Source organism: Pygocentrus nattereri, chromosome 25 (genome assembly GCF_015220715.1).
Source record: "Pygocentrus nattereri isolate fPygNat1 chromosome 25, fPygNat1.pri, whole genome shotgun sequence".
In the NCBI taxonomy this organism is placed as follows: Eukaryota; Metazoa; Chordata; class Actinopteri; order Characiformes; family Serrasalmidae; genus Pygocentrus; species Pygocentrus nattereri.
In genome coordinates, this window is record NC_051235.1 from 20,830,325 (window position 1) to 20,974,503 (window position 144,179).

A 144,179-nucleotide genomic window follows, 5' to 3' on the forward strand; every position below is an offset into this window, starting at 1 on the left:
AGCAGTCTACTTGGTGTCACAGACTCACCCAAGTGGAGACAGAATATTTATTATGCATCAATTTTTATGATAATGAAATTTGATTTGTTTCCTGTGAGCACTGTCACTGTATTATGGCCAGTCAAATCTGCCAAGCTCTGCCTTATTTTCCTCAACCCTCCAAACACCACAACTGCTGCTATCCGCAATTACTTCAGTGCGTTAGTTGTATGTTCATGACTAGGACAGGCGTTAAGACACCGAGGTCCTCTGAAGTATCTGAAGGGTTTTATTCTATTCAGTGTGGAAAAAAGTGACCTGACCTTAGAACAGCTGTGGCTTAGCCATAGACTTAACTGCCCACTCTGGTCATGTGTGAATGAGATGCTACACTACCCAGATAAGATACAGTAACTTTGACTTCTTGAGATGTTCAGTTATGCAGCACACATGCATAGGTTAGCATATAACATCGCTATGGTAAAAAATGTAGCTAACTCAGAGTTTATGATGCATGTTAAGATTGTAAAATGCAAACCCTATATTTCATGTTTTTGTTTGGCCTGCTCGGAATGTTGCTGGCTAAATCTGCATGCTTTAGTCTGGCTCCAGGAGCTGCTCACTTTGGGCTACAGGCTCAATATTGACAATATTAGTGATTAGAAATTAAAGTTACCTACTCATAACATACAACCAGCATGAGAAACTTCACTGTAAACTGGCATCTTGCTAGAACTGCATCATGTAGCTGAATTTATGAAGTAATCAGCAGGTATGTTAGGCTGTCTTCTTCTTCCTTTGGCTGCAAACTGCTCCACCTTCACTGTCCCTCTGATCTGCTCATTTCTAATCTTGTCCATCCTTGTCACTCCCAACGAAGATCTCATCATCTTCATCTCCGCCACCTCCAGCTCAGCCTCCTGTCTTTTAGACAGAGCCACAGTCTCCAAACCATACATCATAAGGTATGTTAGGCTGTATTTTGTTTAATTAACTGTGTGAGTAGCTACCTTTCCTGTTAGCTTAAGTGAGCACTAAGTTAAGCACTTAAAATGTGTTGTACTGCACTATGTTTAATTGTTTCTATTTCTCCAGGTATCAACATGGGCTCAGGACTAGCTTTCTCTCTAACCTATTTATAACTAGCAAAGATACTACAAAGCACTTTTTTGTAAGTCACACTGGATAAGAGCATCTGATACATGCTTTAAATGTAAATGTAAATTAGCTGGGGTTTGGTACAGAGAGCCTTTTATAATGCATGTTTAATGTGTGCTTGTTCAGTAATCAGTGAGGACAGAGATACAAAAGAAACAAGCAAAGATAGAAAAAGAATCTCTGTAAATAAAATAAATGTCAATCAATGTGAAACTATCAATTTGAAACTATTCATTTTAATGTAGGTTTTAAAAGATTTTTAAGCCAAAAATAAGCACATGAATAGAAAGTTAAATTATAATTATAAAGGACAATTAACAGGACGACTGGAGTGAAATCAGTTTATAGAAGAGTAATAGCAGTTTACAACAAACCCAAGAACAAATTTTCATAATGTTGTCAATAATGTTGTCATTATTGGTCTACGAATTTGCTACATAACATGCTTTTTAACTAGCTATCGAAGCTAAACTGCACTGTTAAAATGCCAAAGCAAAAGAAAAAGCTAACTTAAATGCATTGAGTCATCAAAGGTAAGACATACATATTTTTATGTCCACCGTGGTAGTTAACCAAGTGTGGGTCATTTGCACTGGATGGGAGACGTGTCTGACTAATGTGTACAGTGATAGTTCCACTTCTGTTGTGATTTAGGAGCAGAGAAAACACAAAACAATTTGTAAGGCTTTCTGCTGGCACTGGTACAAAAATACTGCAAGCTATGAATAGGGATGATAGTCTTGTTTAATTTGTTTAATTTCAGCTTGGGTTTTTAAAAGAAATCCCCTCTTTTTTTATTTACCTGAAAATCTGCCTTCCTCATCTCACGCTCACCGCACAAACACCTCAAACTCAGCCTCACAGCTGATCAGGGCTCAGGAGTTATGACGCTGCTGCAGTTCTGAATCCTAGATAGACTAAATAGATCATTTGGTGCTTAGTTAGCTGCAGATGAAGGCTCCTCTGAGGACAACTGCTTTTATCTGCTAATGCCTTATAGCTTACGGTTTTCGGGTGGAACTTGCGCTTGTGAAATTAAGTTCCCCATTACGTTCATCTTTGTACATACCTCATATTCTCTGCACAACTACATGTACTGAACCATAACATGGGACTAGCTTTAACTTAACTTTCTTTACTAGACTAGTAATGTTAGCTGAGGTAACACCCCTTTAGCATCAGTCTGTTCGTATTTTTTTATTTATTTATTTTTTTTGAATGGGCCTTATTCCAGTATTCTTTAAACTCTCAACATTTGCTATAAAAAACAGCGTTTGTGGGCAGGAAATGGATTCCATTAATATCATTGGTTAAATAAAAAGACTTGATCTCTACCCTATTTAGTAATTTCCCTCACAACCACTAGCTAACTTTGAACCCTATGACTACGAAGCCACCACCTATAAAACCTTGGTGTGTAATATCGTAATGTCAGTCACTCATCATAGACTGGACATGGAGCTTAGCTGGACTCTTTCGCCTTCTTTGTTGAGGGTCTCGGAGCACAAGCTGTGTTCTATTTAACAAAATCAGTAATGTAATAAAAAGGGATGCAGGAGAAAACAATATGAGGCCTTGTTGGCCCAAGAGGAGATGGATCAATCTCATCGATTCTGTAGCTTGAGCCCTAGATTCCGTTGCATTGCTGGAGGCTATACTTGAAGGCACAATATCACAGAATAGAAGCGTAGACGCTGCGTCATATTGCAACATCTCATGCTGCAGGCGTAGATTACACAGCACATTAATCACAGTATCATTGAAAAGGTGATGGTGTGTGAATGTAGCATAAATCAATGTGTAATTATACATCTAATATGCTCTTTACTCAGTATTCAGGCTTTGGTTTGTCTCACAGATCTCACCTCCATTTGACCTGAATACCACTGTTGAATTCTTTTCAACTCATTATGAATATGAAAACATATGTTCTTTCTGTACTGTGACATATTTTCTGGGTAACGCTTGGAGGGTATCAGTGAGGGTCTCTGGGCTGAGCATTTACTCTCGGTGATAGGTGGAGGTAGTGGCAGGGTGAGGTAAAACACAACATTATTGGTTAATATTGTTTTTCCCTGCCTGCTGGAGGACAGTGATGTAATCAAAACTTGTTCTAATCAAAGACATTTTAGAGGTGAGCATTTCAAAGGAAGATGATTAATATAACCAGGAGCACAAACAAGCAACATTGACTAAAAAATGTCAACGCTAGTTCAGGTTGACTTTAAAAGGAGACTTGTATCAGTTGTTTTTTAATGCTTAATGAAATAACTCAGGTGTAAACAAAGTCATTCAGAATGGGCTGATGTGAAATGCTCCAGTCCTGGAAAAATGACCAAGTCAGAATTGGTAACAGTTGTAACTCTGGGTGAATGAACCAGACACTCATGTATGTAAAATAAACCATGAGGTTTATTTAAAACGGGATGATCCAAAAGACTGGTGTCAACAGCACACCAGGTCATAAACAGGATAAGCAAAACACCATACATGACACAAGGCAAAAAGGGTGGTAAGTAAACAAGTAAGGGTATAAGCCAGAAAGAAATCATACCAACAACCATAACAAAAGGGAAAATCCAAAAACACTAATGGGAGACAAAATAAGGTAATAACAGAGAGACTGTCAAAAAGAGAAACACTTGATTTGCACTGGAAAACTCAGAGGCAATACTTCACAAAGTCTATGACACACGCACACACATTCTAAGCCGCTTATCATTCTGGGTTGTGGGAGGATCTGGAACCTATCCCAGCAGTCATTGGGTACAAGGCAGGAAACACCCTGGACAGTCTATCATAGGGTAGCCACACAGTCATATATATGCACACACATGCTCATATCTACGGGCAATTTAACATGTCTAATTGGCCTGACTGCATACACCCAGAGGAAACGTGCGCAGACATGGGGAGAACATGCAAACTCCACACAGAAAGGACCCTGGTTGCCTGGCTGGGAATCAAACCCAGGCCCTTTTTGCTGTGAAACAACTCTACCACCATGCCACCCTGTGTGACAGGCAAACAGATATAAATACTAGTAGAAACAGGTGAAAAGTGTTAACTTTAAAGCTGATTGGCTGGCCGTGTCATGTGACTGATATATGCATTCTGAGAAATGGAGTCTATAAAGTTGTTTATTCAAGATTCAAGAGTTTTATTGTCATATGCACAGCAGAACAGGCAGTTACACAGTGCAATGAAATTCTTACTTTGCTGTTCCTCCATTCACCAAATATAATCTTAATATAATCTTAGATGAAAGTAGAAAAAAATAGACAATACAAGAATAACACTAAAAACAATAGTAAACAAGTACAGTTTTATGTGCAAAGTTGAAAGAAAAATGAAAGTTCCATGTGCATATGTGAAAGTATAGAGCTGCTGTAATTAAAGTGCATGTTGCAAGTAATAGATGTAAACAGTAGTGTTCTGACAGCAGCAGTACAGTGTATGTAAGGTACAGTTATTGAGTGCAAGGTTAGCCAAAGTTAAACCGGTTCAGAATGGGAGGGTGGGAAGAGGTAGTGAGTGAGGTGTTCACCAGCCTGATGGCCTGTGAATAGAAATTGTTTGTCAGGCTTGTAGACTTCACACTCCTGTAGCGTCTTCCTGAAGGTAGGAGTGTGCAGAGTCTGTGCTGGGGGTGTGCACTGTCCCTGATTATGTTGTGGGCCCTCCTGATGACCCTGGTGTGATACATGTCCTGTAGTGAGGGGAAGGCTGCTCTTGAGATGGACTGTGCAGTTCTGATCACACGCTAGAGAGCCTTTCTGTCCTGAGCAGTGCAGTTTCCATACCAGGCCATTGTGGAGCTGGTAAAAACACTCTCTATCATACTCCTGTAGAAGGTGCTGAGAATTTTGGCTGGCACGCCAAATTTCCTCAGCCTTCTCAGAAAGTACAGTCACTGCTGAGACTTTCTGGGACTATCTGATGATGAGGACTAGGAAGAGGACTATGGAGGACTAGGGAGTGTGACAACAGTGGGAACCAGATGTCCCAAGCGTTAAGGCCTCTACTTTATCAGTATTACATATAAAAACTAAGAACTAACCTGTAGGTTCACTGGTGATTTTGAATAATATATAAAATATGCCTGTGTAGCAACTTTTGCTTCTTATCACCACCAATTATGTCATGTGACTGATAGATGCAGTCCATAAAGTTGACAGAGTTTATTCAAGATTTAAGAGTTTTATTGTCATATGCATATGACAATTGTCAAAGAATCCAAGGTACATCTTCACACAGCATTAGTTCTAATCAAACCACTTTGAATTACTTTCTTTACATTTCAGTTATTAGGCAGAATTGTTTAGAAAATGGGGAAATTCCTCTTCAATTATAATTCTAATAACTCTCATTTATCTATTGTATGTTTTCTATCCAGAGCAGGATGGGTCTTCAGCCTTGATTCATCTCAAGGTTCTTCTTAAGGTTTCTTAGGTCCTATTTGTATGGAATTAGTTTAAATGGGGAGGTGCGGTAATGTAATTATTATTGACATTTCTCAGTGATTTTAATCAGGTTAACTCTGGGATTGATATAAAAGTATATTTATCCCATGTCAGTCATTAGTCAATAAAAATGCTGTCATGTTCTGGGCTAAAATCAATCTGATATATACTGTCCTTCTCAAGTGTACTGTTTGATTTTATGCAGTGATGTTGGCTGTTGGCTGTGAATTCCCAAGCTAATTACAATTGTAATGAGACAGTGCATTCTTAAGACAACAAGGTAACTGGATGGAATAAATGAATAAATAGGTAAATGAAATCTCTTTCCATGTTTTCTGCTAGTTTCTAGAGTAAAGGCAGTGCGTAAGTCAAGTAGTCACTCTCATCCCTATCATTTATACTGAGATTTCTCCTTCAAATTGTTCAGAAATTTGACAGATGTCCTGTGGTAAACTGGCGTTACTCCTTGTGAAACAAATTCCTCTCAAAAGCTTTAGAGAGTTTTTCTCAACTCTTCTTGATTTTATGGAAGTTTTTCTGTCATTGTCTCTCTTTGCTTGCTTAGGATAGGTTTGAACCCAGACTCCTATTACAGCTGCTTTATGACCAGGATCAGAATACAGAAGTGCGGGATCTGTATTTGGCCTAAGTTGCATTTTAGAAAGGCAGTGTTCAGAACACACTTACTTTTAATATTTTAAAGATAATACTTTTAGAATACTTATCAACTACATAAAAAAATAAATTGACTAAAAAAAACTTAAAATTATAAACTGTTTTAAAATCAGTGCATGGCATACAGCAAACATTTAGAGATAAACTCTAAAAAGGATCTAAATGAACGGTTTCTTTACAAACACTACAGTTCTTGCTGAAGCCTGAGTGGACAAACAAATTGGTTTGATGAGCCAGTTATTAATATCAACATTACTGAGCTCTTTGGAGGGATGCTCAAACTAACAGTCTCTTCTGTAGTGCACATGTTTACAAGTGATAAGCTTAGCATTAGTGTTGTACTCAACTCATGGGGACTGTGGAAGCAGCAGTGGACTGAAGTGAGTAGGAAACTGAGAGGAAAAATTAGTTGAGAGTTTTTAGAACTTTATTTAAATGATAAGCAAAGTTTTCATGAAACATTCTTACAGAAGACTTATATAAAACTTGCCAATAATAACAGTGAGGAAAAATGTGAACTTTGAAAAAGCGTGCTTTATCGATACGTGTTCTAATGTATTCTGGATAACTTACTTTTAATGTATTGGAATGGAATGTGTTACTGAATACATTAAGGAGAGTGTAATCAGTATCCAGCTACTTCCTCAAAGTATTTTGCCCAACTCTGAAAAAAAAATGCATTTGAATGTAATTTTATTGAATTAGGCGCTGAAATCAAGAAGGTGGGAAGTGCTATTTTCAGGTTACACAGGAGTTTCTCCTCAAATATCTCTATCCAGAGTCAAACCTCCTTCACCCTGTCTCCGCTCTGTCACTTTTTTTTGCTGAGCTGGAAATCAGATATGGACAGCAGTGCATTAAAGAGGCGTCTGCTCCATCTCAGCAGAAAGAAATTGAGGAAGAACAGCAGCATACAAATGGGCAGGAAGAAATGGACTTCTTCTTGGGAGTGTTATCTCTCCTAGTCAGTCTCCTTCAAATCAGTCAAACTGTAAAGACCTGGAGAAGACTGTACTTGTTTTTCTCTCCCGGTGGCGCAGCCTCACACACACACACACACACACACACACACACACACACACACACACACACACGCACACACGCACACACGCACACACACACACACACACGCAGACTGGGAGAGATAGAATCAGCCATCTCACAATGAGGGTCTCCAAACTGTTTTACTTCTCCCTTGCAATTCTGCTGCAGTGGAAGGATGAGGAGAGAGACTGCAGTCGAAGCCGTCTCCAGGGATTACTCTCTCGGTGACGACTCGCTGACTGAATAGACCGTTTTCCATATTCAGGCTGCTTTTTACCAATGCACTAGCACTTACACATTTGTCAGCGCGGCCTAGTAAGACGCTCGGCTTCAGCCTTTCAAAAAACCTGTCAGTTTTCTGAAAACAACGTCTGAACTACAGTATGTTAATGTGTCAAAGTCATGACTCAGAGTCCATGGCAGGAGTTTGACAGGTAAGAGAATCAGTAAAATAGCAAGATAGGTTTAATAAGTAAATGCTTCCTTGAACAGACCTTTGAATGTTAAAGTGCCATTTAGGCCTAAATGAAGCATTTTAAGGGCCCATTTCATGAAAAACTGAATTTTCCTCTTTTTTAAATGTTCATGTTGTACTTAAACATTGTTACTGTTTCAAAACATACCATTTACTCAACAGTCCATGTAGTCCATAAGGAAACTAAGTCACAGAACAGCCTAAAGCTTGAAAACATTTTCTTGCCTTCAGCAAAATGTCTGAAGTATGTTTTGATATATTATTTGTAATGTTATGCAGTGTTCTGTAGTGCAGCATTGCATCCCTCATCAGTACAGATTTGACAGAATTCATGATTTTGGAGGTTTTTTTTTTGATGCATCAGTGTTCTCGCACTTCAATACCCAGCATGCATTACATGATTACATCACAACGTTTGTGAATCCCTATGATGCTCAACAAATCCTGACTGATGTTGAGGCTAATAAATACATGTTGTGGTAGCCAGCATTAGTGATATAGCACTAACCTAAATTAGTCATCAAAGCCTCACCCAAGCATCTGCCCCAAAACACTTGTACTCTTCCAAAATGTACTTCCACCTTCAAGATCATCAGAAGGGGATTTTCCTTTAAACCAGAAAAATCCCGCTCTAGAATCACTGCGGCTTTGCTGTAAGAGCGTAGTTGGCATTTTTAACAAATTATGTTATGGTTACATTTTTCATTTTGTCCCTTTAAGTGCACAGTTAGCATCTTTGTTAAACTACAAATTAAAAAGTAACATATTTCTACTTCTTGAGCACGTAGGTATATTTTTAGCAGTGGTACCAAATGGGATGTATCCACAGTGCTGGAGATGAAGCGTATTGTCAGGCTGCAAAGCTGGACAGTGATAAAAAGACTCCCCTTTTCTTAATGAGGACACAGTGTTTTCTAGCGATGTCTCTGGAGCGAGGAGTGTGAGGAGAAGACTGCCAGCACATGCGGTTTGACTCTGAATCTCTTTTGTACTGTATTTTTTCTCCTTTTGTATCTTTTATCCTCACTTCCCCCCAACAAATGAGCCTGATCATTTAAAAAAAAAAACAGGTTCAGAAAAATTGTGTGGGCGCATAATCACAACCATTTTGTGACAGTTAGAGCCGGCTGACGTGATTTTGTGGTGAAACTGATGAGGGTCGTTGGGAGGGTCACTGTTATCTCTATTATAGAGACATGAGGTAATGAGGCAGTACATTGGTATTCTGGACATTTTGTTGTCGAAATCTTCACCTCTGAGAATAGATTTTTCCCAGTCAGCTAAAGAAATGTTGAATATATATCAACTATCCATAACTATCTTCAGTAAAATGATTTACCCCAGCAAGAAAATCCTTTGGTTGGATGTGATTCAGCATACCAATTGCTAAAGTAAGACTGTAGAGCATGAAAATGAGCTAGTTAGTAATTTTTATACATCTTGACCAGACAAAGAAAACAAACACGGCCAGCAGAAAGTTGGTTTTAAAAGCATTGCCTACGCTTTGATGGAGCACCAGTTTCGTCAGCTTAATTAGCGCCTGTAGCTTTGGCTTCTTTTTTTTCAGCACCCACCACACATGCACAAATTCGCAGGCAGATCCCAAAACCTTAAGCATTTGGGAATAACGGAGGCTGTATTAACAGCCTAAGTCGAAAGCATTACCTAATTGTTGATTGTGTCTCATTAGAAAAGTTTAATCATATAGTTGCTGTGATTTGGGATGCTTGTCAGGATGCTTATGTTAAGACGAGACACTGAAAGTTGCATGCATGCAGTCTATGACTATCAAGCCTAATCAGCTAGGCTGTTTCACTGGCTTTTCTCCTCATTTGCCTTTGGCTAATAAGGCCCTAGAAAGGCTTCCTGGCAGTACGCGAGTGCTGCTTTCATTTTAGAAGCAGATGTACTTTTCAATTATATTGACTCGTTTGGACATAGCATTTTGACATTTTAAGAGTAATGAAAGTTCATTTCACTGCACAGGATGTAGACAGCTCTATTGACCGAGCAAGGTTAAGCTACATTGTGTGAGACAGTCTGACACCATTATTTGGGAAGCTATTAAATTAGAAAAAGCCTGTCTGAATAGCCACCAAACACAGGAGCTAACATGCGGTAGTCCTAAGGCTATTCATCTAATTCAGTGCTTTTTCAGCAGACTGGGTTAGAGCACTTGAACACATTGCGTTGGACACTTCCACCTGTTAGCTAGGCCTCCCCCCTCTTACACGGTGCTACCAGGGTGAAGGACGGCATGTGCTTCATCCACCACTTTTTGAACTGCTGCTAATGCGCCATTAATAGATAGCCTAACTTGCCTGGAGGAGAACGCTAAATGTAAGTCCTGTTACATCAGTTAGCAACATGTTGATTGATGTGGGGAGAGGAACGGTGAGGTGTGACATCATCGGGAATCGAACTTCTAATCTCCTGACGATAGGACCAGAACTTCAACTGTTAAGCCGCTCTAGAGACCCAACCTCCAATTGTTTAACCTTTTGCTCACTATATTCTTGGTTTTGTTATAGAGTGCAACTGAATAAAAACAGCAAGAGGGAAGTCATTTTGATCCCGATAGCCTTTGTAGGCACTTCCACTAAAAGTTAAACAGGCTGAATGTTCTTGAGAGGAACACAAGCCACGCTGTGATTCTCATGTGACTTTTGTGAAGACACACAATTGTGCTCTATTATGTAGAGCAGGATTTCCCTGTGAACTGGTTAAAGGAAAGGGAAATTCAACTGATTTTTCAAAAATTCAGATTTTCTGAGCTTGTTTTCAGATTTTGCTGAGCTAAGATTTTGACCTAAAGCAGGTACATACATGTGGAGGTACATGCATGGCACTGTAAAATAGTCCCAAGTGAACGCTTCTTTCTGGACTTACCTCTGTTTTAACATAAATAACATTAAATGTAGAAACTCAGGTTCACTTGGCATTTAGGATGGTAAATAAAAAGGGGTATATTTTGCTTGTAGGCACCGAGACGTCTGGTTCCTGTCCCCAACACTGTAAAGAAAATAGGAGTATGTAAGTTTGCACCATCCCACCCAGAATGACATTGTTTACATCGCAGTAATTCAGTTATCTGGACATACATAGGGTGGAATTCCCCTTTAACTAAGTACCACTTGTGACACGTAATGGAATTGAGGGAAAAATAATACAATAAAAAACGAACTTCACGCGCCTCTCTTTAGTGTTAGACATGGAAAACTGTATCCTTCAGGTGGATTCAGGACTCGAGCTGAGAAACACGCAAAATGAGGATTGAAAAACTGAGGACCTCGATGCGATTTGCTAAGATATGTATGGCTCTCTGTACTGTCAATCATAGAAAGCCATCCAATCGGAGCTAGCCTACAACGACCGCCTGTCATTCCATTGGATGTGCGTTTTGTGCCGGGATTGGTCGCTGGGATCTTATTTAGTCTCGTTATGTCTCGCGGTGTTCGGGAGTGTGTGTGTTCCGCTTCTCGCAGCGCGACAGAGGACCCTGGTGTGTGCGAGTGTATGTTCATTCCGGCGTTGTTGGCTGAGGTTGAAGAAGGGACGTCGTTTGTCTCTCCGGTGAAGTGTAGCCTCCTATTTTGCGGCCTTCCGCGTCGCTCTGTAGTCGTCCAGTGTTGGTGAAACAGCTGCAGAGGTGAGTGAAGCCTGTGCCGAGAGCGGGCGCGGATGTTTTTGTAGGTTCGCTTGTTTGTACTCTCCGCGCTAACATGTCGACAGTGCAGACTGTCTTTGAGTTGGCATCGTTGTTCATGCTATAACTGTTACTGCTGCCTGCTAAGATAACAGCAGACTTTTACGCCGGCTCTTTGCGTGTATTACACTGTGGGTGTGTTGTCAACTCGTCCTTCTCAGCGCCAACACCGCAAAGAAAGAAGAAGTTGCAGTCTTGCTAGTCGGAGCTTTTACTTAACAATTTCAGATAAAGTCTCCAAAAAGCAACAGAACAAGCGTAAAATACGTCCCCCACGAATTATTTACGAATCGATGAAGTATTAGGCGAATTCCGTCCATTCCGACCTGCACCAGCCTTACTGGTCAGCCGGTGATGGTGTGTGTGTGTGTGTGTGTGTGTGTGTGGGGAGAGATGTTCTTCAGCGACTGTCTAACATTAGAATAACTTTGCCTGTTTTTCCACGTTATTCGTGAATAGTGCGTGTTTTGACGTATGGCTTTTACATTGTATGCGAAAAGGTGCTCTTACTAAGTAAAAGGCTAGTAATGAAGTTTACCTCTCCTCACGGACGGTTTACAAGGTCCTAACAGTCACTGGGTTAGTATGCATTAAAGTAGTTCACCGAAAAATCATATTTCGGTTCTTTGGCCAAAACATGTTTGGTGTACAGTCTGCTTATTTCTAGTTTGGCACTAGAACCACAAGGCTGAAATAATAAGTCTTGTCACCCCCAAAATGAGCTTAAAACTTTAGTGGGCTTTTAATGAGTAGCTGTAGTGGAAAACTTAAGGAAGCAAACAAACACATCTGATTGGCTATGGTTTGAATAAGGGGAAACAATGGATAAATAAGATTTTTATATGAATTATTGCTGTAACCTTCATCTATGCTGTGTTTGAAATGGTTTCCCAATCTTTACACCATACATTAAGAAGTCTGGATCACTATCACAGCTAACAGAATTTGTGACGGTATGAAACGATTTAGGAGAGCAACTTTGCTTTATGGGTGTCCCTTGTCTACTGGTGTAGCTACGGCAGCTATACGGTACTTATTGTTGTGCATTGTGTGATCGTTTGAGTGCACTGGTTCTCAAACACAGCTTTAGTCTTGTCTTGGCTGTGGAGGAATGTACGTAGTGATCTGTCGCGTTCTTGTTGGTTATTTTATCGATTTGTTTTTACTCTGGGTGAAAACACAGTATTTATTCTATAGCTTCCACAACCACATTAAAAGCAGTCACACAAATGAATGAGGAAATGATAAACGCTTCCTTTTTGTCAGTTGTCCTTTGGCCAAGAATTCGACCTGTTCTGTATAGCGGTCAAAGTCTTTAACACTGTCTGAATTTGGCATTGAGATCTCGTCTCCGTGAATGTGATTAATGTTTGGCTTCCAAGTGCACTTAAAAATCTTGACTTTCACAAATGGCATCATTTAGGTGTCCTCTGAAATGTCATATCCTGTTTTCATTTGAGAAGAAACTGAGTTGGTGTGTGAAATAAAGGCCCCTGAAAGTTTTAGGCACAATTTTAGATTGAGTGCTTCTGGCCTGTCACTGTGACACTGCTGGTTTTCTGAAGCACACTTAAAATACATGGGTCTAGTGCAGTTGCAGGGATCAGGTGTTTCCAGGAGGCAGCAGATTCATCATCTTTGAGCAGCAGGAAAATAGCCCTTCAGTGACTGCCCGGCTGATAGAACCTCATAATCTTCTGAAATACCAGGTAGTTCAAAGTTGCTGGAACAGTGTTCTGTTTACGCTCAGTACCGTTTGCACTGTCAGCACATTGTTGGTTTTGTGCTCTTGATAATAGACCTCAAAGAGCTCAATATTGTAAGGCCTTTGGTTTTAAAAAAAATTATACAGACGCAACCAACTTTTGCATTGACAGTGCTGACACTAACATTAACTAATCATCACTGCAATCCTGGGAGACAGCAATCAAGTACAAATCAGCCTCTATTATGTTAGAACATGGCGGAAATTTCGCTGCTCACTTTAAAGACTGCTTTGAAGAAAGATTAAATGCGTGCTTGTGTGCAAGTGTGACGAAGCACCAGGATGTGACTTAAAGCAAGACTAAACCAAAGACAGAATAGGCTATACTAAAGCTTTAAACCAGGGCTGTCTAAAGTGTGGCCAAGGTTGACCCATGAGGACATTTGATTTGGCTCTGCCAAAAAGTAGACATGTGCCAGTTTTCTATGATAATACTATATATCACAACATTCAGCACGCATGAAATTCTCATCATGGACACTTTGAAATATATTTACTGCTTTTAGTCAAACGAATTATAGATTTTTTTATATTCAGAGTTGCTCTGGTTTTGCAAGCTAGTGCTATGCTGTCATGTTCTGATCCTGTGCTCCATTTGATGTTTGCACAGCTGTTTTAGTGTGGTATTGGTCTGAGCACCTTCACGGTCATGGACAAGTTTGCAGTGATGTCCTTTTATGCTCAGTGTAATAACTAGAGGTTTTACCTCCTGGCCCTGAATCTTGAGATGCCTGTCAAAGCTATCCAAAAACATGTTTCCAGAAATTAACCACACGCCAGATACATGTCCCTGTTGGCAATAGTAAAATCTTTTTATTGTTTTTTCAGGGTGTAAACTGGAGCTTTTGTCTGCTACAGTGTTTTCAATTACTATATAAAATATGCACAAGGCTTTCTTTCTTCTTGGAAGCACTGTTTTCTTTTTTCTATGTGGGTGTGTGAACTTATTCAGAACAGGATTGGATTGGGAGGAGTTTATTTATTTATTTATTTGATTTGATTTGGTAATAAAGTGTGACTGATGTTAAGTAATGATAAATCACACTTAAAAATGGCATGTTAATTTTCTAGTAGGTAATAAATAACGAGTTAGTAAATGTAGTGTAAACTTATTGGTAGTAAAAAGGGAACATATTAGTAACAAACTAATTACCCAAAAATCATTTCCCCTATTACAGTAAAAGTGAGGAATGCTACAGTTATGTATTGTAGATTTTTAAAAAGGTTTCTATATAATCAACATATCACCCCAATTCGTCTCAAACATTATATAGTTTTATAATCTTAGAGTATTTATCCCCAAACAATGCAGTAATTCTGCTGAAATGACATGGAATTAGAGCTGTAAAACACTGATTCACTCATTTCAACTCTGTATATTAACTATTATGTCTTTAAATGGTCAGGCACAATATTATATGCAGGCACAATTACAGTTTTTAATTGCAGTGAACCTAAATGTCCTGGAGCTGTACTCATCTTGTTTCTCAGTTACTGCATATCACATCAAGTGAGAACATCACGTCAAAATAATATGAATAATTGCAAAGAGATTATGACTAAATTACTGCATTATAATCACCCACAGTTGTTTTATTACTTTTACGTGTCGGCCCACCTACAGACACCTGTTGTTACTCTGGAATAGATCCTATATACTGAGATTACAAAGAATCAGGGAAAATGCAACACAACATGTTCCTTTTGTGCCACCTATTAACAAAATAGGCTACTATTATTCTTTTATAAAGAACAGATCTGGCAAAAGCTCACAGCATACCACACGTGTTTACACAATGTTTATCTTTCTTTGATTCCGTAATTTATTATCATTAAGAACTAGAAAATTAGCATATTGTTTTTAGGTTAATGCAATTTGTTACCAATGTTTTGTTATGCCAACGTGTTAGCATACAGTTACTAATGTATTGATCAATAACAACTTGAAAGCATTTCATTTTTAGGTTATTTTAGCATTTATTTAGGTTTAGCTTTTCTGAACATGGTGTATATCGTCAGTACTGACCAGCTCCATGTTTTGTTATAAAGAGAGCAAAATTATTTAATCACATTATTTGATAGTATTTTTAAATGTAGCACTACTCGTGTTTTTTTTTTTTTTTTTTTTTTTCTCAGCTCCAACTGATCAAATCTCTGAAAAAATAACTATTGTTATATATTGAGAATTTCTTGAAGTATAGTGGTAGATGATTTTTGCCATATTGCCCCACCTGTGCCACCATTATTGCAGTTATAAAATGGCATTTGGTGCACTACTTGTGATTTAATGTGATTTAATGGTTAGGTAATTATTGTAATATCAGATTTTTAAATTACCACATGCCTACAAGAAAGTTAGCTGAACATCCTCTCATCCAGTGATGGAACAAACACATTTTTATACAGTTGATAACTTTTTATTACATGATATAACTTTGTTTTAAATTCAGTTTTTTTACAAGTGTATTATTGAAGTATTTTAGTACCAAAATGTATGATGTCTTTTTAAAAAAGACTGTTTTAAATGTTACCACTTTTCTTAAAAACAAGAAAAATGGTGAAGGAGGTTCTGCATGTGATGTTATAAATGAAATATTCTGCAGTGCTGTTTACCCTCTGATATAAGTGTAATCACTGATGGTGTGATTTTGCGATTCTCTTTCATGATGCACGTTGGCTCCTGTCGTCTGATTTTTCTTTTTTCTTTTTTTTTTTTTTTGCTTTTAGAAAGTCCACGCTGGATTCTTGATGGTGTAGCTGTAGCACCCTATGGTTAAATGGCTTAATTAAGTCTCCTAGGCATTTAGTAAACTACCATAAGTTGCTGCTGAGTATTTATTTATTCGTATATGTGTCTGGGACCCTGAAAGCCATGATGTTTAAGTGGATTGAAGTTGGTAAAAAGAAAATCTGTGCTACAGACTGCTATCATTAAGCTTCTACTCTTAATGAGAGGCTGCATTTATCTAGTCCATCAAAAAGACTGTGTACAATCTAGCAGGTGTCTGTCCATAAACTCTTTTATTCCCAGGGACTGCAATGCTGGGAAAGAGACCTGGTGGTACAGAACAGTTTAGCAGGTCCTGCTGTCAGAATTGTGGAACCCTTTCCTGCAGTCTTTTGAAACAGTGTGGCTTTGTGCCTGTGAAGTCGTCTAATTACTTGTTCAGTTTTAATAAACGGTTATCGTGCCTTATTTCCTATTTACTGCTGTGCCAACTCTCCTGTCTGCAGAGGGAAACAGATGGTCAGTCCAGGCTGCTCCTCTTCAGCCACAGATAACAGAAAATCCTCTTTGCCTCCTCTTCAGAGTCTCCATGGAGGTGCCCAAGGGTTAATTAGCCCTAAATGTCTCAGGATAAACTGTAGTGTGTAGTATTCGCCAACAGTCGTGTTTCATAATTACTTAATGGTCATTTGTGGGGAAATGTGAAGTTTTTGACTTATGAACCTTAGCGTGAGAATTAATTGTTCTCTAACATTTGATCAAGGCTTTTCACGGTGTTTGGCAGAAGACTTTTTTGTAGTTATTTAGGGAGTTTTGGAATGAATAATAGCTAAAACAATGACGTTTGGACCTTAATTTAATGGAGAAAGCTGATCATAAAAGTAAGCTATTCTGGGTAATTCAGTTTATCAGTCCAGCTTGAATGGATTACATATAACACTTTTTTTTTCCATATTTCATTTTTTTCTGTAAAAAATAACTCGTTATCCCAGTCTGTCTAAAGTTGTAATGAAATGGTGCACTCTCATCTTAAGATGCTGTTTTTTTTTTATTTTTTATTATTATTTTTTTTTTAACCTTGCTTTCCTTTATTGACCTTTATCATTGCTTAGGAGGCTATGTTACCAAATGAGTGATTTTATTAAGAGCAGTATTATATTCTGCAGATGTAATTATGGGCAGAGGTCCTTGGGACTTTTTAGATCATGACTTTGTCTGTGGAGTTTTATGTAGAATCTTGGAGGCTATAAGGAGAAGGGAGACTAAATGGGTTCTTGTTTTAGCTCATGATGAGGCCTGGATTTTAACAGGGCTTTGAGAGAAAGGCTAATGAGCTTCTGCTGGGCGTGTGGGGTAAAGTGATACTTGATGACAAAGTACCACCAGCTAAACCATCACTACTGTCATCTTCATTTTCATAATGTTTTCATGTTGGGTCTGAAATTTGTTTCCTAAAAAAAAAAAAAGTGCAAATTAGCATTATTTTGTAATATCAGTACATACATAGAAAGTAGCATGCTGACATGCTACCATAAAGGGCCATTAAAGTACAATATCTTGTATTTTTATTTACTTTTATTTATTTTTTACCTGAGCAGCACTTAAGGAACTTGTGGTTTTATGTACCAAAATTGATCAAAGTCCTTCTTTATATGACCATTTCCAGCTCCTATTTATCCCTTATAATTACCCAGTATATTTTTGTTTTTGTGCCCTTAAGACTGATATATGTAAAAGATCTCTGCTCTAATTGGCTGTCAGAAATTGTACCTCATTAAAGAAGCAGTCTGCTCTTAAACACTCCTTAAGAATTCATCTTGAATGGACAGGCGGACCTGCTGTAGACTGAATAGGTAACAGTGGAGTCAAGTCGGGCTTTATTTGCAGCCCAGTTTCTGTATATGGAGCAAACTGCAGCATTGTAACAAAGTGTTTATAGACTACAGATTATTTTATTTCAAAACTGAGAAAATTTTGATTGACATTTTATTTTTTTCTACTTACAATATTTTGTTTGGTTGTTTTTTCATTAGAATAAAGCAGACTGTTAATGTCATAGCCTGTTTAACTGTGCTGTATTTTTTTTTTTTTTTTTTTTTTTAAAGTAGTGCAGACTGAAATACACTTTATAACTTCAGCATGGATGGGCGGGGCTAAAGTGCTGTCGGCTATATAGATGGATGTGTGTAAATGCAGTGAATTAAAAATGTCAAACAGTTTGATTTAAAGAAAGTTGATTTTTCCATGATATGGGCCCTGTAAGGATAGTTGTGGAACCTTTTTGTCCACAGATGAGTGTAGCCAATGTTTGGCTTGCTGCGAGTATTTAAGTGGAGGTACCTCGGTATGCTGTCTGCCAGTGGTCCTGTTTGTGTTTGTTTCTGCCCTACTTCTTGAGCTGCTTGAGTCGACTCAATGTAGGGGATTTTGTGTGCAATCCTGGCACCACAGCAAACACAGCCAAGGCCTCCTGTGGGGACTAATAATAGTCAAATGCAGGAAGTCCGTCTCGCCTGCCCCTTAGCTGGACACTTCCTGGAGCCCTTGGACGCAGAAGCCACTCTGGTAATTTGGATCACTTGGATGCCCTCAGTGACTGAAGAGCCAGCCAAAGAGTAGTGCTGGCAGGCCCTTAGCCAACACTGCTAATCCACTGCTGCTGCTCTTTCGCCTCTACACAGTTGTGTTTAAAGGAAACACGAGAGAGAACTTGCTGTAACCTAGCGGGGACACAAAGCACTATGAATGTAAAGGGCGCTAATGGATTTCGGGCATCCGAGATCAATAAAACCTGGAGACAGCAAAGGTTTATGGCGTCCTTGTAATCAATATGCCAGCTGTGTTGGAGTGTTTTTTTGAAACAGATGACTGGTGGTTTGAGGTGGAAAGAGAAGAGTGTACTTTCTTGTACAACACTGGTGTATTTTTCTATTAAGCAAAATTCACCTTGCATAACAGATATCCTCTCATATTATTGTGGGCATACTTTATCAGGAGGGACGGCTTTTGAAAAGTGACCTCATTTTGCTTCAGTTCCTGGAGTTAATAGCATTGCAGTGCACAAGTGGATGGCATATTAAATGAATGGCACACTGTGAACTCCAGGAGTAACAAGTGTCCCATGTACATTGGTAGTAATGTGCTCAACTACTCACTTATGTTTAACTGGCTGATGTATTTGCATAGAGGTGTGAGATTGTTTCCTCACCTGCCACCAATAAAGTGTTGTTAATTGAAAAACGTAGTAGGTTTTATTTATTTATTTTTAAATGCACTTCATAATACTAATTATTAAGGAGTATTTTTGAATATTTTTATGCTCCACTTCCACTGTTTCCTTATTGCTGGGCACCATGAACATTCAAGTGCCGTAGCTGAGTACCTGTTTAAAAAGGATTTCTGTTCTATCTTTTTTCAAAATTCATGCATAATTAAATCAATATGTAAGCACTGCCATTCAAAGTGGTTTGATATGAAATGCTGCATTCCAGAGAATTGTTTACTGCAGTAGTGATAGGAACCAAATGGAACCAGTCTGATACCCTTAAATGCTCCCTCACAGGACGCTATTACATGAAATGGTTATGATTACATTGCCTGAGACTATTGCTTTTGGTAGTTCTGAGAAGGTTTTGGCCTAAAATATACAAACCCAGTTCAGAAAACGTGGGACAATAGATAGAAATAAATAAAGATGCAAACGGTAATTCATAAATCCACTTTGACCTGTATTTGAAGAAAAAAACACTACAGAGCCGAGACAATTGTTTTGTCTTTTCAACTTCATTATTTTTTGTGAACATATAAATTAATGCCTGCATCATATAGTATCTCACAAAAGTGAGTACACCCCTCACATTTCTGCAAATATTTTATTATATCTTTTCATGGGACAACACTATAGAAATGAAACTTGGATATAACTTGGTCAGTGTACAGCTTGTATAGCAGTATAGATTTACTGTCCTCTGAAAATAAAACACAGCCATTAATGTCTAAACAGCTGGCAACAGAAGCGAGTACACCTCACAGTGAGCATGTCCAAATTTGCCCAACTGTGTCGTTGTCCCTCTCTGGTGTCATGTGACCCGTTAGAGTTAGAGTTATAAGATTCCAGGTGTGAATGGGGAGCAGGGCTGTTGAATTTGGTGTTACAATTCGCTCATACTGGCTGCTGGATATTCAACATGGCACCTCATGGCAAAGAACTCTCTGAGGATGTGAGAAATAGAATTGTTGCTCTCCACAAAGATGGCCTAGGCTATAAGAAGATTGTTAACACCCCGAAACTGAGCTGTAGCATGGTAGCAAGTTATACAGCAGTTTTCCAGGACAGGTTCCACTCAGAACAGGCCTCGCCAGGGTCGACCAAAGAAGTCCACGTGTTCAGTGTCATAATTAAAGGTTGGCTTTAAAAAATAGACACGAGTGCTGCCAGCTTTGCTGCCGAGGTTGAAGAAATGGGAGGTTAGCCTGTCAGTGCTCAGACCATATGCTGCACAATGCATTAACTCGGTCTGCATGACCGTCGTCCAGAAGGAAGCCTCTTCTGAAGCTGACGCACAAGAAAGCCTGCAAACAGTTAGCTGAAGAACATGGATTACTGGAACCATGTCCTGTGGTCTGACGAGACCAAGATAAGCTTGTTTGGCTCAGATGGTGTCCATCGTGTGTGTCGGCACCATAGTGAGGAGTACCAAGACAACTGTCAACTTGTCAAGCATGGTGGCGGTAGCATCATGGTCTGGAGCGGCACTGGCAAGCTGTGGTTCACTGAGGGGGAAACATGAATTGCAGCATGTGCTGTGACATTCTGAAGCAGAGCATGATCCCCGTTCCTTCAGAAACTGTGCTGCATGGCAGTTTTCCAAGGCAATAATGACCCCAAACACACCTCCAAGATGACAAACGGCCTTGCAGATGATGGACTGGCCATATATGTCTCCAGACATAAACTTAATTGAGCACCTATGGGGCATCCTCAAGTGGAAGGTAGAGGAGTGCACAGTGTCCAACATCCACCAGTTCTGTGATGTCATCGTGGAGGAGTATTCCAGTAACAACCTGAACAGCTCTGGTGAATTCCGAGCCCAAGAGGTCTAAGGCAGTGCTAGATAATAAAGGTGAACATACAAAATATTGACACAATTTGTCAATCCAGACCTGTTTCCCATTGAAAATGTGTATAAAATACAACAGTGAAGGACTGTCATTGTTGCACAGTTGAAGACCTGTATAACAAGAAAAACACTTCAATCGGTGTCTTAGGCCCCAAATGATTATTAAATGCTCCTGAAAGGAAACGTAACACAGTGGTAAACATGCTCCTGTCCCAACAGAGTATGTTCAGCAAAGCAGATCTCCAAAGGAACAGTTGAAAGTTTGAAAATTCACTGTTTTAAGTCTGTTGGGCCAGACTTTTCAACTAGTTTTCTCACTTAGGCCAGACACAGCAGTGACCATCACTGTCCCTCACCGCATGGAGAAGAGCGCTATCAAAGCAATAGAGGTGCTGTGTAGGAGTGGTGCTTTGTACCTGTGACACTGTGTCCTTGTTTTAAAATTCCTTCTGACTTTGTCCTGTAGTCCTTTGCATTTAAAATGACTGTGCCTAAGGGAGAGTGCAGAGTGGGTCTATAAAGGATTCTGCTTCTGATATAAGATTTAAATTCAAACCTGTTCACCCGTATCAGTATCATTTAAAATTTGTTTTGTATTTTGCCACATGCAAGCTCATACTTAAACTCAACAATATAAGCATATTTGACTAAGATGTCATGGTTTGTTTTACTGCATAACATGTGAAGACAGTTTTCATTTAGTTTCATTACATTTGCAGAAATAAAATATATCTCTCACACACACACACACAGTTAATTTATTTGTGTGTGTATATGCAGGCATGCATGTATAAAATGCTATGTAAAAGCAATGTATGTTTTTTTTTGGTTCCCTAACTTAAACCAGGCCTATAAATTTCTCACTTGTCAAAAAAGGTTAGTTTCAGCTGCAGCTCTTTTTCTGGTCAATAATGCTACTTGGCCTCTGCCATGTTTCAAAAATGGTGCTGCGCACAGTTTTCCCCATCCATATTTGTCTCTATTCTGCTATTCCAATGCTCTCGGGACAGTATGTTATAGTGTTGTTCCAGAGCTGAAAGAATGGTTTGGACAACCAGTTAAAAGACTTCCTTGATGTGCCCTTCTTGAAGTCAGTGAGTTTCCCATTGCTTTTTGTCCTTCTGTCAATGCACTAGTGGTTCATTTTGGCATTGCTAATTTTGTCATTATTAATTTTGGCTGTTTTAACCTCATTGTTGCTTTACTTGCATCAGAATTTTGGTGGTCTTTGTGTTGTGTTGCTTAGTGTCCTAAAATTGGACAGAAAATGTACAAAAAAGCACTAGTACTCAGAAAAGGCTAATCTCAGAGGAGAAGTGGAGAAGTTTTGCTTTTTGTATTGTTTTGAAGTTCATACTAATTGGCTCTTTAAATTGCAATAGAATGTTTGTCCTCTGCAGTATGACTTATAGGACATGGCACCTATCCCTCACTGATGTCACTTAAATGTCCCTTTTTCGAGCATGTATTGGTGGCTCTTGATCTGAGCACTTCTTTGTGCACCTCTTTGCTCTTTCTGTTAAGTGCCTTGGCTTTGGGGCCGCTTTGTCACTGTTACAGCACTGCTTTCTGGAAACGAATGTGCCTCTGCCAGCAAGAGCTTCTAGAAACCTTGTACTTGATAAATTATGTTTTTACTTGACAACAAGATTCTACTCTATCAGTATGTTAACTTTAGTTTTCACTAGACACATTCACTTCTTACTTCTTACTGTAGAGGTTAGGCCAATAGTTTTACATTTTTCTGAAACATTCAACCAGCCTTACAACTATGATCTTGCTTTTCTTTTTCTTTTTTAGCTACGCTTGTCAGGCAGAAATCGAAATGCACATTTGTTTAATTTTTAAAGGGAATCATTCCCGACGGGCACACGCCACACAGATATACCCACTCTGTTTACTATCTAAAAAGACCAAATTGACCACATGTGTAATGTATTTTAAACATGGTAGATGATACTTAATAGGCCAAAGCATTAGGCAACATATTTGTAACCGTATCATGTGATGACTTCTTGTGAGGTAGCTTTCAGAGGCATTAAATGTTTCAGATATCTGGTTCCTGTCACTACCATTATGATTTCTTCTAATCCTGGCATAGTTTTAACTATTTAATCATGCAGGAATGTTTGGTAAAAAAGTCCCCATTTAGTTTGAGCATGGTAGTGAAATGTTGTTGTTGTGTTGCTTCGTTACATATTTACTTTAGTACTAAAGTTTGTCCATTATAACAGCAAAAAGAAGGTGAGGAAGTTTCGTAGTAAAGGGCTGTGATTGTTCGACTTTCTGGAAGAAACACTGATTTCCTTATTCAGCTGCTTCATTTTAGGCATGTTTTGGTAGTTCATCCACTGTGCATTCTATTGTTCCCTGGAGGGTGAATCAGTGTCATGGTCTGCTTACACAGTGTTATGAGGTCCGTGGGGGGTCCTCAGTGTTCAGGCTGTCTGGGATTGTTTGTCCTGGTGGTTGAACCCCTCACTGTGTCACCCCAAGGGCACCTCCGGCTAAGGCCCAGTTCTCTCTCACTCACACGCAGACAGTCAGCACATTCAACCGTGTAAACAGCACTGCCTGTCCTAATCCTACCCCAAGAGCACAAAGCCCCCCAGCACCCTAGAAATTCATCCAGTCTCCTCTGCTCAGGAGCAAGACAAGCACATGTAATTGTTATTGTCATATTTTCCCCCTGTAGTCTTCTGTCTAGTGAATGAACAAAGACAGTACCACCCCCACCCCCCACACAACCTTGCAGTTATTATTTGGCAATACAATGACTGGCCAGACTTTTTTGGTGCATGCCAGCTTTGTGAAGCAGCCAGGGAGTTGGTGATCAGACTTCCCAGACTTGGTTCTCAGGGAGAGGTGGGCTTCTTTCATAAGCCTGCTGTGCTCCCTGCTGTCCAGTAAGCTGCCAGGCGTTTGACATGACTGTTGGACATGTCTCACCCCACCTGCTCTCTTCTTGTGTCCAGCTGAGATCAGGTCTGTAAGGTTCTGGATCAGTCCCAAACCTTTTCATTTTAGCACTCTTTACTGCTTTGTCAATGGTGTTTTGTCTGAAAGAAACCTAAGTGTCACCCTTAAAAGGTTGACATTTTTGTAGGGTTCTGTAGGGAGCAACAAAAAAATCTTCCAAGTTCAGTAGCTGTCCTGATTGACTGAACTGAACAGCATTCATAGCTTAAAGCCATCTATTAAAGCCGTCTGTCATTCCCCCAGTGTCCATTCACATTCTCTGAGCTTGTGTTTAAGTCTAGACTAGTAGATACATTCCACAGCAGATACCAAATTCCAATTTTATGAAAAGAAGTTGGCTATTTTAAGGAAACTGTCAACAGTTCCTTAGTGAGCTTTTTTTTTTCCTGTTGTAGCTGTAAGGTCTGCGTCGGCAATTGACCCTAGTTTGCTTTTTATGGTGAATTTGGGGCTGACAACACGGCAAGCTGTTATATCGCTGGCTGCAGCTGTTGGCCTTTGCCTTGATCTGTGCTGTGGCAGTGGTTGTCAACGACAATTATCTAGAACCTTCTCAGCTTCTCTAGATTTCCATGGAAAAAAATAATAAGCCTGTCACATGGCTGACCCAGTGCCTTAGCTGAGCCTCATGATCAGACATAGCCTCATAGTTTCATTCACACATAATATTCAGCAAACTTGTAGTGTAATTTTAATTGTCTAATTTAAATAATGACTAAAATGCTTTTTATAACCCAATAACCATTTTCTTTGTGGTTTACTTGTGCCTATGGTTTTGTTGTTTATCAGTAACAAGGCCTTAGCACTTACTAAGCAGTTGGACATTCTTGGACAGTATTGTGTTAGTGTTTCCCACCGATAAATTGTCTAACTAGAGTTCGCCCTGAGGTCTGGAATCCGTGATCTGATAGAATATGCTTGCTCACTTGTCTGATGTATAGTTTTTTACTGTAGTCCAGAGCTACTTGCTTTTTTTTATCAAGCAAACACTAGGCCTATATGTTGTTCAAATTAAGCTATTACACAACTTAAAGTCCTGACAGACTGTGGAAATGGGAGCATTTCACACTAAATATCAGACTTTTACTGAATTACTTCTATTTTTACACAGGGGCGTGAACACTTCATGATTAGGCAGACGGAGGGAATGGCATTTTGCTTGTGTGACAAGCGACAGACAAAACCGAGATTGGTCTTTTATGCACAGAAAAGCATTTGTTTATACTTTTTGGTGCACATACATATCTCTTCACCCTTTTTCAATCTCCTCACTTTTCTGTTGGCTGTTGTGTGTATCACTCATTCAGTTACGTTGCTGACCATGTGACAGTACAGGTTTCAGGAACATTTTGAGTTGTGAAAGTCAAACACGTTTAAAAATGTCTGAAAGCCTCTGATCACTCCAGAGCTACATCAGAATTCTAAAGGTACTTGTTTCTCCTCTCATGCTATCAGATTATGTACAGCATCAAGTTGCTTCTGATCGACAGCAAATTGGGCTTAAAATGGGCAAAAGATTGAATAATCTATGTCCAGCTTTACAGTTGTTAGGAAATGTAGCGTACAGACCTCAGCTCATGTAAAATAGATAAGTCTATTGTGCACTAGAGTATGCCAAAAAAGTTTTCTTTTCACTTCTGTGGCTTTCTTTTTTTTTTTTTTCCCTGTTCGTCAGAAATATGAAAGCGGTAATGGTTCAATGTGGTTTTATAACACAGTTGTCACAATCATGAAGCAGTTGATGTATCACTTTGTAGGGGAAACGGTGCTTGAAAGCTAACAAACACAAGGTAATATAGTTTCTAAGATTCTTGGCAGGATAAGCAAACTGGAGTCTCAAGCCTTTTCACAGAACACATTCTGACATCACACCTGAACTTGAGCTGTTTATATAGAGTGAGATTAAAGAGGCTGACTGATGCAGACTGATGACAGTGCCTGGAAATAGCTGTTGTGCTCTCTTGTGTTCCACCGTGGTGCCCATCGTGATTTCTGCATTCCAGAAAGATCTGCTGCCACTTTTTCACTGCTTAGTGACATTTGTGTTGCCGCTTGACCTTGTAGGATTTGGTGGTCTTTGGACGTACACTAGGTCATGGACTGCCTAACTCCTCTGCTGTCCTTTGCACATATCCTGCAGATTCATGCTATGAGAGAGCAATGTTGTCAGCTCCTGGAGCCTTTGCTTGGGCAACCTGAGCTGAAGGGATGAGGATGGACATTGTTGCTGCCATCAGAAAGTTGACCCCTGTAGTCTATTCTCTCACCGACAGTCTTGTTTTTTTGCATTCATGGGAATCTGTTGCATGACCATGACAGTCACCAATTTTACTAGTGGATCAAGGCTTTTGAGCTGATTGCCAAAGCTAACTTTGTTGATGGCCCAAGCTTGACTCCCAGCCTGCTCTTCAGTGTCTCTCTGTAGAGAGAGATGAGGGTGGTGCTCAATAGTCTGGTGAGGCTAATGCTGTCTGGGCGTTAAGGGCAGATGAACTCTTTCCCCTAAAAAGACTTGTTCCTTTGAAACAGAAACGAGGTCAACACTACAGCACCGTCAAGGTAATTTAGCACCTGGTGACCAAGTTGTTAGCCCGAATGGTGGACTTTTGAGCTTGGCACCCAGGGTGGTCATATCAAAGGAGAGCTTACTGGGTCAAAGCAAGTAGAAGTTTTTAAATGATTTGAGTGCACTGGACACAAGTCATGACTGCTGGGTGCTTGTGTATTGAAACAGGAGATTGCAAGGTCTGCATGGAGAGGTGTCCCCAATGTGGGGTTTTGTGAATTGCTTTGTTTTTCAAAAAGTGGCAGCCTATGAAAAGTTCCTTTCTGTGTAATTTTGCACTTAAAAAATTGATACTGCTGCATAGCCTGCCTACTGGTGATACACTGATTAGATATACTTTATCATTATTGGCACCGATATTGTCCTTGACGTGATTAAGGTTCATACTATTGCAGCGACACAGTTGCTCAAAAATAGAAGGGCGTCTTTCCAAAACATGATTCACACCAGATTCTCCCTTTGTTTTTATTGATTGAACGTTCTATATGCTCTGCATAGAAGCAGTAATTATAAATGAGCACGTTATTGGCAAACCTGCTTGTTTAAAGGACTAAAACAAATGTTCTTTCCCATACATTAAATGCGCCTTGTTTCCCTACAAAACGCTGCAGCACGTCAAAATAAGTCCCTTTTTTAAGAATGCAGATTAAAAGAAAATCAAGACTTTTTTGGTAGTTTTGAGATTATGTAATAGCCAAACTGTTTAGCTGTCAGCCTTAAAATAAATTTTAAATCCTGTATACCTGGTTTAAAAAATACATTATTACCTAAATTGCTTAGAAGTAAATATCATATCATATGCTTTGCAATGAATTATTCTGTTTTAGCAGTGAATAATATGAGGTATAGTTTTTAAAGTGAAAAAAAATATATTAGATTGATTACTGGAATTGGCCAGTATTCTGAGTTTAGATATTGAAATCATTATCGGGTTAGAACAGTTGAATTCGTGCATCCCTAATGGCTACCTGACTGTCTGACTCTCAGTTTGGCTTTGAAACACCAAAAATGCTTAAAACAAAGCAATAGTTCAAACTTTTTCCATGTGTAGATCCATTTTCTATTTGCTGCTCTTTTAATTCTTAGTTGGGTGGTTTGGTTTACAGTGATTTGAAATCTTGCTTAATCAGTGTATAACCCCAATTCCAATGAAGTTGGGACGTTGTGTAAAACATAAATAAAAACAGAATACGATGATTTGCAAATCCTTTTCAACCTGTATTCAATTGAATACACTACAAATACAAGATATTTAATGTTCAAACAGATAAACTTTTGTTTTTTGCAAATGTTCACTCATTTTGAATTTGATGCCTGCAAGTTGGGACAGGGGCAACAAAAAACTGGGAAAGTTGAGGAATGCTCAAGAAACACCTGTTTGGACCATTGCACAGGTGGACAGGTTATTTGGAAACAGGTTCACCACTTTGTGAACAACTGTGTGAGCAAATAGTCCAACAGTTCAAGAACAACGTTTCTCAATGTGCAATTGCAAGGAATTTAGGGATTTCATCATCTACAGTCCATAATATCATCAAAAGATTCAGAGAATCTGGAGAAATCTCTGCAAGTAAGTGGCAAGGCAGAAAACCAACATTGAATGCCCGTGACCTTTGATCCCTCAGGTGGCACCACATTAAAAACCGACATCATTCTGTAACGGATATTACCACATGGGCTCAGGAACACTTCAGGAAACCACTGTCAGTGAACACAGTTCGTCGCTCCATCTACAAGTGCAAGTTAAAACTCTGCCATGCAAAGCGAAAGCCATATATCAACAACACCCAGAAACGCCGCCGGCTTCTCTGGGCCTGAGCTCATCTGAGATGGACTGACGCAAAGTGGAAAAGTGTCCTGTGGTCTGACGAGTCCACATTTCAAACTGTTTTTGGAAATCATGGACGTCGTGTCCTCCAGGCCAAAGAGGAAAAGGACTGTCCGGGATTGTTATCAGCACAAAGATCAAAAGCCAGCATCTCTGATGGTATGGGGGTGTGTTAGTGCCCATGGCATGGGTAACTTGCACATCTGTGAAGGCACCATTTAATGCTGAAAGGTACATCCAGGTTTTGGAGCAACATATGCTGCCATTCAAGCAACGTCTTTTTCAGGGACGTCCCTGCTTATTTCAGCAAATTCAGAATGAGCGAATATTTGTAAAACACTAAGTTTATCCGATTGAACATTTTAAATATCTTTTCTTTGTAGTGTGTTCAATTGAATATAGGTTGAAAAGGATTTACAAATTATCGTATTCTGTTTTTATTTATGTTTTACATCACGTCCCAACTTCACTGGGATAACACAACTTCTTAGTAGACAAATGATCTCCCTCAGCACTCCAAAGTCATGTTGAATCTCTTCTCCATTTTGCTCCACTGGAAGAATAAACTTGAGCTGGAGAGCTTTGCCTTGTGAACAGTGAAAGTGTGAGGTGGATTTCTGAGAGCTGTTCAGGAGCAGGCTGAGGAGTGTCCTCCCAGGGTGCTGCTAAATCATCTGTGTTCACTTCCCCGTCTCTTCAACCACACAGTGGCCCACTTCCCAGTGGCATTTGTGCTTCCTCAACTCTTCAGATTGATGAAGCACTTCGAGGTCAAGAGGTCCACCAGTTGTCACTACGTCTGTACAAAAAATCTCAAATAATTCCCTGCTAGCTCCAAGCTGCTGTGTAACTTTAGGCTAACATGGAGTTTAAGCGTTTCAGAGAAGACCCTTTTTTGGTGATGGATTTACAGTAGTGTTGTCAGGAATAATAATAAATTGATACATGTTTGTAGGAGCCAGTTGGTTCATTGGTTGTAATGATTTAGTTAAAAGGTTAAAGTATGGTAAAGATAATTTAATAAGAATTCATGGTAATTGTATTTTCTAAAATGCATAATTTGGTAACGTGGATTATTTTAAAGAACGGAGTGCCACTACAATGTTAATTTCTGAAAAGCAGTTTCCACTTTATTAATTCTGTACATATTATGTCATTTCAGAGAATAACAAGGTTCTAGAGGTATAACAATAAACCCTAAAATTTCTAATGTGTTTACCCAAAAAAATAACAAACTTGAGTGTGAGTGCATGTATAACATGCCCCACCACTAGTGCCAGCTGTGATAGGATGCACTCAGATTCCTTGCCGTCATTGATTTCTATGAGGTTTCTGTGAGAGATGATGCTAGATGAGACTAGGTCTGTCACAATTATGTAATTGCCTGATGGCAATTATTTGAACCAGTTGCAACTATTTTCCAGCTGTTAACTTCCACAAATCTTTTTTTTTTTTTTTTTTTTTGTCACAACAATCAGAATGTGATTTGGGTTTGTTTTTACTTACCTGAGTCAAATTATTATGAGTAAAAGAAAGCAGGAAATGTTTATTGAAACAGCACAATTTCTTACTGATTCTGTGCTGCAAGACATTTAGAGGGCAGTGGTAAGTAATGTTTGTTTATTTGAGCTTGTTTTTTTTTTTTTCATTTGAGAGTTACTAAGGAAGCTAGAGAAGAACAGTCAATTTGGTCACTTTACACTTGATTTGAACAAAAACCAAACAGACAAACACAAACAAACAAACACATATATAAACAAATAAATAAGACCCTCGGAGGAGATTGGGTTTGTTTTGATGATATAGTTGTAATTTTTAGTATGCTTTCAAATGATATTTCAATATATTTTGGATTATGATGTGTAATTTATGTAGTAAAATTGTTACATTCTTACTATGTAATGATATACACTGCTTGCATGTGTTCATCATTTTATGGCTGTCTTGTAAACAAATAGAAAAACTTTGTTGATGGTCCAACTGGCATTTCTGTCATTAAACTAGCAATCTAAACTAACTTAAACTGTAACATGTTTTATTAAGTCGGTCATTTAAAATATGAATGAGGCTGACTTATTATAGGATTATTTTTATTTATATATATATATATATATATATATATATATATATATATATATATATATATATATATATATATATATATATATATATATATATGCTGCCAGGAAGGCATCTATTGAAGTTGTAGCATATACAGTGTCAGAAGGCAGGGATAAGAACTGGGGTATTTTGAGACGCACACGCTCTATCACACGCACATGAACAGCCTTCACACACATGGCATATTTATGGATTGGCCTATATTAACCCTGTCTGCTCTATATCAGATATCTGCCGAATCAGGGACTCGAAAGATAAGATCATGGACGGGCTAAGGTCACGTAATTTTAGAATTAAACCTCTTTTTCTTTTGAATGAGATTGCACTACATACACCTGTTTCTGGTACATTGGAAGTAAAATGTATTGGCCTATGCTGTAGATAAAGTGATTCTACTGAGCTGGGATGGTCCCATGTTCCTTTTTTTTTTTTTTTTTGTCTGTGTGAGAAACAGAGTTGTTGAGGAAACGTGATTTAAGGAAGAGTTTTTTTTCTGACAGCTTTGAAACAAAAACATCAGGAGAAGTGATTCCAGTTCCCTGTTGTCTTAATTTTTTCCTTGTTTCTTCCTTTTGGTACACATACTCTCTCTCGCACACACGCACGCACGCACACACTCACACACACGCACGCACACAAAAGCACACAAATGCTCTTCTATGAATTCCCCCCCCCCCCCCCTGTAAAATACTGTATTTAGTTTAGGTGTGTACTGAACCAGTCCAGTGGATTGGCATTAAACATAATTCAGGCATGGTTAATGGATTGCTTATAAGCTAAGGTGAGTTTGACCTAGCTACAATCTTCTGTTCCCTTTGTGTTAGCTCCCATAAACGGCCATTGTCCGCATCTTACAGCAGTGCACATTTTCAGATGGTAACAAGTCAGTGTAAGTGTGTAAAAATGTGAACTTGTAATATCTCATATCTTTCGGCTACACATTGGCATGTAAAATGTGAGCAGGCATCTGTTATGTCTTGAGTCTATTCTTTGCCACTTACCATGAGCAAATAGCGACCAGCAATTATAGTGAACAATTATGGCTTGATCTGTCAGGTCTGGCCCACAATATTAACAAAAAAGCATCAGCATTGTCAAGGAAATTTTATTTTATTTATTATTTGCTATAAAAATGAAAAAATGCTGCTTTTTTTTCATTTCAGTGTCACGACTGGTTAAAAACAGGTAGCATGGAAACATTCTGCTTTGCCACTGCATCTGGTTTAAAAGCGGTTGTTTCACAGCCTTCAGACCTGAGAAAAAGGAGCAGGCTGCTGTGCATGTTAGAGCAGTGTGAACTCCTAGCGTAGTTACAACACTATAAAATGGTTTTCACATTAGTCCTCAAATGAAAGCCTACATGCAAGTGTCAAAAAAGTTTGCTGCAGCATTTAAATAATAATTATAAGTTTATATTAAGCACACTATTTAAAAAAAAAAAAAAACATAGGGCAGATTAAGTATATCAGTCCATTATGCAAATGCAAAAAAAGTTAATTTAAAAAAAAAATATTTTTAGTTTATTATAATATTCTATAATATTTATTAACAGATTGGGGGTCCAATAAAGGTGGATCAGGACATCTCAGATCTGGTAGGTTATGGTTTGAGTATGTGATACCACTTTTTCTTTTCCAGTACTGATATTGAAACCTTGAATATCTGACAAAACCAATACCGTACTTTTTGAAGCACTTCACTTAGGATGAGCATATAAATGTTATTAGAGCATGGCATGACACAGTGTGAGCATGTTGTTTCAGACTAGATTAGATCAGCTTCACTGTGGTGTTTCCCACCCCTACCTCCCACCCCCTCTGTGATAACTAATCCATTTTTTCCTTTTTTTCTTTTTTTTGGATCCAGCATCCAGACCCCATAGCGGTACTCATCAATACCAGTACGCCATCTGTCATTATGATGGCTCTTATTGCTTGTCTTATATTGCCTGTCAAGCCTTTACGACTGCCCAGGTAACACATCACTAAAATAAACCTGTTTTGCAAGTGGTTAGTTTTAGTATTCACAATTAAGTAAAAGCATCTACTTCAATAGGTTTATTATGAGTATTAAAACTAATGGATTTAATATATTTGTCAATCAGCCCATATTTTCAGACATTTGTCAGAATCAGCCCACTTAATAAAAGAGCTTCAGCACTTCTGTGAAACATTGAGAATTACCAAATCGGATGTACTTGCTTAAATTTAGTAAAACATTAATCTGACAGGTGTGGTTTATGCTGTAGTCTGTTATCAAAAAAAATGCTAGAAAATCTTGTCACTTTTCGCTAGGCAATTTAACTTTTTACCACCGTTACCTTGACTCCTTTTTTGATTAAGCCCTATTTACTAGAGTTAAAAATGACCAGTGTCCCTCAAGAAGAATGGCTGATACCATGGTGGCAGTTCTGTGAATCCAGGCAATATTTAATCGCCTGGGATTTCGAGGATAATGCCAGGTTTATACAAAAAACAGATACCAGTGCACCCCCACATAAATACACATGCTTGTATGCCCACACACATATGCACGTACATGCTTGGTACAACAAACAAGTGTGCATTAGCACTCCTCTGTTCTTGTGTCAGTTCCCAATCCGGGGTTTGTTCTCATAGCATCAAAACAAGCCAAAAATGCCTACACAGCTCCAGCTCCCCCCCTTTGAAGAAGAGCAACACCTTAGCTATCTGTTAATTTAGAGCCTGCTCTGGGAAACTTCAAATTGAAGTGCATGGTCTTTACACCGGAGAGCTGGCTGGATTTCCTTTCAATTACAGCAGTTCACATCAAAGAGTGCTCCAAAAGGTCTTTGAACAAAGGTCTCCATGGAATCAGGATGGTAATATCATGTTTGTAGTTGGTTGTTTACTTTATAGATTGCAGGCCTCTGGTTTGAGCTGCAGTGCCAACTGCGCTTAGATCAGTAGCTCAGATTTTTCCCCATGATGACTCTGATGCAAGACCTGGAAAAGTTGTTTTCTTTCTAGGATGAACATATAGTTTTTAACGTAGCTGATTTGCTGTCTCACGCTTGGTGTATGTCTGTCCTTTTTATAAAATTTTGATAATTTGACAGAGGTTTTAAAATCATTATTATATTGAATTAAGCCATTACCACATTTTTTTTTATGCATCCCCACCACACATTAGGGCTGTGCATGTGTACTAGAGTCAATGCTTAAGCGTTCAAGATGCCAGTATATAAATACTGAAGTCATTGTTCATGTATGTGTTATGCTAGAGCTACTTCACAGAAAATCAGGGAGAATTGCCTTGCTATTTTTTTTCTGGAGTATTGAATATTGTTATAAGAGGTTAATTATTATGACTTCTAGTGCTCGTCCTGAATGACCTGACAAACTTTTACTGTTACCCAGATTTTGATCTGCCAGAAAACAGTGGTCTGTTGTTTGCTTCAAGTAAACCTTGGTGTGGTTTGCAACATGTGCTAAAGCAGTATGTTCCAGCTCCAGCTTCCGGTTTTGACTGGTTAGCTGTATTTTAGCCCGGTTTTAGCCCAGTGTTAACCCAATCAGAAAGAGTCTTCACTATATTACTAATCTGTCACAAAAAACAATTTCCCTTGGCTTTTTTTTGAAAAGTAAAATGTTTTGAAATTCATTTCAAAATTCATTTCTCCTTTTTTGTGCAACACCAAGGTTATCACCTAAACAGATATATTGATTTAAGCTGAAATCCATCGGTTCATGAACAGATACCCATTTATCATATTTGGAATGCAGAACTAAGGATTATCTACCATTATCTGCTGCACTACAAGACCTCCAAGTCTGCGTGTACAAAGGTAACATGTGGAAGTGCATAATCAGTCCACAGTTCAGAGGAAATTCTCCTGTGTGAGAACGAACCTTCACTGATGAGCCCCTTCACCTGACCAGCCCAGAATTGTTTCTGGGTGTGGTGTGAAAACACCTAAAAAGGACACTGTGTACACATGATTGCTGCAAAATGCACACACCCAAGACTTGCTCCCTGCAGATTTCCCTTTTCCCTGTGGAATATTCCAGTGTCTGAGGCAACATTGTGATACTGTAAGCCCAGCTCTCTACTCTCTGACTGGGAAACCGAGTTATTCACGAGCCCCTTAAGAGGATTTTCTTCCTGACGACAGCGGTGCCAGGTAGAGAGGTCAGAGCTGGGTGAGCATTAAAAGAGCAGCTTTGCAAGAGTAGAGCGCTGGAAAGGTTTAGAGAAACCTTCTGTGTGTGCAGTTTAGCATTGCACTGAAGACCAGCTGGGAAATGAGCTTGTGGGGTGATTATTATTGAGCCTCTTTTTTCCTTTTTGATCCCCCCCCCCCACCCCAATAATTCAGATGAATATTTATGAGAGCAATGTTTTTTTTAGGGCATCTCTCATTATTAATTAGGTGTAATCCAGAGCAGTGAAAGCGTATGGCAGGAGTTTATCAGGGATTTGGAAGCCGGGCTGTGTAGAAGCCGAACGCACACCGCAGATTTGGCCTGCGTTCCACTGTTAGTATTTGCAGTACTGCCAGTCGAATTCGCGCTGCTGCTGCCACTCAAATTTGGCCTGTGCGAACTTGCCATATGCTGAAATCTAACAGCATACCAGAGGCTTATAGAGACACAGTCTATTTCATATGTTTTCATTTCCAGATGATTTATTTCCTCTTTCTTTTTGATACGATGTTTTGTGATTTTACATGTACATCCCTGATCAGAAGTTTGGAATCACTTAGCTTGTTCATAATGGGTGTAGATTTACTCAGAAATAACTTGTGCAGTGTGGAATAAGATACTTTGAAAATGTGATGGCAGAGGCTATTTTGATATGCTTTATTCAGTACTTAAAGATTTTGGGATGTTATTAAAAATGTACCTTTTTAAGTTATCTGCCTTGAGATTTCATAACCACTTTTCAAATTTGAGGAGGCATGATATCAGAATCTTTGATATTGACAGATAATTGCTTAAAAATGTTTGAGCAGATGTTCAGATTTAGTTGATATTTTAAGCTTCTTCCCATCGTAAGTGGAACGCTGACTTTGTCTTTTCCTTTCTGTGCAACCACATTAAAAGTATTTAGACAATGAAAGCAGCTTTTGCTGTTGCTGTGTGTCCAGCTGTTCTTGTCGAATTGCTGAAGCATTATTCTAAAACTTCCCCCTTCAGCGTCTGTTTAGGTATATAGATGATAAAACAATGATATCATCGTATCATTCTGCTGCATTCATTATAATGATGTATTTATTTTACAACAGAAAACCAAAATGTTTGACATGGTGCTAAAATGTCTGCTTTTTATTAATTTTACTGTAATTTACTGTGTTTACTTGTAACACATAAGCAAAAGTTACATTCAGATGTATTGTTCATTCAAGTATATCTGTTCCCAGCTACACATCTTATAGATTAGATATTCATGTATCAGCATGTACTGACACGTACATGGGAAAACTATCAGATATCGCCCACAATCCCCATATTCCTAAATATTAATGTTAATTTTAGTATAATTCGTTTGTAAATACAGTTCCAGTTGTACAACTTTCTTATGTAATCTTCAGCAGCTTTGTTCATAATTCTGGACACAGCATTTCTTAAGATTTTACAGCTTTCTACAAATTAGTTGAAACCTGGTAGTACCTGAGTATTAGTATCATATTAGTGTTATGGCTGACAAACAAAAGAATTACATTCACAGGTCAGTAACGGTAGCCATGTTTACATGCAGCCTAATAATCCGTTTATGCTCTGATCTGCGACGTCTTTCTGTCGCCGCTTCATTTGTAAGTACATGTGAAGGACGTTTTTTTTGAGTCTGACATCAGTTTAAAGCCATTAAAAACACAAGCACGCCAACTGGAAACTCATCTCACGCTGACTGGACTTCACGTGATGTTTGCTGTCATGGTAACGTTTACTCTGAGCGCTGCTCCACACATGCGCGTCATTTTGCACCGGATTACTTGTAGTGAGCATGTAAACTAAGATTTTCATCAGATTGTTGAGCAGAGTGAGCATACAAACACCTCTGTCTGAATCTGATTGTAACCTGATTGTATTCAATCGTATTGGCAAAAATCTTCGCATGTAAACATAACCAGAGTTTTGTTTTGGTTAATCTTGATTGGTCACAGTTGTATTAATTGTACTATTAACAGCCAGCGTTAGCTACTAAGTAAGATGGCTAATTGGCCAGTTTGACCACTTTAGGATTGTGTTTTAATGGTTGCAAACAATGAACAAGACAATCGAATCCTCAATTGCAATTATTTATATAATAATCATCAGCTAAAAATTCGTGGTTGTGACGGCCCTAATCACATTTCTTTACTTCAGTGAATCGGTAACGGTATTTATCATCTAACCACGAGCTTTAGAACTGCCGATCTAGGAAAATTTGGTAATCATTCATCACCTTAACACATTAACAAAGGAACTTGGTCAGTTTATTTTTGTACATTTGTTTTACGTCATGGAAAACAGTAATTCCAAACTTTTTACTGGTAATACCAAACTTTTGCAAGGTGATGCAAGGCTTTTTTTTAATTAATTAAATGTCCCCAAATGAGCCATGGAGTCTTGTTTGTGTTTGCTTATTAGTTTACATGTGAGGAATTCTTGAATCCTCTTTTGAGACATTGTACATGACTGCAAATGCCATGTCTTTGAATAGGACTATTAGGCAAATCACTGTGCATTCTTTACAGGATGTCATTAGGCGCAGAAACGAGGAATGACTTTTGGAAGAAAAACAGTCATCAGCATGATGCCACTGTCACAGCTGTGTTGTGACTGCAGTTAAACATTGTTGCTTTTTCCCATCATAAGTGTAGCGCTGCCTCTGACTTTTCCTCACCGTTAAACCACAACGAATATATTTAGACAGTTAAGGCATCTTTTGCCACTTGTCGCTGTGTGTTCAGCTGTTCTAATCAAACCGCTGAAGCTTTATTCTGAGGTTCTAACTGTGAGCACATCCCAGCTTCAGCATCTGTTGAGACACAAAGATGAATTGTCAGTCATTCTGCTGCATTCATTGTCTGATTTAGATATATTAGGGGTGGTCGTGTTGTCTGGTGGTTCGTGTTCCTGTTGTTTTTGTCATTTTTCAAACAATGGGGTTTAACGTTTAATGGAGCTCACCTGTGTGAGACATGGCGATTCGTCTTGCCACCTTCTTTGGTACTTTTTTCCATTCGTTAGCCTTGAGGGAGGAGTGGCATGGACATCAGTGAGCTTGTTAATAAAGTGGACTACATCATGGCAGATTCTTAAGCACCATATCATTTTGCCACTGAAAGTGTAGATTAAAGCCATGGCTCAAGTTTATTGCCTTTTATATCCAGTGATATGTTAAACCGAATAGCCTGAAGTCCTTTCGTCTTTCTTCGTTCATTCTTATTCTATCTTAAATGACTTTTTCAATAATGCAACACAGTTCTGCTTTTCATGTAACATCATGGTGTGAAGGAAATATAGCATCATGAGCTCAAAATCCAGAGCTGTTTCCTATTGCTCATTAGCTTTAGAAATAATGGCCTTTAGCACTAGACCTGGGCAGTATCTAAAAATAGTTATCACATTATTTTCTGCTTAAAAATGTTATGATTATTGATAATACTGTGCAAAGCCATGCCCATGTGGTTTGTTAATTAAAAACCAGGTGTTTTCCATTGTTACAGCAGCGTTTTTGTAATTCAAATAACAACCGGGACACTTAAGCTGTGCAGAAAATAGTGCAAAGTTTCAGTGAATCACGCTCAGCAGACACAGTGGGGAATTTGCTGTACTGTAGCCTTTGCTGAAGGCCTCATTATAGATATGTTTTAACAGACATAGTAAATAATAAAAAATAAATTATTCAACATTGTTGTTTACCTTTTTCCAGAGAACACCAGCCATAGATGGGAATCAGGAGAACATTTTGTTGAAATTAGTACCATCTGGTTTAAGGGGTGTTGCACAGACAATGCTCCTCAGCCTGGCTTTGTCGCTCTGCTATCCATATTTGGCTAAAGCTAACCTCAGAAAGCTGGCAATTCCTTTATGTTCACTGCCAGGAAAACAAGGTGAGCTACTTCAGATGTAACAGACTGGGAGGAGATTATGGGACTGCTGGGACTTCTGCGTTTTCATTTTCACTTGAAATGGGACTGTTACGAATATGGCAAAAAAAATATTGTTTTGAAATATTTTCACAAAACATGATATGTCACACTATTTATTTTTTCTGAGATTTCATCACTTGGAACTAGGAAAGAAGAACCAGTAGTGGTACATTTTAAAGAATACAAGCAAAAAAATGAATGCAAATAATTTAATTCAATATTTGACATTTGGTGTTGCAGCAAATACAGTTAAACAGACTAATGTTGCTGTCTTGAAACGGGTTCTAGCAGTGCTGACGATATACACAATATTTTGAGAAAAGCTTGTTATTTTATATTGTTACATAATCTCATACATACATCCCATTAATGACCTATATATTGTCATATTGCTCAGTCCTAGTTCTTATGTCTATAACCTTCAAATAAAGTGTTGCAGAGCATCATTTTCTAACATATAATCTGCAGCTGATTTAAAGTGTGTCTATTCAGAGTCTGCTAACATGCATTTGTGACATGGTAGCTGGAGGAAGATTGCAGGAGAGATTGATGGGAAGGCTTGGTTCCGGCTGCCTGCCGCAGATCATTGTCAGCCAGTGTTTCAGATGCGCAAGAGGAGTGATGGATGTCCTGAAACAGCCTCCTACTGTCCCACTTTCTCTCTCTCTCTCTCTCTCTCTCTCTCTCTCTCTCTCTCTCTCTCTCTCTCTCTCTCTCTCTCTCTCTCTCTCTCTCTCTTCTCTTCTCTTCTCTTCTCTTCTCTTCTCTTCTCTTCTCTTCTCTTCTCTTCTCTTCTCTTCTCTTCTCTTCTCTTCTCTTCTCTTCTCTTCTCTTCTCTTTTTTTTTTTCTCTCTCTCTTTTCTCTCCCTCTCATTCTCTCTCATTCTTTTGCTCATTTTCTTAGTTTCTCTTTTGTGCTCTCATCTTTCTGCCTCTCTAAGCCTCAATGCTTTCTGTGCTTCCGTGCTTCCATCTCTTGCACTGTCTCTCTCACACACTGTCTGTCTGTCTGTCTGTCTGTCTGTCTGTCTGTCTCGTGTTCTCTCTCTCCTTGTGTTCTCTCTTGTTTGTTTGTTTGTTTGTTTGTTTGTTTGTTTGTTCATTCGTTTTCTCTCTCTCTATCTCAGTCTCTCCTCTCTCGCTCTCTCTCCCCTCTTCTCCTCCTCTCTCTTTGCTCTGGTTTCTTCTTGTGGAGCATGAATCATAAATCCTGATATGAAAGGGAAGCCTTTGATTAGTGAATAATATTTTGCGCATATGCGCAGTTCAGATATGGGTGAATAATCCTCCCCCTCTCTTCCTCCTCTGCTCTCCTCCTTGGAAAGCCTTCCTCACCCCCCCTCCCCCAACGCTCTGCCTTATCAACAGCTTCACTGAGATAGCACGATATCGCACTGAGGCTTTTGAAGCGCTTCTTATTGAAAGGCTTTTGATTTCACATGTTGGCTGCTTAATATTCCAGACTAGTTAGCAATCTTTTCAGAAACCAACAAGGTGCTGAGGATGCGGGCCTAGCCTTTTATTCTCTGACAGCTAGCTGAGGTCCTCTCACTCTCAGACCCAATGAGGGGTGTGGGGAGGGGGCATGCAAAACAACTCTCTCTTCTTGAAGGTCCTCTGTGTATGTGAGTTAGAGCTTTAAATATTTCTCCAAACGTGATGGGATGAAACATCATTTCTTAATTGCTTGTTTGTCTCAGGGTTGGGTTGGCTTGGGTTCACAGTTCATGCTTGAGTTTCTCTTAGCCGTGTACCACCTTTTATTTAATTTTGTCCTCTTGTCTTCTCTGCTTTTAGTACCTTAAAATTTTAACCTGTCATGCTGGAATCACTCTTGTGGTTGTTGACAGGGAGATCAAGGTCCATGAGGGCACCATGTGATGATGGCTGCCATTGTTAGGTGAACTTATTGGTTGGGCCTAAAATATTCTTGCTAGCTTTGAATACTGGATGAACACTTTTGAATCACTTTTACGATGATTAAAATGGAAGTGCATTAAAACCCTTTTAGTCCTCCAACTGACAGAATAGATGCACTTCCATTTTAATCATTGTTTCCGTCCACGCTGTGCTGATCTGACGGGGTGTGGAGGCTACTTTTGTCTGTTACAGCAGTAAAAAGCTTGTGATTCATAATAATGAACAGATGTACTATTTGTGCTGTCAGGTTAAACCTGTTATGAAACTGTTTAATTAGAAAAGAAAGGGAGAAAAAAAAATCTACCTGAATTGGTTATGTGCTTAGGGATAGTTGTACATATTTGAGATGATTCATCACACTTGTCGTGCCTCCAGGTGATATGGCAAAAATGATGTGCATCATGGTATTTCATTTTTCTGAGGTTTAATATGTTGGAACGGATAAAACAGAACATGTAGAGCTACATAGATTTTAACTCAATGTTTTACAAACTGCACTGAATCCAAATAACCAGGCCTAAATTTGCTCGCATTGTAATGAAACACATAGTTAGTCACACATCTTTTACATACTGACCATAACCATGATATGCTCAGAAAAGTATATTGTGACATAATTTGTCATGATAACGATGAAATATCATATTGACCACCTCTACACTGTAGTCTACTGGCCTCTTACTACAAAGTTTGCACTGGACATTTTTAATGTCTGATTAGAAGCATTTGTTTTTGAAGGCATCTTTGCTCTTCTATCTTCAACAGTCACTGGGAAAGCAGTGCAGTTTCATGCACTCTGAGCTCAGTTATAATTTATTTATTTTTAAAATTTGCTTCCGTAAGTTAACAATAACTGTTCTGTCTGAACGTTGCGGCTACCAAATTTTTTTAGGCTATAATTTTTGAGGCATGAAAAGATGAAACTTTTGAACAGTAAATGGAGAATTGAATACCATCATAACGAACAAATACTTGTGTATTTGAATTATTTATGCCAACCCTACAAAGTTAACAGTGTCACTTTAATGGTTTAAAGGTTTTAGTCTGTCTCTGTCTTATGGTGGTCGTAATTGGGTGTGTTTTTGGTGTAAGTCCTGACTCAGAACTTGGTGCTTTGGGTAAATTCTAATATTTTTGACTGCGTTCATGTTTAGCTGTAATGTCAGGCCTGATTAATGCTCTAGCACGAGTGTGAGTGAAACAGAGATGGTGTGTTGCTGTATCTCTGCTATCACACCAGGTGGTTTGGAGTGAGTAACATGTTCCCTGGACACCCTCATGTGGTGTGGGTCTGCTCAGTGCCATCACTGAAGTATTAGCCTATGTGAATTATGAGTTCATCATCAATGAATAATCACACATGCCCCAGAGCCGGGCGCCAGCTTTCGCCCTGGCAGACGTTTGAGTGCGCGTCATCTTGTGTGGTTTCTTCAGTTGAGGGAGGCGGCCTTGTCCTCTTCAGCCACGGAGCTTTGAAATCTCTGCCTCTTCTTGTCTGTTTTATGTCCCAGGGATTCAGGCTATTTATGCATCAGGAGATGCAACGCCGAGTCCAGCCCCGGTTTTCAACTCTCTCCCTTTTCAAGTCTCTGAGCTCCAGGGCCTACGTGCCGGCTTTAAGCCCAGCTGGAGTGACTCTGACACGGTGGTGCTCTTGCCGAAACCTCCCTGAGCTTCCCTAGAGCCAGAGTCCGTCCTGAGATTTGCTGGAGCTGCCTTTCTGAGGTAGCCTAGATAAGAGATCCTTTAAAAAGACTTCATTTGCATTGACTTCAGTGCACTGCATGAGCATTCATTAGTACTCCATGGGTTTGAAGTCATAGCTTCTGTATGAAAAGGTCTCCTTTTTAGCTTTATGTGAGCGGTGCTTTCTTTGAATTGATTTTGTACCTTTTTGCTCCGGTTTGAGGTATGAATAGGCTGAAAAATGAAAAAGAATACAGAGAAAAGAATAAAAGGTCTGCCTTTTGCTGTCTTGTGCTTTTCGAAATGCCATGGAACGCCTTGTTTCTCTGTTTTGGCAGTGGTGTGGTGTGACGCATTTGCAGCTGCATTTGTTAATGTTTAAAATGAGCAAAGACGAAAAGAGAGAGATGGAGATGTGTAAATGCTGTGAATTCAGAGGAAGACGGACAGATTGATGGAAGAATGAGAGATATTGAGAAGTCATGAGCAAAAGAAAGTGTCAACAGTGAAAGAGCTGCTGGAGTCAGCAGCCTCAAATCCACAATGGACACTTGAGGCTTATCATTATGTAGACTCAGAGAGAGGGATGGTTGAAGGAGGAGAGAAGGAGAGATAGAGAAGTGAGCTAGGGAGAAGGAGTGAGCATAGCGCCCAAATATATGCAAAGCCTCTCGGAGTAGCATAAGAATTTTCCAGCCAAGCCCCATATCCATGAGAGCCGGTGACAAGCCTGCCGCATCTCCCCGACCGCGACACTTCAGCCTTTCAGTCCCTTTTTGTTCTCATAATCCACTGTGACGGGGCAGGCCACTTTTTCCAGGGTCGGAGAGGCCAAGGAGGGGAGGAGCAGGCGCATCGTGGGGGACACTTTTAGGACCATTAAGTGCTAGGGGGGCCAAGCGATATCCATACAGGATCACACAAAGAAGTCTTTCTCCTGTTTCTATTTTAGCAGTGTCTTTGTGCTTTTACCTCAGCATTATTGATGGTTCCTTTTAGAGATGATGAAGAAATTGAAGGTTTAAGCTACAGTTGTCTTCGAGAGCCCCCCTGTGCTGTCTGAGCTTTCTTGCCAGTTTTATTTCCCCTTCTACTCTTCTGAATGGAGATGTAAGCCTTCCAGACTCTTCCATATGGTGAGAGAGACCCAAATCAGATGGCATATGCATTAAGATGTTCTTTTGCCGGACCATCCTTGGGCACCATATCTGGCAGACTGTTATAAATCAAGGATGAGACAGATTTCATTTCCCTTTCAAGTGCACATCTATTATTTAAGCAGCCATATTTTATGCAGAATGGAAATTGGCTGGGAAAGGGACACTTTCTTCTCTGACTTAGGTTAACACATTGAGTGAGTACGTGTGCCACTTGTCCCCGGACAGTCCAAGGCCAGAGTTTTTGCTTTCTTCTCGTAAGCCTAGCATTTTCCCCATGTTTTCTTTTGCAGTGATGTAGTACCTCTTTGAAAGATAATATATTGTGTAGATGTACCATTCTTGATTGATTTATTTATTTTTTTAGTTATTTAATTTGTTATGCATTTTTAAAAAACTGATTTCATTACCCTTTTTACATTATGTGGTCTAAATGAACACACAAAGCACATTTCCACTACTTTTTATTAGCCAAAGTCACAATAGAAATAACATTTATTTGCTCTTTAATGGACCAAACTGGACCAAAGCGCTACGTCCAAAGTAAGAGGCAACTGGCTCATTAGCAATGAGTCATGTGTAATATGTGGTACATTTTGGTGTTGGATCATGTTATTTACATCTAAAATTGCATACAGGCTAAAATTAAAATAAGAAGTTGGTTCAGCACCCTAAGTATTTTCACCACCTGTTCTCTGTTGTGGTTGTTTTTAGGGCTGCAACTATCAAATATCAAGACAAATCAGGACATTTTACTAACTGAATAATATATTACTCACTGTTGTTTGCATTCTGTTCATTCATTGTGCTTTTTAATTGATATGACAATTTTAAGGTACTTAAAACAGGGGATCCTGCTTTGACCTGGCAATCTTGAGAAGGTTGCTGGCTCTGAATAACAGTGAGCAGTGCAGGACCAAGTCCTAAATGTTGGCATTAACTCCTGGTGCAGTCTGAACAGTTTCTACAACTCTGGACAGCTAGCTCGCCAGAACTTTCTGGGGCAGCAAGAAACCTATTTGGACTGTCCTTTGAGTTAAAACAGAAGTGAAAACTGTCTAATTGCGAGTCTCACAAGCTGTGCCAATGAGTCCAGGGTGCAGAACTGGCAACTGCATGTCCTGGTGACAAGCTAGCATTTGACTTGATAAGTATTCGCTTCCCTTCAGAAGTGTATGGGTTCATAAAAGTGGTTATTCAGTTTTTTTTTCCATAGTCAAATATTTTAATGACCAAGTTTATTGAATATTAAACTTGTCCCAGCCCAAGTCATTTTACATTTTTATAGATTCAACAACGCAAATGCATCACTTTGTCCCTTTTCTATCCAAGTGTTCTCTCTGCCTCATGGCTAATCAGCTTTTACAGCAATATGGGGCTCTCCCTGCTTGTCCACCCGCCTCGTCTATCTGTCTGTCTCCTCTTCAGCTGCGGAAACAGTTCTGGGTATCGTTGTCTAGGCTGTAGTTGAAACTTGCCCATGAATCTTTAATGCCCATGTCCTCCGGAATACAGAAATGGAAAGATGGAGTGTGAAGTCATTTGATGTGAATTTATTCGTACCCTCAAGATTCACAACTGAAATGCTGAGCATACTTAACTCAGGAGGTTGGAATTTAAGGGTGCTTGTCTCCTAATCGTCTTTGTAGTTAGGGATCATTGTGTGAAGCTTCTGCGCTTGTGTGTGTGTGTGTGTGTGTGTGTGTGTGTGTGTGTGTGTGTGTGTGTGTGTGTGTGTGTGTGTGTGTGTATGTCCAGACTGGTAATTCTCACTTTCCCACTTTATTTGCATCCAAGCATGGTAGAAGCGTCAGAGCATATGGATGGTGCGTGATTTTTATAGAAGTACATCTTGGAGACCGTCCAGATGGGAGCTATAGTGAGACGTTCCTCTGCAGGCGGAAACTCCCTGCTCAGAACAGCTCAATTGACACTGCTTTTTCCACAGAGAAAACTTCTTACTGTTGTTTCTGCTTTTTTGGGGGTTTTTTTGTTTGTTTTTTTCCTCTAACTGTAGCTTCTTCTTGCGCCATATTATTAACCCCTTAGACTGACCTGTCAACAGGTCCAGACTTTTCTCTAGTACTTAAATACCCAAATACCCACAGAGTGGTTTTATAGTAGTTACTGAATAATCCATAGTTACTGGATATTATGAAACATAGCTCTTGTTCTAAAACCTGTTGTATGTTAAAAGCTGCTATAAAATACATGATATGTAAACATGTCCTTACACATCAAATGATAATGATTCTGATATCATCATGCATACTTAAAAGTTACAGTCTGTCAGTTTTACTCCACTGTCATGTGATAAAATCACTGTAACTGATAGCCTCTTGTAGATGATTACATTAATTTGCTTACAAGTGATATCTCAATAATTTGCCTAGAGTTTATAGGGCACCAAAACATATTTTGAAGTAATAAATCCTTCTAGAGGTGCATTAAATCATTAGATGTGGCCCATATCCTACTTTTTTCTTGCATTTTATTTGCCCCCCTGAGATTCACTTATAACACTTGTGTGGGTAGCAAAAACAGTCATAATTACACCCACTGGAGTTAAACAGGATGTTTTGTTACTGTGCCTTTAAGATTGATGCGTGTAAATGAGTTCTGTTTGGGCCTGCATTGTCTTGTGTTACAATTTATTTGGATATTTGATTTTAGATTTTTTATAAACACTTGGTTTACTTTCAAGTTACATTTCAACTAAATATCTACTAAATTGATCATCATTTTCTTTAAACCTGGCTTTAATCCTAACCTTAAACTCAACCTAAAACCAACCTTCATCCTGGTCCTAGCCCTAACCTTGGTCCAAATCCTAACCCTAACCCCACCACTGTTTAAAATCTGTTTTCAACATATAGTCTAGCAATTTGAACATCTGGATAATCTATAGGGCGCTGTAGCGGACTGTCCAAATAAAGTGACAACGTGTCTCATTTTAAAATGTGCAGTCTGAAATGCACTTTATAACTAGCCTGAGTTGGGTGCTAAACCGCTGTAGGCTGAATAGGCAGATGCATGTAAAAACAGTACTTACATTCTTGGCATACCACTGCAAATGTTGTTAATAAAAGAAATAGTGAGGACAGTTTGTTTTTCATGATATGACCCTTAAAAACTATGTGGTACATTGCTTTATTGAGTTTGAGCTCAGCCCCAACCCTCAGCTTATTCCTTTTTTCTTTTTTTTTTTTTTTAATGGCCACAGTGCTTGTTAGAGGTCCCCCACCACTTCTTCTCTGGGCTTGATTACTGCAGCATGTAAGACCCTGTTAGTGTGGCCACATGCAAGTGCTCTGTTACAGCAGGCTTTAAGCTCCCCGTGTCTGTCCAGATGCACATACCAGAGGGAGAGCTAGTTATCCTGAGGGAACTGCCACGTTAGCATGCAGAGTTCTCTCTCTCTCTCTCTCTCTCTCTCTCTCTCTCTCTCTCTCTCTCTCTCTCTCTCTCTCTCTCTCTCTCTCTCTCTCTCTCTCTCTTTCTCTCTTTCTCTCTTTCTCTTTCTCTCTTTCTCTCTTTCTCTTTCTCTCTTTCTCTCTTTCTCTCTCTCTCTTTCTCTTTCTCTCTTTCTCTTTCTCTCTCTCTCTTTCTCTCTTTCTCTTTCTCTCTCTCTCTTTCTCTCTCTCTCTCTCTCTCTCTCTCTCTCTCTCTCTCTCTCTCTCTTTCTCTCTCTTTCTCTCTCTCTCTTTTTCTCTGTTCATGCTTGCCTGCACTATTTAATTCTGGTGCTACAATGGTCACTGCAAGGCCTTCCTAGCATTTGCACTGGCTGTCATTACTGCATGACCACATGTTATGTAGTACTGGGGTAGAAAGTGATTTGGCTTAAGACCAAACTGTTTTTTTGAAGAATTGCTCACTTTGAATAGGATCACAGACAGATAAGGTGAGTGCTTATAATGCAAGTTTATTGCATCAGTTTTCTTTAATTTTTTTTTTTTTAACTCATAGGCTTGTGCCTTATTGCCGAGTATACAGAGATGCTTCTGCCTTGACTTGTAATACAGCACGTTACGCACCACTTACACGCTTCTGAGCAGTGGCTCAACTTCATCTAGTGTGTGTTAAGGGTTCTGTCTCGCTGCTGTAGCCAGGGGACTTGCTGCGTTCCTCTGCAATGGTGAAATGAGCTTTGCTAAAGCCTGCGTGATCTACTGAAGACAGCTGGGGCGATTGAAAAGCCTGTTTAATGTCACGCTTCTTGAGTGCGCTGCCCCGCCCCCATCCTCTCCATGCCGCCCGGAGCTCCAGAGCTAGGCTAAGTGCGGCCTGGAGGAATGCCTAAATAGCCTGGCTTTCATTGGTGGCCTGCTTTAATTTAGATGGTAAAATGTAGCGGTGCTTTTAGGAACTGCAGAAAGGAGGACTACCACAGACATGTGCAGGTAGATAAGGTCCTGCTAACCAGTCATGTGCTGCTGTCAGTAGGACACAGCAAGACTGAGTCTCTGAAAAGGTTTCAGCTTTCTCTCCTTTTTAATGGTTTTAGTCAGGAAATAATTTGAAAAGGAGGGTGGATGATGAGGGTCAACTGCTATGGGTTATTCAGGGAAAATACTGGTACATATTATTAATAAATAAGTGGACTGATAATCAATATATGGGGCATTCATTTGCCCATTTATAGTGTGAGAATCTACAAGAAGACAATTCCTACACAAAACAGTGATGAAAGTCGTGAAAATGGGTCAGTAAATATGCATCCCAATTAGAAATCGTCTCGTAAAATGTGCATGAAGACACATTTTGAAGTATACATTTTTTGTTACTTGCCTTATTTATCGTTTATCATTTGTCATTTATCCTTTAATTTGAGCCATTTTTATTACTTCTGCCTCTTATGGCTAAATGTCAGTCAAAATGAATCACGTGATGCTTCACTGGTGGTGTGTACATGCACTTACTGATGCTTACTAACAGTTTGCTAGTAAGCAAGTTTCAGTTTAGACATTATGAAAGTAAAATACTAGAAATAAATATACATTATCATAATAACAGTAGATTTATTATTATTATTATTATTATTATTATTATTATTATTTCTTACACTTTTTGTTAAGTTCATAAGAATTATTTAAAAATTTATTGCCCATTTGGTTTTGTGTTTTGGGCTTATTATGGTATTCATGTTAATATATATAACGCACGTCCATTGGTATTCACTTTTATACCAACGTGTCCCCTAACTGATGGTACTTTTTACTCGAGAGAGTGACAGGCATTCAGTCATTTCCTATGAAAATAGGTGACTTGTAGCTGTGATTTAGCAGTGTGACACTGCGTGATGGGGCAAAAATGAGTTGCAGTATTTTCAGCTTTAAGGGAACAAAAGGTGATGCAGTTACCTGTGGTGTCATGCAAAGAAATGAAGGAGAAGCTTATAAACTTACAACTGCGGTTAGATAAGATAATCCTTTATAAGTCCAACAATGGGAAATTCTCAGTGTTACAGCAGCAAAGAGGATAGCAAAGCACTCAAGAAAAGGAAAATAAGGAACAAGAAGCACGTAATTAGCTTTGTTAATTACTTCAGGTTTTTACAGTTAATATTTTAAACAAAACCTCTATACATATACAGTAGAATGTTTTTCTTATTGTTTGGTACATTGTCTTGTCAGAAGCTGGACAGTGTACATGCCCACATGCTACAACAAGAGTGACCTTGAACACGGCCACGAGAAAAAATTGGACTTTAGTGGCTTGGACTTTAGTGGCTCCATCGCTGTGGTCATTCAGTGTGTTGTACAGTAGTTGGACCTTCAGTAAAATACAAAATTTACACAAACCTTAAAGCAGCACATCTCCAGTATGATTGGTGAGACAGGTGCACCTCACCAATCATGCTGGTCTTATAATGATGTAAGAATGTTATGACTGAAGAACAGTTTTATTGGGCTGTTGCTTTTACAGTAAGGAAGTCAGTCTAGTCTAATGTCACAGTTTTATCTTTTTTGGTATACCTGTTTTATTGTAAATTCAGCAGTTATTGTATGACTCCAACTACACCTCTCAGAACTTTTACATTTCTCACTTGTTCAGTTTCATAAATCACTCTTCTCATTTCTGTGATCAGTTGCCCTGTATATGACTGAATGTTAGAAACTTTCTATTTCCTGATTTCACCTAAGTGCTTTGTCAATAAGCTCGTTTTTATAAAAAAAATCAATACACTCTTTGCCACATGATTTAGTGCAGTTTTTTTAATTTAACAACCCTCTCCTCATGTGCTGGTGGAAGGTTATATGGTGGAGATTAATTATGGTGTTAAAAGAGGCTCAAGCAGGCCTTGAGCGTTGCAACTGATGGATCATCAGCACATTAATGACCTGGCTGTCGACAAGGACGTAATTTCATCACAGACGCAATTACGAATATGTATTTGTTTCTCTGCGGTCATTTATAGTTAATTTAAAGCCTCTAAAGTCAGTCTGTCCAGATGTGAAAATACTCATTTTGACACCAGTTTGCACTCGATCACAAGCTGTTAAAGTTTTTTTTTAATTTATGAGGAAATGCTCTGTGGACTTAACAGTTGTTTATGAATTGAGTTAGAGAGCCCTGAACATTACCCTGAACGTTTACTCCAGTGAAACCTTGTGAAACTGTAAATGTATAGAACAAGAGTTGTTGCTCAGAGAGAGCAAGTAAAGTAGTCTAGTTACTAGTTACTCTAATGAATGTACATATAGTGAGTGACCTATCCATACTTTTTCAGGTATGATCCAATTCACAGCTGTCGATACCGATACAGATTCTGATACAAGAACGCTTTTCACTTTAATATTATCATCATTATTGTTGGTATGGTGTTGAAGTTTGTGTTTAAGGTGTTTAATCGTCCAATCACTGTGCATATCTGTAATGGAGGCTGCAACTGAACTGCACTTTTTTTGCCTGTTGCACTGCACCCTGTAGTGTGCATGTTTCTGAGTTCAACCAGTGTACATGAGACTTATGAGAGACCCTGGACTCGTATCTGAGTTCGAAATTCAGTTGTGAAGCTCTTTAACATCCAGCTATCTGTGTTGCTAACTGTGATTGCACTCGGTTGGAGAGTTCAGGCATTGCGGTCTCTAAAATGTGTTTTCTGGAGATCATACCTGGGCTCTAAGTGCTCCAGCAGGTTGTGAATTCCATTTTCCACTACAGATAGTGGTTGGTCATCAAATATAATGGAGTTGAGCAACTTCTATGCAATTCCATTTGGACTGTGTACTGGAAGTATATCGCGTTTCCAGAAAGCATCAGTGAGAGTCTTCTGCCTGGTGTCTACTTGTCTGTTCGCTAGCATGAGCTCCTGGTACTTTTTCATGGGAAACCTCTGCAAGTGCTTGATTAAACTGGCTGTTTTGTACGACACAACCGTACTTCCAACCCATGTTACAAGTAGTGGTCTTGCTTTTCAGTGTTTCCAGACTAAACTATCTCATAAAACAAACATTTTAGTCAAACCAACAGCTAGTGTTATTTGCACACTCACTTAAAAACTGAAGTTGCCACGGGTTCATGGTAAAATGTGGAATGAAATCTGGATCTGTGATGTGTCCTATGTTACCCGACTTTACGGCGGGTTTATGGTCTAGCACAAGCTGCAGACTGCAATCCCGATTGATGAGTGAATCGGCCCTGTTTGTTTGATGTAAAATGAGTGAATGATGTCAATATTGGACGTGATACCGATATAGATTCATATCGACCCTATCTCTGCTTACATTAGCAGATCTCAAAAATATATTGCCCCTGTCAGAAGAAAAAATTTCAATTTTTGACATAATTTAAAACTACCTGTGTTCAGGGTGAATGGACCAAAGGAAACAGACCAAAATTACTTGGGAAAAATTCTGGTGTCATTGACTTACATTAAAAGTAAAATAAGTTTTTTTTTTTTTTTTTTCCTTCTCATCTAAAGTTACCATTTTGGAGATATGAGGTTTTCTTCCGACAACAGCGATATTTAATATTCTTATGACCAACACTTTGTAGGCATAGAATCCTCAGAAATAGCTGTCTAGGGCTGTCATGATTAATTAATAGTTGGTGGATGATGGTAATGCGTGTTTTAAACTGTCATACTACTCTCTTATGGTAAGAAACTGAGCCTACTGAATACACTAATTTAGCTACAGTCCTGTGCAAAAGGAGGTTAGATAACAGATAATCTGCTTACATAAAGAAGGCGAAAGTCAAAGCACCTGAGTTCAAGAAATATTATTAAGACACAGAGAAACTGAGATCTAACAGACCAACATCTCTCACCATCAGATAAACATCAGCACTCAAGGGTCTCATTTTTGAGATAGAGGAGAAAATCAAGCTCCACTCTTGCTTCAGATCTGAAAAACTCCACAGGTGTTTCCGTACATCCTTCCACTGTGAGAACACACTTAAGTGCTGTGGGTTTGAAAGGGTGTTTAGCTGTCAAGAAGCTGAAATAGACAAAAAGAACAAAGATTTAAATCAAACAAAGAAGCTGCTGGTGTTCTCAAAATAATATACTGACTGTAACATCCAGGCTTTAACATCACCGAATACTGAATCACTGGTCTTTGATATTTGAGAAATGCAGAAGATGCATTTTTTCCAAACTGAATCTAAAAAAAATATTTTTCTGTTAAATGTGTTTGTGTTTTTCTATTATTATTCATGACACTGGAAAAATGATTACTTGGGCTTCAATGGCTGTTTTGTTTGTCTGAAATTATGTGAACAACGGTCTCTGATTTTTGCAAAGTACTGTGCATTTTGACTACGTAGTGTTTACATAAGCCTATTTTCTAACTTATAGTTTCCTTCCTAATTTTCCATGAAATATTTTGAAACATTATTGTTCAGTAAAAGGACAAAACGGTCTAACTTTGATTTCTTTATTACTAATACAATCTGTGATTACAAACCTACAGTCATGCAGCACTGCCTTACTAATCTTTCATGCTTTATGGAGGGCAGACGTTAGTTAGCCAGTCACACAGCCTGAGATGACAAAGAAATTGGGACAATATCTGTGAGAATTAATTCAGTTAAAAATGTATGAGGTGCATACTTTTTAATAAAAATACAAATGGTACCGTTCACAGGAAGAAACTTGTAAGTACAAGAAACCTTTCATCAATGCAGGCACCTATGGGAATGAAATAAAGTACATTTGATCTCTAATTGCTGTTGCCTTGTGGGCTTAATTCCTTCAGTGTGTGATAACTTCCATTTCTTTCACTGCAGGTTGGGAGGAGACTCCTTGGAGCACCTGTCCAGATGGACTAGCATAGAAGCCTAAACCAACAGCAGAGGAGATGAGGGCCCCTAAATGTATTCTCTTGTGAATGGAGCAGGGTAAGTATAAAGCATATACTTTGGGCTGTGGGTTCTGTAGCCTGTAGTTATCTAATCCGCAAAGAAAAATAGTTTGCGCAAACAGCCTCAAGCCTAGCCCCAGAACCTCTTAATCTTTATAGATTGTGGTAGATTTCCCTGAAGGGAAAAGCTGAAAAAGAAAGAAAGGAAAAACCAAGACAGGGAAAAAATCCTCTGTTAATTAGTGCAGATCAGTGCTTTGTCAGGTTTTTCTTTTAAAAAATCATGGTGGCTAGAATGGGGTGGGCCTATCTGATTAAAATATAATCCTCATACTCCCTGCAGGTCCAACATGTCATCTGCAGGAAACCATTATGAATCACCTCTCCCCACTAGTGCTCTGTCCTCAGGGCTTGTGTGTGTCGCATGGCCTTGAGTGGCTAAGAAACATTTAGGTTGTGGTACCACCTCCTAGGCTAAGCTCAGCTTTTTTTCTCTGGTCTTAATGCATGCAGAAGTGAACTCCTGGGTTGGTAAATGGGGAGCGGATCGTAATGGTTCCATCGGACAGTTTGTTTCTCTCACGTCTCTCGTCTTCAGTTGATGAGAAATGTGTTTAATCCCTCCCAGGCCGTAATATCGTAAGCTTTTTGGTAATAACAGCTCTAATCCCCCGACTACTGATGAATTGGATGAGGAGCATTAGCTTCAAAGCAATTTTCTCTGTCCGCCCCCTGCTTGAGGAGATATTAAAAACTGTTTCATTGTGCATTACTAATTTGAATGGACTTTTTTTGTTTGGCCTGTAAAAAAATTTGTTTTTACTCGGGAAAGTTTTTTTTGGCATCGTTGGGTTAATTAAAAGATAACCACACACTCTGTAAATGTCTGTGGGATGCCCTACTCACTGTAATTTCAGAACAGTAAAGTGGGGACATGGTCACTTGGTTTGCTAGTAAAACTGAAACAAGGCTTTAGGCTTATATATGCAGCTTTAGAGCTCAGATGCTTTGAGTTCCACAGTTTTATTGTGGAGCAGAATGGGATCTATTTATTTATGTTAGGCTTTTGTGCTTGTTTGTCAGCAGAAAGTCTTGTTTTAATTTTTATGACTTTCCACCAAACATGCATGAATCTTCCTTTGTGAGATCTACTTGGGCCGTGGGGGAGGGGTGGGGGGTCACCATCTTTCAAAAAGAACTCGATGGCAATGGTTTTATTAATCATAATGATGCTGTACAGTATCTCTTGGATGATAAGGCTAAGACTTATTACTCGGCCTGTCCCTATTATTGCAGAGTTGCCTGATCAGTTATTTAAGCTGACTGCAGTTACTCTCCAAAGATGTTATCTTTCACAGTCATATTTACATCACAACAGATCACAGGACAAATGTCGATCTATTGCATAATATAAAACAAGATAAGATTCTTATATTTAGGGTAGCTTGCTTTTACATTAATGTTGCCCTTAAAATGTGCACAGCTTGGGTGTCCAGGTCCCAGTGAAGTTGGCCTATTTATGCAGCTTTTATGGCCAAGTGTTGGTTGAACAGGTGTGTTTCACAGATTGTGTCAGCATAACCGACATGAGGCCAGTGTGTTGTCTGCTCAGGACGTTGCGCACTCAGCCCACCTGTCAGATATTCGGTGCAGCATAATGTGGCTCAGCCATCTTCTGGCAAAAGACTTTAAATAACCTGGTTTTAAATAGCCTTGATTATAGCCTATGGTTATAACATATTGTGATAGGTGAGTGCTAATATAATGCATATTAACAATTACTTTTTATTTTATTTTATATAAGATCTGCTCTCCAGTAGAGGGTAAAATGGAAATACTTGTCCAGAATAGTACAGTTTGGCAGTATGTTGGTTCCCAGTCAAACAAAAGAAGAGAACTACTATACAGGTGTGAAGTGTTGTGTACCATTCGTGCAGAATATAATTGTTATTTTACATTAGGTAATATTGGAATTTAGTCCTGTTCATAATTATATGGCAAGTATATTACCACCAGGAAGAATTCAAGCTATAGGATAAAGCTCACATGAGATACTTTATAACCGAATTTGGATCATGATGATGATGATGATGTGTATCATTAAAATTCTGAGGACGATAATAATTGTCTACATTACATTGTTAAACAAGCTAGTGACACCTGTGTTTTAAAAGATTTCATATAGGCTTAGATTAGATCTGTTCTGATTTGAGCATATGCAGATCTACATTGCCAGGTGTTGTTGTACTTGGCTAATGCAGTGAAGTAGTTATTTTTGTTGTTGCTGTTGTTTTTGTTTGTTTTTTTTTTTTCTCTATACTTCAGAACATTAGATTTATAATGAAATCATGGCTATGAGATTAAAGTCAATGGTATTTACATCTATATTGGATGAACCATCCTGAAATCATAACCATTTTTATGTAGCCTCCCTGTTTCAGAGCATCATGAGTAATTGGACAGTTGGCTGCTCAGTAGGTTCTTGGCCAGCTGTGTGCTGTTGCATAATTAGCTAGTCTAGGGCTAACAAAAGGTCTTGATTTGATTCTAGATGAGGCACTTGCATCTGGAGTCTGTTGTCATTTGTTTCTCAACATGATCACCAAAGCTTTGTCAGTATCAGTAAAACAAACCGTTGTGCAGCTGAAAATCAGAATAAATCGAACACAACCAAAACTTGAGGTATCAAAATCAACTGTTTGATGCAGTGTTAAATTTGAAGTATGTGATATGGCAAAAATAAAATGACTATGGAAAAGTTTGAACACCCCTGCATGACCATTTAATTAATTTACTTAATTATAGCATTTCTTTGTTTATTTTAGTGATCAGCTTCTATTTATTTAATACATTGGGGAAAATATATATAAAATAAAACATTTGTACATTTTTCCTACTGTTTTAAAGTCAGCAATTAAGCAGAAGTTGTACAATAAAATGTTCTAAAGTGTTTTCTCTTCTGTATGCATTTTCATCTTATTTTCCATCAGAAAGATCAACAAAACATAATTTGACCAGGGGCTCAAGCTTTTGCCAATCAATATTTTCATGGTGCATAATATACACCATGATACTTAGTTTATCTGAGATCTAAAACTATGAAGTGTTTTTGTAGCATCTTGCTTACTGTGTTGTAGTAAATTCAGTTAAGCGTGGCTAATGAATATGACGTAATATGACCTTTATCACTTTAATGACAAATATAATTTTGCCCAGTCATTCATTGTACATCTATGAAAAGTGGACAGAGTATGTTGTATTACTTTGTGTGGGGGCTTCACTTACTTGTTAACTACATTAACCTGCTTCAGTGAAAAACTTAAGAAGCAAACTTCTGGTACCAGACATGTTTTTGCTGATTTTGTTGAAGGGAAAGGAAATTTGTGTAATATTTCGCTGAACCGTTTTCAGAAGCAAGAACAGATTGTTGAGCTTAGCAGCACCAAACATTCACATTTCAGTCATGAAAACAAGCTGAATAAATACAATATCTGGGATTCATTCATGGATCTGTCGAACACTGGTAAATCTCAACAATAGAAAAACAGTAGCCAGGTTACAGCATACGTTCTGATGTGCGTAGAAGGTCGTAATGAGTTTGTGCAGCTTCACCTTGCAGCATCACGATATGTTTTTAAACCATATAAATATAAATGAAGTCATTCAATGTGGTTTGATGCTAAATACTCCATTTTAGAGAACTTGGAGTCACAACTCTTCACATTAGTGGTGATAGGAAGCAGACATTCATCAGTCAATAAATCTCTCTACAATGAACCATTTTACATTTAAAACAGTCTAAATGACTTTGTTTACATCTCAACGATTTGAGTTGAAAAGTGAACCAAAGTTCAAATAGGAAACTGGCGAACAAGAAGCTTCAGCTGTACGTGACAGTGTGTGGTTTTAAGCGCCTGGTCCAGTCCAAACGCTTTTCATCTGGCTCTGGATTGCTGGCTAGTCATCTCACCATTGTATTTATTTCCAAGAATAAATGAGTGTTCTGGCTAGTGAGCTGGCTCCGGCCAGGTCACTAACCAGGTCATATAAAACCTAAAATATGGCCACCCTCTCACTAAGCGACAAGAGCTCACCAAATGCCATTTTCAGTTTAAGACAGCATGGTTAAAAAGACGCAGCTTCCTTTTAACTTCACTACTGCTCAACACCAAAACATTCAGTCAGTCTCAGGGTTGCCAGATTGGGCGGGGTCCTGAGTAAATTGATTTTATGCCACTGCTGCAACAATAATTGTTCATCAGTGACTGTTCAGTCCTTGAATAATAATAATAATAATAATAATAATAATAATAATAATAATAATAATAATAATAATAATAATAATAATCATCATCATAATCATCATCATCATCATCATCATCATCTCATTTGAGAATATTCAGTATTGTCAAATTATCTTGATAGTTGCAGGCCTAGTATTATTAATAAATTATACACATTTTGGAAAACTTAATTTAAATGTGCCCAAAAGCTTTCAGTTTCTTGAACATAACTTTTTTTTTTTATCTACTACACGGCTGTTTTGGTAATTGCTACTTGGTATCTTTTCTGTGTGTAGCTTAACATGGAGGGCATGTTAGACTCTGGAGTGGTGGGAGTTAGAGTGGTGGGAGTGTGTGTCTGTGCATCTGTTAATTTAAATGAGTTTGTTGATAAGGGAGCTCATCTGAACTGCCTTTCTAATGAATATTAGTCTAAATGACACACAGGCACTCAAAAGAGCATTATCAGTGTGCTCGCTGTGGGTATTGCAGGCTGCTTTGTGCCACAAAGGGAAACTAGTAATAGCTTCTTGTTGGCACAGTACTGCCGGTATTAAATTTGTCTCGCTAAATGAGTCTGCTAATGTTGTTTGAGTTACTAACAAACAGGAGATGGGGTGATTTTCTAGATTATAGATTACAGGATCTGTAAACAGGCCTGCTGATGACCTTTTTTAAATAGTGATGTGTTGGGCTTTTCCTTGTTTAGGTTAACGAGTGTTGCCTCATCCTGCCTCCGCCTGGCTTGAGTAATAACGAGCCTCAGAGCTGCAGCAGAGGACGTTTTCTCTGCTCCATCCCCCTCCTGACCTAAGTCAGAGAAGTGAAAATGTCAGAAGTTTAGTTAGGGCTGACACACCTGAGCTCCGACAGCCTGACTACCGCCTGCCCTGAGGGCAACACAGCACCGCCGAAGTGTGCTTTCATACTTGGCTGCTCTTGCAACTGTGGACCAGTCAAAATAGCACCTGAGAGGAGCCTGCAAGGACCCGCTCTTGGCCATTGTGCCATGCAGTGACATTTTCACAAGTAAAGAGTGACTCAAGCGTAATGACAGAGCAGCTTAGGCCAAGTTTGAAACCTTAATTAATAGTAAAATTAATGCCAGTTGAGAACAACTCGCAAGCGTTTCAGGAAATACAGTCTCCACATTTTAAGTAATGCATGTGACATAACTATTTTTATAATTTTATATGACTCACACAGTTTTTGTTTAGCTTGTATTAGAGTTGTCACTAAATTTCTGGTAGTTATTACAAACACCAATGAAATCTGACAATTCATGGTACATTTGACATGACAGCAAAAGCAGATATGCCTCTAAGCACAATCCTTTATTAAATCCTTTAGTTAATCCTTTTTTTGTTGTTTGTGGATTTTTTAGTAATATAGTTAAAGACTAGTAAACATTGTAAAACAATTAAGAGTTAGTTGTAGTTTTACGTTGTTCGGGAAATTAACTGGCAGTCCACTGAAGTCAGTAAAAGAAGGAGATCATTTTCCAATTACGGCAAGAAATTTTTAATGGTTTGGGGACGTTTTGTATGTGACCTCACATAATATGCAACATGATTGCATTTTTAAACAGAGTCAGTACGAATATCAGTTTTCTATATTTCAGAAGTCTTCATATAACTAATGTCTATAAATATTTGATGTTTTTTCTATTACACTGTTAGAAATAAAAGGATGATGCTGGTACATTTTTCGTTTATCAAGGGAAAAACTATGTAAAATGCCCACAAAGGTACAACAGTGTTTAAGGTCCATTTAAAAAATGTTTTTCCAGGAGAAAAGTACATATTTTTACCTTTTCCTAACCTAATGCTTTAAAACAGAACAATAAAATAAAAATAGGAGACGAGACCCAGTGTGTGGAGTCAGTATAACTTAAAATATAATTTCAGTGGATTATGGTACAGTTATGTTCCCTGACTAAAGGTACTGAAATGTACCCTTGAAGGTACCAGCCCATGACGAGAGGGGTACTGAGTGTAGATGGTGGCTCAAATAATGGGGAAATGAAACCAAACAGCTGCTGAACATGCAGCTAAAAGAACATTTTTGCGTCAAAATTTGCATTAGGAAATGATTGGGCCTCCATTCGGTGACACAAACAACAAGATGAAGTCTGAGCTTCTGTCAGGAAGAAGTCTCAGAAGAAGTCAACTCTGTAGTGCCACTACAATAGAAAACACGGAGTTGTTCTACGTTTTCCATTTCCACTCGGAAGTTCTGATACTTTGTATATCCATGTCTCTTATATACGTTTATATATGCTTGTATTCTATCCAGTGGCTAATTGTGCTAATGTATGATGACGTCCATGGAAATCTTTTTCTCTTGAAATCCATATATTTTCAAGCTGTTATGCTTAGTACCTTCAACAATTGTTGTGGCACTTTGCTGGAATGGCCTCGTGCTGAGTTGGCGTTGAGTTCTGATAGCTCTTACTGTTCTTAACCATCCTCGACATGCTAACAATGCAGTGCAGCTGCTAGTGTACATTCTGTTGGCAAAGGCCCATCTGCAGTCCCTGGCTCCAAAGTGATAAAAGAAGAGGATATAACAGTTGCACCTCCAAGACCAGGCGCATTGTCTCCTGGGTCCCATATTGTGTTCTTTTTTTAAATGCAGAAGTTTTTAGTGGAGTGCCAGTTTCTGGGAGGTGAAGCATGTTGTCTTGTACTTTTTGGTGAGCACAAGAGCACACTCTTCACCTCAGAACTGCTATTGTGACAAAGTACTGAATTTATTTATTGTGTTAGAACTTATCAACCCAGTGGTATTTGGGTTTTTTAAATAGCAGGAAATAGTTTCACCTTGGCAAGCATTGTAACACCCTTAATTTTTCTTAAAGAAACTTCTGCCTTGGAATAAACAACCAGCCTCTACTCTCTGGTGAGCTTGCACTTCATAATGAACTTCCCTAATTAGAGAGTCCTTATCTACATCTTTTAATCCCCTGAGCAAAATTGATTGTGATTGCCGTAGCACACCGGTTTTACATGATAGGGTCTCAAAAACAATGCAGCTGTCAGCCTGAGCTTCTACATTCATACGCCTGCATTTATAGCCGAAGCCCCTAGCCCTCTCTGTATTATTTCTGGGTGCATAGAAAGCACGCTGCCAGCTTGAGTGGAAAGGACAAGCATGGAGTCTCTGGAGTGAATCTGTGGGACTGGTGGTGCCATCCGTGCTTGAAAGCTCTACATTCACTGCTCCCAGTTCCCCTGTGCCAGCTCCATCCTTCCCCCCTACTGACAGCCATTACCAACCCACAATACCTCCCACTGTTCCCAGAGCCCAGGGTGCCAACACAGGACTGCATCCTAGGGTGATGGAGCCATATAAAGGAAAAGCTTGGTTATTTTATTTATTTATTTTTTACCCATTTGTGAGGACCTTGGCCCTAGATCTTGAAGTAGCAGGTGGATTTTGTGAAAGAAGGTAATCATTTGCTAGCTAGGTGAGTTTCTGTACCCAGAGAGGAGCAAACAAGGCATGAATCATACTGATGAGGTTGCGGAGGAGGCGTGGCAGCTGCCTGGTCAACATGGTGCCAAGGAGAGCGCATAATAAGAGAGTTTGTAGGCGTGGCCTCCTCGCAGATTAATGTACTTGTTTTGCGATCGTTCTTCTTTAAAGATGACTGCGCAGCAGTTTTTGCTATATATCATGAATGTTTATGGCCTATTTCCAGTTGTTTTCTGTTGGACAGGTTGACTGATGATTGATAATCACCCCCCCACCCCCCTTCCAGCAGGCAACTATTCTTTACCTAAAGCTCATGTTTTTCAGACTGAATAGATACAATGATGCAAAGAACACTAGCTGGTGGATAGAACGTAGTTCAGCTGCAGCATATGTCTACTTGGCCTATTAAAACTAATGGCAAAAACTACAGGGGCATGATTGGAATTGGCTGATATTTACTATATTTACAGTATCACCGCCATGGTGTTATTCACAATAATGCGCTTCATTTTATGCTCTGCAAAATAAAGCAAAGGAGGCCTGAATATTGCAGCAAATGTGCTTTGATGTGGACAGTTCCTTCCGTAGAGTCATAAAACTGTCATAATATCAGGTTCAACTCTGCTATTTCAGTGTTCGCCACAGTAACCTGATCCCAGTTTGTTTGGCTGTTCTGCTGTCACAGCTGCCAACCAAAAAAGGCTCCTAAGGGGCAAATTTGGAATTTGATGCTGTCACTTTTCTGAACATGATGAAAAGGGCTGCAGGTCAAATAATATCTTATTGGAAGTTATCTGATGTAATCATGTACTCTTTTTGAATGTACTAAAGGCAAGCAGAAACATAGATTATAATTACTGTGAAATAAAACAATAGAAAAATCTAGCAGTGGATGGTGTACCGGTTCTCAGAGTTTTGTAAGAACCATGCAGATAACACAATATACAATGTAGATCATGCTAACATCAAGGCCTTTAGGTAAATGGCTGAGCTGTGGATGTTTGTTACTTTCCAAGTGAAAATAAAAATCACTTTGTTTTCGAGGCAGTGGACATGGAGTTGCTGGTGTTTTGAGGTTAGCCTTTGCCTAACATGGATACCACAGGCATATAATATATAATATACTGCCTGTGTGCTGTCGGTAGCAACTGTTTCATAATCACTCTCAACACCTTGTTTCCAGTTGGTTCCAAAATGAGCCAATCCACCCCTAATTTAAATAGCTACTGTAACATGGCCTTAACATTTAAATCTTTGTCTGCTATGGGGATTTCAACCCATTTCAGCCTTTTTTTTTTTCCTTCTACAGTATGTAATTATTCATTACGCCTACATTACTGTGGCTAAGCCCCCATCTATTCACTCTGTGCTGCTCTGCACAAAACTCATGTTTTTTTTCTTTCTTTCTATGGAGTCCGTGGTGCAACTTGTTCAAATGGGTAGGATTACATCTGTGTGACACTCCTGTAGTTTGGTCTGATCTCAGGATTACACAGAGCTCAGCCATACCTCCTGCATATTAGTGGATTTGAATACAAATGATCTTCGAACACAGCTGCAGATGCGCCCTGCTCTATCAGCTTGGGCTTGCTGGTCCAGACCATGCTGTCTCAGGTGCTGTATGGTGGGGGCCCAGCCTAACCCTGACAGCGTAGTCTAAGGATTGTACTTGCAGTCTTTCTCCCCCCCTCCTCCACTGTTGGAAATGGTGGCGTCTGAACTCTGCCTCCTTTCCTGAGAAAGCTGTAAAAAGATCAAATTATTTATAGTCGTCGGAAAGGAGACGAGCTGCTTATCTTTCACTGCGCAGTCAGTCGCTGTGTGCTGCCTCACTGCAGCCTCAGCAGAGGTGAGCGAGAGATAAGCAAGAGGTGGAGAGTCAGGGAAGGGAGAGCGGGGCTTCAAATGAAAGAGATGAAGGTAGAGAGAGAGAGAGAGCACTCTTTCTGCCCTGATCTTTCGTTCTATATGCGATGTCATTTCACCAAATACGAGTGATCCTTTTTTATGAGGCAGTATTTTAGGACTTTGGGCTGTCGCAGAGGGGAAAGCAAACTCCTTCAGAGAGCATTTTAGATGTGAATTGCTGCATCGTGCACAGCTAAATCTTTTTCCCACTGCGTGTTAATATGAGGCCACTGCGCTGTCAAACAGCACAAACTCCTGTCGTGCCTCTGATTGTAAAGATTTTAGTTAATCCTCAGTCATGCCTTCACTAAGCCTCCCAGGTCAATCAGTTTAATTTAGTGCATACAGTGCCACTTGTTTGCCTAAATGGATCAAGTCTATTGTGCAATTGATGCTCATTCTCTGGCTCCTGACCTTAGGCTGGCTTAGCCTACGCTGCGGATCTGTAATGATTTTTTTTTTTTTTTTTTTTTGGTGTGCTATGCCTTTGTCATTGGCGTGTCTACCCCGCCACAGCAGGCTCAGTAATTAGCAGTGGTGGGAAGCAGCGCTGTTCAAGCCTATTGATTTTTATTCCAGGCCCGACAGATGAAATGCCAGGAAAGATGATGTGAGAGAGAAAGCCGCCCCTGCTGATTGGCATTGTTTGCCGAGAGTTGCTGTTTTACAGCAAGGAGATGAATTTAGAGGAGCTGGAAATTCTTTATCGCACCGTTCGTCTTCCTCTGTTAGAGCGGTTGCTCTGCGAAGTGTTGGTGACAACTGCTGGAGGTGCAAGAGGCTGGTGGGTGACTTTGGCCCGGTCTCTGTTAGAGGAGCTGCAGTAATTTGGTTGCTTGTGAAAAACGATCCCGAACTGTTTAGGACTTCTCTCCGGCTTAGTCTGCATTTAGTGCAACAGATTGCTCTCTTTCAAAGACAAATTTAGCAAGCAGAATAATAACTCACTAGTGCTGGCGGCTGTTCCACTGCTCTCCGTCACGGTAAGCTGCTCAGTATGCTGCTGTGAACTCTGGGAATCGTATGCTAAGGTGCTGGACAGATATTGAATTTTTTTTCTCCTCCTTTCAGGGCTCATTCATTGAGTATTCATGCAGTGAGGAATGATATTGATTGGACCTTTTAAACTATGCTTAATATAATGTAGATATGCATCAAATTCAGCCTAAACGAATTACTGATTGCCTGTCAACAGCAAAACGTGAAATGTCACTGGAACGTGAAGTGCTATAGAGGCAATGCGATTTATGCATGTTTGTGTGTTCTTGCCCTCAGGTGAGCAGTGAGGATGCGTTGCCTGGCGGCCCGGGTCCACTATAAGACCCTGATAGTGATCTGTGCTCTGCTCACGCTAGTCACCGTGGTGCTGTGGAACAAGTGCACCAATGAGAAGGCACTACGCTTCCTGCCCCGGGCCCCGCTACCCCCACCAAGCCCCAGAGTGGATGGCCTTCAGCAGCAACCCCAGCCCCCTGAGCCCCCGCCTGTGGTTGGAGGGGTTCGATATGAAGAAATCGACTGCCTGATCAATGATGATGTCACCATCAAAGGGCGGCGGGAGGGCAGCGAGGTCTACCTGCCCTTCAGCTGGATGGAGAAATACTTTGACGTGTATGGCAAAGTGGTGCAGTACGACGGCTACGACCGCTTTGAGTTCTCCCACAGCTACTCCAAAGTGTATGCTCAGAGAGAACCCTACAGCCCCAGTGGAGTCTTCATGTCCTTCGAAGGGTACAACGTGGAGGTGCGGGACAGAGTCAAGTGCATCAGTGGAGTGGAAGGTGCGTTGGTCTGTTAATATTTTCATTAAGAAAAGAACATCCGTTTGTCACCATGAATTATATTAGTAATAATGTTGATGATTAATGAAGTAATTATGTTTTTTTAAAGGTCAAATGATAAAAATGGACAATTGAAGAACACTGGGGGGAAAAAAGTATAGAATATGAAAATATAAATTAAAATCTTTTTTCTGTAAAAATAGCCAGGGGAAGAATTTTAAATATGCATTGTTGTCCTGTAAGTTGTGAACTAATCTTTTTTTAAAGTATTGGCAAGTTAATTTTTTTTTTTAATTAAGCAATCGGTTTTAATCAGTTAATCGTGATGGCTCTACTGTGTATTTTAACTTGCCTCATGATGTTCACTAGGGTTGTAATCCTTGCGCTGCATTTACTTTACAACGAAGCGCTTACCTGACTGACTGTTGACTGCTTTGTGGGCGTGTCACTAAAATGAAAGCAAGTTTAGGTGTTCAAGCAGAGTTGTAGGCTAGTTCTGTTCTGAAATAAAAGTGAAGTAAATCCATGTGTTTTAAAAAATGTGAACAGATGACTCTCCTTGATCTTCTTTCAACTGATTTCAGCTGCTCCCCTTCTAGGCTCGCTTCTCATTTGCATAAAGTTAAGAAATCTCCCTTTTATTGTTCTTTCCACCTGCTTCATGATACTCCCACACTCCTCCACGCATAACTGCCACCTGTCTATAGAAATAAATGGAAGGCGAAGTGAAAATTGTCTTGCTTTGCTGTAATGTAAATGGAGCATTAGACTCTGACAAAGGTATCCTGATTTATAAGGTAACAGGTTGATATTTAGCGACATTTCAGAAGATACTGCACTGCAGTGTAATGAATCCTCTCCCTAATGCTGGCTCAAACAGCATTTTATAGGCTTTGGCTGCTTGTTGAAATGTCTGAACAAGTACTCAAACACACCATCAAAATCACTCTCAAATACAGTAGTGTTTAGGGTAATGTGGTGATCTTTATGTTGTGGTAGTTACAGAGCAGCTTTGTGCTGTAGTACTGTGTGGAGGAAACATGTGTCTCCTACAGAAAATGTTGTAAAAAGTTGCACATGTGCTGTTTGTGCTGTGAGATTTTGAACCTGTTGTAAAACTGCTGAATTAGAAAAGAAAGGAGAAAAACAGCTAATATTCACACCAGAAGTATTTATGTGACAAAGCTGAGTCAGAGGCAAAGTGAATTGGATGCAAGCTGTACTTGGATAAGGATCATTATACTCATATTTTGGATTATTTATTAAAATTGTCATGGTCTTCTTATTGCAGATTTTGCACTGAGCATTTTGGTTAACGTCCAGTAATTTGCAGTGCTGCCAAACATGATTTCTTTTGGAGGCATCTTTGCGTAATAGCCTGAATGGCCATGTTGAAAGCGGTGCAGTATGTTAGACTCTTAGGTGAGGTGATGCCTGGCAAGGATTTATGTTGTGTTCAACTAAACCAGCTACTATTTATTTATTTTTAATCTCCTTCCATATATGAACAGTCACTGTTCTAACTAAAATCCTTTTGCGGATGAAATTTATTATAGTTTAGACTCCAATTTCTGTTCCTGAAAAAAGAAAGACAAAGCTGCTGAATATTTAAAAGGAATAAATATTAAGTATTTTAATTTTTATTCAGGTCAGCCCCATGTAGTTCTGTTTCAGTTCATGATAAATTTCAGCAAAATCAAGTTGACATGTGATTAAACTATAGTGAAACTTGTATCAGTGTATTGTTGCATCCATAATGCTTATCTTATGAAATTCTAGAACATTGGCATGTGTTTAATTTCCCATACTCATCTAAAATAAACACTCTCAAAGGAAGATGGCAAATCTCCTGAAGGTTGAAGTGCTACAGCTATGATAAATGCATACCAGGTACTTGAATCTTTTAATCCGGCAGTTCAATAACAGTTGCTCAACAATGTTTGGTGGTTTTGTTCCAGTGATTGCAAATTCCAGGTTTGATTGTTTATTTATTTAAGGATGTTTTGGGTATATGTCAAGTAATCGGTTAAATTCAGCAAGTATTGTGGCTAAATTTTCAAACAGTAAATATTGAGCACCTTAAAAGCTTTGATGCTAAGCATCTCAAAAGAATTGACCCTGGTTGGGAGCATTAAGGTTTTTCTCCAGCCACTGGAATAATGCAATCATGTTTAACTACACAGATTCCTTGAAAGCCAAATCACATTCTCAAATTAAAATGTGAAGTGTACTGGCATGTGGGTGGGTGTGAAACCATGTCTTACACATCACTAAAATCTCTCTTAAATGGAGCATTTCTGACCTGAATGATATGCACTGGCTGAAAGTAACAGTTTTCTCTCATGAGACATTGGCCTCTGAAGAAATCATGTCGACTCCATCCAGACAATGCATAAGAAATCTGATTCAATATTGCCTTTTACAGAATCATTGTGGCAAAGAGCTGCCAAAAATTCCAGTCTCCCAAATGAATACATGAGTGCAGAAGTAGAAGGTAAACATTGTTCTTTTTAAGATTTTAATGTGTTGTTTACAAAATTTCTCTTCTCAAAGGAGCTAGTGCGGTCGGTTTTCTGGCTTAGTTTGTTGTTTGAGTTGATGTGCAGCTCCTCTGCTTTTGACAGGTCTTTCTCTTGGGCGTGTGTCTACCAGCATGTGTGAATAATTGTGTACTTATGTGCATAAAAGGATTTGTGACTCGTGTTTATCTCCCACCCTTACAATAGAAACCCAATGTCTCCCAATGTACAATATGAATTTCAAACAGGAAAAGTCTAACAATAAGCAATTAAACAAATCAAGCAAAAGCAGTTAAATTTATCAATAAATAATTAGACATTAGGCACAATAAATTATTATAAAATATGAGACACTGATAGAAATTGATTTTTTTTTTTTTTTTTTTTTTTTTTTTTTTTTTTTTTTTTTTTTTTTTTTAAATTAGTCAGAACAACAGCACAATTATGGTTACATTCTCTGCATATTTACAGCACTTTCCATTTGCGCCAGCAGAGGTGGCTAAAACGTTTTCAATTTTTAACCCCAATTTTTTTCAAATTAATTTTATGTGCCAGCATGCTAATATTATGGATACTCATGTCATCAGTCATGACATAACATCACAATAACAGTATCGCTAACATCATATTATGCCCCGCTACGTTTATTGTTGGCATGACTGCTGTCAGTAACACTTCATTCTGGTGTGTGAGTGAGAGAGGAAGGGACAGAGAGAGAAAGATGAGGAAAAGAGAACACGGAGTCTTGTAGAGGCTGCTGGTGGCCATTAATAGTCATTTAGCCCAGTAGCACTGTAAGGGTTTTCCTGGAAGCCAAGCTTAAGTAATCCACCTCTAGCCTCTCATGAGTAATGGACCATCAATGAACTTACATTAAGCAAATGAAACTGGGATTGATTCGGCTAGATTACAGGAGTTGATTGTTGTGACCCCAAACTTAATGGAGAAACCTTTTATGCTTGTATAGACATGCTTCTTCTATTTCGCTGAGGTGAGAGAGCAGGAGGGAGATTGAGAAATTGGATGGAGGAGTGAAAGAGAGGCTGCTCAGGGTGGTTTGCTGGCTGCTCTTTTGGTCATGTCCTTTGGCATTGTTGTCATGCTGTCCAAGAGACACATTTGAACATGCTTTTTTCTCTTTGTCCTCATCTGAGCAGTAACCAAGCATGGCGCTCACAGCGTTCCATCACAGTTCCCCTTTCATTTATCTATCACTGGCTGTTTAAAACCTCACTTACCGTCTCTGTCTGCCTCTTTTTTTCTCTCTCTTGCTTTCTGCCTCTCTCTGCATGTCTCTCACACTCACTCTGTGTCTAGCCCAGCTGTCTCTCCCTCTCTTACACTTGTCTGACTAGCTCTGTCTACAGTTCTGGGAAAAAGTGTTGGCCCCTCTCCTGATTTCTGCTCATTTGTCACACGAAATGTTTCAGATCATTCAGTTAATTTTAATACATTTAATATATTTAACTTGCCATGAGTCTTTTACATCATTGTGGAGGAATTTTGGATCATTGTTCTTTGCAGAATTGTTTTAATTTGGCTTCATTGGATGTTGTTTGGGTATAAACTGGCTGTTTAAGCAAGGCGAGCACTCTCCTTCAGGATTTTCTGATAGAGAGCAGAATTCATGGTTCCATCACTTATGACAATTTGTCCAGGTCCTGCAGATGCAAAGCAGTCCCAGATCATCATACTACCACCGCCATGTTGGCTGTTGGTACGATATTTCTATGGTGAACTGCAGTGTTATCAGATGTAACAGGACCCATGCCTTCCAGAAAGTTCCATTTTGGACTTATCAGTCCACAGAATATTGTCCAAAAAGTCTTGGGGGTCTTTTAGATGTTCTTTGGCACATGTGAGACAAGCCTTTGTGTTCTCTTTGGTCAGCTATGATTTACGCCTTGTAGATCTCCCATGGATGCCATTTTGGCCCTGCATGGCCCGTGGAATCGTGTATATTGATGTTAACTGAGGCCTGCAGTTCTTTAGATGTTTGTCTGGGTTCTTTTGTGACTTCTTGGATAAGGTGACGATGTGCTCTTTTTGATATTTTGGTAGACCACCCACTACTGGGAAGGTTCACCACTGTTTCAAGTTTTCTTTATTTGTAGATGGACTCTGTGTAGTTCGCTGGAGTCAGAGAGCCTTAGCAATGGCTTTGTCACCTTTTCCAGACTGGTAGGGTCCAGTGACTTTGTTTTACATCTGTATTTGAATCTCTGTGAACGTGGCATCATATGCTGCTTTTTGAGACCTTCTAGCTGCTTCACATAGCCAGACAGGTTCTATTTAAGTGATGTTTAGATTAAACAGATCTGGCAGTAATTATGTCTGGGCGTGACTAGTAAAATTGACCACAGTAGTTCATTTTTTTAAGTAGCTAAGGTGCAATTCGCATAGGGCTGATCATTGAGCCTTATCTGTCTGTCCTCTCGCGCTCGCGCTCTCGCGCTCGCTCTCACGCTCTCTCACGCTCTCTCTCGTGCTCTCTCGCTCTTGTGCTTTCTCTGTCTCTCTTTAGCTTTCATACCCTGTTGATTCCTTGCACCCTGCTCTCTTTGTCCCTCTCTTTATCTCTTGGTCACTTGCTGGCTAGCTGGCTCATTTATTTGTTCTCTCTCTCATGCTCTTTCTCTTGCTCTCGCTGTCTTGCTCTCCTCTCTTACCGGAAGACACAGAGACACTGCCAAATGACTCAGACTGGCTCTCTCTCTTATTTTTTATTTTTTTATTTTTTTTTTTTTACTGCTGTTTTGTCCTTCAGACTCTCAGGCTTGCCTCTCACTCTGAGTCTCGTGACCTTTGCTTCAATCATCCATTTGCAGACAGAGCAGTCACACTACACACCTCACACTGCGCTACAGTAAGCATGCAGATCAAAAGGGGGCGATGTAAAGGTTGCCTGAGCAGAAAGGTGCTGCTGCTCCAGCGACAGTATATACCCTCTGAATAATTCAGGGGTGCATATAAGGAGACTAATGTTTATTGGGTTTGGGAGACACCTTTTCTGTTGCTGTATTAGGAGGTTATTCCTCATATAATTTCCTTTTCGGTTCAAATGCATGGTGCGGTCTAAATCACAGTCATCAGTTATCCTCCACTCTTGGAGACTTTCCACACAGTGTACTAAAATTGCATCATACAGAGAGTGGAGTTGGCAGTGAAGTATGATTATTTTGTGCGTAACTGCAGTTCAGAAACCACAAGGAATTAATGCTTTCAGCATCCTATCCAGCCATCAGCCAACAGAGAGCACATATTTGATTTTCAAGGGTTATTCGTTCATAGCGATCATGCAAACATCTGCATTCTGTTAGCACCATGTCTGTGAGATGTACCAGAATTACATCAGCTTAATTTTATTACCGGAATATGTTGTGATCAGCTTTGCAAAATACTTTGTGTGCCTTTTGTCCTAGAGTTACTGTAGAAGTCTCTGTAGTGGATTAATTGCAGAACTGTGGTTATGGGTATCTAGGAATTATTTTATCCTTCTCCAAAAATCATTTTGTAATGAATAAAACAGTGTGTCATTGTTTAATTGAAAATGAAAACAATGGGTACTTAATTGCCCATATGAACTGATATCAGTCAGCACTGACGGCTCTACTTCAAACCAATGCTAACTGATTTAGAAGTAATAAAATGTGTTATGCAGAGGTGAGAGTCATTTGTTGATGTATTTGTTGTTGCAGATAACTTCCAAACAATGAATTGATGTAACTTTTTTTTGTCTCCGACAAAAGGCTGTAACTGCAGCCAAGATAAAACACTGTAGTGCATGTTTTAGAATAAAAATGCAGGTTTAACCTGATTACAAAAACAATTACAAAAAAAATGTAAGGCTTATTAAAAACTTTATGAAAAAAAGACTTTACTCAACTCTGACTTGGACCTCAGAGACTCAAAGCATAACTTAGACTTGCATAAAATGACTTATGAACATCCATAGCACATCATACTTTTGACCATTTTTATAGCTAAGACTATATCAGAAGCAACGTAAGGAAATCTGTTTGAGATGTAAAATTAAGGTTTGTTTCTGTGGGTATTTATGCATGCAGTTTGCACATTGTTATACCACCATGAGTGACTTGCTGATACGGAAATAAGCCTCAAATATTTTAAACCCTAGAATCTTTGTATCGGTATCTGCATCAATGCATCTGTACTAGTTACTATTGCTTTGTAGCTGCTACACAAAACGAAAGAAGCAAACTTTAGACACTATGCATATCTTGGCTGATCAGCTGTATTTGATGTGAGGGGAAAATTGTATACATTTGGTTCTTTGCCAAACTCTTGCTTTTGACAGCTTCTTAATTGGCTTTCTGTAAGTAGCCTACAGTTTGTAGAGATGGGGAAAGAGACTGAATGAATACCATTCTTTATCATTTGCAGATTCATATACTTTGTTTTGCGAAGGAAAACCTTCCTAGCCAAAACTTTACTAGCTGGACATAATTCACTCCATGCTACCCTTCACCAGTATTCGCAATTGAGCCATTTTCTTCTCTTGTTGCAATTTCTTCTTTTTAGAGAGTGTGACATTATTCCTTCACCTTCCTTTCAGCAAATTTCCACAGGCATGTTCAGAGTGTGGTAAATGGCCGAGCTTTCTGCTCTCCGCCATGCTATCTTGAAGGGGCAGGTTTGTAGTGTAATCCTTTGTGTTACATTGAGAATTTTGGCCGTCTCTAAATGGAGATAAATCCGACGGCTGGTTGAACGCGACAGGGTGTGAATTGCTTTAGCTCTCTCATTTCGTCCTGGGCCGATTTGCGCAGGCATGTTACCGTGTTTCCTTGCTTCCATTACTCATGGGTTGTAGCTGTGGGCTCTGTGAGCTCTTCATGATTCTGCTGTGTGCTTTTAGAAGCTCTTCTATTTTAATTACTACAGTGGGATGCGTGTGCGTGTTCAGACCTTTAGGGGCTTGTTCAAGGTTGCAAAACGTTTTCTCCTGCTTCTCCTCCAGTATCTGTGGCAAGGTTATTTTGAGAAGCAAGTTATCAAAGCACATGCATTAAAGGTGAGAAGGAGGTGCCATTTCTTAAGTGTGCATGTGTGTGTTCAGTAGTTGTGTTCATTCCCTGCTTTGAGTTGTCGATCATTGTTGTTCTAAGAAAATGGTATTTTACATAACATTTAAATGTAGATTAGGATTAGATAGACTGCTTTTGCCTGCCAGTTTTCTTTGTAACTGTACTAAGTAGGGTCATAATGATTAATCTATTAAACTTGATTAAACAAAATCAATTGAAATGGCCTTTTCAATCAGCTGTATTTATTTAGCAGTTTGCATGATGACAGTGCTTATTGGAAATTTTTCTATAAGAATTTAGTGGTGCAGAACTCATTATAAATGCCTATGGATTGGGAATGGAATGCCATAAAAGCTCAATTTTTCAAAACTGTTTTCTAAATATTTAATAAATTAATCAAAATAACTGGTAAATTACTTGATTACTATCATGATCACTAGTGACAGCCCCAGTGCTAAGTAGGAAGCAGTCGTGCGGAGTGGGTTTCATGCATGTTATCCTTATGAAATTTGAGATACGGAGAGAAACAGAAAGGGATGGAAAGCGTGTGTATGTATGTGTGTCAAGAGTCTGCAATGTTTGCCCAATCATACAAGGAGAAACCCCAGCTGTGAAATAATGGGGTTCTGTTCCTTATTTTCAATGCAAGCTGTGTTTCAGACACAAAAGCAGCACTTCATGTAGAGGTAATAAGACATTAGAGCCCTGAGCAGGGAGCTCAAGGAGATGGCCTATTATCAGAGCTGGAGAGTGAGAGAAGACACACACACACATACACGTACTCCAGGCTGTGTCGCTAAATGAGGAGAGAGGGAGCGAAAGACAGAGAGAAAGAGGTGGATAATGAAAGAAATGGGGAAAATTCAGGTTCACTAAAGAAGCGTGAGGAAGAAAGAGATTCTCCTAGACTGAGTGATAACTCTCCTGTAGTGGACAAATGGAGAGCTCTGAATAGAATCTAGGCCAGACGCTGCTTCTGCGGCCTCCGTTTAACTCCTCATGTGGGTCCCACTTACAGCCTGTATGTGAGCACAAAAATGGCCTTGAGGAATGCAGTGGTTCTCATTAGAGTGTGTGTGTTTGCTTGCTGTTTGGTCCATTTATCTGTGTCTCTGCTCTGATGTATGTGCTTCTCTCTCTCTCTCTCTCTCTCTCTCTCTCTCTCTCTCTCTCTCTCTCTTTCTCTTTCTCTTTCTCTTTCTCTTTCTCTTTCTCTCTCTCTCTCTCTCTTTCTCTCTCTTTCTCTCTCTTTCTCTCTCTCTCTTTCTCTCTTCCCCCCCCCCCCCCCCCCCCCCCCCCCAAAAACTTCAAACCAAGTTATAAAGCTGCAGTATAGCTGTGACTTGCCCTTGATTCGGTATTGAGCCGTGTGCCTTGGCAGCCTGTGCTGTGGAACAGAGCACTAAAGCTAGAAGTGGAGCTCTTCCTCTGCTGAGAGTGAATGAGACGAGGTGATCTTTCACCCTCAGCTTTCTCATCACTGTCAGCCTCTATCTCTCACAAAGTCCGGAGTAACTGGTAGCGGTCAAACTCATGAGAATTCTTCTGAGTGAGTTACATAACTGCACAGTCTCCTCTGCTGTGATTTAACTTGATTGGTTTTTGATTGATTGATTGGTTGTGGTAGTCAGGTAGTAGTGGGTGATATACTGCTTCATCCTGTATAATGGCTTAAATTCTATTTATGTTATGCGTTATGTCACTGGTGTGGCACTTACTAGTGCAGCTAATGCAACACTGAAGCAGTGCAAAACACTCAAGTTATCTGGTTAAGCTGAATGGCTTAGTGTTGGGCAGCCATGTTTCAGTGAAAATGAAAACGCAGCATAATCTCCTGCTTTATAGCTCTTTATAGTCTGAAGTCCTGTTTGTTCTTAAGGAAGCAGACAAATATGAGGAATTGAGGAGAAACGTGTAAGCAATAGTTTGTTCCTTGGGGTTAGACTCTTGGCCAACAGCACCAACTGGCCTGCTGCACTGTTTCCTCTCGCACTGCCTGTGACGCCTGCCTTGGTCAGCTGCATTTGATGTGGCTTTGGAGCTTGATAATTTCAGCCGGTATTGTTTTTTTTTATCATTATCAATGAAAATATTACTGATGATGCACTTACAATTAGTGACTTATGTGGTCACCATGTCATCAGTATTTGAACATGTGATTTCTCAAAGACTTTGCAAAATTTTACCCGATGTGCCACTGGAGAACTCTGTGTGTTTGTGTGCACTTAATAATCAATCAGATGTTGTCAGTTATCCATTCAGTGTATTTATATGCACTTGAGTAATCAGACCATGAAGAAACTCCGGGTCTTCACGAGTCAGGCAGATTTCTGCTTTGCAACCAGCCAATAAACTCACAGAAGATGTGACGTAAAACATGTAAAGCTCAAACATCATGCCTTTTTTTTTTTTTTTGCACACATCACACCACTTTATCTGATACCATGAACATACAGAATATTTAAATCCTTCATTTCATCAAGCATGTGTTTGGTTTAAGTGCTGTTCTAGAAGTGTTTTGCCCCCGTCTTGGGGCAGTGCTGCTTTCCTATTTCCAGTACTGTGGTCTGTTTCAGACATGTGCAGACTGAGAAATCTGAAAGTAATCAGATTAAGAGTTTACATGCACTAAGAACTCTGATTTCTGAGTTAAAATCCAGCTCTCTTTATCTGATTTCTCAATCTAATTTTTAGACCTTGTTGCATTCTGAGAAATCAGAGTTTGCTGTATACGTTTGAATAATCAGATAACTGCAGAAATCCGATTATGATTGGATTATTGAGTGCACTCAATATGAGACCTGCTCTGTAACTGTATGAAAGCATTACCGGCTGAACTGTTAAATCTGAACACAATCGTAAAATAACAAAACATGTAAAATGTAGCCAAACCCAACTTTGTCCCAAGCATTTAATTGAAGAACTAATGAAAAGTAAGAATACTAAGAATTATTAAACTGAAGTAGTTACAGCAATGACTTTTAGCTTCACACCCAGTGCAGCAGTCCTTCTATTATTTGAGACTGTAATTTTCTGTTTATTTGAGTTTAAGAACTGTGACAACTGTGAACTGCCAGTCATGTCTGTGAGTAAATGTTTAATTAACACTATTAGGGTATAATATTAAGATATAAATTATAAATCAGCTGATATTGGTTTTTGGACTGAATTGGCCACAAATTTTCATATCAGCTTGACCCTGCTTCTACATTACCATTTCCAAAAATCAAAACCAGTTGTTTTTTCTGTTTGATTCAACAGGATATGGACGCTTTTGTTTAAGGTGGTAAGACTAAAATTGTAGCATACTGGATCAGCTCTTTTCCTGGTGACTATTGAGGTAAAACAGTTTGGTAAACAGTCACAACAGGATGTGTAGCTATTTGATATGGTTCAGTTTGATGACTTCAAGGTAGAAGACAAATGTCTTTCACCTTTTTCTCTGAAACGCCCTCCTTTTCCCTCTCTCTCTGCTCTGCAGGAGTGCCTCTGTCCACCCAGTGGGGCCCTCAGGGTTATTTCTATGCCATTCAGATAGCACAGTATGGCCTGAGCCACTACAGTAAGAACCTGACGGAGCGGCCACCCCATGTCGAGGTGTATGACACGGCTGAGGAACGGGACAGCAGGCCCAGCATATGGAGCGTGCCCAGAGGCTGCTCATTGACCGGGAGCTATGACAAAACCCGCTTATCGTCTGTCCGTCAATTCAGCACCCCAGGTACCAACAGAGGGAGGCCTTGTAGCACCCTTTTCCCTTTCTGTTTTTCTTGTTATATTCTTTTTGTGTTCATCTATATTTTTGTCTTTTTCTGTTCTATTCAATGCTATTTTAGAGCAGAGAGTACACTAAAAGAGACCAAGGTTTTGTATTTGTCTTTCAGCCTTTCATTCTGATTCCTTTACTGTAAATTTGTGTCAGAAATGTATTATAATCATCTTAGAATGCATTATATTCAATTAGAATTACAATATGAGTTTGTTTGTTTGTTTGTTTGTTTTATCTTCACTTTTGTTCTGCTCCATTATTCTTCCTTCTCCACTTTTTCTGTCACCTCAGCTCCTCCCTGAACCGCATGTTTCATCAGGTCCCTCTGCCTCTCCTTGTAATTTCCCCTCTGGTTATTGTCTTCATTTATTTCCCCAATCAGCAGCTTTGCAGTGCATCTTATATTCTCCTCCACAAAATCAATATCTACACCCTGTTAAAGCCAACACACCCCAGCCAGACATCAGCCAGGACCCCTACTCCTCTGCTGGAAGCGCCAGCTCTCTGCTTCCCCTGTTGGCCACCAATATGTATTTTGTTGTTAATAATACAGTGTGGCTTTTTAGCACTGATCTAATCAATAGCCATTAGAATTAGCTGGGCTATTGTGCTGTCCAGCAGTAATTGGTGTCATCACCTAGAGCATTGATTTGAGCAGGGCCAGCTGGGACACACTGGATCCAGCGCTCCAGTCTCTTTAATGCTCATTCTCTCGCTCTCTCTCGCTCTCTCTCGCTCTCTCTCGCTCTCTCTCGCTCTCTCTCGCTCTCTCTCTCGCTCTCTCTCTCGCTCTCTCTCGCTCTCTCTCGCTCTCTCTCGCTCTCTCTCGCTCTCTCTCGCTCTCTCTCGCTCTCTCTCGCTCTCTCTCGCTCTCTCATATTTCTGTTTCTCTCACCACTTTTACTTTTCACTATGGTCACTCTTCTTGTTGTTTTCCACTGATGCTTTATTGACTGAGGGTGATCAGAGGAGTGAGGTACAAATCCACTTACTCTCTGCATTGCTTTAAGTAATGGACATATATTAGTTTATTTTATATATAAAAGCCAGACTGTGCTCCACCAAATTCTTGAAATTATCCCTTATCTTTCTCCCTGACTTTTTTTTTCCTCTTCCAAGCTCTTTTCTCCCCTATCTGCAAAAAGCTCTGAAGCCTCTTCGTTTTTTCTTTTGAGTCTGGTCTAGAAGTTACGAGAGAATAAGGGAACAGCAGGCAAGAACAGATGCTTGCGTATAAATCAAGCTTAATAGTGAAAGAAGCTGAATTTTGGGCAAGACATTGAGTGTGCATTTCAGCAGGCCTAGATTGAGAGAGAGATGATAGGCTGTTTGAGGCTTGCCCAGCTAGAAGCTTATTAATGTGGACTGCAGTACTGTCTGTTCTGAAGAAATGATGAGCCACCACTTCTGCGCACTTGAAAAGAATTTTTTTCCTCTCTCATATTAGGATCTCTGCCAAATATGTGTCTTCTCTCCTGGTTCTTCCTCTCAGTCTAATTAACTGCTGGGAAAGGTGACACATGTGAACCTAGCAGCCTGTAGACTTAATTCTGATGCAATTAGACACTGAAGAAATATGTGTTTGTGCTTTGTTAAAGTGAGAAATTGTTAGCTGAAGTGTTTTAACAGCAGAATTCTTTAAATTTCTTTAACAGAGAACACAGAGGGCATCTCTCTTCCTCTCAGCAACACAAAGGACTTCATCATCTCCTTCGACATAAAATTCACATTCAATGGAAGCGTGTCTGTTGTCTTGGAAACGACAGAGAAAGGGCCTCCGTTTGTGATCCATTACATCACCTCCACTCAGCTCATCGCCTTTAAAGACAGAGACATCACCTATGGTATCGGCCCGCGGACAGTGTGGACAACAGTCACCCGTGACCTGCTCACCGACCTCCGCAAGGGCATCGGCCTGTCCAACACCAAAGCGGTCAAAGCCACAAAGACCATGCCGCGGCGTGTGGTCAAGCTTGTACTCCGAGGTCGAGGAGCTATTGACAACATCACCATCTCCACCACTTCGCACATGGCTGCTTTTTTTGCCGCCAGCGATTGGTTGGTGCGCAACCAGGATGAGCGGGGCGGGTGGCCCATCATGGTGACCCGCAAGTTAGGTGAGGGCTTCCGGCCCCTAGAGCCAGGCTGGTACTCAGCCATGGCACAGGGTCAAGCCATGTCCACTCTAGTTCGAGCCTACTTGCTAACTAAGGATGAAACTTACTTAAAGTCAGCCCTAAAAGCCACGGGCCCTTACAAGCTGCCCTCAGAACAGCATGGGGTAAAAGCAGTGTTTATGAACAAGTACGATTGGTATGAGGAATATCCCACAACGCCTAGCTCTTTCGTCCTCAATGGCTTCATCTACTCACTTATTGGCTTGTACGACCTGGCCCAGACGGTGGGTGACAGGGATGGGCGAGAGGCAGCCCAGCTGTACAGCAAAGGCATGGAGTCCCTCAAAGCCATGGTGCCCCTGTACGACACAGGCTCGGGCACCATCTACGACCTCCGCCACTTCATGCTGGGCATTGCGCCCAACCTGGCCCGCTGGGACTACCACACCACGCACATCAACCAGTTGCAGCTGCTTGCTTCCATAGACAACTCCCCCATCTTCAGGGACTTTGTCAAGCGCTGGAAAAGCTACCTGAAAGGTGGCCGAGCCAAGCACAACTAGAGCCAGTGCAATGGGCAATGGTCAGAAAACAGAACCCCCAGGACTCAGCCAGAACAGTTTGGCTCCATGTGGGAGAGCAGAGTTAGCTTGAGCAGTTGGCACTGAGGTTAAAGTCCGCAGCCAGATAGCTAGAGCCTGCCACAGTTTCTAGCCACAGGCTATGGATGACCTCTTGGGTTTTGGGGGATTTGAAACTGTAATTGCAGTGCTTGTCATTTCTGTGCTAGAGGTTCTAATTAAGTACAAATGTGACTGCTTGCAGGGTGGGTATATGTGTGTGTGTGTGTGTGTGTGTGTGTGTGTGTGTGTGTGTGTGTGTGTGTGTGTATGTGATGGAATGGAGTGGGGTATTCTTTAATCTCCTGGTTTGAGAGAGAGAGATGTGCCCAGTGAGATTAGCTATGTTTGGACACACTTCAGTCAGGATTAAGGATAACACAATGACTCTCACAACTTTCTTCCAATTTTTTCTCTTTCTTCTTGTGGGAGCATGGTGGGATAGGCAAATAAACACTGTTAGATATTCAGACCTCCGCAAAATGTAACAATATTTGTGCCAGAAATGGACAAAAGTAAGATACAAATAACATTATTCACTACATTTGAGGACTGAAAGCTCATTTCCTAAAAATGACTTTAAACCCTATTTGGATTGATGACATTAAGAAGATACAGATGCCATTTACACATCATAAATTTGAGCCAGCATCTTTAATAGAACATGTTTTAAGATGCTTTCAGTCTTTAGTCTTTGGTGGTTGAGCGGAAGGAAACCCTCCCAACTCCTTTCTAGCCAACAATATCCCAGTACCATGCCAGAGTCTCCCAGGTCCTCACCTCAGTAACAAACCTCAGGCATCACAATTAAATTGCATCCTCCCAGCCCTGCTTGGACCAGGTCCAGCTGGACCTTCTGAGTGCACTGAGCTGTGAGAAACAGGTCTTTTTCAAAAGGTACAGTCTTGAAGTATAATATCCACTGCTTGCTGTCTGAACTGCATTTTAAAGGAATGGATTGATAAGGACCAAATTCACTTTTTTTTTTTTTTTTTTTTTTTTTTTTTTTTACTTATCCCAGATGTGATTGATCAGCCAAGACATGTTTGGTGTCCCAGTTTGGCTTTGTTAGTTCAGCAGCCAGTGTTGTTAGTAAACACTTCGTCAGTAGTCACCCAAATATGTTGTGTAAATATATGCCCAAAACTTCTTCTCAAATCACTTCCAGGTCTTCACTGAGGTGATGTAGACTTGTAGTTTAGAACAAAGTATGACTTACTATTAAAACAAACAAGACTTGGCCTTCAAGCTAACCGCAGCGGTCAGCTATTTTAGACGAGAACTGTTGTGCTGAATTGTCACCCCTTAACGTGAACATCGTGCAGGCATATCGATCCTATAGAGTACAATCACAATTTCTGCTGTTTATCTTGAATTTTCTAACAGAATATATGCTAGCATCCATGTTGCCAGAGAGATGTGTGGGCGTGCAACCGGAGAGGGGTTCGTGGCACAGAGGGGGTGGAATTTGGCGAACACCTTGTTGTCTGAATAGGCAAACTCCAGCATATGCTATATGCAGTTTTTGTTCAGTTTCATAATTTAACCAAGTCATACTGTGTCCTGAATCACTTTGATGGGATCTGAGTATGCAGGTTTTTGGAGGTTGAGAGAAGTTTTGGGGATGTATTTACAGAAAAGCTTTGGGTGACTGTTGACTTCGTGTTTGTTAGCAACATTAGCCTCTTAACTAATTTTAAGAAGCCAAATTTGGACGCAAAGACATTACAAATATGTCTTAGCCCTAGATGTACTGGATCAAAGTGGAAAATTTTGTAAATAAGATTTTTTTTTTTTTGCCAAACCATCAATATGCGTTTGTGCTGAGTTATGGATGGTCACCAAGAAGTGTGCTCTAATGGTAAGAATTTAAAATGATGCTGAATTTTCCAAGTTTTCTCATGCAGTAATACTCATGGAGGTCATAATTTGCTCATTCATGAGTCCTTCTCATTTGAATATTGAATTACAAAAGCACAGAACAACAAAATCTGGGCTTTACTGAAGAACGTATAGAGGAATCATTACCAAGGTTAAATTCTTGTCCTTTAGGCCTTCTAGTACAGAAGAATGTGAAATACTATGAAGAGAACTCCATCTATGAAAAGAAATCCAAACAGTCTTTCTAGGATTCTACCAAAGCCAAATTTTCTGAACTGATTGAGTCTTAAATCCACAAGTTTGTTTAGGGTTGTAAACCTCAGTAGCAACAATGTGAGTCCGTGAATTTTACATTGGTCCTCTAAATCAGAATAAGTTACTGCAGAGTCTGGGGCTGTATGTAAAAATCTTAGTAGCATAACTGACCATTTGCTGTCATTCCCCAACACCAAGAACCATAAACCTTAACCACATACTAAGAGCAGCAGGCTACCAGAGGGAACTCGGGGGAGTCCTCATAAAACACTGAGGACAACAGTCAGAATGACACAAAGTGCTAGAGCAGCTGACTTAAGGAATGAGAGCTAACTTCCTATCAGTGACTTCAAACCTCATTTGGATTCTGTGTAAACTGGTCATGCACTTTACTTGCATAGCATGTGTGTGGTGAGAATGCTTTTACAAATGCAGTTATGATAGTTTACTGGGGTTATGGGATGGTTTACTTATTTCTTTCCTTTTTCTCTTTACACAGCCTTCTTGCAATGACCAGACTTAATTGGCCATATGTAAGGGAATTTTATTGATTAATGATTGTGATGTTGTAGCACGAGCCATTTCCTTTTCTCGTCTGTATGTTAAATCATCAGTTTACATCATAAACTGAGTTCATGTTCTCAAGAGGGCATTTTTTAAACACCTGTGAAACAGCTACTTGAACTGAAATATATTGTTCGTACCGTACACTACAGACCACCCACAGAAATACCCTGCAAGGGATACAGGTATTTCCCTTATTTTATGAGAAATGTAATTGTTTCCAGTAACCTGTCAAACAATTACTATTTATTGCTTAACCACTATCAACTAAGCTTAAAAACTGAATTAATGTCTTTGTGTTGGAAAGCTTGATTTCTTCTCCTGTATTTAAAATTAGATACATTTTCAGCATATGGAAATAATAATTCCAGCATATTACATGGTTGATTACCAGACAATAAGTTTCCATGGTTTCCCATCTTTAAATAAAAACAGAGAGCCTGTTTGTGCAAAATCACACTTACAACATTAGTCAGTGGTCAGTTGCTAAATTTTAGAAATAAACATGTATACAAAATACACATTTTGTGATGGCTGATATCAGAATCATATTTGTATCAGCAGATGTTTGTGGAAAAAAATAGAAACTCATCAGCATTGGACTATCTCCAAAATGATAACTTGACTTTTAATGTAAATCAATGGAACCAAGTCATTTTGGGCTGTTTCTTGAGGTCTATTCTTCATGAAATTTACACAAAATGTAAAGGGCAACAGGCATTTTCAAATTATGTCAAACTGAAAACGTTGGAGGTTTCAGTTCATTATTGATCGCTATAAATGCCTGAAAACCTTAGGTAAAATAAAAGTAACCTAGCAGGGGAACACTTCATATTAAGTTCTGTCATCTGAGGACCTGTAGCGTAAGTGTCAATAATTTTAAATATAATCACTTGTTTCAAAGGTTTGTTCACATAATTCAGCAGCTTCCCACTGACCTCTGTTATAAGTGTGGCTTAGGTCGAATTTACAGGTCTTTTCTAAGAATAGGGGCACACTACGGAATTACCGGCCAAGGAAACATAATGTACACTACAGATGTGGCAAATGGACTTCAGTTTAAAAAACACTGAGGCATTCTTTTAAACAGGTGTTGCAAACTGGTCTGATAAAAGATAAATAACTCCAATATTCCTGAGTTAGCCCTGCCTAGCCTAGCCTACACTAGCTGAAAGTACAATGTTTTCCAGAGTGTGTGCGTGTTTGTGTGTTTGATCTCTTCATCTTATGGTCTTCAGAGGCGCAGGCCTCTTGACCTCAGTAGCAGGACCTTTACCCTGGTGAGCTCTGCCCGGTGCCATGGTCTGCCAGCATGCAGAGATGCAGTATTCTTTCACAACATACTGCCCAGTGGCCGCTTTACTCAGCAGACACTAACACCTGCGTTTACTTTAACAAAGACACACTGACAAGCTGAGGAAGGATTGTACAAGAAACACGGACATTTCTCAGCAGACTTAGGAGTTCGTTGCTTGCTGTTGGCTGGGCGGTTCGGGTGTTGTCTAGAGCCTTTTTTTCCTATATGAAGGTTCTTTTTTCCTTCAGTTATGTTTAGCAGAGTTCTAGCCTAACCATTTATCTCATGAATACTTCTATGCACATTTCATACTCGTCACTTAACGGGACAACATAAAAGAGAAGAAAAAAAGCAGTATGTTCATTTCATAAAAGGGAAAGTAATGATAAAGTTACCATGAGGGACTGTATTGCTTGTTTTGTTCATACCAAAGTCTTTAAAGTTTTAGTTTTGTTAGTTTTCCTTTTTGAAGTGATGTGTGCTGAAATCCACAGAGAAGCGTAGTTTTTTTTTTTTCTTTCTTTTTAAATGGAGAGATGCTATGACATAAATAGGAATGTGTGTACAAGGGCAAACTTGCCTTCAGTCACAGGGGAAAATGCCTTGTAATACTCTTTAGTTTTATACGCTTAGATTTCTATAGAGTAAAGAGGGAAACAGAGGAGACTATAGTAATCACAGCTGTCTATGGGGACGTGTGCAACTTTTTGGTTAGCGCTCAATACTACATATTTCAAAGGGAAACATAAATAGAAGCTTAGGGCAGCGTATCTGTCATGGGAAGCTACATTTCATATGAGACTCTATGTTGTATTGAAAGGGGTTTATTGTTTGCATTAGGGTAAGCTGTTTGTCAAACAGCATTAAAGCACAACTGTAGTGTCCTCTGTTAATTTATTCTAATCGTACTTTCTTTTGTTTTTTAATTATTTTCATTTTCTCTGGACGACGTGCAACGCCTTCTTTTTGAGAGCTGCTACTGTGGTTCACTGTGTAATTTTTTATGTTTTGGGTTCTTTTGTGTTCTTGTGTGTGGTGTGTGTGTTTTTTTTTTTTTTTTGTTTTTTTTTCTTCATCTCTTCCTTCTCCTCCTCCTCTGCACGGTCCTGGAAGCAGACACGTGCGGCGTCACACGTGTGACGTATGCAATAAACCGCTGAGCTGGACGGCCGAGACCGCTAGAGCCCCAACAGGCTGGACAGAGTTTGCAATGCAAGCACAATGTGCACATGCCACCATTTTTATGCAGGAAAAAAGGTTTATATAAGAGTTCAATCTTTGTGCTTTAAATTGCTTTTTAAAGTTGAAAAATAAAGGCATTTTTCTTAGTTGTGTTCCCTTGCAATTATTTGACTCCAGCATGATAAGTGTGCCTTCTAGGGGTGGAAGTGAAATATCAGTACAGTAGAAGATTGAAAGTTAGTATTGATAGAACTAATATTGATCATTTTATTATTGAATTCTTATTGTTCTGTTGTGAAGTCCTTTGGTAGACTGATAAAATACCAAAATCCATTGTTTGTTTTTTATAAGTATACACCACTGGTGGCAAAAGCATAAAAAGCAGGCAGCATAGTGCTGCTGGCTGTGTAATGTGGGCATAGCATCCATGTTACATCCATGTAGCAACCATGTAACGCATTGTTCTCTTGTCTGTGTAACAAACGTAAGTTGGTTCTCACATTCATGTAACGCCGGTGTTGCACTTCGCTTTCACACCCATGTGACACGTGGTGCTTTGATTCCTCTTGAAAAGCTGTAAAAATCATTGCAGTATTTGGGTTTACTCAACAACAAAAAAAAGGCGTGAAACCGAGTGTTTTAATTTCTGTCATGACAATGACATGGACGTGAATTACCGCTGTAGGCTAAGGACTTTCCCTCAGTGCATTAATAATGAAAATATATTTTGTGTGTTCATACACTCTCCGAAAAAAGGTGGCATTCCGTACCTTGAAAGGTACAATCACTTGTCACTGTGGCAGTACATTATAAGGGTACAGAAGTGCGCCTTTATTTATAAGGACAGATATGTACCCTTACAGTTTGTACCTTCAGGGAAAGATTTTGTACCCTTGGAAACAAATTCGTACCTGTCCCATACAGTGGTCAGGGTTACAAATATTGTACCTTTTTAATGGCTCAAATAGGTTCCCTTAGGGTACTGCCCCAGTGACAAGACCAAATGTACCCTAAATGTGACCGTTCCTTTTACTGTTCTTTCAAATGACAAATCTGTACCTTAAAAAAAAAAAAAAGATAGACAGAAAAAGATTTTTCCCAGTTCATTAGACTTGAAGCCACTGACATGAATTAAAACATGAAAATGTTAACATTGCATGTAAATAAGCACTGGTCACGTGTTGTAAACATCAATGTAACAGTTGACACTTGTGTCAGTGACGTTTACATTTATATTGCAGCTGAAGGACAAAGTAACGTTATTTATCTGGCATATAAAGAACAGGGTAAAAAGATAACTCAATGGATAACAACAATGCATCACTCATTTGAATTCATTGAATTAATTAAACTAAACAACATGCATCTAGGATGAAAATCATCAACAGTACAACTTTAAGGGCAGTGTTCATAGGAGTACACAGCACCGATGTTTCTCAACCACTGACAAACCTGTATAAACATTCGGTTAGATGAGGTGTGGAGTTCTTGATTGGAGGGTGCCAGGGGAACAAACCCTTTTTAAAAGTACGGAGTTTATTTTTTGTTATTCCGAGTCATTATTTAGATTTTTTTTTTACCTCATCGTTAAAGATTTTCTCTCAAAAAGTAGTGAATGAATCTAGTCTATGCTGCCTGTTTGTTTACACTTGTTTGTTTAAATTAGCTGCCACTCTTTTAATATATGTAGTTTCCATGTCTAGGCAATCCAAATGAAATAGAAGCCTGCCTGCCTGCCTATTAAGGTGTTTAATTGACAGATGATGCTGAGAAGTCAGTGATAAATAGTGCAATATTTGCATTGTTATACATTATACTGTCACAATAGGGCTATTCTTAATCACAGTAGAATTGTACCGTGGCTGAAGTGATATTGTATCATGGGGCCTCTAGTGATTCCTCAGTGCTTTGTGTGGGTGTCTGACTGCGTGCTTTGTTCTGTGGGGAAGAGGAGTGAATAGTGTGGTTTCTTTCTTATGCTGTTAACCGTTTTAGATGGGTTCGATTAAACACCCCATTCTACTCCTCCTTGAATGCACCCGCTAACACACACACTCACCGCTCTTGCTTTAAATGGCCGAGTGGAGTGGGCTGTAACACAATAGGCTATAAACTTCGTTAGGGCTGGCCGACCCCTCCACTGCCCTCCAAAAGTGTTTATAGACTCCAGTTCTGCCCATTCACTGCAGTCCTTACAACTGTAGCTTTCTAGAGCTCTGACTTTTCTTTCTTTTTTTTCTCCTTTATGTTCTCCACCCCTTTTCTTCCTTCTCTTTCCCTCCTTCTACCTTTATTCTTTTTATTCTCTCTCCCTTTTCCTTCTTCTTTCTCCCTTTCTGTGTCTTTTCTTTGTATCTCTCCCTCTCCCTTTTTTCTTTTTCTTACTCTTCGTCTCCTTTTCTTTCTACACCCCTCTGTTCTTTCTTTCCTTTCTAGTTTCTCTCCTTTTTTCTTTGTTCTCTTTCTCTCCCCATCCGTCTCTCCCACTTTTTCTCCGTCCCTCCTTTTCCTCAACATTTCATTTGCCTGATGTCTGAGCAGACATTGTCCTCTCCCTCTCTTGCCTGTTTTTCATCAGTCTCTCTCTCTCTCTCTCTCTCTCCCTCTCTCCCTCTCTCCCTCCCTCTCCCTCTCTCTCCCTCGCTCTTCTTCCTCCTTCTCTCTCTCTCTCCCTCGCTCTTCTTCCCCCTTCTCCCTGATATCTCTGATGACATTGGTGGAGTTCATGGCTTTAGTCAGCTGTTGATTGCAGCTGAGCTGACCTTGAGAGACTCGTCCTAATAACTAACTGACCTAACAAGTAAAAAAACGTTTTTCTTCATTTTTTTTTTATTAAAAAAGATGCAATATGTAAACATTCTTATTCTTTTTCATTCATCTTGCAAAATGTACTGTTACATTCCTCACTCTATATGGAATCTAAGCTACAGACTACAGCAGTTCAGCCAAGACACACTCAGTATCAGAAGTTTGTTTCTGTGGTTTTGGACTGGAGCTACAAGGCTAATGTAGCTAACATGTACTGGAAGTTTATAGGCATAATATATATATATATATATATATATATATATATATATATATAAGTTCTCTGTAGAGGATGAATTATGTGAGAAGTTGTATTTTTTGTTACGTACCCACAGCTGCAGTGTAATTCACTTTTACACCTCTGTGGTAAATACAAATTTCAGCCCCTTCATTGACAGCTATACGCATGCTTTTGGTGACTAACTGAAATGCACAGAACCAGAAAAGACAACATCAGAAATAAAAGAACCATGTCATGTGACAAGAAAGCCGGCTAATAAGTTATGTTATTAGGTGCAGCAGGAAGATGGCCAGTTCAACATCTGTTTCGCACCCTTTGACTCTTTTTGCTCTCACCAAAGAGTAAAAGCCAGTCTGAGATTTACTCGCCCTGTTTCTTGCTCAGTCACTCTCACTCTTCTTTACTTCCTCCAACAGCATCTTCTTTGCTCTCTTCACAGCCTCTGCCATGAAGTCCATGCTGGGAATACTGAATACTCTTCTTATAGCCGAAGGCTCAGCATTACGCAGTTCTCACAAGAGGTCTCGTACCCGCTCCACCAAATTTACATAATGCTATAGCAGGTGTTCTGAGCTCAGAGTGGCAATGACAGTGATGCCATTCTCCCTGTTATATCAGTTTAGCATCAAAATGGTTTTTTGAAGCTGTTTTTTTAAGGTACAATTATTGCATAATTTGTTGCATTATACTTTAACTTCTCACCAGATATATTCAAACGTGGAGTGAGTGGGTGAGTGAGTGAGTATGTGAGTGAGTGTAAGGATTCGTGGTGGCACCTATTTGTGCTTTTAGCTATGCATCATTATTTTGTTTATGTCCAGTTTGTTACACAGTGTTAGGAGCAACATTAAAAGTCTATAGTTCAATAACAGCTCAACCTGGTTTGAGGCAACCAGTTATCTCTAAACGTCAGTTGCTTGTTAACTACATTAGCTTCCAGTGCCAAACTAGTGAAAGACAATTTGGACAGTTCTGGCTGCTCAACTACATTTGGGGTAAAATCTTTTTAAATCTTTGCTTAAAGATTTTGTAAAACATGGGTAGATCAAAGTGATTTGCTGAGTGTAAACACACTCTGGCTGAGTGTGTTTTTCTCGCTTCTTCTAAGGAATGTACCCACACACACACAGCGCTCAGACAAGACGCTCCCAGATGAGCACGTAAAGGCCAGCCCTTGCCTTTTGATGACGTCTCGTCTGCCTGAAAAACCATGGGCAGACTTTATTTTATTGAAGCTTTGCTTGTTTCATCAGTCTCTGTGCCAGTCTGCTGCAACCAGTGAACTTTCCCACTGCATCAGAGACATAACTAGCAACTAACAACTTATGGCCTCCAGTGCTAAATAGATTAAGAAGCCCATATGATGGAAACCTTTTTTTTTTTCCATCGCTTCCCAATAGATTCAGTCCATATATGTATACTATACATACAGCAGGCATTCATTGTTTTTATGAGGTCTTAAAAACCAGAACAATTACATACATCTGCCTATTCAGGCTGAAGTGATAAGGCGTGTTTCAGCTCATTCAGCTTCTTGAATGAGCCTCAATACAGGACAACCAATCAGAACAGAGCTCATTTGCATATATCGGTCTTACAGGGCCCATAACATGTAAAAACAGTGTTTTTTGTATATAAAGAGAGTTTCAAATGTACTAGATATATGGAAACTAAGCTGCAAAACAGGTCATTTTGAATTCTTTTTTTTTGTGATGTCACTAAAACCCAATGTATTTCCATATATCCAGCTATTCAACCATCAGCAGTTTAGCCCCACCCATTCATACTGAAGTTATAAGGAGGGTTTCAGCCTGGGCTGCTTTTTGAATAAGGCCAAAATACAGGCCACCAGTCACAGAAGTCATTTACATACATCTGCCTGTATGACAGTAAAAAGCAAGTAAAAAGTAAGTAGCCTGTTTAATTCTAAGGGATAAAGAGAAGTTGAAAATGGTCATGTAAAAATTTCTGTTGTTGATATATGAGAACACATAAATGGTGTAAGTTGAGCTCTGTGCAAAAATGAAAAACAAAAAAATGTTTGAAGTATGTTAAGTTACTGGAGCTACCCATGAGTCGTGAGGGTAAAACTGTATTAGTTAAGACTCCAATAAATACAGTGGGGGAAAAAAGTATTTAGTCAGTCACGAATTATGCACGTTCTCCCACTTAAAAAGATGAGAGGCCTGTAATTGACATCATAGGTAGACCTCAACTATGAGAGACAATATGAGGAAAAAAATGTAGAAAATCACATTGTCTGATTTTTAAAGAATTTGTTTGCAAATAATGGTGGAAAATAAGTATTTGGTCAATGACAAAAGTTCATCTCAATACTTTGTTATATATTCTTTGTTGGCAATGACAACAAATGACATTGAGGTCAAACGTTTTCTGTAAGTCTTTACAAGGTTGGCACACACTGTTGCTTGTATGTTGGCCCATTCCTCCATGCAGAGCAGTGATGTTTTGGGGCTGTCAGCGGGCAACACGGACTTTCAACTCCCTCCAAAAGGTTTTCTATGGGGTTGAGATCTGGAGACTCGCTAGGCCACTCCAGGACCTTGAAATGCTCCTTTGTTGCCCTGGTAGTGTGCTTGCGATCATTGTCATGCTGAAAGCCACGTTTCATCTTCAGTGCTCTTGCCGATGGAAGATGGTTTGCACTCAAAATCTCACAATATATGGCCCCATTCATTCTTTCATGTACACGGACCAGTTGTCCTGGTCCCTTTGCAGAGAAACAGCCCCAAAGCATGATGTTGCCACCCCCATGCTTCACAGTTGGTATGGTGTTCTTTGGACGCAACTCAGCATTCACTCTCCTCCAAACACGACGAGTTGTGTTTGTACCAAACAGTTCTACTTTGGTTTCATCTGACCATATGACATTCTCCCAATATTCTTCCGGAACATCCAAATGCTCTCTTGAAAACTTCAGACGCGCTCTTCTGAAGTTTAAAGTGTCCATCTGGCACTACAAGATCTGAGTCCCTGGCAACGTACTGTGTTACTGACAGTAGCCTTTGTAACGTTGGTCCCAGCTTTCTGCATGTCATTCACTAGGTCCCCCTGTGTGGTTCTGGGATTTCTGCTCACCGTTCTTGTGATCATTTTGACCCCATGGGCTGAGATCTTGCGTGGAGCCCCTGATCGAGGGAGATTAGCAGTGGTCTTGTAGGTCTTCCATTTTCTGAGTGTTGCTCCCACAGTTGATTTATTCATACCAACCTGCTTGCCTATTGCAGATTCAGTCTTCCCAGCCTGGTGCAGGTCTACAATCTTGTTTCTGTTGTCTTTCAACAGCTCTTTGGTCTTCATCATAGTGGAGTTTGGAGTGTGACTGTTTGAGGTTGTGGGCAGGTGTCTTTTATACAGATAACGAGGTCAAACAGGTGCCATTAATACAGGTAATGCGTGGAGGACAAAGAAGCCTCTTAAAGAAGAAATTACAGGTCTGTGGCAGCCAGAAATCTTGCTTGTTTATAGGTGACCAAATACTTATTTTCCACCATTATTTGCAAATAAATTCTTTAAAAATCAGACAATGTGATTTTCTGAATTTTTTTTCCTCATATTGTCTCTCATAGTTGAGGTCTACCTATGATGTCAATTACAGGCCTCTCTCATCTTTTTAAGTGGGAGAACTTACACAATTGGTGACTGACTAAATACTTTTTTCCCCACTGTATGTGAGGGGACCCGGTCGCTATGGGCCCCATTGCCTCATCTGCACTGCTGCTAGTTACTTTACTGGGCTCACACAATCTCAGGAGAAACATGCATTGGTGTTGTGGCTGTCCTGCTGAACCAGGATTTTTTTTTCCCATTAGCCTCTCGCTCACTGATTTCACTCCCTTCCTCTCTGTGCACCCTAACAGGGCCTCAGAGCAGAGTTAAGCTGCTTTGATTCAGTCACACTTCCTGATGTTTTTATTCACTTAACTCCTCCCCTTATTGTCTCTGGCCTCTCTCAGGGTCATAAACGGTGCTGTTTAGACATCTTGGGACAGACTGAAGTGGGCAATGATCCACTGATGCTTGAGGGGGCCGTATTGTGTCTGAGAGTTTGTGCTGGCAGTGGGTTTTGTGTGTGTGTGTGTGTGTGTGTGTGTGTGTGTGCGCGTGCGTATGCCTTCTGCGGCACTCTGCCCCTAGTACCCGCCTGTTTCTGCCTTCCAAAATGCTGCTGCTTAATTATGCATCAAGCTGAGGGCAGACTAGGCCCCACACACACACACACATGCACACAGCCTGGGTGTGCCTGGCCTGCAGCATGAGCAGCACACACACTCAGGAGAGTAGACTAAACACAGCAGGCAATGATGAGCTCCAGTGTTTGGTGAGCTGAGAATAGAAGAATGAAATGAAATGCAAGAAGATAAAGACTTCATTCACTCCTATTATAAAGTAAAATCAGATAGATTACAGATAGGTGTATAAAATTATTTAAATAGTTTGATGCAATTTAACTGATTTCAAAAACTTACTGGGAAGAAATAAATAAAAGAAGTTTTGAATGCATCCAGAATGAACAGAGCTGCAGATTCTAATCTGATTGAGAAAAGTGAAGAACATTTAGAATTAATTCATAGTAAAATGAACATCCAGATTTCAAAGTCAGAAGTGGAAATCAAATCTCAATATTTGAGGAAATCTGTAATATTTAAACCCACATTGCATAACTTATTGTATATAATAAAAAAATGTTGAAAGTAATTCCAATTTATTAGGTACACTTACCTTGTTGCTCTAAGTGGCCATTTTATGAAATACACCCACCATAATGGGGCATTTTGTATGTTTACACACCATTCTACCATTCTCAACACAGCAGCAGTACCAGCATATTAATGTGTTGCTGGGGGTTTTAACCTTGTATATCTTGTAGGCATGCAGTTAGAAATTATAACTCAACTTTTTCCATGCACAATTTATATTAGCCAGTCATTCATCAGTGGTCAGTTTCTGACCAGGACTACTGTTGGATGGCCATTTTTTGTTGATGGACTGTTGTCAACCCAGTAGTGCCATTGATGTATGTAAGACCTCAGTGACCCACACCTTATAAACATTTATACCAGTGCCATACACATTACCATGTTGGTATTTTTGCTGTGCTGAGCATGGTCCACCTCCTAAATAATATCTGGTCAGTAGTGGTCCTATGATGGTCCCTTTTCGTTAATAGGTGAGGTAGAGGGTGGCCGATAGATTGTGCAGCAACATATAGACTACAGTCATAACTTGAACTTGCAAGTTCACCTGTATGGTAGATAAAACTGCCAGTAAATGTAGATACAAGGCAGGGGGACTTAATAAACTGGCTGCTCAGAGGTTTGCATGTATATACAGGAGAAAGTGAGGCTATAACTCCAAGTCAGTGGACTGCAGCCTGCAAATTACAAGTTTTACAGCCTTTTTTGCCTTCAGCTTGTGACCTTCTTGGACAAGCCTATTATTTTCTGCAATAGCTTGGAGTCCGTTTGATAGTTTGGATTCATTGTTTTATGTCAGGATTGCCTGTGTAGATACTTATTGCGTTATATGTATTAAAAAAATCATAAAACCACTTGTCTAGTCATTATTAATGAGACAAATAGGTAGATTTGGGCATAATAGTTTGGTGTTAACTAGAAATTAGAGCAGTCTAAACTCTGCTGTTTTTGCCAGATATGTTTATTCCATGCAATCAATTCATTTTATAGACCAATTTCACCTTTTTAATCTTTTAAAAACAAAATGTCAGCTATAAATCAAATATTCATCTTTTCCCAAATATGGCCAGTCAGCCAGCACATTTGATGTCCAAAGCTTACTTATTTTCTTTTGTCCTGGAGCCATGAGGCTCATGTAATGTAGGCTAACAAATAACAGAAGCCTACAGCCAGCGGTTCGGTATCATGAAAAATACGTGCCCTTCACAGACTTTTGCGCAAAGTTTGTCATAGAGTGTCAAACCCACATATGTACATAAGATTACTTAACAACTCAATGTGGTTTAAGGTTAAGTTGCTAATTTATTATGGCCTTGGGCTGATCACTGATGTGAGTGAATAAAGCGATATTTTAAAGAAGTGCTGATAATATTGTAGCTGTTGTTGGCCACGGCTACAGCATACAGTTTTCTCTTTACCAACAACTTCTTCACTACATAGCTCACATCTGGCTCTAATATCTTTTTGTGCTCACACACACATTCCTCGGGCACACCTAGCCCCACCTTTCACAATCTTGTGAATAAATACTGAAGAACAAATGGCCTAAAACTAACATGTAACCATTTTTTGAACACGCTACGATCTGCGTATTGTCATTCTGGTTTTCTCTTTCATGTGCCACATGATTTTTGTATTGCTTTGGTTTTATTGAACCGTTCCCGTTTACATTCATTCTAAACTATGGGCGGTTAAAAAACGTATACAGTACAAAAGATTGCAGTTAATTATAGGCTATACAAGCAGAACATTACTGACTCATTATCCAAAACATACACACTCTGAATGCTATGAATGCTTTGAATGCCACTCAGGAATGTAGTAACAAAGATATTCAATCTGCTAGGCTTGAAACCAAGACACTCCAGGTACATGAGATGTACTGTCTGGTAGAGAGGAAAATGAATGAGCTTGACCAGAAGATGAGTGCTAGCGTGCCACTTAGTCAATGTTTGGCAACAGCGTTGAGCTTGTAACAATAGAAAAACGTTTTGTTGCTATATAGAACGTTTTCAAAAACATTATACTGTATGTAGAACCATTTACAACACATTCTCCATCAATCTGATTTCACCATACAAAGAACAGTTTAAGCATGCAAATGGTTCTTTGAGTGTTCATCGTTCCATATAGAACTATTGTTTTTACTAAAGAACCCTTGAAGAACCATCTTTAAGATTACCATCTGTAGGGTAAGGCACTGTAACTTCAGGTATACTGGGTAACCAAATTCACAATTATATTGCTTATTGCAATAATTCTGTACATGACAATTTAATGTCTGAATTATCGCCCAAGCTTATTACTTACATTAGCCTTGTAGCTTTAAGGACTAAACACTAAAGAAGTAAACTGTGGTTGAGTGTATATGGGGTAAGCAGGCTAGTTTTATACCTTGATTTTTGGCTTTACTCTCCCTTTTAAGGTGCCTTCCAGCCCAAAACTAGCATTTAATGTCTTATTTGTTATGTTATGTAATACTATGTAGTGAAGTGTTGCTCCCTTCAGCCTCAGAGGTTTGTTAGAGTTCAAGATTTTATATCCCTTTTGTGTTTTTGTCCATTAGTGCTCTCTCGCTGCAGTACCCAGCAGGCGTTACAAAAATACATCGTATAATCATTGTGAATCCCTTATGGTGGTAAAAGAATCCACTGATGTAACACTCATGTAGGGGCTAATAAATTCAGATGTGATATTTTGCTCCTTAGCAGTCCCGTCCTCATGAATCTACCTCAGCTTTTACTTTTCCAAAAGATTCTCCCACCTTCAAGATCATCAGAATAGTCTTCCTAATTTTTAAACCAGGAAATCTCACTCTCAAGGCTATTGTGGCACCACTGCAGGGAGTGAACAGGTATCATTACAACAAATGTAGCACAGGTTCAGTTTTTCATTTTGGTGTCCATTGAGGTTTCTATGTTGAGAGTGAACCAGACTCTTCTATGTGCTGTAGTACGCAGGACAGGACTGAGCGCGGAAGTGGAGATGGGTGTAAGTGGTGTGGTGGAGTTCAAAATGAATCTGTGGGTGGAAGGAATCAATCCTCGAATTCCAATAAACTACTTTTTTGGCTTACTTGCCAACTACACCCTGCTTTGTTTCCATTCTGTTCGGGAAGGTTTCCTCCTCTGACCTCTCTTTGTTAAGGCTGTGAAGCGACTCTGGAGATTCACAGTGAGGGAAGCCTTTTCAGTATTTCACTGAAAGACTTGCTTGGGGAGCTGTTTTTGTTGAGGTGAGGTATGATCAAACACACTGCCACCCTTTCCACATTCTGCTCCTGCAGGAGAGCTAGAAAGGTCAAGTGAGTTGAGTAAGGAACAAAATTTCAGCTTTTTGTTGGGATTTTGTTTGCACTTCCCTTTGAAGTGTTACCAAGGACCAAGCATGTAAAAGGAATCTGGCTTTGCTGCCGGTCATTTGGAAACAAGGATGCTGTACTTCTTTAAGGCTGTGTTGGGTTTGAAAACACTGCCACCAAGTGGTTGGTTTGGTTATTACATTGCATTTTATCTGTCAGTATGAGACAAAGTTGGCCAATGTGCTTGTTTGAGACGGTGTTTTATGAAAACAGCTTAGTAATTACGTTGAATTAGAATTATAGAATTTAGAACCATTTGTCACTGTGTTTGCACACTGTGAAAGTAGACCTCTACATTTATCCCATCCATGCAGTGAAACACCCACATACATGCACACTAGTGAACACACACACTAGGGGGCAGTGAGTGCACTTGCCCAGCGCAGTGTGCAGCCCTATTCATGGCGCCCGGGGAGCAGTTGGGGGTTAGGTGCCTTGCTCAAGGGCACTTCAGTCACAGACTGTCAACCTCCGGTCACAGGGCTCGTTCCCTAACCTCCAGCCCACAACTGGCCCTGTTCCTGTTTTGCACCTGTCATATATGAACTTGTTTTGGCCTGTTTATAATAAAGTAAGTACCCAGTTATGCTTAAGCATAAATTAATGTTTTCATTCAGTTATTAACCAACAGTTGGGTGATGCAGAGTTTCAGTAGTTTTGGATGAAAAGCAGTTTGACAGTATTTTGTCAAAGTCTTTCTAATTGAGTGTGAATGAGGTACGAATGTTTGGCTCTGGAGCAGCCACACATGAGCCTAAGGTCACCCTGCCCAATGCCAAGCGTCAGCTAGAATGGTATAAAGCCCCCTTGGTCTGTGGAGCAGTGGAACTGTATTCTCTACAGTGAAGCTGCACCATCCAATATAATGAGCTGGAATGTCGCTTGTGATCCAGAATTAACCATCCAACATCAGTACCTGGCCTCATCTAATGATTTTGTAGCTGAATGCAATCAAATCCTCACAACAATGTTCCAACATCTAGTGTAAATTGTTCAGAGAACAGCGGAGGCTATTGCTGTATCAAAGGACAAATTCCCTATTAATACCCCTGATTTCAGAACACAGGTGTCCAAAACCTTTTGGACATATAGTGTATGCCAGAGATATTTGTACATTGAAATGCTTGTGGAGAGATTTAGGTATTTATTCTGTAACATGGAGTACCAGCAGAAGAAATGAGAGAATGCCAAATATCTACAATATAGTATGCATTAATATGAATGTGCAACATTGCATGTATAGGACTAGAGTTAATAGCAATGTTGTTGTTTACCTTTCCCAGTATATATTATACTCTGCAAATAAATAGAAATGATGGCAAAAATGGCATTTTTAAGTTTGTTCTCTGTGGAATGTGTAAACATGAGCCATATTTTAGGCAGCCTTGGTTTAGAGATATAAAAGAAACATGAAAGATCATGTTCATAGGCTTAAATTTAACCTACTGTACTACTAGTGGAAGAAACAGCAGATGCACAATTGGTTGCTATGAATATAATGCTAATATTTATGTCATATAGTGCGATGATGCTGCCATTCTATGGCAACATGCTACAAATTGCTGTTCACTTTCATTTTGTTAATGTATGTGCAACACTTACCCCCCCCTTGCCCCCTACTTCTATTATATATTTCTGCTGTACTTCTATTTACACTATAGCATTTATCCCTATTAAGGATGACACAGCTTATGCACAAGTCATTGCGCCTTATTAAAGGCTGTAGTCGGCCACAGCCACGCTGTACAATAAGAAAGGCTTAGGGTAACAGCTCGCTCTAGCATTAGCTCACGTCTGCACTTGCTCGCTTCAAAGCTCTTACTGCCTAGATCTTCCTGTATGCTCTGACACAAATACCTAGCTTCACAATAACAGTCTTGATCAGAATAAACCCAGAGAATAGCTGCTGAGTATAGAATGACAATCCAAAATAAACTAGAGAACACATTTCTTTTTACATGTATGAGCAAATTGCTACAGTACAATAGTTTCACTGTATTTTTGAATACAATGTTGAATATGTTGGACAATGTTGAATCCACATAGTGGATTCTGAAATGATAACCACTTGGTGGTTAGTGTGGTAACTCACTAAGCGTATAAGTAGCATATGTCTTAATTACCTAGTTAGTACTCATACATTGTGATGTATAATTAGTTACAGTACTGGTTCTAGTGAATAAGTGACATGAGCAGCTACTTAGCGCCCTATGGCCACCACTGCCCCCTCTAACAACTTATGGCTTACTACTGTACCATTATGTTGTGTAAGATGTTTCAATGAGAGGAAAAATACAACTGATTAGTCATGTCTCAAAAAATGTACACATTTGGAGCCAAAAGAAGAAAACAGAAAGGAAAGAAAGAAGATGCCGAAGATGCTCGGAAAAGGTTAAAGATAAAGGTATATTTTGTTATTATGCCATTGCTTTTGCCTTGAAGTTGGACAATAAGAAGCAGCTGATCTGCGGTGTGCCGGTTCAATAATTTTCAATGAGTTTCACCTTCATAAAACAAACACATTTAACTTGTTTTACAACAGTATCAACAGTCTCTGTTAATCTAGGTTTAGATACTCAGGGTAAAAAGCTTGGCATTTAAGAGGACATCTACAAGTTCCCTGCCAGTTGCAGGGAAACATGAAGAAAAGTCCCCATAGAAGCACAAAAATTGCTACTCAAATATGGAGCAAATAAATCATATATAATGGAAAAAGCAAGGCTGGTAAGCAAGAATCAGGCATCGTGAGACAAAACCCTGGATTGCTAATACTGAGAAGGTTATTAGAACCTCAAATGAGCATCCAATCATCAGCAATGCATAGTTAGCAAGTTATAAATTCATCAGCTTGCGGTAGTCAGGTGTTTTTCCTAGACATTTGCTCTAGTTTTTACACAACTTCCTTTTAATGATTGCAGACTTACTCATGTAAATGAACTCTTCTGTTATGTAACACAACATCTTGAGTGCCCAGTAACATTAATTAATTCTCTGCACCTGTATAACTTTAGCCTGAGGAATACAGACGAAGCAACAGCTCAGTCTCAGTTTATTTAAATTAATAAAAGCTGAGAAAGACATATTCAAGGCTGTGTATGTGTCGTGTCATGAGCCACAGGTGTTTGCTTTCGAGGCTTTACAGTTTGCACAAGATAACACATCTCTATAGCAACATGATACATACAGTGTGCTGCATTCTCTGTGTGTGAAACAGACACACAAGCACACGGTCTCTGAAATAGACAGTGTGTACGAGACCAGCCAGAAAAAGATTTGTTTACTTTTCGGCTGCCGTTAACCTCTCACACACACACACACACACCCTCCATTCATTCGTCAACTGTACCTGGGCTGGGTGAAACCGATAAGGCCACAGCCCTCTGCCTGACCGGCCAGGTTTGCCCTGTACTGTGACAGCCCAGGAAATAGAATGAGTGACAGAAATACTGACTGATATGTCCACTCGTGCTGACCAGCAGCAGCTTTTCAGGGCATTTTCTGCTCATGTCAGTGACATCTGTTTCTGCAGGACTGTTCTGCTGAACACTAAGCCTTTCTGCTTAACTACACCAACCTGTTCAACTCGCTAAAGGTATGACTAATAATATACTGATGCATTAGCTTTTAGACTAACAGACTTTTTTTCCCGTTTTTGTTTTAAGTTTTAAGGTTCAGAGGTGCAAAAGCTGGAAATTGTGAGGTATTTTTTTGTTTTAGCTCTTTGTGGGGACTAAATGTACTCAGGAAAATACATAAATATGGACAATGTGAAGAGATTTGGCTGCTTTTCCTTTTTATTTGTTTACAACCATTAGGACAGAATGTGAAATGCAAATAAAAACAGAAAGCAGTAATTTGAAAGTATATGTTGTCTTGTATTTATACAAAAGCTGAGATATTTAATGTTTTACCATATTCATGTCATTATTTTTTGCAAACATATATACTTATTCTGAAATTGCTGCCTGCAACACTTTAGAAAAATGTTGGGACAGGGGCAGTTTGAGACTAAGAATTTTGTGAAATGTTCAAAAACATCTTAACAGGTAATACTGCTTGGGTATAAAAGGTCCATCCAGGAAAGGCCTAGCTTTTTATAGGGAATTATTATTATTGGTCCAAGCTCAGCACTAAAACTTTAAGAACAACATTCCTCAATGAGTGATTGTGAGGAACCATTAATAAACACAATTCAGACTGTACATAATGGAAGCCACATGTCATCATGTTCAGAAATGCTACCAACTTCTCTGGGCTCAAGCTCATCTGACATTGCCTGATGATGATGACAGTGGAAATATATTGGGGTCAAGCTTTCAGATTGTTTATAGAAATAATGCATGCCCAAGATGACCATCCAGATTGTTACCAGCATAAAGTTTAAAAGCTAAGGTCTGGCTTAGTAGTGCTCATGATTAGTGCTCATGGCATGAGTCTTTTTCTGGGACATCTTTGCTTGTTTCATTATGATGAAGCCAAGCCACATTCTGTGTGAGTTACAACAGCATGGCTGCATAATCAGATGAGTCAGATTACATAAAAATAAACTGGGCTGCCAGCATTCTAGACCTGTCTATCACTGAACATGTGTGGTGCACAATGAAGCACAAAGCATGACAATGAAGACCCCATATGGTTGTGCAGCTGAAAACCTATGTAACAGAAGAATGGCAAAATTCCACTTTCAAAACTAGATTGATAAATTATTATTAAGTGTTGTTAAAAGGAAAGGTGAAGTAACACAATAGTAAACATGTTTTTGTCCAACTTTTTCTGGAATGTTATCATAAGGTAACAAGGCCATAGCTAGAACTTTTAGAATGGGTGGCCATAGTTAATGCTAGGATGGCCCTGACCTAGGATGACCTCTGTAAAGTAAAACATCATTTTTTTTGTGCTGTTTTCAACTTAATACAGGTCAAATAGAATTTACTAATCATTGCTTTCTGTTTTTATTAGCATGCCACCTGCCTTGGAACTGAGGTTTGTATTAATTTATTGAATAATTAAGCCATTTATTTGTTGATAGTTTCACAATGCCTTTATTTGAAAATGTGAAATACCATAAAGATTTCTTTGATTCCAAAACTTAGCATTAGGTTAAGTGTAGGTACACCGGTGTTTAGGAATATGGATGATGTGTGTGTGTGTGTGTGTGTGTGTGTCTCCACATCCACTGCACTAATTAATCAGTTTTAATTCAGACTGTATGTCTCAAAGGAAACAGAGAGCATGTGCAAGATGTGTTTTTTTCTGCATGGGCGGGGCGGAGGCTGGGCTAGCTGAACTGGTCTGAGTTCAGGTAAAATGTCACAACACCCTGCCTCCCTGCATTTCTCCTCAGTCACCTGTGGAAGCCAGAGCTGGAACCTGAGAATCATGCTAAGCCTGATCAAACTGCCCCGAGTCTTCAACGTCCACCAAGTTCCTAAAGTAAGTTTATTCACATGCTTACACAACAGCTACACATGAAAACACAGAGCACTGCTTGTTGCTGGTTACATGCTGAATGGTGTCTGGGGACATTAGCAGATGATTCCTCATAACAGTTACACCGTATTACGTGGAGTAATGCAGTAGTGTCAAATGCATTAATATGTATCTAGACTGAAACACCAGTGGAACACATACAAGCATAAAGGGTCATTATAGAAGGTGGTACAGATCATTTGTGTGATCAAGATCAGGAAATTTAGGAAGTAAAGCCCACCTGCGAAAGAATAAAGGAGGAACTAGCCTATTCATGCTCTGACCAAAGATGCATTTTTTTGTAGTAACTTTGTAGTAAAGTTGTCAAGTTGGATCAGCTTAACAGAGCTCTGGCAAGAAGAAAAAACATTCAACTCACTCATAAACTCAGTTAGAAATGCATAGTGTGTCCTTCATTTCTTTTGTATTCACGTGGAGGGTCAAGCTATTAGAACTGACCTGGTGAATTTATTTATTTATTTGATGCCATCAAGCTAAAACTACCATGGTAGCAGATATTTTTTTTGTCATTTCCAACCTGCTTAGCTTCAATGACCTACGAACAAAAGTAGCATAGCGTTTTTAAACTCTCTGACCTAAATTCATTAGATTGAATAGAAATCTTAGCCATGTTCTGTAAAGCTTGACCAACAAAATAACGCACTTGTGTCACAGTGTGATGGACGTCTATTAATTAATGTTGAACCTAAAAGGCTTTTGCACCACTTCCTTTGACTATACAATTAGGTGGCTTTTCAGAATTTGTCTTGTTCAGGTAAAATGGACCACTGGTGTAAGCGGAGTTTCCTCACACATGATCCTTTTGACACAGAGTCAAAATCAGGGTCAGTAGTGCATCATGGCCTAGCTTTATAAGGTTTGAGGCTGAAAACCACTCATGCATGTGTCTTGCAGGCCTTCCAGGAGGACAGTATTATCTCTGGCTATCGTCACCCTCGCAGCTCAGCCATCGACTGTGTCCTAAGCCTTTTCCAGCTCACCAATGAAACTCTCAATGTTTGGACACACTTCCTACCGACCTGGTAAGACTAAGCACACACACTCTCTTTATTTTTATGCAATAACAGGCTGTGGGGTCATACATGTGTTCCATGAGTTTTAGACTGATGACCCTTTACAGTAGGAGTGCACAACAGTACTTAATTACAAGTGCTACCATTCTACATCAATCAGGCATGACATTATGACCACCTCCTTGTTTCTACTCTTTTGTCCATTCTATCAGCTCCACTTACTGTATAGATGCACTTTGTAGTTCTACAATTACAGACTGTAGTCCATCTGTTTCTCTGCATACTTTATTAGCCCCTTTTTACTCATTTCTTCAGTGGTCAGGACTCCCTCATGGACAGAGCAGGTACTATTTGGGAGATCGATCATTCTCAGCACTGCAGTGACACTGATGTGGTGGTGGTGTGTTAGTGTGTGTTGTGCTTGTCTGAGTGGATCAGACACAGCAGTGCTGCTGGAGTTTTAAACACTGTGTCCACTCACTGTCCACTGTATTAGACACTCCTACCTTGTCTCTCCACTTTATAGATGTAAAGTCAGAGACGATAGCTAATAAAGGATTATCTTATCTTATCTTATCTTATCTTATCTTATCTTATCTTATCTTATCTTATCTTATCTTATCTTATCATCTGCTGCTGCACAGTTTGTGTTGGTCATCCTCTAATCTTTCATCAGAGGTCACAGGATGTTGCCCACAGGACACTGTTGGCTGGATATTTTTGGTTGGTGTACTATTCTCAGTCCAGCACTGACCCTGAGGTGTTTAAAAACTCTGCAGCACTGTTGTGTCTGATCCACGCAGACCAGTGCAACACACACCAACACACTACCTCATCAGTGTTACTGCAGTGCTGAAAATGATCCACCACCCAAATAGTACTCTGTGAGGGTCAATGGGGGTCCTAAACACTGAAGAACAGGGTAAAAGGGGGCTAACAAAGTATGCAGAGAAACAGATGGACTACAGTCTGTAATTGTAGAACTACAATATGCACCTATATAGAAAGTGGAGCTGATAAAATGGCCAGTGAGTGTAGAAACAAGGAGGAGGTCATAATGTTACACATTACTGAGTGACAGGCACCTGATAAAATGATATATAAAGCTATTTACTTAAAAATGCACTGATATTAGTGATGAATAAATACAAATGCAAATATAAAATAATGCGATTTTATGTCTGTAGGGGTGTCAGTTTAACCGTTTTCAAAGCTCTACAAAAAAGGTCTAGTATTTAGTTATAATCCAATACAGAGTTATATAATCAGTCCTTCATTAAAGTAAATCAGGTGTGCTGCTGATGGAATTTCACAAATCCGCATGACTGGAGAGCAGTTAGAAGTCAGGAAGCAAACCTGTGCTGTTTTAACTGTATTCATCTAAACAGGCTATTATAACTATTTCAAAACTAAAACCTCTAATTGCATTTTGCTGTGGTTATGTTTATTTGTATTTATTCTATGGTTTTATTACAGACATCTAGAGAGGCCATGTGCTTCTGCTATAATTTTATGGATTGTGGAGATAATGTGTTAATTACCTTGTGATGTCAAACGTATTTTCTCAAGACAATGTTTGTTATCTTGAGATAACAAGAAAATTCTTATGGCCCCTTTGAACTTCCATATTATCATTTTTTTCACTGGCAAAGTCAGACTGCTGAGATAGTTTTAATTTTTCATTGCCTCTGCACAGTACTGTACATCATGGTTGTATAAAAAATTCTCTGTAATGGAAACTTTCTGAACTGCTATTGTAAGTTAATATAACAAGACTATTTTGAAGCATTTCTATTGGTCCATTTATTATGAAATTGTCACATGCTGCTGTTTGCAAATGTTTACAAATATCTGTGATATTTATAATATCTATGATAATTACTTTTAATTGTATGTAGATAAGAATTATATAAGCCTAAATTTAATCCCAATAAAGAAAAATATTTTATCTTTTCTGTTTTAAAAGCAGAAATGTGGAGCTTAAAAAAAAAAAAACTCACAAAACCTGGTTATTGATCCTGGTGTTACAGGTTAATCCTGTTTTTTCTCTGGTTTATCTAAGGCTGGTTGATATATGATCTTTACTGCTATACCATGATAGTGACACATGGTCTTGCTATTCAGCAATATATTTTAGCCATATTGTTGTCAGCTGCCTTTTACTTTTTGTGAAAATTTCACAATTAATGTACCAACAGAAAGGCTCCAAAATTGCTTGGAGTAAAATCTCTTCATGTTACCTTATATTGAACATTCAAAATGTTTTTTTTTCCTTGTTTTAGAGAAACAAGAATTTTTCACATGATTCACAGAAAGTGGCAATGTTTCAAGCGTTGCCAAGCGGTTTGTTTTAGTGTTTTTTTTTCTTCTTTTTCATAGTTTTAGTGTTTGCTCCTCTGCAGTGTGTGTCATTTACTGGCTGCTTTAGATTGTTTTGGAAGAACATGAAATTGAGATTAACAGTATGTTTCTTTTTCTGTCCGGTTAACATTTACCATGCTGTTTAAAGTTCACTTTGGTATAACTTTAAAAGATTAACTGGAACAAAACAGTTTGTTCAAAACAATCTAATTCAGTTTAGTAGGACAAATTGGTGGAGGTTTGCACTGGAGAGGAGAGGAACGAAGGTCAGTAGAGACAAGACGGAATACATGTGTGAACGAGAGGGAGGCATAACTTGGGTCAACCATCCAGAGCAATGGACAGTGTAGAAAAGAGGTGAAGAAGAGGGTGTAGGCAGGATGGAGTCGGTGGAGACGGATGTCAGGGCTGATGTGTGACAGAAGGATAGTAGCAAGACTGAAAGGGAAGGTTTACAAGACAGTAGTGCGTCCTGCTATGATGTATGGTTTGGAGACTGTGTCTCTGTCTAAAAGACAGGAGGCTGAGCTGGAGGTGGCGGAGATGAAGATGCTGAGATTTTCATTGGGAGTGACAAGGATGGACAAGATTAGAAATGAGCAGATCAGAGGGACAGTGAAGGTGGAGCAGTTTGGAGATAAAGCCAGAGAGGCCAGGTTGAGATGGTTTGGACATGTGTTGAGGAGGAATAGTGGATATATTGGTCAAAGAATGTTGGAGATGGAGCTGCCGGGCAGAAGGAGAAGAGGTAAACCTCAGAGAAGGTTTATGGATGTAGTGAAGGTGGACATGGAGATGGTTGGTGTAAAAGTAGAGGAGGCAGTAGATATGGCAAGATGGAGGCAGATAATCCGCTGTGGCGACCCCTAAAGGGAGCAGCCGAAAGAAGAAGTTCATTTACTGACAAGAGATTTACAAGCATCACCCACCTCCAGGTTTTCTTGCAAAGTCATAACATGTGTGCCATGATATATGTGCAATATATATGAAAACACAAATGATTTTTACATTTCTTTTCACTTAATAAGCAAACTTGGAGAGCATACAAGCAACAGACAATTCCTAATGTGATCAGCGTTGTGTCCTTCTGCTGTTTCTAACTCTGTGTATACACATGCAACACACTCGCAGTACAGTACCACCGTTGCGTCTTCATAATAGCACATACTGGATTCCATGGAAACTGATTTTAGCGTTTGTTTTGTTTTGCTGCTGCTCAGCGTTGGAGTTTGAATAGCGCAGCACCCAGTGCTAGAGCTCATTTCCCCCACTGAGGTTTTATCCTGGCTAGACTGCTCTTTGGAGATCTCGTAGAGGCCTGCAGTAGCTCTCCCATTACTGCTAATGAGCTCCCACCACAGCATTCCTCTGAGCCTTCCACCACCAGTAAACATGCCGGAGTGACACTGGCTTCGTTTACATCTTATTCTTTAGGCCTCAGTTTATAATGATCCCAGGAAATGGCTTATATAGTTCTGTATACAGTATCTGGGACCTGAGCATATTATTGATCATGTAAGCAAACCTTGCTTTCCTAAAATGGTAACTTTATGGAAGAAGGTAAAATTATTGAAAGTAATTAACTTAAATTTATATTAATGCAAGAAATTTTTATTCCAAGACATTTTGAGCCATTTATATTAGTCCGTCCACAAGAACATATTGTCTTTAATGTAACAATCTTGAACCAGTTCTCTCAGTTTATTCTTCATAAAATATTCACACAATGTAAAATATCTTATAATAAATAAAAATAAATAAATAAATAAGCTTTTGACAGCAATGAAATATGCTTTTTAGATGATTTCAGTGGCACGTAGACTGTTGCTTTCCAGTGAGCAGGAACAGATTATAGCAACAGCAAATGAGCCTTTTCTTTGGAATGTCTCATACATATTAACTTTTGCCTTAGGTTTTTAACTGGAAGGTCAGGCAACAGAGGTAAAATATGAACAGCTCTTCTGTTTCATACAAAGCATTCCACTCAGTCACTTAAAATACATGCTAGTAAAAGGTTTTACAGGATCTTTTGGAGTATGTACATGGGTTGCATAAAGGTTTTGTAGTATTTATAGCCTTAGTAACATAGTAACATTGTGTTGTGGAGAAATTAATAGAATTATTTAGCCCATATTCGTGGCATGCACAGCATTTTAGAGAACTCATTTACACTTTACAGTCTTTTACATGCAAAAGTAGGTTTTGTGTGAAAATAAGTTAACACCTCTATACGTACACATACCATTTATATATGACAAATTTGACTTCAGAATTTCTGTTTATTTGCTTAATTTAACATATTAAAAACAAACATAAAATATAAATGTATATTATATTAAGTGCCATAAATTTTGCACAGGCCACTCACTTTTTAGCCATAGCCTTTATTCAATTTGAAAAAGTTCTTCAGATTTATGCTCAGCCATGCTCAGAAAACATATGGACCGAATGTAAATATTTAAATGTTCAGATATATACATTAATGGGTTAAGCAGCAGGGTAGACTGGAGTTCTGTTCTCCAAATAAATGTTTGTTTAACATTCAAACATGCAGAAGGGTTTGTTCCTAGCGGCTTCCAATCTGCCCAGAGCTGTTTTAGGCCAGTTGTTCGATGACACACAGTGCACAGGAGTGATTGTGAAATGTTGGTTCGCTCCAGGCTGATTAAGTTTGCCCTTGCCTAGCAACATTTCCCGCACACAATGCTATGGTGTCAAATGTGTTCCGTAATTTTAATCCACACTTAACATACAGCAACACAGCAACCTATTGCAAATAATAGCAGTGTAAGCATGCATGCTAGTAAGATCATCTCCTGTGACAAAACCCCACATGAACTTCAACAAGTCCAGGCAGGACAACAGATTTTAAAGAACATGTGCTCACAATAGTTAAAGCTTTCTCTATAGCAGATCATTAACACTGTTCCACTGCTATGGTTCCTATATCAGCTCAAATTCCTTTCTAATTCCAGTGATAACTTCTGCTTTCCTTTTGCTTTAGATGGAACTTCTCCTTTGAACATTTGAATAGTGTCCCCTTTTGAGATGGTTCTTTAGATGACTCTACATAGAGAACCTTTTTGAAAGAGGTTCTATATAGCATGGGTGGCATTGTAGTGCAGTGGACAGCAGTGTTGCCTCATAGCAAGAGGATCCTTTCTGTGTGGAGTATGTTCTCCCTATGTCTGCGTGAGTATCCTGCCACAGTGCAAAGACATGCAGTTAGGCCAGTTGGAGATCCTGAAGTGCCCCTAGGTGTGTGTGTGTGTGTGTGTGTGTGATTGTATATGTCTGTCTGTCTAGGCTGGTGACCTGTCCAGGGTGTGTCCTGCCTTCTGCCCAATGACCGCAGGGATAGGATCTAGCTCCTCTTGTAACCCAGAAGGCTTAGAAAAAGTGTGTGTTTGTGTGTGTGTGTGTGTGTGTGTGTGTGTGTGTGTGTGTGTGTGTATGTGTGTTCTATATAGCACCCAAAAGGGTTCTTCTATTGTTATAATGTCAAGCTTGTTACAATACAAGAAATCTATTTAGAACCTGCAGTGCATTCTTATTTAGAACCTACAGTGCATTCTCCATCAATCTGAAGAACGCTTTCATGATACAAAAAACCCTTTAATTATGCTTTACAAGAACTGTACAACTTTTTCCACTTACTGAGCAATACTGGGGTAACAGGAGAGTTGTGGAATTTGGACATAGTGTAAGGTGTAGTGTCGAGGTGTTGCTGTAGGGTGTTGAGGCGTTGCTGTAGGGTGTATTACATCATTTACTGTGAAAGTGTTGGTGTTTTTGTTCGTGTCTTGTGGATGTGGGTGTTTATGTAATGGAGCAACTGTGATGTAAGACAAATTTCAGAGAAATTTGACTTACCACCAAAGTTTGTTATGGTCACTTTTAATTATGCATGTTTTTACATACAGACAGATATTTTGTGCATATAGATAACTGCACATGTGCTCTCTCTCTCTCTCTCTCTCTCAGGTATTTTCTGTGGAACTTGATGACAGTGGTTTGTATGCAGGATGTGTGGAATGATGCCTATACATGGCCGCTGCTGGTCTTCCTGCTGTCCTGCTGCGTGTATCCGCTGGCATCCAGCTGTGCTCATACGTTCAGCACCATGTCCACTCGCGCCCGCCACATCTGCTTCTTCTTCGACTATGGAGCTCTCAGCTTTTATAGCCTAGGTAGGACTTCACTTATTTAAGCACACATACCACACACTTTGTACACATTAAAGATATAATCCACACATTTTATAGTCAGAGTCCAGCGGAATTCATATATATCCTTACAGGCAGCATACAGGTCAGAATCAACCCTCGGATAAATAATGTTGTTTTGTGATTAGAGACAATCTGATCAAACAAACTATGGCTGTAAGGGCCTATAGCATGGAAATTCTTTCTAATTTATAAAAAAAAAAGTTTGTTGTGGTATGGAAACATTGTTAAAGTTTGAAAACATACTCTTTAGTCCATGCGATCCATAAAACAAAAAAGTTTCAAAAACAGCCTATTTTGAATTCAAACCAACATATTTCTATATATTTGCTAATTAAGCCAACAGTTTAGATGCGCTTGATCTCTTTAAAGACTATTTACTTTTACAAACATACTCTTGCTACTACTGCTCCCTCCTGTCACTTCCATCAAAGAATCATCATGTGAATGAAACTGATGTGTATCTAAATGATGTCTCTGTGTGTTCAGGTTCAGCTATCACCTACTCTGCGTATGTTATGCCAGATGCCTGGGTGAACAGTATGTTTCACACATATTATGTCTCCATTGCTGTATTCAACACGGTCATCTGCACCGCCATGGCCTGCTACTCCAGGTATCATCACAGCCGCAAAAAGCATTATTGTCCCAAGTACTGTCTTAAAAGACAGCCATATATCATGCTCATAGACAGATTATGGACGTCTAGGCAATAATAAGAGAGCATTTCTATGTTGCCAGGGCTGTATGTTCCCAGGGGATCTATATACTCTCAGGTCTTTAACTAATACATCATAAGATACATTATGAAAGACTATAAGAACAAGACTTTCTTCATTTTTTCATTTTTTGACATTTTTTAAAATGAATATTTTGGAGATACAATGTTTTTTTCTGACAGTGATAACATGTTTTCTAATTTAAAACATGTAAGGACCTAATTAGTTTTGGGTAGTAATATTTTTCAATGTTGTAAAATCAACAACAAAAAAAAAAGAAAGAAAGAAATAGGATTGAGAAAGAATAGGACTGAAACATGGGGCCCCAGTTTCAGTGAGGGAACATAATGCTATTTGATGAAGGATCTTAGGAACATAGGAACATTGATCCCAATAACAGTCGGTCACAACTGATTAAACACATCAACCCCAATAACCACTTTGCCAGACTGAAGCTAATTTTACCTAAGTGAAAAAAATCATTCTAGCTTTCTAATTTCTAGGATGTGCTTGTTACGCTGTTACACAAGCTAGTTCATATCCTTCGTTGAAGTCACGGTAAAAATATTTGCCATATTTGCAGAAAAGTGTAACTATGCTAAAGTGGGACTATGATAACTGCTAGTATCTCAATGCTTCTCTTCCTTCCCTTTCCTCTGCTAAGGCTTGGCTTACCATTTCTTCACTATAACCATGACATCACAGAAAGGTAAATTCTTCAGTTGCAGTACTTTGGCCACTGTGTGCACCTTATGGCTTAAGCATCTGATTAATCCAGTACATTTTTCCTCTCTCTTTTGCCTTCTGATATTTGGATTGGGGCATTGTGGGGCACAACCTAACACAATTTGTTTTTTGCTAAATACTTTTTGAAATATTTGAGTGTGGTTCATTTGTTTTAAATCAGACTAAAGTGGCAGTTGCAAACGTTACAGCTTGTCCATTAAGTGAGGTTAACTGTTAAGGCTAAGGGGTTAGTTGTAACATCCACTAGAAAAGTTCCAGAAGTTAACATAAACACAATTATTTCAATACATTTATTTGAATCAAATGTGGTTTCTAACCTGAATGTATCAAAATAAATATACGTAACGTAATAAAAGTAATGACAGAATGTCTCAAAGACTGACTCATTTATTTCTGTCCACACAATACAGGGATATTCACTTGAAAGAGACCCTGAAGATTCTGCTGTAACTCCTGTTAGGATGAAGCAACTTGAACCAAAAAATCTGCTACATACCTTGACGTATGTGTAATCGATTGCATTAATGTGATGCTGGAAGTGATCTTCTTTTTCTGCCAAACACATGAACATCATGACAGCTGTCCAGCGCCTACCCCAACGTGGGGGCATCCTGGCTTGTTCAAAGCTTCATATACTGAGGAGCACGTTGCACATTGTTTAGCTCAGATTTCTTTGTCCTAGCGAGAGTTATTACAGAATGTTCGGGGCCTCTTTCGAGTGAATCTCCCTGTATAATAACAAATATCAGCCCTTTAAAGATATGCTTTATTAACATGACTTCTGAATTGCCCAATTAATCTAATTCTAATTCTGTGAATTAAAAGTGAGCTCTTTTGAGTTCATGAAGGAGGAATGAACTGCTATGATTGTTTACCATGTGATAACTTACCTCTCAGTGTGGACACTGACTAGCTCTCCCTCTGAGTTGGTCATATGCTCTACATTACAAACACCAACAGGGTGATTTAAAATAGGATAGGTCTTTGATGTGAATATAATAAAAGATCTGTCAGATAGATATGAATAATTCACAGATGATGTTGCTATGGGCAAAAGGAAAAGTGACCAGAAGCATTTTTTACTCAAATCTGTTTAAATACATGAACAATTTGATACATTTTACCCCACATTAGGGCTTTGCTGAGTTTGTAAAATGCTTAATTCACAAACTTATTTTGCTTATAAATCAATAGAACTGGACGTACAAACTTGCATATTGAAGTCATTTCAATTTAAAGCTGCACTATGTAAGATTTTTTGTTAAAATTGATAGAAGTAGCACTATTGAGTCAGGAGGGAAAAACACACTAAAATATGTTCTGTGAGTCAATCTGTAAAGCCTGAAATAGTAATTTAAAAGTCTGAGGCATCAGGTCTGATTTTGCTTGAGCTTTTCAGACAATGTCATATGTCTTTACACATTAACGTAGCATGCACAGCCTTTTGAGTTTTTTGGTGTCTTTGAATTCTCTTTCAAAGTCCTCACAATTATTAGATTCATCCCCTTGGGGAAGGGGTGTGAAGCATAACTGACATTACAAAATGTTCTTTTGCTTGTGTAATTGCATATATCCACCAGAGAGGTCCCCAAATCCCTAAAACATACATAGTGTGGCTTTAATCAATATAAAAATTTTTTTATAAAACGTTTTACTCAGTACACTGAACCATCAGTAAAATTGTATCAGTACTTGCGTTTTGTTATATATTTTGTAAAGCAGATTTAATGCTGACACTTGTTTCACCACACCTTTAATACTTTCAGTTATAAAGCTCATTTCTTGGGAGTGCCTATGTGATTACTCAACCTTGATAATCTTGTTTTTTTTCCCTCGCAGATTCCCTGAGAGCCAGAAGCCCAAGCTGGGCAAGGTGTTGCGCATTTCAGCCTTCACCTACCCTTACCTGTTCGACAACATTCCTCTCTTCTATAGAGTGCGTTTCCTACTGCATACACACAATCAGACAGGACAGAGAATGATCTAGAATGTTCCTTGTCCTAGACAGCTAAATCTAGAAGAGAGAGAATAAAGAGAAATCTAAGACAGAAGAAAGAAAAGCAGTAATTCCATGCTTTCATTTTCTGGTGCTTGAGTCTGGCAAGAGAAGCTACAAATGGTAATTGCAACATTGAAGACTATGTGAGAACATCTCTAAGAGTCTTGTTGGCCTGAGCTCAAATGCAAGTTTCTCAAAGTTGTGGGAGGATGTAGAGGTTTACTTTGTCTTCTTTATTTATGTATATTTTTTTTGGACCGATGCTGTAGTTCCTCTTGCCAGTGAACATTCTCTCACTGTCATAAGATAAAAGAGAAGGAAAAAGTAACTTTAATGTACAGTACTGGACCACAGTTCAAGTAATTCATTTTTTCAAAAGGTCTTTCCTGTGAGATTAGATAAAAAGAACTCCAAAACTGCAGATCAAAAATGATTAAACGATACAGAGAAAATGGGACTCCTAAGAAAAACCGTGCAAGACCTGGTAGACCATCAAGAATATTACCATCAGATAAACAGCACTTAAAGCTTTCAGATTTGGGAGAAAGGAGAAAATCAAGCTCCACTCTTCCTTCAGATCTGAAAGATCCACAGGTTTTTTACACATCAAAGAAGCTGTTACTGAGAAAGGTGACAAAAAAGAACATTTGCAAATGTTCCCTTCAGATTTCTTCAAAAACTGAAAGCAAGTCTTGCGAGAAGACATGCCAAATACTGAAATACTTGTACTTGTACTAAAGGCCATTTTGACTGGAAATTAAATGAACGAAGGGTGACCTAGTCTTTTGTATAGTACTGTATGTGAACGAGATGGAGGTATAGTTTACATAAATAGAGTTGCCTTTTACATGAATACAGGGATATAAATATATTAATTCTAAGTATTTTATATTTCATTTTACATTGAGATGAAAACTAAGAGCATGTCTGAATTAGCGTTGGAGTAATACAAGAATAACCATTCTTTTTTTTTTTCTTCTAGATATTTCTGTGTGTGGGAGAAGGCTGCACTGTAAATGAAGCAAACTCTCTCCACATTTACCACACACTGCTGGCATTCCTGACGGCCTTCCTGTTTGCCACACACCTCCCTGAGAGGCTTGCACCTGGACGATTCGACTACATCGGTAAGGCGGGACTTATCAGCCCTGCTGTCTGTGTTTGCATAACAGTAAGAAGTTCAGCATCAGGGTGTGCACTGTGTGGGTTTACTACAGCATGGTTTATACTGGAAATATGAACTTCCATGTGGTCGTCTTTCAAAGGCAGCTGTGACAAGGCAGAACGCTGCAATTTCACATTGTCCATCAATGACCAATGCAGCATTTTGTTGCTATCATAGGGAAACTTGACGTATACATACGCACCTCATGTTATAAATATATATGTTAAATTCTGCAAATAAACAGCGATTTTGCATTAAAAAGTGCAGAAGTCTGTTCTCAATCTTTGGCATCCAACTGTGCTTGTTAGGTTGTAGTGTTGTTGCTCCAGTAACAAAACTAAAGAAGCAACCAAACATGTCTCGGCTGATCAACTACATTTTTGGGATATTTGTATACACCTGATTTTTGACTGAATGACTGCTTTAATGCACATTTAATATGATATCTGTGCTGAAATGTCTTTAGACGTCTCTTTGAGATGGTCACACCTCTAACTTCCTGTCCATTGTTCACTTGTTTGCCCCCTGCAGGCCACAGCCACCAGCTGTTCCACGTGTGTGGGATCATTGGCACGCACTTCCAACTGAAGGCAATAGAGATGGACATGGCTCTGAGACGGCCATGGCTGCAGGCCCATGCTCCAGCTGTGACCTTCAGCAGTACTTTGGGGGCCGCTATGCTCTGCTTCGTCCTCAGCCTGGGGATCATTTACCACTTCAGCTGTCCTCTTCTCCGCAGCCCTGCCCCCAGCAAAGCCTCCAGCTGCAGGCACTAACAGCTCCGTGAGGCTCTTGGAGACTCAGACCAGGTCCTACAGAGAGCTGAGAGGAGAATAATGTTTTAGTTCAAAATGTTCCATCCACTAACATAATTCTCCAGGGCTTTGAGGAGTTACTGAGATTTAATCAGGTAGTATTATACACCTGCTAGTCACTTTATCAGATACATCTACCATATTGGTATCTCCTTGTAGGTATTCAGTGGTCAGTTTTTGACTAGGTCCATATTTTTGGTGGATGGACTTTTCTCACTCATATCAGTGCAGCACACACTGGCATGTTAATATCACATTGTGTACTGTGCTGAGAATGGCCCACTCACTAAGTAATATCTGGTGAGTGGTGGCATTATAGTTATAGACCCTTTCTGTGAGGTAAGACTGTAGACTCCAGCTCCCCCCGCGACCCAGAAAGATAAGCAGCCTAGAGTGTGTGTGTGTGTTCAGGTTTGCAGGGATATTTTTCCAAACCTCAAAAAGTTCAGTCTTAGAAGTTGGTTGCAATTTTCACTTTTCACAGTTCAAGTAATCCCAAACATGTAGATGGTGCTGATGATCTCAGGGTGTTCAACAGACTTCAAACCTACAGCCTGGTTGTACAGCCAAAGACCTCAATACAACAGCCAACAAGCCAAAAAAACTGAAAGAAAGTGAGCAGTGTGCAGTCTACTGTAGTCCACACATCTACAGTTTCCGTTAAATATTTTGATGCAGTACAAAGAAAGATTTTTTTTGTATATCATAATTAATTTTTGTAATCATGTTTTCCTGGACACATTTTTTCTGTCCTATACTATTTATAAATTGTAACTATATTTTAATAATAAACTGTATTGATGATTAAAGATTCATTTCCAAAGAATGTATGATGCCTGGTTGTCCTCTGGTGACATCTAGAGGCTGACTGTAGTATATGTTGCATTCTACTAAGTATTTGACTACTGAATAACTGTGATGTCCATCTTAGACAGAACGTGGTGTTTTGAAACTATTAGTAGTTGCCCCATTTTTGCTATAAGATTATAGTGGACATTATAATTGACTGTACTGGGAGAACTGGCCTGTCCAGCTCCACCCACAAGTGCATAATTTTGTAGCAAATGTTGCTAAGTTAGACACATGACAGACAGGTTGTTAAAATCCTCTAAACATAATGAAAAATGGCCACGCTCTTTGTTTAGTGTTGCTACATAATTTTGAGTTTCCAGTTAAAAATACTCTAGTAGTGAGCAGGACTACATTGTAATATAAATTGTACATTTTAGCTAAATACACTAGGCATATTTGAAGCAGCTGTGAATTTGCCACCATCCTAACATTAACTCAATTACATGTCATACAAAATAATTATCATTTAAAACGAATAATAGTCTAATATAGATATTTACAGATATTTTGACAAAAATGACCTTCCCATTAAGTTGAATGAGAGTTTTACCAACATAAATGCTCTGAGAATGAGATTCAGTATTATTTTTATTTCATCATTTACACTATATAGAAACAAGTTCAGGTGTTTCAGCCCCACCCATAGCCAAAGACAAAGACAAACGCTGACAGTAGAATGGCTCGTTCTGATCAGCATAGTGACTTTAAATATGGCTATATATGGCAAAATATGGAGGATATCACCTCTGCTAGTTTGTGATGTTTATTTATGCTAGATCTGCTCCTGTCAACAGTAAGTGCTATTATTGTGCAATCAAAGCGTCTAGGAGCAACAATAGCTCAGCCACAAAATGGTAGACCACAACTCACAGAGTGGCACTGTCACTTGTCTCTGGAGCAGTCTGATGGACGAGTCTGATGGGCGAATACCATGAGAACATTACCTGCCTGACTGCAATGTGCCAAGTGTAAAGTTTGGTGGAGGTGGGATGATGCTATGGGGTTGTTTTTCAGGAGGTGGTCTAGGCCCCTTGGTTCCAGTGAAGGGAAATCTTAATGCTTCAGCAAAACAACATTTTGGACAACTGTACACTTCCAACTTGGAAAAAAACAGTTTGGGGAAGACCTGTTTCTGTTGCAGAGCATTCACCAATGCACAAAACAAGCTCCATAAAGGCATGTTTGGGTGAGTTTAGTGAGTAAGAACTTGACTGACAGGCACAGATCCCTGAACTCAACCCCATCGAACACCTATGAGATGGACTAGAATGGAGATGGCGAGCCAGGCCTCTCGTCCAACATTAGTGTCTGACCTCACGAATGCTCTTCTGGATGAATGGGCAAAAATGACCACAGACTAACTCCAAAATCTTGTAGAAAGTTTCAGACAAGAGTGGAAGCTGTTATAGCTGCATAGGGGGGTCAACTCCATACTAATGCCTATGGATTTAGAATTGGATGTCATAAAAGCTCCTATGGGTGTAATGTGTAGTTGTCCCAATACATTACGGTCCATAGAGTGTATGTTTTATATATGCGGACTATCTCTTTATAAGTGCACATATTTAATGCAGAGCATGCAGGACAGCCTAAGCAAATATGTGAAGCTATTAACAGATTTACAAAAGAAAAAGGGTTGTACAGAGACTCTTAGAGGGGCAGGTGCTCAATTTTAAAAAGGTGCAGTGGTGGACAGCAACAGTTGTTAAGCAGTAACTAGAGGGCTAGCAATACATGATGGAGCTTAAGATTGGCCTGTCAAAGTAAAAGGTTATTAAATATCCAGGAAATATCACTGATGAATGTTTATCGAGAATGTTCAAGTCTCAAGTCCTTAGTAGTGGATTTTTTGTTTAGTCTCACTGTCAGCTGCAAGCATTGCATTGGACAAAAGTAAACCCTACTGAAAGCTTGTCAAGTTCAACACAGCTTCAAATAGCAAGCTTTTCATTGAAGAAAAACTTTCATTCTGAGGGACAGAACTGAAGCACTACCTTGAGTAAGAGTATTGATTAAAAGAAAGATGTAAACAACTTTCTGGTTGAAAAAGAAAAAAAAAACCCCAGCACTGACCAGTTTGAATTCAATGACAGTCTAAGCTGGACTGGTGCTGGTTTATCTGGTCACCTGGCTGGTTGACCAACATACCAGCATCCAAAACAGCATTTGCTTTCTTAATGATCAGCATAGCAGTTTCCACTGTCTCTGACCTAAGTTTCATAAAAATGACCATGTGAAACTTTAGTTCACTGTGTACTAAAACTTCAGCTAGATTAGCTGTTAACTTCAGCTAAATTATCTAGCATTAGATAGCAAAGTTGATAAACATGCTAGTCAAAGTCATATTTTGAATTTACCGCATTTCCGCAGGTCAAAAAATAAAGGTTCTGTTCATTTAAAGCATTTAAAGCATCCTTAATTTACCAGTTGTTGTTTATTAAGCCTTGAGTCTCTTTCTCATGATGAGAGCCTCAGGTAAGTCACTACAAAAGGGAACTATGGACATCATGGGGCAAAAAGGTAGATACTCTAGCATTCGTCGCAGTGTCCCCATCTCCCCAAACGTGTGAACAGACCTACAGGAAGGTTCACTAAATATAGTACACATGAGTCATGGGCTCTTAATAACAAAGCCATTATTTTTCTGTATGTCTTCTTGGTGAATGGGGCCCAATGTTCTTAAATACAACAAGAACTTAAATAAGTTCTTAGATATTCTCCTAAGAGAATTATAATTATTTTCTTGAGATTTTCTTAAGAAAATCTTCATTTTTTTTATTATGTAGGCCACGTTGCATTTTACCCTGTACCACGAACGGTGTGAAATACGTTTTGAATTTTTATTAACTGTTATTTCTGTTATTTAGTTGAATCAGAGGAGGAGCATCAAACCAAGTGTTCAAAAAAAAAAAAATTAGCAAACAATAACTAGAGGTGATTGGAAAATATGATAACTGTGGGGTGATAGACGAGGATAGGCAGGAGTAACAGAAGCAGTGTCCGTGACAAATTTAGACCCTGACCTTGTCAACTTTTCCTGTCAAAGAAAACTGTTAGGCTATTGTAAGGTAAAGAAAAGATTTTCGAGAACACGACTTGTTCTTAAAATTATACTTAAGAAAATAAAATAAGATCATTCTTCAGGGGTTATTTGAAGAATAACAACTCGTACCTTTTTTGCTTAAACATGAGGTTAAGAAGAAACGCACATTTAGGAAGATTTGCTTTCTTAAGACACTTTTGTGAATCCAGCCCCTGATTGTATGTTAGCGACTGTATGTTGAAATGCAAATGTAGTCTGGAGAAATATAATGGCCAGTGATTCTTTCTCTCTTTCTCTCTCTCTCTCTCTCTCTCTCTCTCTCTCTCTCTCTCTCTCTCTCTCTCTCTCCCTCTCTCTCTTTCTTTCTCTCTTTCTCTCTGTCTCTCGTTTACTGTGCACACACACTGGCTGATGCTGTTTGCTCAGTATTCTGTCCTCTGTTGACAGATGATGAGAAATGTCATGGCAAGCGGAGACGCTCAAACACAGGCGCACACAGCTAGCATGTCTGTGTGTTTTAACGGCCTGCTGAGAAAGTCTTATTGGCTTAGATTAACTGCTCTTTCCTGTCCACTGTGACACATGAAAAAGTGGCAGTGGATCCTTTTAAGAGAGTGTTTATACCTGTCAGTTTATTTAAACTCAGAGAGGGCTATAGAGCCACTCTGTGTAGTCAGATGAACATAATTCTGCTTTTGATCTCAGAAGATTTATGTCCTTATCTTTGAATCAGGCCGCCTTTTTTAATAGAATAAGCTCTTAAGGGAAAGGCAGGCACAGGAACTGATTACGTCCCTGATCATGTATGAAATGGATGTTTTCTTTTCATAAATGAATCAATACATAAAAACAATAAGCTATGGTGACATTAACGGAAGAATGCTACAGGAGAGGTACAGGAAAATCATATCAACTGTTCTAGTCTTGTGTCACTGTGCTGTGGACCTTTCAGAGTTTTCTTTGCTCTAATACACCTGACACTCAAGACAATTACACCAATTAGGCATATCATTATGACCACCTCATTTCTACGCTCATTGTCCATTTGATCACTCCCCTTACTACATAGGTGCACTTTGTAGTTTTACAATTACAGACTGTAGTCCATCTGTTTCTCTGCATATTTGTTAGCCCCCTTTCACCCTGTTCTTCAGTGGTCAGGACCCCCATGGACCCTCACAGAGCAGGTACTATATGTGTGGTGGATCATTCACAGCACTGCAGTAACACTGACATGGTGGTAGTGTGTTAGTGAGTGGACCAGACACAGCAGTGTGCTGGAGTTTGAGGTTTGTAGGTTTCTCTCCATTCACAGAGATAGAAACTTGGTCTTAGAAAGCAAGTATGACCGGCAAGTGAACAGACTCCAGTCCAGACACTGTATGGACTTGCATTCAGTATGTTTATGATTTTTTTTGGCTTAATTTACCTGTTATTGTAAAGAAACAAAAAATTTGTGTTGATGAGCCAACAGCAGTGTCTAATCTAAACAAACCCTACATTTAATTTGGTTCACTGCTCTATAGAGCCTGGGGGAATACTTTTCTGCGCAATGCAGTGTTATTCAAGGACCATGATCTGAATGATATTGATCTATTTGTATATGGGCAATTGTACTATTTTATGCTTGCTTACCTGTCCTGGATATGCAACTGTCAAGATTTAAATACAAAAATCTGAGAACCTACTGTAGGACAAATCCTGACCAGCAGATGGCAGCACAAGACTGCACTAATATTGTATGCAGTGGCTCTTGAAGATAAAATTCAAACTGATCTGGAAGATTTCTAGAACTCTACAATGCAATGAGTCTTGAATGTGGATCATTGAATATAAAAATATGCATGTCTATAGACTACTAAATATCCAACCAAAATATTTCTGTCTGTTCAAGCTCTATCAACAAAGGTGTTGTCCAGTGATGTCCAGGTATAGAAAAATCAACAATGCCTGGTTTGACCTGTCAAGTAATTACCACCCTACTACTAGTATATATGCTCTATGTAAAACATGAGAGGACTTTGTAGTTCTGTCATGTTTGATCAGTTTTGTAGTGCAAGTGAAAAGGGAGGAAACATCTGTCAGTTCCACCGCGAACCCCACTGGCTGACTGTTCTCAGAGCAGCCTATGATAATATTGACCTTCCCCAGTCTGTTTACCCAGCAGTGCCTTTAAACAGAGCTCCAGCAAATATCAGCCAGGCCTCCTGCTCTTCACAGCGCTGCTTCAAACACACACACACACACACACCCTCACACATACACACACACACTAATTACTACCTAAATACCCTGTTATCTCTCTGTCCTGCCTGTTAGTGTTGGAACATGGCACACAAACGTTTGGGCAATTAAACATGCACTGAGGCATTTTGATAAATGTAACCATTAACTCTTGCATGACCTCTAGAAAAGTTCAGCATTTTTCCAATGGAAAAACCATCACTACTAGAAGTAAGCCTTCAATTCTGTCCGAACCTGACCAAAACCAAGGGAAAAAATGCTTCTATGATAATACAGATTTCTGCTAGCACTCCTATGGGATGCTACTAGTATACTATCAGTAAGCTAACAGTAAATCACATTTCTTGGGTGTTGTAGATTAAATTATATTTGTAGCTTGTTAAAGACATTGCATGCTATCTTTGAGGCATGTAACAAATATATTAACATATTTCTCTTTGTAGCAGTTTTAAAGTGACTCCTTCCAAGCCCTAGCATAGAATTGCTAACAACAATTTTCTATTGCATTGGTCAGGCTATCACTCCTATAGACATATCTAGGACATCTAAAAGGCCTTTAGAAAACCTTCAATTATTTTTTAAATGGTCATGATCACTGTAAATCAAAACATAATTGGTAGATTCCACTGTTAGTTCCTAATTGTATTCATAGTTAATCTGACACGTTAGGTCTTCTCTTTAGCTCCTGAAGTCCTAACCAATGGGAGAGCAAACCGACTGTATCTGGATAGCATGGAGAAAATGATTCTGATTTGGCAATTTTCCGGTAAGAGTTTTGAGATCTTAACCCTTTTGTTTTCAATCAAAACTTAATGAAACAATAGTATTACTACAGGTTGTGAAGAGTGTAAGTGCAATGAGTACAACGGCACTATTAAATACAAATGAATTAAAATGACATGCTTTAATTTCACAGAAATCATTAGGCTTTTTCTGAAGGCCTAAAAGACCTTGAGCAATCCTGAAAGCATTTTTCAAGTTGTTTTTAAAGTTTTAAAGTTCCAGTTATCACTGCATCAGTGCTTGTCATTCATTATGTGTTTATATGTCACAATAAAGTAATGACTCTTAGTTGACCTGCAGATTATGAAAGAATTGCACCTTGTTACATTACTCTGTGCCCAACAATAACCTAAAAAATGCCTTGTTTTGCTCCTGGCCAATTTGTATGGTAAGTTAGTGTAATTGCATTCCACTGTATGCCTGCTGACACTGTTCCAGCATGCTATCCTTTTAAACCTGCCTAGTGTACGCCTGTGTGTGCGCACACAGTGTGATAGATTCAAACAGGCTGTGTTTGCCTAACCCTCAGCCCACTCCTCATGTGCTATCCTCAGCATTAATGGAAAATACATGAGGGCCTCCTGTCCTCCCTCCCTTGCTCCCTCTCGCTCCTTCCCTCTCTCCATTCCCACCTCTATCTCCTCTAATTAAACACAGTGTGTTTAGACAGCCGGCGCCGTGTGTGTTCAAAGCACACAAACAGGTTCTGAGGCTTTTGTTGGCCTCCCTCGTTTCCTGCGCATTCATTCAGACATGGCGTTCACCTGTTAAATCCAACGCATCCCGCAAGCGACAGCAGCAATGATTCACTCCCTCAGCTCAGAGAGAGAGGGAGAGAGAGAGAGGGGGGGGGGGGGGGGGGGAGAGATAGATAGAGAGAGAGAGGGAGAGAGGGAGAGAGAGGGGGAGAGAGGGAGAGAGAGGGGGAGAGAGGGAGAGAGAGAGAGAGAGAGAGGGAACAAGTGAAAAACACTGATTATGAAAATTACAATGCAGCTTATTCCAAAAACAATCAATCTCACAGGATTTTGAGAGAGTATTTAGTGGAGGTAAAACCCACACAGACACTTCACAGGGGTAAATAATACACTGCAAACACAGCTTAATGTTGGATGCTTGTGGAAAGAGGTCCTAGGAGGACCATGGATGCTTTGGATTTAGTTATTAATTGTTCCAATTTTTATGCCTGGTGTTTCTGTTCTACATATGTGCTGTACATACACTGTATATGAGCAGCTGAGTAAACGTCATTTTTGGACATCATCTATTTTACATGAATGGTAGCAGAGTGTATTTTGCTGGTCCACCGTATATCTTCTATAGACAGATGCACCCTGTCTTTAACCCTTTGATGCTATTTATTTATTAATTATTTACCTTGTTAGCTTATCTTCCTGGTCACGTTAAGCAAGATTTATCATTCCATGTCATTTATTTATGGCAGGGGTATCAAATTCAACAGCCATATAAACAATTCTCAACAAATCTGTGGGCCAGCTGTGTTTTTTTTGTTTGTTTGTTTGTTTTTATTTTATTTTTATACAACATTTTGCCTTGACCCTAACTGGCCATTGTTTGTTCAAAATATGCAAAAAAAGTACAACCGCAAAAAAATAGGTACTGAATACTTTAACGATTCAAAATCATTTTAAATAAAATAAATTATTTCCATATATAAAACAATAGACTACATTATCTGCAGACAACTGTTAAACCTCTTTAAATACCCCCAGTGCACAAATATATATTTTAAATGGCCCATTTGCTTAAACTACACACCCGACATCTTTTTTTGTTTGTTTGTTTTGTTGTTGTGGTGCTGTCCCATAAATTGTTGTTTGGGAGTGGGTGGGTCCACACATTACATTGCAGTGCATGCTGGGGACTGTAGTGCAGTTCATGGTGAAATGGGCTAATATTAAAAGAAAATGAAAATAATTTTGCAGGCTGAATAGGATTGTGCCATGCGCCATGGTGTTTAAGGTGTAGTGACATTTTGCTTCTAAAATATCTTGTGAGTTTTGATTACATCACTGTGGAAAGAAAATCATATTAACCAATAATATCATATTCCATCTCCTCTTCCCACCACCCCTATCAATCAAGTGAAACCACTCAAGCGAGACCCTCCCTACCACGTTTCACTAAGAACTGCATCGCAATAAAATTGAACAGTATGTTATGATTCACTTTGACTTTAAACTGCAACCTTATCATTCCACTGTTAATCTTGAGACTTGTTATTCATTCACTGCTATAAACGATTTATAGATTACTATGAAAGTGACATGTAAGGTATGGAGTTATTACAGGTGTAAATCTCAGAAATGTAGTTCTCTAAGAAATGACTGAATGCATCATGAAATGTCAAACACCACAAAAACAACATGCTTTTTTTTGGTGTGCACTGCTTGTCAAACTGAATTTCAAAATAGAGGATTTTAGCATCTCTTGGCCTAAAGAGTTTAATGGGTTAACTGACATTCAACTAAAAATGTTTTCTTCAATGTGCTTCAACTTAATTTTCCATAACCTTGCACATAACACCCTTTATTAGAAAGCTCTTGACAGACAATGAGTTTACAGTCTCTCTTCTAACTCTGTGGATTTGCTTCATCTGCCCATTATTAGTCTTTAATGAGCTGTATCAACAGTGTTAAATAGTAAGTGCCCTTACTGTTAACCACTCAGTAAAGGATTCAGGAATTTAGGAGAACAGCAGTGTACAGTTCAGTGTTTTCCCTGCTCTGCCTCTTGGATTAAACTGAAAGGGGCTGTATCCAGTAACTGGAGGATGGAAAGCATTAACTGTGCTGCGCTGCAAGATTGAATAAAGTTTCTTAAACTGTTAATTTTGTAAAAAAAATGTCCCTGTTTCCAAATACAACCTATCCACCAAGACATGTTTGGTATCCATCCATAAGCTTGTTTTTAGATGCTTCAAATTTTGTCAAGTAATCTCAAATAGGCCTGCATGTGTGATCTGTTATCTATATAATTAGAGAAAAATATATCAAACCAAAGCCTAAATTTTGTCTTTCGTCCATTTTTATGGATCACAGTAGTGATAACCACTATTCTACTAGTCTATTTTAGATTATTTAACAACTCAATGCAGTTTGAAACATGTGATGATTTAAGCAATTGAGGCATGGCGCTTGCCCAGCGCTAAGTAGGTATACGTTTCTACTATTTAGCTACATTAGCCTCCTAGTTTCGTTGCCAAACTAAAGGAGCAAACTACTTGACTACATTTGGTGTTAGGGGGAAAACTGTGTATATTAGATTTTTCACTTAATTATCACTTTAACCTCTCCTTCACTACAACACAGCACTCTGAGAGATTGAATTCAGTCTGATCTTAAGTGCAGGGATGGCAGTACACAATGACTCTTCTGTAATCCATGCTTTGCTCCAGAGCAATCTCTACACTCCTGTTTATTCTACCATGAATCACACATGGCTGTGCTGTTTTCCTGTGGGCAGGAAACACCCAATTCAGATAATTTTCCATCTGCAACTACTACTTCACTCAGTTTATTTATTTACTGTCTTAATAACGCCAGCCAACAGTAGCTTGCCCAGTAAGAGCAGGCTATGATAAGTTGTTATGCGGCGTCATCTATGCTGATTGCTGGATAGGATATCACCAAAGTAATAGCGTCTCTCTCTTTCACTCTCTCTCTCTCTCTCTCTCTCTCTCTCTCTCTCTCTCTCCCCCTCTCTCTCTCTCTCTCTCTCCCTCGGCAAGCCACAACTCTTTTTTTACTGCCTTTCAAAGACTTGTTTTAAACAAGAGGGCAAAGCTTGAAAACTTTGGGGTTTCAGAGGAAACCAAAACAGGGCAAACCACCAAATAAGTCAATTAAGAAGTCATGCTACTGTCAGTAAAGACTGGGATTGAAGAGAAGTTCTAAGAAACTAGAAAAACTGACAGTAAAGAGAAAAACAGCAGTACGGCTTTTCACACGGAAATCAGTGACAGGTGAAAAACATGCTTGCGAGGTCTAGAGGCACAAATTATTGAAAAAAAAAAGTTGTATGACTCATTCGTGGTGCCATATATAACCTTTTTTAAACCTTAATAAAAAATACTGCACACATCATAGGAGTTGTGATCAGTCAGAATATCTTTGCATTGACCCTTCCTTCTAAAAGGAGTACCCCCTCTCCTCACAACCCTCAACACCCCACAGCGCAACAGGGCCTGTTCAAGTGTTCAGGGTCAAATGTTCAGCACTGTCCTGGTTCATTGGTGTGCATGGGCCACTTGTCCACTAGTGTGAATACAGTGAAGGATGCTCCATCTGAACATCCACATTTCTGTAGACCTTTTTTTGCATCACTCTGAAATATGCATTATTCATTGTAATGAGGAGTTAATGCACTACTACCCTTCTATAATCTCCCCCTCTCTATGTAGCTGTGGACAGACTGTTCTTGCTGAAATGGTCTGATCACATCCAGCATTGAGTTCTTAGCTATGTGAGGAACAGTTGTGCTTCTGTTTTTAACATATTGCACTAATGCCTGAGCATCACAATGAATGTGCACTTTCAAATACAGTTTTCAAGTGTATTTCAAATGCAGATGTCAGTGTTCACTGAAACCTGAGGTCAACAGGGCCTTTTCAGCATTTTCATACATGCCACAAAGCATATATAAAGAAGGATGTTAATTGCATAATTGACCTGTCTGGAAGCATCTGCACTTATTATGTTTCTCCACTCATTTGTTTGAGTTTTCCCTTTAATTTGTCACCTGTCTCTATATACATAAGTGATGCATCATGATCTTGTGGAGGAAACATAAGAAGCATTTTCTGAATTTAAGCACTTACATGTTTTTTTGAGTTGTCATGATTCTATATATAAACAATGCTTTTACTAAAGAACCCTTGAAGAACCCTTGAAGAACCCTTTTAAAGAGTGTACAGCAACATTGGTAGAAATAAAGGTACGATGCAGGTACATTTTACATTGAACAAGGTACAAACAGTGCAAATGTACCGTCAAAGGTACAACAGTGGTTTTAAGGTCCAATTGTATACCTTGAGTTTTTTTCCCAGGTGAAAATTATATATTTGTCACTCTTCATAACCTAATGGTTTAAAACAGAACAATAAAATAAAAAGCCTGGAGATGAAATGGGGTGTGTGGAGTCAATACAACGTAGAAAATATAATTTCAGTGGATTATGGTACAATTATGTTCCCTGACTAAAGGTACTGAGATGTACCATTGAGGGTACCACCACAGTGACAAAAGAGATACTGCCTCAATTCCAGTTTTGTGGCTTTTTTCTGAGAGTGTATAGAATTAATATGATCCATGACATGAACTACGAAGAGTTTTTAGGAACTGTGGCATCAATTACGAAACTCGTAAACTAAATCTATGACTGCTGTGAGAAGTGACCGACTGCTTAATCTATTCCAGCTTGATACCTCAAGGAGATTTTGCAATCTTCCCAGCGGTGAGTGAACGCTTTGGACTTTTTAGCACAGCTTTGAAGTGAGTGAATAGAATATAAATGACATGATTACGTAATTTTCAATCTGCAGCCACAGCAATATTCTATTCTGCGAAGAGACCCATATGCTATGGACTGCATGGTACCCCACTCTGCCGAGAATATTAAAGAGTTATTAAATTAATCTCTGCTTAGTGGTGCATGTTATTGCCGAGGACAGATTTGCGGCGAATGAAGCTGTTAGGCTGTGGCTAAGCCGATTTATTAAGGTTGCCTGGAATCGCAAAATAAACCTGATAACCTGTTTTATTTTGCAGAATTAAAGTGAACACTTGCTGCTTGTGAAAGCTGCTTAGAATCTACCCTTTTTGTCAGCTTTTAACAGTGTATAACCTTTTTTTCTCCTTTGCACAAAAATTGTGGAACAAATTAGAGAAAGAGGGGAGTTGATCCAAGTCAATTTCCATCTCATTCAGCGGACTCAAAAAGCTCGCCATCATTATGAATTGTAAAGTCTTTGTTGGATGGTCATTGCTCTATCTAGATAACATTCAGCAAGAATTATTTATTCATGGGCGGAAAGAGCAAGCCTTGTATGCTAACTGGTGTGTTATCTTCAGAGTGGAAAGCCGCTGATGTGAAATATTCATGTGATTGAGGTCATTCCTCAATATCACTCCCTTTCATTTTTAGCCTAATTCTCTCCCCCATTACTACAGGTTTGAGACACCAGTCATTTTAAGTACAAAAGAGCATGTTTTCTTCATTGGTTTGCAGAAACCTAATAAAGTAAAATCTAACCAGGCTTATTTAAAGGAAAACAAGATCAATGTATCCACTTGTTTTCATCAATCATTTAGAAAAGAATGGCAACAATCAAATCGTTATTTAGGAAAAACAATCCTTCATACCAGGTCACTTTGATGATCATGACACTAGGCAAAATAAACCTCAAAGTATTTATACATACTGTAACTGTTTATGTTAACAAAACACAAGGAATGTGTCCCCGAAATTTTAAGAGCAGTGTACGACCTTGAAAATAAAGGTTACAAAACAGGCTGTTGAAGAACCCCTTTTGGTTCCCTAAAGAACCTTTTCATTTATTTAGTGCTGTTACAACCTCACAGGTCTAGGGGATTTTAAGAATAGTTGTACATAAATAAAAAGGCCTAAGACTGGCCCAATTGCCAGACCAAAACCCCATGAATCCACATAAGCTGTCAAAATATCAACATTTTGCTGCTGTTGGAACAAAACCTTGTATCTCCCTTTTTGTCCATCTTGCTTTTGCAGGCCCTTTTATAGCTGGAGTGCCCCCTGCTGCAGCCAGTCTCCAAGCTCTAGGCCTAGTAAATGGATAAGTGGAAGGAAAAAGAAAAAACAAAGACAAGTTTAATTTCTTTTGACGTGAAATTAATCAAAACATCAAATGCTGCCCCAGGTTTTCATGTCACTACCGAAAAATAAAGAGCTTTAGTCCGTAAGCGGAGCCTTATTTTAGCCACACCCATGCATTTTAAAGCAGGAAGTGAGACTGCATCCCTGTCCCTCATGGCCACATGAGCTATGCTTAAAATTAGTCACAGTACTGCTGAAACACTTGGTAAAGTTTTAGTAGTGTGAAGGTTGAATGTTCAATCATTTATTTTACTGAAATAAGCAAAATGTATAGGACCACACTCAGTCTAAAGTTCAAATCAATTAAAAATGTTTTCTCTGATTTGCACGAATTTGGTAGAATGATCCATATACTGTAGTGCACTCTCATATGTACTTACGCTGTTTTCTCTGACACTTTAAAAAAAGAGTTGTACTGTCAGAGGAACATTTCGGTGAATTAGCACATAGAGAATATAAGCGCAGTGATATGAGGCGGGACCTCTGAGCTTAATCAAAGCCTCAGACTGATGAATGAAGGACCTGTGCATGGCCTGGCTCTCACACCTCGCCCCCATAAGTGCAGTATTGAGGGCTGCAGGCCCCCAGAGAATGTAGGGGCTGAGTGCTCTGACATCGCTCAGTAACTGGATCACTGGGGTTAGAATGCACTGATCCACTGCTGGAATTCAGTCTCATTTAGTGGAATCCATGCCAGCAATGTAAACACTTAATCCAGCGTGAGATTTTTCGGGCCCCTTTGGGTCAACAGTTTAGCTCTTTATTTTCATTTTTTTTTCTCTGCTCCCCTATCTTGTTATAAACAAAGTCTGCTTTCAATTACTCCTGTGAAATTGCTTTACAGGGTCCACGCATGATTGAATATTCATTATGTTAAACTAGGCACTTTCTTTGTATATAAATCCATATTAGATTTGGCTGGCAGCCGGCCCGAAGCCACATGAGATAGATTCCTTATGTTAAAATGAAAAAAAAAAAACCTTAGCAGCTCCTTTCTCCAGGGTTTATTTGTTTTTGTTCTGATGTAAATGACGACTTGTTGATATTTTTCCTACCCGCTCTCTTTTCCTCTTTTCTTACCCCCTCCCTCACTCTCTCCTTGGGCCATGCTGGCCCGGGCACACATGGATCCTTTCAGCGAGGGGAAATGTTGGAATTTGCAGTAGGCATGGGAAAAATAAACAAGCGTGTCGGTCAGTCCTGCAAACCAGGGACTGGCACTTCTCTGAAAAGTGAAAAGGAAGAAAAAAAAAAGAAAAAAAAAAAAGAAAAAAGAAAGATCCGCCCAAGCACTCCATGTCTGGCAAGGGAAAAGGAGAAAGAGGGCGAACATACTCTTTTTTTCAACTAGAGCCAGCTTCCGTGAAAATATTTATCCATCTTGTTTTTTTTTCTTTTTTTCTCACCGCCAAGTAAAATTTACCTGAGGATTGAGAAGCTGACCTCTAATACCGCATGGAAAACAAACAGTGGATTCCTGCGAGGCTCTGGCTGGGCTGCACAGGCCGAGTGCCTGTTTGTTTGCCTGGTAATGGCATAGACAATTCAGACTTGTTTTCGCCCAGCAGGTATTGCATGCTTCTAATAAACACGATGTAATACCGCATGAAAAATACATATACAAAGTGCCCAGGAGGCTCTGCAGTCCAATACAACCTCTTCCAAAGCTTCAGGCTGGTCTGAGCCAAGTAATAATATACTACTATATTTGTTTTTAATCCAAACAGGCTGGTGAGTGCACAAGTCAGAATGACGTTCCTTTCCTGAGTCGTAGGCCAGGCTGATCTGGGACCTGCCTTAACCGGCCATAATAAGGTAAGGAATCCATGACATTCCTCTCAGGATCAGACAGGACTGAAGGGCTGTATTTCACTTCTGAGGCAAGCGAAAGCGAGGAGATTTAACACAGCGCTGATATCTGAAAAATGCAATACTACACTGATATCTGAAGAAGGTTTTAAAGACTCTCTGTGATCTTTGTGAGGATCTGAGGTTTTAATAGTGCAAGAACTCCGTGTACTGTCACTGTTCCTTAAAAATTAACTCTACGAGCTATGATGCATTATTCTGCCATGTATTAACCAATGATTGAGATCCAGAGCATTTGGGTTTGATTTTAAGAGACACCGTGAAAGTTGTTTTACTTTTACAGAGCCAGTAGAATTACCACTGAATCTAAGCCAGCCTTTAAACTGCAGGCTGTTTATCGAGTTATTCATCTTAAAAGGCATGCAAATTTATATATGACTGAGTTTGGTATGTAAAACCACTCAAATGTCACAAGTGAACCTCATGGAATAATAAAATGGAATAATGTAGAAATTTGACCGTTTAAAAACCATATTGGTCATTTCTTTTGAAATGTTCTAGCATTATGTTTCCTCTGTTAGATTTGAGTTGGGTGGGATTGTATTGGAAGAAACAGTATCTACCTTTAGAGTAAGATACAGTCTTTCATCTGCAATAGACTGACCCCCTGTACTAGTGAGCAAGCTAGCTAGCTTCTTAATTACTTAATGACTTAATAGCCAAAAAACATTGCCATCTGTCTTGTTACTTATTGTTAATGTCAAACTTAACTATCTTGTAATTCAAGTACAAAGGAAGAGAGCTTCAGTTTGGTTATCTGGCCTTTGAGTGAGAGATGAGGCTTGATTTGGTTGAGAATTCATTTGATTTTTTCTTTTTTGCCATGAAGCTTTTTACAGCCTATAATAATACTTCTGTTTTTAATTTTATTTGATTACATCTTTCCTTTATTTTTAATTTCAGCATGCAATCACCTTTCTTGTGGAGCCCCTGAATGTACATCTAGCACTGAAATGAAGCAGGCATTCCATTTATTCTAAGTTAATTTAGCCAACAAACATTAACGTTAAATGATTTGTTAACTCTTAAAGGCATGACCTATGGTACTATCACTTGGAAAACACTAACCGGCATTGCATGATTTGTTGGATACTGTGGGGTTGTTTTTGTTGCCATGACTAGCAAGCAAGCAAGCAAAGTTTATTTATATAGCGCTTTTTACAACAGGTGTTGTCACAAAGCAGCTTTACAGAACAATCAGTATTACAGAAAGAAAGAAAAGAAAAATCTGGATCCAAGCCCCCAAGAGCAAGCCAGTAGCAACAGTGGCAAGGAAAAACTCTCTAAAAGAGGAAGAAGAGGAACCAAGACTCAGAAGGGGAACCCATCCTCCTCTGGTCGACACTGGATAGCAAACATTGTTACTATGAAGTATTATAGAACAAAGTGTGGAAAAAAAGAAAGCAGTGGCTAATTTGATTAGTTTATGATAAACTGATTAGTTTATGCAGCAACAGCAACAACGGTGGTCAAGCTGATGGCTGATGAGCAGTGGCAATCGACCAGGGCAGAAGGGCCGACAGCATCAGATGCACAGGATGGGCAGTTGTTCAACTCAGGAAAAAAAAGAAGAAAACACAGAGTCAGTTCTGTAAAAAGCCACTGATCACAGATTACAGTATAATAGAGAGGCAGGGACTCTGTCAGGTCTAGATCTGACAGGGAAGACTAATTACCAAAGGCTTGACTATACAAGTAAGTATAAAACCTAAACTAAAACCAGACTGAAATTTTTCAAATAGATGATTCCTATGCCAATAAGAGGTTATACCTCTGTCACATCACCGTGCATTCCACAGTGTCCACATAGTCCTTATCAGGCAGAGCATGTAAAACACTATATAATATTAGACAAAATAGACAAAATACTAATGAATATTAATATTGAATATTAATACAGAATATGTTACGAATACAGAAAAAGTTATGAATTTGTAGGTTAGAACAATCCAGAATACAAAAGAACACAGCTTTATTTATCATTCAGTAAGTACAATAAATGATTCAGTACTATAAAAGTACTATAAAGTAACTACTTTTAAGGTACTAAGCACTACAAACTATGAGAGTGAGGAATTGAAGAGATTGTAAATGCCAACCCATGTACCCTCTGTGGTTAGCACAGTGTTTGTGAGGTGAGCTTTTTCACAGGCTCTATAAGGATGTGAAACATATCAGTCCAGCATGTCTGAGATGCCTGTTATTCATGGCATGATCTTTGGGCTGGAGTACAAGAGGACCACACACTCGACTCACATGACCCCAGAGACCCACCACAGTCCCAGCCGCTGAACAAACTGGTGGGAATGGACACAGATAGACACTGTTACAGCATAAGGCACAAAAGGGCAAACTTCTATATTATATTCTATATTATAGCAGATCGTTAAACAGGCTATTAAATGGGTATTGTAAATACATGTGGTTTTGGGGGAAATGCTTTGCTAATAAGCAGACTCTTTGTGAACATCCCTAATCCCTAATGCCCCCTTCCTTTTTTCAGAACTATCCAACTGTAAAGCAGAATTTGCATTGAAATGTTAACTGCAGGCTATGTATGCAATTTCCCCAAGCTGAACTGTTATTATTATAATACATATTATTATTTGGCATAAATGAATATAAACGATGAATACAATGTGTACAGTACTGTGCAAAAGTCAGAGACCACTCTTCGTTTACTGAATTCCCAGTCAACACAATCATTGAGTACAAGTTGTTCATTTTTCAGGAGATGTTTCTGATGAGATTAGACATACAGACATAAGATAATCTGTTTGCAGAAGCTGCTGGTGTTCTCAGAACAATGGACTGGCCATCCCAGAGTCCAATCCTCAACTACACTGAATGTGTTTGGGATTACTTGGAGAGAATTTTATAAGAAGACTTTTATAAGACAACTTATAAGACTGAACTTTGGAGGTATGGAAAAGTATCCCTAAAGATTTCTTTGAAAAGCTGAAAGCAAGTCCTCCAAAAAGAATGAAAGCAGTAACAAAGACACACTAAATACTGAAACTGAAGTTATAATTAGTGGTTGACACTTCTGTGTAATTTTCTGTTAAACTATTTCTGCTTTTTTCCTGATGCTGTAAAATGAACAACTATCACCTAAAAATGCGATGATTACACATTCAGGATTTCTCCTCACCTGTGAACTCACAACAGAGAGACTGATGAAAGGCTAAACACTTTCCCCATCACAGGGATTAATTTGATCGAACACAGAAGAAGGTGATGTTAAAGGGCCTAGAACAGTCAATTAAACTAATGGCCATCTACAGAAGTTCAGGATGTTTAATATCTGTGTTTGGGGGCAGGGAGGGGCTGATAGAGGTTGGTCTGTCCTTGTGATTATGGCTGTTAATGAACATTTTAATCAACCAGCCAAACCTTCAATCAACCACTCACCCCTAAAAATGTAGTGTGGGTAGGTGGGCTTAAGTGTTTCTTTGCCCTGTTACTGTTTACTTTGACTTTAGAACAAGACTGACTAAAAGTTTGGGTTACATTGTTAAAAGGGGTCCATGTCCTTGTTCAAAAACCTCTTTAATGCGAGTCGGTGGGGCCACTTTTTTAAAAAGATGCAGATTACAACCACTAAAATCTCCTCAAAGCTCACATCAGGATGAAAACTGAAAATTAAACTTTGGTTTAAGCCATAAAGCTAGAAGCGTCTGCATGTAGGCCCACACTTCAAATCATGACTCACATAACTATCACATAAGTAGCCACCAAATGAATCACAAGCTACTGAATAGAGTTTTAAGATGTATTACCAATTAATAAGCCTGCATTTTAAAAGGTTAATACACTGTAGTCCTTTTGTTAGGATGGTCATTGTTCTGTGCAATCTCACTAGCAATTATTGACCCTGGGTGGAACTTCTTATGTCTTATTAAAGGGCTTATGATGTAATTCTGCCAATTATTGCTTTCCAGCTACTAAAGGGCAAATTATTACTGACACACAGTAACAAAGCTATTTAGCTCTGTGTTTATAACAATCTACTTCAGACTGCAGATCTCTTTTGAAGCCAAGCTATTCAGAGCTTGGAGAAACTTTATAATTTCTTTGAAACAAAAGTACATGTTGAGTTTGTATGTTCATTTCATACAATCTTTATGCTTGTTGTGTTCAAACTCTGCCAGTACTGCAGTAAAACTCTTATTTTATTATTAAATTTTGGTTGGAAACAAAAGGAATACATTGATCAAATCAACGTTTTCTCTCTAGTATCTATGTAGATATAGGCAATCAAGCTCTCCAGTCGGTAAGGACTTCAGGAGCTAAACTGAAGGCCTAAAGTGTAGACTAACCACTAATATAATTAAGAGCTGACAATGAAATCAACCAATCACATTGCGATTTCCAGTGACTGGGGCCTTTTTTAAATACAAAAAAGTACATCTAAAACTTCTAACAGTCCTAGATACATTACTGAGTGTAAATATGAGGGGTAGCCCGTCCAATGCAATTAAGTCTGATGTTGCAGTAAGCAGATCCTTGTCAGAGCTCTTTACTGAAGGAGTCACTATAAAACTACTACTAAGGTAAAATAAAGGTTAATGCATGTTGTAAGATTAAAATAAAACATGGAATGTCAAGCTTCAAATGTCTAACATTTAATCTAGAACTGACAAAAAATGTCAATGATATTAGCTTAGCGCTAAACATACTATAGGAGTGATAGCAGAAATTAGCAGTAGTGGTAAAGGTGTAAAGAATACCTAGTTTTGACATTTATGTCCCGAACAGAAAACCTTGGTTCAGTTATCAGCGATCACCACTGAATGTTTTCTGGAGAGTTAGCTGTTACTGATGATTAACTTGACCAAACTGGTTACCTGTCCACCTTGATAAGTTTGATGAATTAGCAGCAAGCTTGATACCACATCTAAGTACACTTTTGAATTAAACACATTAAGCCCCAAATACATGACCCATGCCTACATTTATACTTTCCACGGGAGACAATTGTGAATTAAAGTTCAGCTACATGATCTATATGCTCAGATGGCAGCCTCAATTGGAGTTACATGGCATCACGTTCTCTTGCTGAAATGAATGTTAGCTTGACCTCTTGGTTGTGTTTAGTGAAAACCCTGATAGGATAGCCAGCCGTTGCATAAATGCACAGACATTTCCAAGAATTCTCAATCAGTGCATGACAAAATTGAATTTTGTGCCACATAATTAACCTTGGGAGAAAAACCTACTGAAGTCCATTACGTAAGTGATTAAAAGAACTCAGGTAAAACTAAACTTGATTAGGCTGGAGAGAGGGAAAAACAGACATGGTCAAAAGTCTTAGAGGACCAGACATATTCAGACAGTTATTGGAGTTCAAACGCTTCTCAATTTGAGCCATTAAATTGCTGTGCGCACAATGCAATTAAACTTCCTGGGGAAACACCACCTTTCTGCTTGAATTCACAGTGTTAATTAGCCAGTGTCTGGGTTTTTAAAAATGAATTATTGCTATGCCTTATCAGTACTGTGGCTGAGTGAGTATTATGGGATGGGAGCTGGGCCTAAGCTGTGTGTGATTCATGCAAAGGAAAGCATGGACTTGGTGAATGATAACAGAGTTAGCATGATACTAATGGGCTTCACACAGTAATACCCAGCCATTTAAAATGAAAATGAGGTAGCTGTGTTAAGCTGTTGGAAGAAAGAACCAGAGAACACACATCAGACCTACTTTAAATAATGGCATATTAACTAGAAAACAACATATTTGTTGTAAGACCTGGGTTATATCTAAAAATAATTAGCATTCAATTATACTGCACCTCCCTCCATATACGCACATACACATGATGCAACTTTGACCCTTTGCTATGCTTCGCTTATATGCGTTTTTAAACAATTTGAACTGATTTAATGAAATCTTTTGATTAAAATCCTACCTTAAACAATATAATACTGAGTAGCTCAACACTTTCTCATGTTAACAACTCACCTCTCATTTTGAACACACATTTCTGAACGCACATCCATGATCCTGCTGGTGTGGGTTCATTACTGTTTCTCTTATTTTTATATCAGTGTTTTTCGACTACTGAGCCAAAGACCACAACTTGGGCCTCAGGCCAATACTGAAGAGGTCTGTGGGCCAGTGATGGCACTTTGTCATAAAAGATAAAAGATCAATGAAAATGTCCATCCATCCATTGTCTAAGCCGCTTCTCCGTCAGGGTCGCGGGGGGATGCTGGAGCCTATCCCAGCAGTCTTCGGGCGAAAGGCAGGATACACCCTGGACAGGTCGCCAGTCCATCGCAGGGCAGACAGACAGACACAGACAGTCACTCACACACTCACACCTAGGGGCAATTTAGCATGTCCAATTGGCCTGACTGCATGTCTTTGGACTGTGGGAGGAAACCGGAGAACCCGGAGGAAACCCACACAGACACGGGGAGGACATGCAAACTCCACACAGAGAGGACCCTGGCCGCCCAGCCGGGGAATCGAACCCAGGCCCTCCTCGCTGTGAGGCGACAGCGCTACCCACCACGCCACCATGCCGCCTTTGCACAATGAAAATGTATTAGCTTAATATTGAGAATGAGATATCTATAGTGATAGATCCTTATAAAAATCACAAATTATTAGATTTTCCAAACTTTACAGCTAATCTGAACCACTTGCAAGGAAAATACTTACAATTTTCTTCAGATGGTATTCTGGGAAACCTGTTGCAAAGACCGTGGAAATGTATGCTACTTAACTTAAAATCCCATAATAATCCATTGTTTTAATAGTACAAGCAAGTGAAACATTACCTGAATATATTAATTAGTATTATTTAGCAAGCTGTTTACATTTTTTTATTAGTTCTCTGTCAGTGATTTTTTTTCAAAATGGTGATTATTACTTCTGAAGCATTGTCATAAACTTACATATCCATCACTGCCAATATCTCATTATATCTCCATGCATCCCTTTGTTGTGGATGACAAAAAATAATCATTTAATTGCAATTTGTGACATGATTGCTGATGTACGCACAGAAAACTAGTGTTTTATCTTTATAAAAAATGGTTCAATCAATACTGCTAATGCTCCTAACAACGACTGAAAATAAATTTTAAACATGACATCATCCTCGGGGCGGCTACTAACTTCCATTCACTTTCAGCAACATGAGCATGCCTGAGCGATTCCTTGAAGAGCAAAGTATGTCTGTGAGTGAGCATATCTGCGTGAGTGAGTATGAGTGTGTATGCGGTTGCATGTGCACACATGCGTGGGTGCATGCATGTCTCGTAGGTTCAAGGCAGGTCGCCCGCTGTCAGAGTTGACCTTTCCAGCGGCCGCAAACAGCCAGCTATCATCTATCAGGATCTTAACTTTCTCTCCATGCTCAAACACTCGCAGGAGAGCAGTCACTGACATTAAAACTCAATTAGCAGCCCACTCTCTAAATAATACAGCAGGAAAGTGCATTACCCACACAGCCCGCGCCCACAGCCTGACTATTGCACTACATCTCAATATGTCAGGAGCTACAACTGCACCGGGGAGAGAGAGAGAAAGAGAGAGAGAGAGAGAGAGAGAGAGAGAGAGAGAGAGAGGGAATGAGTGTGAGAGTGAGATGGAAAGAGAGAGAATGAGAAGGAGAGAAACTGAATAAGAAAATGAGGCAGATAGGAGAGGAGGAGAGAGAGGGGAGGTGAGGGGAAAGAAGAATGAAAGAGAGATTGAGAAAGTGAAAGAGAGAAAATGAAATAGACAGAGTGATAGAGAGAGAGAGAAAGAGAGAGAGAGAAGTAGTGTGTGTAAGAAAAAAAGAAAGAATGAGAGAAGTAGAGAGAAGGGGAGGGAAGAAGAAAGAAGCAGGAGTAAGAGAGAAAAAGAGAGGGGAAAAGTAGATGAGAGAAAGACTGAAAGGGAGAGAGAAAGTGAAAGAATAGAGCAAGAGAGAGTGAGAGAGAAGAAATACAGATGAACTTTCTTTATTAAGGAATTGTCATTCAGTGCAGTGATGTGAGGTGATGTCACTTCATTTCTGTCTCCATCCAGGTGCACGACGAAGAAAGGGAGAGGCACCAATCCCCAGAGAGAGAGAGAGAGAACAATACAGATGAGCTCTCTCCATTAAGTAATTGTCATTCAGTGAGGTGATGTCTCGCTCTCTCTCTCTCTCTCTCTCTCTCTCTCAGTCCAGGTGCATGCTAACGGATCATTAGCTCGCTGCCTTTTCTCACCCCAGGCTCAGGTTCCTATCGCTGTAATCTTATGCGTACAGCAGTCTAAGCACGCATCTACTGGACTACATTACACCACTGTAGGATTCATTTACTGAGCAGAGGGAAGTTTAAAGGCAACACAATACAGTAGAGGAGGGCCCTATGTGTCCTAGGTGTTAAGTGCTGTCTACATCAAGTTCCTCTATGGGTGCAGTGTTTCGCTTGAACTTTTTCAGGTGAAACACTGCCTATCACTTCTACCATCTGGTGTAGTGTATATCCTATTAAAAGTGAAGGGCATTTATTACAGAAATAGGTTGGGAAAAGTCATTTTACCTCTAATGCAATCAGCCAAAGCATGCTGCAGCTTTGCACTGGACCTACAAGACTAATGCAGCTAATGCCTGGACCACACCACAGGTTATATTACAGTTTTTGATCCTTAGTCATCCTTTAATCATCACTGTCCCTGTATGGCTAGATTTGCCCAGAATAAATACCACAATTTCATAATATGCTCATAACCAGACTCCTGACCAACTGAGATCTCTCTGAATTTCTCATAAACAAATGTGATCAAAACAAAAAAGGTGAACAGCATTGTGGCACAGATTGGTGTGGTATGTATTTGTGCATTTTGCAACTAAAAAGCAAAAGAAATGATTCTTTTTTTGTTTGTTTGTTTTTGTTTTCACAAAGCTGATAAGAATTTTTACAAATATTTAGGGATTGATTGATTTGGGAATTGGGAATTGTAGGCTGATGCTTTTTGAAATATCAGTCACATCTAAACATCTCCAATGTCTGCAGCTTTTAAAAGCAATTATCTGCTGATACTGAAATGATTCCAATATCACTGTGCATCCTTAGTTTTGTCTTTATTTTTAATAAGGTGTGAAAATGTACAATACTATGATAAAGTATTTACCCCTCACTGGCTTTCTTCTATTTTTGCTAATTTGTCCAGGTCCTGCAGAATCAAAGCAGCCCCAGATTATCACACTACCACCACGTTTTACTGTTGGTATGATGTTCTTATGGTGGATTGCGGAGTTAGCTTTATGCCAGATGTAACAAGAGCCATGTAATCCGGAAAGTTCCACCTTTGACTCATCAAAGAATATTGTCCCAAAAGTCATGGGGGTCAGATATTTGTTGGCAAGTGCAAGTCAAGCTTTGTGTTCTTTCTGGTCAGCAGTGGTTTATGCTTTTCAACTCTCCCATAGATGACGTTTTTGCTCAGTGTCTTTCTTATTGTGGAATTGTGTACACTGACCTTAACTGAGGTAAGTGAGGCCTACAGTGAGACTTCCTTGATGAGTCATTAATGTGTTCTTGGTGAAATTTTGGTCAGTCAGCCACTGCTGGGGAGGTTTACCACTGTTTCAAGTTTTTTCCATTTAGGGATAATGGCTCTCATTGTGGTTGCTGGAATCCCAGAGCCTTAGCAATGGTTCTGTAACCCTTTCCCCGCTGGTAGATTTTAGTCACTTTGTTTCACATCTATATTTAAATATCTTTAGAACGTGGCATGGTGTGCTGCTTTTTGAGACCTTCTAGCTGCTTCACATTTCCAGACAGGTTCTATTTAGGTTCTATTCTGTTTAGATTCAACAGGTCTGACAGCAATCAGGCCTGGGAGTGGCTAGTGCAACCAAACTCAATAGTAAATTGAATTTGGTTCATTGGTAAATTTAGTAGCTAAGGGAGTAATTACTTTTTCACAAAGGACCAGGAAGGACTAAACAGCATTTTTCCTTTCATAAATGTAATTATCATTTAAATAACATTTTGTGTTTCTTAAGATATCTTTGTCTGATATTAAAAGTTTGATGATCTGAAACATTCAAGTGTGACAAATATGTGAAAATAGAACAATAGAAGGGGCAAATACTTTTTCAAAGCGCTATAAATGTTGACTATGTTCTCTGTGTAGCTTGGAAATCATTGGTTACGGGTCTTTCTCATAGTGTTACCTACAAGACAGTCAGCATTCACTACAGGATGTTGAGTTGTAAATACTGGACATGGTTAACAGTTCTCGACTGGACTGTGAGTAGACTGGAGCCATAACGATTGGATTATACACACTTCATAGGGATAATCATAAAAAAACCTGCCTGAAATAACTTTTGAAATTGTTTGGAGGGATGACCCTGCTGAAAACATCACAGCACAGACTAGCATAGATTTCATGCTGGTCTAAGCAAGTTTATGCTAGTCTGGTGGTGGTTAGGCTGGTGACCTACCATGATCGTACTGGTTGAGCAGCATACCAGCATCCAAAACACAGTTCATTATTGCTGTCTTACAAAACCAATTTTTTCTATTTTAGCTTTTTTGGTGAAGATTCCACACTGAAGGGATCAACAGTAATGCTCTAAAATTGCTTGGAATAAAATGCCAAAAAATGAGTAAATGTAAATTCCCCCCAAGTAGCATTGTGTTATTGTAAACCTTTACACATTTGCCTCATCTTATAGCTAAAACACTAGTAGCGCCACATGGAAGCCTGAATTTTGTCAATCCTTTTGTCTAATTGTAATACATACCCAGCTGTCACTGTGTCTTGACAGTATTTATAAGATGTCTTGAGACATTTTCTTGTGTCAAGACATCACAAGAACGTCTTAAGATGTAGGAGTGAAGACACTGTCTTTGTCTTGAGATATGAAAGTTAACGTCTTAAGACACAAAAGTAATTATTTTGTGTGTCTTGAAGATGAAGCATGACCTAAGACATGACTTTGTCTTAAGACAGAGATGTTGTGTCTAAAGACAGTTCAGTTGAGACCAAAGAGTGGTCCATTACAAAAAGTCCTGTGGTATGAGTGTGGTATTGCTGTGGTACTGCCACACTGAAAATTACAACAGAGGATTACCAGGATTATCACAGCACTCCCTGATGTAGATTATAATAAGAATATAAGTATATATATATATATATATATTAGTATGTCCTCGGGAAACAGCCAAAAGAACATTCACTAAGGTTTTACTTGCTGTACTTTTGTCATTCTTTGTTTTTGTATGTTTTGTTTTTTGATTATTGCAGAAATGTGTTTACAGTAGCAAAGGAACAAAAGAAAAAATCAATTCTTAAACTATTTACCTTACCTCAAAAAGTTTAAACTCATTTCCTTATATCATTGAAGTTAATGGTAGAATAACTTTTCATTTATTTCCATTGGTAAATAGTACAGTCACAGTCAGTCACAGCCTTTTGCTCATTTGCAGAAAATTTGCCATGATTAACCCAACACTGATCTATTTTCAAATGTACAATTGTAACCAAAGACAACACGCAACAGCTAACCTGGGTACTTTAGAGATCACATACAACCAAAACTTAATGTAAAATGAGCACTTAGCTCACTCTAACATCTACAATTCTATTTATTTTCTTAAGTAGGTCAGAGCTGCCCAAAGTTAGACCATTAGGACTTTTAATTTGGTCCAATGGAAAGAGAGAACAAACTCTTTTATATAATATGGATAACTTTCAAAATTATTAACTCCAGGTATTTGGAAAACACAAACAATAATAAACAAATGTATCTGAGTAGTAATAGAAAGACTTTTATTGTTTCACCATGAAAAATGTAATAAATAGACTGTTGTTTAAATGTCCAATTTCATACTTTGACTTTAATATATTAAGACACGGCCTCTTCAGTGATGCTTTGTTAAATAATTTTGTACCACTGTCTTATGTATTTCAGGGGTTTGCACTTTTCTACTCTGTGTCTAGATTAATAACAAACAAACAGAAAGAAAATAAACCAAAATAGCACAGTTCATTCAGTACAGCACAGATGCAAACCGGGAAAAAAGATCTATGGGGAGGACAAACAAATAACTGGCGGGAGTTTCAGACCAATCAGCTGTATGTAGTTAGTAGTATGTAGTATGTAGTTAGCTAACCTAGCTAGTTAACCTAGCTAACGACTAAGCGGCTTGTCTGTTTATGCCTTGTCCACCCGCAGAGTGAGGTCCATCCGCAGGTCCTCATCCATCTGCAGCTGAGCAACTGGTGAGACTCAAGTTTTAATTTTTTAAATAAAACTATATGAATGTCAAACAGATATTTAGATTTGGCAGGTATATCAAAGAAATATATTTCATTAAGTATTTATGGTAATACAGAAGAGCAGAATTTTTAGGTAAAGCTGGGTTACAGTACTCAAATATCTGCGCTTTATTCATTCAATTTATTGATATATCATTTGCCATCACAACTGTGTTCAAAATATCGATATGGCAATATCATCAACACTGTGTCAGTATTTATGAATTTGCTTCTTCACATTGCTTTAATGTGTAATACTGCAAGTCTCAGAGCACTACAATTTATAGCATACAGCATGTGGTAAACATGCTGTAATAGAGTTTAGCCCTTATTAATAATCATTTAATGTAATAATTCTCTGTGAGATAGATTAGAGGCATTGAACTCTTCAAACGTCTGGTTCTTGTCACTGCCACTGTGAACAGCTCTGACTCTGGAAGTTTTTCCACAATGGAACATTTTGTAAGACTATGGAGTCTGTAGACAGGACCCTTTCCAGATCCCAGCCCACTCGCTCCAAGAAGGCCGAATACTCTGACCTGTTGTTTGGTGCATAAGCACAGACAACAGTCAGAGTTTTCCTCTCTGCTATTTTAATTCGCAATGAGGCGACCCTCTCGTCCACCGGGACAAACTCCAACTGCATGATTGCCAGATGGGGACTCGTGAGTATCCCCACAGCTGCTTCTCACCCTGTGCAACCCCTGAGTAGGAGAGTGACCAACCATTATCCAGGAGTTTGGTTCCAGAGCCGAAACTGTGAGTGGAGGACAGCCCAACTATATCTAATTGGTACCTCTCAACCTCCTGTACAAGCTCCAGCTATTTCCCCCCAGTGAGATTACATTCCACGTACCAAGAGCCAGTTTCTGCCATAGGGGCCTAGGCCACCAAGGGCCTCCCTGCAATCTCCCACTGCCTATGCAGCACTGCACCGCTCCTCCATGCTGGACCTTGTGGGTGGTGAGCCCACATGGTCTCCCCACGTTGCCTCACTGGGCTAAGCCCGGCCGGGTTATGTGGGCTGCCCGGCCACCAGGCACTCACCAAGGAACACTACCCCCAGGCCCTGGCTCCAGGGGTAGGTCCTGGTGACCCTCTCCCGGGCAGGGAACACAATTTTTTGTGTCTGTTGTGCATGGTGGGGTTTTGGATCGCGTTAGTCTGGGTCTTCACTCCAGACCTGTTTGCCCTGGGTGACCCTGCCAGGAGCATATTGCTCCAGATGACTTAGCTCTGAAGATCCCTAGACTACACAAGCCTTTTCACCACGACAAGGCCCCTATCCCAGTCTCTTACTGGGACACTTCAATGCTCACATTGGCAATGGCTGGGAGACCTGGAGAGGCGTAATTAGGAAGAATGGCCTACCCAATCTAAACCCGAATGGTGAATTGTTATTGGACTTCTGTGCCAGGCATGGATTTTCCATAATGAACACCAAGTTTGAACACAAGGATGTTCATAAGTGTACATGGGTCAAAGGCCAATGATTGACTTTGTTGTTCATCTGACTTGGGACCATATGTTCTGGACACTCGGGTGAAAAGAGGTGCTGAGCTGTCAACTGATCTGGTGGTGAGTTGGATCAGATGGCAGGGAAGACTGATGGTCAGACCCGGTAGGCCCAAGTGAATAGTGAGGGTGTGCTGGGAATGACTGTCGGAGGGCCCTGTTCGGAATGATTTCAACTCCCACCTCCGGGAGAGCTATTCTCCTGTCCCAGAGGAGGTAGGGGAAATGGAGTCTGAATGGACCTTGTTCAAAACCTCCATTGTGGAAGCTGCCAGGCGTTGCTGTGGCCAAAAGCATGTGTGTGCCTGTCGGGGTTGTAACTCAAGAACCCCCTGTTGAACACCGGTGGTGAGGGAGGCCGTCAAGCTGAAGAAAGAGGCCTTTAGGGACTGATTGGCCCGAAGGACTCCAGATTCAGCATATAGGTACCGACAGGCAAAAAAGGTGGCAGCCGCAATGGTGGCAGAAACAAAATCCAGGGCATGGGAGAAGTTTGGTGAGGCCATGGAAAAAGACTTTCATTTTCAAAGAGGTTTGGGACAACTGTCTGGTGACTCAGAAGTGGTCGGGGTGGCTGCGCCCAAGCTGTGTTTCGGCAAAGGTGGAGAAATTCTGACTTCAAATGAGGATATTGTTTGTCAGTGGAAGGAGCACTTTGAGGAACTCCTTAGTCTGGGAGATGTGCCTCCCTCATAGGAATCAGGGCCAGAGGCTTCTGGTGTGTCAAGTTCCATTTCAATGGTGGAGGTCACTGAGGTAGTTGGTAAGCTCCTCAGTGGCGAGGCATGGGAGTGGATGAGATTCGTTAAGAGATGCTTAAGGCTTTGGATATTGTGGGGCTGTCATGGCTAACATGCCTCTGCAATATTGCATGGACCTCAGAAATAGTACCCTTGGACTGGCAGACTGGGTGGTGGTCCCTATTTTTAAAAAGGGGAACCGAAATGTGTGTGCCAACTATCGGGGTATCACACTGCTCAGCCTCCCTGGCAAAGTCTATGCCAAGGTGCTGGAAAGCAGTTTCCAACCGATAGTTGAACCTCAGATTGAGGAGGAACAATGCAGATTCCATCCTGGCCGTGGAACAATGGACCAGCTTTTCACCCTCTAACAGATTGTTGAGGGGGCATGGGAGTTTGTGTCTACCTGTGTCTACCTGTGTTTTGTGGACTTGGAGAAGGCTTACGAACGTGTTCCTCGAGATATCTTGTGGGAGGTCCTCCGGGAGTATGGGGTGCCAGTGCTACTACTCCAAGCCATCCAATCTCTGTACTCCCGGAGAGCTGTGTTTGTATACTCAGCATTAGGCCAGACTCTTTCAGTGTTAGCATTGTACTCCACCAGGGTTGTGCCCTGTCTCCACTCCTGTTCATGATATTCAGACTGAGACAGGCGGCAGCAGTAATGCGGTCACTGTACCAGACTGTAGTGGTGAAGAAGGAGCAGAGCCAAAAGGCGAAGCTCTCTGTTTACCGGTTGGTTTACATCCTGACCCTCACCTATGATCATGAGCTGTGGTTAATGACTGAAAGAACGAGATCACAAATACAAGCGGTGGAAATGAGCTTTCTTCGCAGGGTGGTGGGCTACACTGT

At 39.4% G+C, this 144,179-nt stretch overlaps 2 protein-coding genes across 5 annotated transcripts; both read left to right on the forward strand.

The window, feature by feature from the left end:
- The first annotated feature begins 11,265 nt into the window (after positions 1 to 11,265).
- glceb (glucuronic acid epimerase b) lies at positions 11,266 to 83,626 on the forward strand. Its single transcript, XM_017703506.2, has 5 exons — positions 11,266 to 11,443; positions 52,706 to 52,816; positions 63,723 to 64,228; positions 75,277 to 75,516; positions 77,220 to 83,626. The coding sequence occupies exons 3-5, from the start codon at positions 63,736 to 63,738 to the stop codon at positions 78,242 to 78,244; spliced, it is 1,758 nt and encodes a 585-aa protein (XP_017558995.1). The 5' UTR covers positions 11,266 to 11,443; positions 52,706 to 52,816; positions 63,723 to 63,735; the 3' UTR covers positions 78,245 to 83,626.
- A 14,424-nt stretch (positions 83,627 to 98,050) lies between these two features.
- Positions 98,051 to 113,882, forward strand: paqr5b (progestin and adipoQ receptor family member Vb). 4 transcript variants are annotated; one of them, XM_017703508.2, is made up of 10 exons: positions 98,051 to 98,197; positions 99,565 to 99,588; positions 99,950 to 100,038; positions 100,990 to 101,117; positions 107,454 to 107,659; positions 108,185 to 108,311; positions 109,079 to 109,123; positions 111,001 to 111,097; positions 112,143 to 112,287; positions 112,857 to 113,882. In XM_017703508.2, exons 3-10 carry the CDS (start codon positions 99,985 to 99,987, stop codon positions 113,099 to 113,101), a joined length of 1,047 nt encoding a protein of 348 aa, XP_017558997.1. In that variant the 5' UTR covers positions 98,051 to 98,197; positions 99,565 to 99,588; positions 99,950 to 99,984; the 3' UTR covers positions 113,102 to 113,882. The 4 variants fall into 4 exon arrangements, with proteins under 4 accessions (XP_017558997.1, XP_017558999.1, XP_017558998.1 ...); XM_017703510.2 differs by lacking the exon at positions 109,079 to 109,123; XM_017703509.2 differs by lacking the exon at positions 99,565 to 99,588.
- Positions 113,883 to 144,179: the final 30,297 nt, after the last annotated feature.

What these genes read in the sequence shown, in the direction of transcription:
- paqr5b (XM_017703508.2), top strand. Translation starts at nt 99,985, where the DNA reads ATGCTAAGCCTGATCAAACTGCCCCGAGTCTTCAACGTCCACCAAGTT. An exon ending in ACACACTTCCTACCGACCTG is followed by an intron (nt 101,118 to 107,453) that starts GTAAGACTAAGC and finishes TCTCTCTCTCAG; the next exon opens with GTATTTTCTGTGGAACTTGA. An exon ending in ACATTCCTCTCTTCTATAGA is followed by an intron (nt 111,098 to 112,142) that starts GTGCGTTTCCTA and finishes TTTTTCTTCTAG; the next exon opens with ATATTTCTGTGTGTGGGAGA.
- glceb (XM_017703506.2), top strand. Translation starts at nt 63,736, where the DNA reads ATGCGTTGCCTGGCGGCCCGGGTCCACTATAAGACCCTGATAGTGATC. An exon ending in GTGCATCAGTGGAGTGGAAG is followed by an intron (nt 64,229 to 75,276) that starts GTGCGTTGGTCT and finishes TCTGCTCTGCAG; the next exon opens with GAGTGCCTCTGTCCACCCAG. An exon ending in CCGTCAATTCAGCACCCCAG is followed by an intron (nt 75,517 to 77,219) that starts GTACCAACAGAG and finishes TTTCTTTAACAG; the next exon opens with AGAACACAGAGGGCATCTCT.